Source organism: Erithacus rubecula, assembly GCF_903797595.1.
Source record: "Erithacus rubecula genome assembly, chromosome: 1".
Taxonomy (NCBI): Eukaryota; Metazoa; Chordata; class Aves; order Passeriformes; family Muscicapidae; genus Erithacus; species Erithacus rubecula.
Genome location: NC_136658.1, coordinates 18,095,951 through 18,240,129, shown reverse-complemented (window position 1 = coordinate 18,240,129; position 144,179 = coordinate 18,095,951). Strand labels below are relative to the sequence as shown.

General features: G+C 40.2%; 1 protein-coding gene across 4 annotated transcripts; it reads left to right on the top strand.

Annotated features, from left to right (window-relative positions):
- The first annotated feature begins 36,510 nt into the window (after window positions 1-36,510).
- Window positions 36,511-105,846, top strand: ZPLD1 (zona pellucida like domain containing 1). Of its 4 annotated transcripts, XM_079314336.1 has the most exons (14): window positions 49,206-49,324; window positions 75,827-75,995; window positions 76,120-76,233; window positions 83,318-83,472; window positions 85,272-85,385; window positions 90,516-90,736; window positions 93,017-93,198; window positions 93,859-93,931; window positions 96,878-96,975; window positions 97,542-97,622; window positions 98,435-98,606; window positions 99,912-100,020; window positions 102,945-102,974; window positions 104,775-105,846. In XM_079314336.1, exons 5-14 carry the CDS (start codon window positions 85,280-85,282, stop codon window positions 104,948-104,950), a joined length of 1,248 nt encoding a protein of 415 aa, XP_079170462.1. In that variant the 5' UTR covers window positions 49,206-49,324; window positions 75,827-75,995; window positions 76,120-76,233; window positions 83,318-83,472; window positions 85,272-85,279; the 3' UTR covers window positions 104,951-105,846. The 4 variants fall into 4 exon arrangements, with proteins under 4 accessions (XP_079170461.1, XP_079170462.1, XP_079170459.1 ...); XM_079314333.1 differs by lacking the exon at window positions 83,318-83,472; XM_079314334.1 differs by lacking the exons at window positions 49,206-49,324; window positions 83,318-83,472 and adding an exon at window positions 71,494-71,584.
- The last annotated feature ends 38,333 nt before the right edge of the window (window positions 105,847-144,179 follow it).

The window sequence follows — 144,179 nt, the reverse complement described above, 5'->3', positions numbered from 1 at the left end:
AGTATTTCCTTATTTTAGCATGTTTCTTCTGTGCTGTGCAATACAACCTGCTGAGGTAGGAAGGAGTAACCTGCCTTTATTATCTATCTGCATATGTGAATGAACTCTGTCCTGAAGCTGTTGAGGTGCCAGTCATTTCCCCAGGGAAATTACTCTCCTGGCTTTACTAACTGACAGCTCCATCTTCAGTGTCTGCATGTGTTTGAATTGGATCATGGTGGGAGTTAGCCTTGTGAAGGGTGGGTGGAAGGGGAGAAAAGCAAAGTTTTCACTTCAGTTCAACTGGTACATTAAAACAGAAGCACAGCCTTTATTTATAAGCACAGTCATCACCAGTTACAGCTGTTGTTAGCAGGAAAATTACATTCAGCCCCTACAGTTTGAAGTTAGAACCAGATCCATTTCTTCACCTGATTTTTGTGTGGAAATAAGGTGGAAAACCATGCATGTCTCCAAGAAGCAGCTCTTTGGGTGAGCATGGCGGAGCCATCCCACCTGGAGCACACATCAACAATTCTCAAACCATGTGGTTTTCACCTGCCAGGAAGATGTGAGAGCTGTGGGAGCTTCACTTTCAGCCACTCTAGCAGCAGTGGCAGTGTCACACCTTCCCCAGGCATGCTGCCTAGGATATTTCCCCCTGACTGAGGGAGGACTGAGCACCTGTTCAGCTCTCTGTCAGAAAAGAAAGAACTCAGGCTTCAAAGAGTGTCTGTAGAGTTATGCAGCCTGAAGAAACAAATCCTGAAAGCCTGCTGAAGTTGGATATTGCTGCTCTTCTGGAGCATGACTTTGCCTGGTGCCCTTCTAGATCCATGTGGAAGTTCTTCTGCCTGGGGTGAGCTTCTCATGTCAGCTTGCCTTCAAAAACCCCCTCACTCTTCCTGGAATTAGGAAAACATGTCCTTTCCTCCAGAGAGACTTTTTCTAAGAAATTATTCTTTTTGTTATCTCTGTCTGTTTGTCCTTTCTCATAGTTGGCTTGGCCTGTGTTCCACCATTTTCATTCAACAAAAAAATGCAGTTATCAGGTTTAAGTTGCTTTATGCCTTTACTGGAGTTTTACACTCTGATCTGGAAGTTAAATGGCAAAGCAAACATTGCAGAGGAGGTTATAACAACACTCTGGGGATTTCAGCTTGACACAGACCTATTTCTGCTGCTCATTACAAGATCATCTAATCTCCCAATGTCCACCTATAATCGCATCAAATGGATTTCTCTGTTTTGATTGCTTTTGAAACAACACAGCAGTTGTGTAACAACCTGGGTGTGTGGGAACTGACACTTCTTGAGCACTTGAAGCAGGGAGCAGAAAAAGAGAAGGCATCAGAAGCTGCATGTGGGGAACAATGAGACACATTGTGAGCGCTGGAAATCTCAGTGAAATGATGTTTGGCGAAGTATTGTCACTGTCACTTCATGACCCATCAGCTCCTGCCCTGCTGGTTCATGAGGGCATAAAAGCCAGAGGATTTGCTCCCACCTGGGATATTTTTTGGCTGCCAGTCACCCCATGTGGTGCAGGTTTGGGCCATTTGTGTGCTGCTCCAGGAGATGGGACTGCAGTGTGCTGTCCTCCCCTGTAAGCCCTGCCCAGGCTGCATTTACCCCTGTCTGTGTGCCCACTGACCTGGGGCCAGTGACCAGAGAAGGGCAAATGAGAGAGCAGCCACCCCCTGCTGCCCTCAGAGGGGCCCTCACCACTAATCTGGCAGGGCTGCTCTGGTCAGGCTGTGACCTGCTGGCTCTCAATTTTACCTAATTCCAACTCCTGTAAAATATTCAGCCTTCTTTATTTTTTCTTCCCACTAACAGGTGAAGCAAGTCCAGGAAAACAATTATAAAAAAACAAGGGTTTTCTACCTTTGTGGCAAACACAGACTGACAGTGAGTATAAAAATTATCCTTTTTTTGCTGTGGCTTCTCATCTTTTTTGGTAGAGACATTATGCAATGCACCTTTTGGACTAAAGTACTTATGGGGTGAGGTATTAATCAGCCCAGTCTGTTGTCTCTGCTATCTGACAGAATATTTTGGGTTAGAACAGACCTTAAAGATCATCTAATTCCATCTAATTCTTGCCATGGCCAGGGACACCTTCCACTTAGAGCAGGTTGCTCAAAGCCCCATCCAGCCTGGCTTTGAACTGTTCCAGGAATGGGGTATCCACAACCCCTCTGGGAAACCAGTTCTAGTGTCTCACTGCTTACACAGAAAATAATTTCTTCCTGATATCTAATCTAAATCCACCCTCTTTCAGTTTGAAGCCATACCCCCTTGTCCCACCATTACATGCCCCTGTAAAAGTCCCTTTCCATCTCTCTTCTAGGCCCCCTCAGCTACTGAAAGGCTGCATTAAGGTCACTTTGGAGTCTTCTTCAGGCTAAACAGCCCCAACTTTCTCAGACCTTCAATCCCCATTCCCAGTCTTTATGTGCCAGGTAAATGGCAATCCAGTTCAGCCAGAAAAATCTGCTTTTAACTCCAGAAATTCATCTGAAGCACGTTGGTAGCAGGGGCTTAGGAGCTGATAGATAAATCCATGGATTTATTATTGGCAGTGTGGAGGACACACACTCTGCTCTCAGCTCAGTTGTGTCTCCTGCTTGTCTATCAGCCCTGAGAGCTGGCCTGCAGCAAACGCTGCATGACATGTGCTGAGGTAAGAGAGAGGAAAAGCTTGGATCCAAGCTGTGTTTGAATGCTGTGGTAGGCTCTGACTGTATCTGGTTGTCTGACAAGTCACTTTCACACTCCTTGGGTATGCTTCAGAGGGAAAAGGAGAGCTATGCTTTGTCACAGTGTTCAGTGGTGAACCTGCCAGCAGTGTGAACGGTGCTGAGATGAGACAATGTGCTTTGTTAAGGAAAACCCACCTGGCAATGTGCCACAGACTCCTGGAGGCACTGTGCTCCCAGTTCCTGTGCCACTGGGAGGATTGGACCCAGCCCTGCCAAACCCACACGTGCCCTGTCTCCTCTGCCAGTGCTCCCACGAGCCTTGCCCTCCAAAAGTGTCACATTTGGGGCTAACAGCACCAGCACCCAGTGAGAGGGTGAACAATGGCCACGTGCTGGCAAATGGCAGCCCTGGTGCTGCTTGGAAGCCCTGGTGTCTAAGAGCCATGCACAACTCAGGCACTTCTCCCTGATCTTCCAGCTTGCAGGGTATCATTTGCTAACAGAGCAGATGTTCACTTCAACATTGGTGGTGACTGAAACCCACGATCTGAGGCTTTCACAGGGGGGCAGTGGGCATTTTGCAGATGATGGTATCATTTCTGTGGGCAGGTACTCACACGTGGCCTCAGAGATCTGAGTGGTTGCCCTGCAGGTTTTGGTGCCTCTGCAAAACTGGGTCAGCTCCCAAGTCTGTGCCTGAGCTCCACCTCTGGAAACACAAATGTGTGTTTGGATTTAGAACAGGCAACTGCCTACAGACTCCCAGTTTGGGACAGATGCTGGGGTTGCAGGGTCCAGTTCCCCTCCAGTCTCATAAATGGAACCTCCTGCTCCAATTCAGGGGTTAAGAGCATTCAGAGATGCTCTTAAAATGGACAGGATCACTCTGGCTGGTTTGTTGGTTTCTGTGATACTTCCTTTTGCAAAGCTGTAGTTTCTCCTTTGTCATGGTTCAGTAGATAGCATTTATGGTTCAACCAATAACAAAAAAATGTTATTGCACTCAGGTATAAATAACAAGAGCTGAACTAGGATATGATCAGGCCTGTGACTGAATAATGCAAGCTAGAACGTTACAGATACAGGTTAAAGTGATACACAAGGGAAACCAAAGACAACTAAAGTATCTGACAAAATAAATAAACAGAAGGTCTCAGCCAGAATCTTGATAGCATTGCTGAGTCCCAGAGTGTGCCTTTAGTTTCACATCTTTTTTTGCTTTTCTACTTTAGCTGCCAGTGTGGTATGAACTAGTTCTGGGGGCAGAGGGAAGGAAGGATGTCCTGTGCTCCCTCTCTTCACAGAGCTTAAACCAGTCTGAGCCACAGGAAGATGACTGCTTCCATCTCCCAGCACTCACAGGGAACAGTGGCAAAGGCAAGGGGGTGATTTGGGGCACGACAGGGTGAGGGAGCAGAACAGCTGCACAGCCCCATTATCTGATGTTAGGATCATCTCTTGGGGGCTGGAGGTGAGAGGGGAGCTAACACCTGCTGGGTCCCTGCTGGGTTTGTGGAGGGTGTGGGGTGGAGGCTGGGGTGCCCCTCCTCTTGCAAGCACAGCTGCCCATCTCTAGCACAGCCCTGTTTGCACCAGAATCCTACAAATCCCATCAGCCTTGGACCTGCTTGGGTGCCTGGTAGGAAAGTCACTGTGGTGTCCTCAATGGCTGCTTTTCCTCCTTAAACTCTTCTCATCTGTCCAGTGGTAGGTGCATACACATCTTGCACATCTGTTTCTCCTGGTCACTTCAGGATTTTGTGCAATTTGTCCTCTTTGCAAAAAATTTTGAATGGCTGTGGGTGTGCAAATATCTCCTTCTGTCTCTGAACTAGAGCCTCTGTGGGCAGGATTGTGTACAGTACAGCACAGCTGCAGTCTTTAAAAAATAAACTGGTTACATGCAGTTATGCTGGCACGTAGGAAACATCAGTGAGATCCTCATAAACTGCAAGATCATCTGCCCTGCCCTGTTGCAAAGATATCTCCTTGTTTGTGCATGGATGAGTGTCCTGTACCCTGGTGGTGCCTCATAGCATGTTTATGAACACCTCTCACTCACGAGAGTGGCATTCCATCAGGAAACAGGAGCAATACTGGGCAATTAAGATAATCAGGTCACAATGGGAAATGGCATGGCACCATCAAAAAATGTATAAACAGCTCACAGGCTGTAAATATTTTTCACACTAATTAATTTTGTGTTTCTGACTCATTGTGCAGTAAGTCAATAAGATCTGGATGGAAAATAGAAGAATGTGCAAAATTGTCTCATAATGCATCATAGAAACAAGTCTCAGTCTACTATGTAGTGATTAGCACTGCCACATACAATAAATATAAGAGGGTGGTCTGTGGCATGACCATGTAATTTGGCAAATCCAGGAGGATTTGAGGAGGGAGACCAGGAAACAGAAAATGGGGAATGAGGGAGCATTAAACCTTAACCCAAATGTCATTTGGCTTTGGATGGCAGTGCTGGTATCAAATGTAAAAGATTATTTACTCAGACTTTTACTTTTGCTTTCACAAAGTCTTTAATTTTGAAGGTGGAGGTAGAGTGCATAGTCAGCATACTGCTCCACCCACAGTGGAAACCACAGTTCAAATGGCTCTACCATGAAATAAACAGAGGCTCAAGACTGTCTGGATGATTGATTGACCTTTACAGAAGTGTTCCAGAACTCACTGTGATGATAATGTGATAATATTTATAAAATAACTGGTGTCGTGCTCGTCTCTGTAACTTATTAAAATAAGAAACTATTTTATATATTAAAATATGAAACTATTTACTAACTGCTGTGAATCCATACAGTCTTTGGCTTAAAATATTGTTTATTTAAATTTATCAAAACAGTGTGAAGTTATGGTCAGTACAGCAAGGATGAATGATGTTGTTAACTGTGCACCTCTCAGCCTCAATTTGTGGATTTTAATCCCTGATGTGTACAGGAAACTCTGTACCACGGAGCAACTGCAAGCAGTGTTTATTCACTACAGTGAAGGGGTGGGGGCTGGAAAATGTGACTGAGTCATAAAATCCCAAGCTTTCCCAAAATTTGGGTGTGTTCAGAACCAGAGTTTTCATCCCTGTGACTGTACATGAGACAACTAAGAGAGTCTCATTTCATTCTGGAGAGACACTTGAAAAACATCAATATTTTGAACCCAGTTTCTCACAAGAGAAGATGATAAAATCTTTTAATAAACCCTATCTTATGAGTACAGTCCCTCTCCCTGGGTATTGTGCCTTTTATTACTGAGGCCCATGAAGGCAGTAATTTCCCCACAGCTCGCTAAGACTGGGATTTGCCAGAGTGGGATCTGACAGGCTGGGTAATTTGGGCTGCTGTTCACTGCTGAAGTTGGCTTCCAGCTCATGCTGCATAAAACACAGCTGGTGCTCTTCCTGAGTGGACAAATTTTGGCTTAGCATGGTCTTGGACACCCCTGATGAGTCTAAACCCAGCTAAACCCAGCAGGCATTGCCAAGCTGTTCATCCCTGTGATGGAGAAGGCACTGGCAGCACCTGGGACAGGGCTCTGGACTGCAGGAGCTGCTGGTCCTTGGCTGCACAGAGCTGCTTCCCTGTGTCAGGACAGGGGCTGGGGCAGCTGGATCCATTGGGAGGAGATCTGGGTGCTGGATGCCACTTCCCATCTGTGCCTAGCCAAGGAGAATGCTCAGTGCTGTTGCCTCACCAAATAAGTCATTATTCCAGAGGAGACTCAGCCTGAGGCTTGGAAAACACCCTCCCATTTTGGCATGACTTGCCTCTATGCTGGGACTTCTCAGCATTATGGGGAAACCAAATGAACACAAACAACACAAACTCTGAACCTTGGACACTGCAATCCAAAACAAACAGGGCATGGGCACAGTGCATCCCACTTGGCTTCTTTCTGCATCCTCCAGCCATGGCTGGGAGGGATGAATTAACCAATTAACCCCACTCCTGCTAAGCTGCCCTGCTGACTCTTCCAGGCAGGAGATGGGGGCATTGCTGCTGGCATTGCTGGTGGTGTCCCTGGTGGCACAAGGATGGGAGGTGTCCCCAGGGTTGGGTTCTCATGCTGCCACCTCCCTGTGCCAGGTCCTGCAGGTGCTGACTGCACCCTGCAGGGCTGAGCTCTCTGTGCTGCCTCTGAAGGGTGGGGAAGCTGCACATTAAGTCCTGCTATGATCCTGACAGAGCTGTGCAGGGTTCTCTTCTCCCTCTGTTTTGGTGCTGTTGCTCCTGCATGGCCCATCTCTCCCTTCAGCCCTCCCCTGTGCCACTGGCATAGAGTTATTTTGTGATAAGGTGATGGTAACAGGGCCCAGCAATCTTTTCAGGTAGAAGTGTGTAACTCTCATGGTGTGTCTTTGCTGCAGCCACCCCAAGGAGTGATGTCTGTCTTTGCTTTGAGTGAGTTGGGTGGGTAGCAGATCCAAACTGCCACCCTAAAACACTCATCTGCAGTCTTCTGGAGCAAGAACAGGGCATAGTGCTGTTGGCTGCCCAAAATGTGCTAAGTTTGTGCATCTACTGTTGAGTTTCCTGATCATCAACAGTGCAGCAAGAGGAGGAGTTGCAGCTGTTCTGCCAGAGCCTCTGGGTGTTCCAAAATCCCAGAGGTGTGCACCCTGTCTGCTCAGAGCCCTTTGGACTGAGATATCCAGGCTGATCAGAGCTATTGCTGATGCTCTCTCACAGCTGAGATAGATCTCCCAGGCAGAAATATGACAGTTTGTGTTCTGTGTGTTCTGTATCCTTTTTTTTTTTTTTTTTTTTTTTTTTTCTGCCAAGATAGGTTACTGTTCTAAACATAATGGGTTTAGAAGCTTCATAATCTATTTTTCTAACCTGAGTTATTGTATTGTATGTTATTGTATTGTACGTTGTTTCCACAGGTCCTGATAATGAAAAGCTGCTGATGGCAACAGCTCTGTGCATTGACAAGAAAGAGAAATGTGCCTACAAGATTACAACAGCAGGGAACCCTCAATACACCAAATAACAAAGTTTTAATTTAGGGAAATCCTTACTGAAGACAGCCTGGAGGCCAAAGTTGTGGGGGAAGAGGTCCATTTTGTCAGGATTTTCACAGAAGACTGGACAAATGACTAGAGATGGTATTAAGAGTAGCAATCTGGCATTAAGTGTTGATTGATTGATTGATTCTCATTGAATCCATTTAAAGAAATTAATAAATAAATAATGTAAATAAATAACAAATACAACAGCTGTTAGATCGGCTATGCTGTCCTTCTCTAAGGTGGCTTCCAGAAGAGTGGACAAGATGATCCAGAAGGGAGTTTGTATTTCTGTGCTTTTAATGGCTGTATCAGTGTTTGAGTTGAACTGAAGAAATTCATACTGGAAAAAAAACTAGAGTCCTTGGCTTTTTTGCCAGCCACCTCTCTCTGTCTGCTTCTCTGTTCCCAGAACTTCTCTGAATATAAGGGTTTCAGGCTGTGTGAGGGGACATGTGCCAGGAGCCTGGCGGTGAGGAGCTGATGAGGGGATGGAGTCCTGTCCACCCAGCACACAGGGCATGAGAGCTTCCTGGCAGTGCCCAGGGAGCCCCTGGCTTCCCCACCACCAGTGAGTGACACTGCTGAGAGCAGAGACAGCATGGGCAGATGTCCTGCTTAGCAAACTGAGGTTTTAGAAAAGTGAATGGACTGTACATGACAAGGAGTACTGGAAAATGCTTGTGCACAAGGGCTTGTTCCAATTAATATTGTGAGCACTCTGTAGCATCAAACCTAAAATCAGAGTGGATTTAGCTGTCCTGTGTTAGGGCTTATACTTCTACGCATATACTGATTAACAGCAATTTTCATACTGACTGACTCACAGCTCCTAAGCAATCATGTTGTAAGCTTGATATTTTTTCCAGTATTTCTGTACCCATGTGTAGGATGTCCAACCAGTAGTATGAGAGCACATCTGGACTCTCAGTATGATGCTGGGGCAGTTTTCTTGCAACTGGCCAATTCTTATGGGCTAGAAAAACAAGCTCTGTAATGATTTAGACCTCAGTGTTTGGCAGGGTTTTTTCAAAATGGGGTAGGTGAGGCACTGGAACAGGTTGTCCTGAGAAGTGGTGGATTCCCCACCCCTGGAAACATTCAAGGGCTCTGAGCAACCTGCCCAGTGGATGGTATCCCTATTTATTGCAGGATGGGTTGGATGAGATAACAAGGTATCTTCCAAACCAAACTCTTCTGTGATTCTACATCCACTTTCTCATCTATGCCCATGTTTAGCTCAGAGCTTCACCAGTGGTAAGTGTGTCTCCCACAATGCTTCCATAACCAGTATTTCTAACACCAACACACACATTCACACACACAAATCAGCAGCTGAGCATCTAGAACTGATCTGAACACACATGTTTTTACAAACTCAGGTTTCTCTTGCCTTTGGTTTTGATTCTTAAAAGATACCTGCTTTGAAGCACTTCTGAGCTCTGGGAACTTAATTTTGTTTTAATGAGAGTCCAGATTGTCTTAATTGCATGATACTTGGCACTGTTAAGAAAAACAGTAACAATCATAAGACCTTTGATATTTTCCAGAGGTGTACCAGAACCTGTGGGTTATTTTTTCTGTGTCTTACTCTCCAGCCCAGTTTTCAGGTGTGGCTGACTATTTACTGCTTTCTAGTCAGTGAACATGAATGAACTTCAGTCACAAGTAGCTTTGTTTTCTACATCTGATATGACACACAGTACCTGGAAGTTCTGTTTATTTTTAAAGGATAACATGAAAAATTGCTTTGTCATAGCTGAGTGCCTCAGTATTTATCATCATGGTGCTAAGCCCCATCACTTCATTTAATGTGTGAGCACGTGTATTTGTGGGCACACGTCACTGCTAGCAGATTTCTCCTTCCCAACCCATGCTAATTACTCTGTCCATTAGTTCAAAGTCTGAGAGATGGGGAAAGGCAGAGATGATAATTAATCACGGACTGGAAAGCTTGTGCTGCTTGAATTATAATAATATGTGTCAAGAAACAGGCTGATTTTTGATCATATTCCATTGGAGCTGGATTCAGTGCCCACTGCACTTGGCTTTGTTGATTCCAGCAACTCAGGATACAGCTTTTGGAGGCTGATCCACCTCCAGCTCAGAAAAAATGGCCCCATCTTTAATGCCATGAGATTTTTCTGCAGGGCTGAGTCTTTCCAGGCTCTCTTTCCCATTGTTCTAGTGTAATTCCCCTTTGCTGGTAAGTCACCAGCACTTCTTTAAAGGAACTGGGGTGAATGATGTCAAGTGGCCCATCTGGGCTTCATTGGAGGGAAAGGCAGCAGCAGGGCTGAGGAAATTGGAAGAGACTGTGGATAGTTATAACACTGTGCTGCAGAAGGCAGAATCACCTGTGAAGAGTTAAGTGGGCTCTGAGGCCCCTACTTTGGGTTATGAAAGGCCTGGAAAAAACATTAGAATGCTTTAATTTTCTCATCTGGAGGGGTGGAGCAGAGACAGAAAGATTTGATGGGACTAGTACACCTGTGGCTGTGGCCAAGAGAGTGCTTGTGTGTTGATTCTCTTGTTGGCTAAGAGAGCTGGTAGTGACAAAAACCTAATCCAAAAGGTATGATTATTCCTCATTTCTCTATGTGTTCTCCAGGCAGTGAGTGCCTTTTCTTGTGCTGATGCTGTGCAAAATTTTAGTGAGGTGTTATTTATTTTTTCCTGATTTTTTTTTTGTGAGTTGTTTGACTCAGCTGTAGCTTCTTTAATTCCCTTCTTTTTGCTAATCCATCCATGAAGAGGTAAATAATTTCTGTCTGTGTGACTTCTAAAGGAGTATTTGTTAATTAATTGAAGCTCTATTGTTTGCCTCTACTCATTGAACTGGTAGTAGCTATAGACAGGTATAATGGCCCTCCTTGAGCAATTATGGTTTTATTTCCTTCTGACAAAAACAGCCAGTTTAATAAGTGTTTGAGCCTGGGCCTTGGTTTTGTTACAAAAGAGGGGTACTCTAAACATGCCTTAGTTAACACTTGGTGGGAGCCTAGGGAAGACAAAGCATTTTTGCAGCTGCGACTTGGGATAGTGAATTTAGCTAGTCAGACTGTTAATTATGGACAGTAGCATGAATGGCCTCAAAACCACTTTGATTTTGTAGATTTGTTAAATCCACAGGTCTGTAAATAAGTCTTTCACATCAAATGAAGGTGTGAAATAACTTTTTTTGTGCGGTGCTTGGCTGCAGTCACAAGGAAGTTCTGTCCTTCTGAGTGAGCAGAATGGAATTGGTTTGGCTTGCATTACCCCATCTCTTATCAAATGCATGTAGCCCTGGCATGCAGGACTTGCCATAAGTGGCTTAAAAGAACAAGTTTTCAGTGCTTGTTCTCCCAAAGGTGGCTATTCCTTCCCATTTTCCTCCCTTCTTCAGTGTAATCTCTCCTGCTGCTGTCTGCTTGCCTAAGGCTTTTCACCTAGGAACATGATCTCAGCCTGAAACACAAACCAAGGTGTAAACAAAGCAGCAAGTGCCAGAGCTGTTGGTTTGGGGTTGTTTTGTTTTTTCCTTAGCCTGTGTTGCTTCTGGAGAAGTCACCCTTGTGTTTAGCATGTTGTCTCCATTGCTGAGGCGTTCCCGTGCCTTTGAAGGGTTACCCTGCACTCGTTTGTGGCGTGCTGCTGCTAATCACCTCCGTTTGTTGCTGACACGTACTCGGCTGTTCAATCTGAGATCTGGAGATGGGGCAGGAGGAGGAATGCGATGCTTTCTCACCCTGCGGTGATGCGACCAGGCAGGGTGATGAGACAAGGCTGCGAGAGAGGGGCAGAGGGTGTTTAATGACTGCCCTTCTCCTGTTACAGCCCCTCCAGGGAGTGCCACGGCTGTGGGCAGCAGTCTGGGAACACTCGCGTGTCTCTGGCCGGCCGTGGGCGCGGTGTCCGGAGCCCCGGTCCCTTTTGTCCCTTTTGTTCCTGCTCTCCTCCCGAGGGAGCCCAGGCTGGCGGCGCCGCCCCGGAGCGATGCTCGGCGGCTGCGGTCGCTGAGGGGCCGCTCGGGAGCGGGGCGAGCCCCGGCAGTGGAGCGCCGCTTGCTGCGGCACCGCCCGGGCGCCGCTCCTGCGCGCCTCCCTCCCCGCTGCCAAACACCGACAAGGCTCTCTCCGAATCTTCGCTTTTAGCTCGACTTCTTTAATAAAAAGCTAGAGATGCGCCACTTTCTGGGCCTCTAAACAAGATAATGCTGTGCCGCTGGTGTACCATCAAAAATTAGCCAATGGATTTTAGGTCTTCCTATTACTCCAGTTGGAGTTCCCTTCTCAGATCAGCTACTTAGTTCCTACAACTTCTGTGTAAGATACATTAAGACGAGCAGCAAAATCATTAGCTGCTCCCAAAAATATGGGAGCAAATATGGGGTAAAAATATGCTGTCCAAGAGGATATGAAGGTTTGAAAGACAGCTATGATGTGGCTCCTAGTGTGGTCTTCTAGGCAGCACAGAAATGCAAACAGTATGTTATGGAGCTTTCTTGAAAAAGCAAGAGAAAAAGCAATTCATGCGCTGTGCTCATGTTTCTGGTGAGATCTTCCATAATTATTTCAATGTTAGCCTAATCAGTTACTAAAGTTACAGAGTGGGAACATGAAATGCTGCTGGGGATATTCTTTTTTTTTACAACTGGCTGATCAGTGATTAAAGTCAAGTGAAGGTTGGGGTTTCAAAATCTGAAGCACATTTTGCAGCTGGGAATGTTTTCATTCATTGCTTTCAACTTGCATACTTGTCTTCTATATCCTGGAATAATGTTTTCTTGCCTCAGTCAACACCATCATTGAAGTAATGATGTTAAATTAGTCATAATCCACTAACTCATAGCATGGGATGTTTTGTCAGCACAGAACATTGTATGTTTTAGATTGTAGGGTTGGAGTCCACTCACACACTTTGTTTTTAATTTTTAAAAATTAATATCACAAGGTGGGATGCTTTCTAAACTAACAAAAATAGAGAAAGCAAATATGATTATTTTCAGGGTTCAAGCTCAAGGGGCAAAGGTCAAAGACCTGCAATGGATTGAAGTTATTAATTAACAACTACTTACTGGATTTTTACTAATTTATGACTTCATGTATTATAACTCTTTCGGTAAAACATCATAAACATGCTCAGTGAGTAATCACACAGTATGAATTGACAAAAAAGCAGCTTAGAACACAGCAGCTACAAATTTACTGGAGCAGGTCAGAATTTATTCAACAAAAAACTTTGAAAGAATGACTTCTCAGCTGTTATAATAAAATAGAGGAATCCCCCTGGGAGCTGGAGAGGGGTTGGCTCTGCCAGGGTGTGCTCCCCACACCTGGAGCAGGGCATGGCTGTGCTGGGGGCTGAAGAGCAGCCCCACAACTGGGCCAGGAATCAGCTGCATCCTTATTAAGGACACTTTGTGGCTCCTTCTGTGACTGTACTCCAGGTGTGGGTGAGGGCTCTGGTGCCACTGCTATGCTGAACTGACTAGGACATACCCTGGAGGGCCAAGGAATTGCTGGGCAAGGTGGGGACCCTCATGGGAGACCCCCCCCAAGAGGCTTGTGATGATTGACATTTGTCTGTGCTTTTATTTAAACAGGGCTGTGCAATTTGAACAGAATATTAAACACAAAATGACTTGGAGAGCATCTGCTTCCTCACTAGTCTGCAGAATTTAATATTTAACCACCTTCTATAACCAGAGCATCATGAATGTTTGTATCCCTTCTAGCAGGAGGGGAAATGGAGAGGTAGAAAGGCAAGTGAGTGTGGGGTCAGGAAGGTAAAGACCAAAGAATTTGATCAGACTTTTTTTCTCCCTGGCAGCTGGAGAACGTTTTGTGTAAAAGGGAACCCCCTGTCTATATTATTCTGTTTCAGCCATATTTCAATAATAAATGCAGTTTTAGTGTGAGAAGCTGAAACATGCCTGGAAATCAGGGTTAATTAGACAGTGGCCATTTTAGTTGTGGGAGGTTTGATTTCAGACAGAGTCCCCAAGGGATCAGGATCCTGCAGGAGCTAGATCTCCATATCTGCCTGATTGCCTCTCTGCCTCCCATCATCATGGCTATTTGCAGTCACTAATAACCTCATAACTTGCCTGTAAGGCATTGTCTTTGCCTTATGGATTAGAAGCTGAAGTGCTGTACAGACAAATGACTTGCCCAAGGTGATGCAGGAAATCTCTGGGTGAGCCAAGAACTCCAGAACCAGTATTTGTGAATCATGACTTGAACAACCCTGTACCAGCTTTGGCTTGGTTAAGGCTGGCTCCCTGAGTAGAAGGAAAGAGCAGAAAAAAACCCCAAAAAAGCACAGAGCACCAAACCCCATGTTCACGTTTCTCAGGGAGAAGCAGTGCCTCTAACTCAAACTTTTCTCTTATGCTCTGACCCTCTGTATTTCCCCAGCTGTCAGTCACTCTGAAGAGCCTTTCCCAGCGTGTTTACGTGGCCAGGGAGTGAACCCTCAGGGTCACAAAGCCTTTTTGCCTGCTGCCTCTTGGATTTTTCTTGTTTTCTTTTCCTTTTGGTGGTATTGGAGGGCAGGCAAGGGAGGGACCTCAGAGGCAGGCAGCCAAGGGTGTGAGCAGTGCCAGGTTAAGTAATGGCTTTGCTGACATGGATTCTCGTAACTGCTGCCTATTCCTGCTCTTCCAGGAACAGCCCATCAGGCAGCAAGTTTTGAAAGTCTAATCAGTCCAGACCAATAATCTGTTGACCTATACAGGGCTGCAGGAGAAACCCTGTGCCTATGTGTGTGTTTTCTGAGGGAACTTATTAATTAAATGTAATAATATTTAATTATCTTGGTAATGGGTGGCTGGGAGCTACAGGAGTCAGATGAGGCACATGTGGGAGGCTGGTGTGATCACAGGAGGGAGGGCACAGACTGAGCTCGGGGGGAGGCAGGGGAGCTGCTCCCAGGGCTGCCTGACCCCAGGGACAGGATGCTGGTGATCCCTGGTAAGCAGTGCCTCACCCTGCTCACATCTGTTCAGTAAAGGGTGTGATTCCATCACTTTTTTGTCCACCTCCTTTTTTATTTATTCCAGGTCTTTTAGAGATGGCCTGCAGGGTTGTAGTTGCAGGCATTTTGAAATGTCCAAGCAAATCCTCTGTTGGTTTGAGCTTTAAAGCCATCTGAACAGGCTGGATACATCATTTTCTGATGTCCACAGGATTGAAAACTTTTCAGTAAATGCTTAAAACGGGATGCTATCCAGAATTTTCTTCATTAAGCACAGTCTAACTCTTCAACTGGCTCATTCCTTCATTTTTTCCTGCCCACTTGGAGTTCATAAATTTATCCTTTCTTCCTCCTTGTCACAATGTCAGAGAAGGAGCTAAAAGCCTAGTGCTCTGAAGGTGACTGTGCAAAAAGCCAGCTTGATGCACATACTGAAGTTTAGATATATTTTGTCATCTTCTACCAAAAAAAGACATTAGGTTTTGAATGTCAAAATGCCATTATGGAAATACTTTGCAGAAAACTAAGTTTGTTCATGGGCTTTTTTTTTTTTTTTTTAATTATCAATTTGTTGTGATTTGTAGTGGTCTATATAGGTGATAGAATTGCAAATGTTTTCCCTGATTGGGATTCATTCACGAGCTTTAGCACTGAGCATGTCTGTGCACTTTTTCGTGTTATTCCTTGGTTTTAAGAAATTTGTGCTTTCAGCATTTTGGCCATTAAACATGGTTATTTCCATCAGGTGATATGAAGAGCAGTTAGTTGTTTGTGGAGTGCTCTTGGCTCAAGTTTTGTTGGAGTGTGGGCGTTTGCACAAAATCTCAAGTGGGGCTGGAAGAAACTGGGGGGCAAAGGTGGAGGTGCTCAGTGAGACTCAGAGCCCCTTTTCTGCTGTGACACTGAGGAAGAGAAAACTTCATCTGGGCCTTTTGTGGTGACACAGAGGAGCCCTGCATTGCTCAACTGCTTTACTGGAGACAACACTTCACCTTGTGGGGAATGTCTCTGACACCACAATTTGAAACATCTGTTTTGCCTTTGAGGGCTGCATGTGTGGGGATGCTGTCCATTCCTCCTTGGTGTGAAAGGGTGTGTAGGCTTGCCAGAACCCAGCCTTCCACAGGCACCAAGCACAGTTGCTGTACAGCACTTGAGGAGACTATCACAAGTCTTAATTTTTGCAGGCTGATTTCAACCAACTCACACCCACAAAACCAGCAAGCACAGATTGCTGTTTCTTAGAATTTTTATGTAATCAATTTAAAAAAACCCTGAATATCTGCTGTAATGAAGATTTTGATATATCTCAAATAATGTGAAGGGTATATACTTGTGACAATAGGAATGAGTTATACTCTAAACACCTGAAAGATGAAATTTGCTTTCGATGTAGTTTGCAGAAGGAGCTCCACCCACTGGTGGAGCAAATTTCTAGGCTGTTATTTGTGATGACTCAGTCCTGAACTAAAAAATGTCTGTTGGAGCAACTACATCAAAAGAAAATGTGACTACCCTACTGAGAAATTTTGTATTCAGTGCAGAATAACTTGTTTCATTACGTATTAAAATCAAAAATATTTAATGTTTTACTGATCTCATGCATAGAAGATAGTGTATATATTGGTTTAGAGAAAGTGTATTTGTGGATTGAATGGAGTAGGACTAGAAGGTCTTTGAAAGATTTGCTGTTTGGCTCACTACATGTATGGCTGATGCACACAGCACACTTTGGTTTCACTATGACTTAAAAAAATTCTGTCTTTGACCAAGAAGTGGCCAACATCAGTTTTGCTGTTTTATTTTTTTTCCACCTCCTGACAAGTCAGCACTTCTGCTTCCTCCTTTGTTTTCTGCATGGAGCAAATGCTATAGAATAGTTTGGGTTGAAATGGGCCTTAAAGGTCATCTCATTCCAACCCCCTCTGCTATAGGCAGGGACCTTCCACTGGACCAGGTTGCTTAAAGCCTCATCCAGCCTAGCCCTGAACACTTCCTGGGATGCAGCATCCATAATTTCTCTGGATAACCAGTTCCAGGCATCCATTATTTCTTGGGAAAATCAGTTCTCAGCACCCTTACAGTAAATAATTTCTTTCTAATATCTAATCTGAAACTTTCATTTTTAAAGTTTTCATCTTTCAATTTTAAATTGTTACTCTCCATCCTATCACTACGCTGTCTGATAAAGAATCCTTTCCAATCTTTTCTTTAGGCCCCCTTTGGGTTCCAGAAAGTTGCTGTAATGTCTCCCTGGAACATTCTCTTCCCTGAAAGCTACATAACCCCAGCTCTCATATGGGACATGTTCCAACCCTTGCATTCTCTCTGTGACCCTCCTTTGGGCCTGTCTTGTGCTGGGGATCCCAGAGCTGGATGCAGGACTGAAGGGGGTGTCTCATGAGAGTGGAATAGAGAGGCAGAGCCACCTACTTCAACTTGTTGGCCACACTATTGATGAGACCCAGGACATGGTTGACTTTCTAGGCTGCATTGGCAGATCATGCTTGGTTTTATACCCACCTGGTGTGTGCTGGCGCTCTGGGGGGTTTACTGTTCCAACAGGCACCAATTATCTCTTAACAAAAAGTTCACCAGTGATGTTCTGAAGACACTCCAAATTAAATTTTGTGGGCTCATCCATGACCATACCCATCAGAAAGAGGTCATAGTTCATGAATTACTGTGTCATACATCTATCCAATGCAGGACAAGGCTTGCCTAGTTACAGCCACAGTGGGCTGTGAGTGCAGGGGTGCCTTGGCTGGTTTGAGTTGAGGCTGGCACTGCTGGGGGCTGGTCCAACACTCTGGATGGCCCTCAGATCCCAGCCAGGCATGGGCCATGTGGATCCCTGAGACTCCCTTGGTTCAGGGGTCTCCTTTGGCTGCTCCACACCAGGTAGAGAAAGAGCTGTTTCTAGAAACAAGAGATGCTTTGCACCCATGTGAAATGGTTACAGTGTCATCCTTCTTACATCAGCAGGACAACTCCACTGTGCTGACTGGACAAAGTCCTTCTGGCTGCCTCAGACTGGCCAGTCTGCCTGCTGCATGGCTGGTGGGTAGGAGGGAGTATGAGCAAGAGGTGTGCCTGTTATGATGCTGTGATAGTAAGGCCACAGGGTGTTCTGTTCTTTTTTCCTGTGCCAGCAACTTGGTTACATGGCCACACCAGCAAGCACAGTCACAAAAATGGTGGAGATAGAATTTGTTTCTATAATCTTTATCTGGGCTTGAAAAAACTGTGCCATGCTTCAGGGTATCCTGGTCACAACTTGAATCTGATTGGATTTACTGCCAGTCACAAGAATTGATTCTGGCAGGAATAATCAATACTGCCTCTTAATTCTCTTGAGTGGTGTCAACACACTCATGTTAAGAGACACATTCCTTCTGTTAACACATGACAATCAAAATGCTTCAGTATTAATACAATGCATCAGCTGGATGAACAAACTGAGGGACCTAAAAATACACAAATGTGTGCTTGCTCAACCATGATGAGAATAGTATCTGATTTTAGCTCTGGAATGAAAGCACACCCTGCTCAGTGGCAGATGATCTTGTCAGTCCAGGTAGCTCTAGGCAGAGCAGTACTCTGTGTGTGCTTGTTTTACCTAGCACATGGTGGGAGGAGAAACTGGTACCTTGTGGCCTGGACACTTTTGGGAGAGATGGAACCCTTTTAAACATGGAGCCTCATGCAGCTGCACTGTATGAGCCTGCCTTGTGCATGTTGGTCATAAGAGCTCACATGACTGTCAGGACTGGAGACTCTTCTGGGCAGGTATCACCTGAAGAGCTGCACCAGTTTGTCTGGACCCTGTCCTCTCTCCAGGAGTGCCATGGAAACTGGCACTGTGGTGGAAGGCAGAGCAAGGCAGGTGTGCATGTTACCCCTCCCCTTGGGAGGGAGTGTTCACAGGAACTTCCTGAAAGTCACCCAAGAACTTCTGTATGCACTTGTTCAGGGTTTTTACAATATTATGTGATCATGTGTTTCTACAATCTTCTCTGCCCTCATGGGGAACTCCCCATGAGTCAAGGTTTTAAGCAGCAAATAACCTCTATGAACAATGCAAGGTTTCCCAGTTCCCTTCTCCCTCACTGTGTGTCCCTGACCCTCAGAGCTGGACTGGCAGTGGCAGCAGCCTCAGCTCCTGGCTCTGATGCAGGCTGGCCAGGGCTGTACAGGTGGTTCAGTCAAACCCTCTTTTGCAGATGCCTTCAATTCAGCTTTGGGACAGGTAAAGAGGAAACATCTGCTCTTGGATGTTGCTGCTGCTCTGCACTATGGATCTGAGGCTTTGCTGTGCAGGTGATGTACAAGGAAATGTCCCAGCTCCTGGCACACTGTAAGCTAAAAGAATTCTGCCATGAGCTCAGGTAGGAATCCAAACAGACATGTCTACATTGTCTAGCTTTGCTAGCAAAGATTTGCCAAGTCACTTGAGGAAGTGAAGTAGTTTCCAGAGACAGTGAAAAGCTGTTTTGGCAGATATTTTATTAGGTATCTTTGCCAGGAAACTGAAGCAATGCCATGATATGGTAAGAGAGACTTTACTCTCTTCCAGTGTCAACATAGTGTGAACAAATAGCCATCTGACATAGAGCTGTATCAAAAGATACACATCAAATACAAGCTTGTGTGTAACAGGTGACAGATACTTGTCATAACCTTAAGCATATAAATATGTTGCTATCTGGACCAGAATAATTGTTAGAAAAACACTTCAACTGCATTCTGAGTATTCTTCCTTTCAGTGCTGTTGAAAGCCAGGATATGAACATTTTAAATTATTTAGCTTTATAGATAAGAAAAAGATCTCAGTTTTAAAATGAAATTCTTGTTCTTTTCCCCTGTCTCTTCTTGAAGTAAGAGTGAACCCTTTAGTACTTATCAGCATTTTGACAGCTTTTAAGTTTTATATAGCATTCAGTGAAGACTTGAAATTCTACTTTAAATTCCTTTTTTAAAGGAACAGATTGGTGAATTAAAAGAAAAACAGCTGTATCTGCTTCAACAATTGATGCTAGTGAGAACAAAAAAAATAACCTGAAATTTATTGTACTACTTAACTTGCATTTCTGGGATTTTTAGAATAACCAAATATGCATCTTGTAAGGCATAACTGAATTCAGTTCATGCAAAGAATGTCAAGTGCTAAATTTTTTTTGTTTTGTGACTTTCAAATTTGTTGCCTTTCTGACAGAAGTTTCTCACATAAAGATAGGCTTTCTTCATTGTCAGAATCAAAAGCAGAAGCTGACACTTGTATATTATGGTATTTATACACTTGTATATTATGATACTGATGCACCTTTTGATGCAAAACCATTTTCTTTCCCTGCTTAACAGGCAGCTTCCTTTATGTGGTACTGGGTGCTAGACAATAAACCTCAAGTGATTGTAATACTCTCCAGACACTTCAATTATGTCACTTTTTCAGATTTTTGATGTGGAACAGGATCATCCAGCCTGCTTGAGCAGCCATCCTCCTCCCTTTTGCAACTTTTTAAAAGTTTTCTTAAAAGGTGAAGTTGTTTCAAATGCTCTAAATGTTGAACCAAGAACGTCTGAGTAAATCAAATAGCAGAGATGCCTTATTTATCATGAAGTTGTGATGGATTCTTGTATCATGGGCAAACTGGTCATCTTCCCCTAATCCTGGAAGTGCCCTAATTTCACAGCATATACTTCTGGGGCAGAAGGCATGTGAAAGCTGAATGTGTTGGAAGTTCATTTATGTTTCTGACTTAAAAAAAAAAGCTTGTGGAAGAGCTGCTGAGTGTATTCTGATATGAAGAAATGATGAGCAGTGGCCAAGAATATGAAGGTCCTTTAGCTTTACTGCCTGGCTCTGGCATAGTTGTGTAGTGGTGCTCTCCAGGAGAGCTGGGATCTGCCTCCAGGCCAGATGCCATCCATGTGTTGGAAAATACACCTGCCTGCTGCAGAACTGTGGAAATTAGGCAAGCCAGCTTGTTTTTTTGAGAAATGGTGGGGCTGCAGGGAAACAATGAGGCTTTCCAAAACACTGTGTAAAGTTGAAATCAATGGGTAGGCAAGCACTGTGGCACTCAGTCTCCAAGGATTGTGATTCCAGTCCCAGCTGCAAGCTGACAGCTGTGGGGTGGTGAGGACATGAACATCACTCCTGCTCTCACCAGTTTGGCTGAAAGAGATAGGAGCAGCTGTGCTGTGATTCCTCACCAGCACTGGTTGGACATCTGGGGGATGGTCTTGACAAAGAGCAGTAGCCAGCCTTGGCCCTCTCCTGCCTCATGCCACTTAATCCAGCTCTTCCACCTCATCCTATGCTCAGCTCGTGGAGTAGACTGTGCACAAAGAGCTCTATCTGAATTCATATTGGTCATTTTCCAATAAGGGCTTATCCATTGTGCAGAAAGAATTGAGGCTTTTAATTGAAGAAATAGAGAATAATGGGATGGCTGCATATTCAAAGCTATAGGAAATGTAGATGACAAAGGGCGTTGCAGCTGGCAACACTAAATGAGAACCTGCTGCTTAGTGCTCTGGCTTTCCCACCAAAGCAGGTCCCTTCTGCCCTTGCATGGTGGGCTAACAGGGAGTGCTGGAGGCTGCTGTTGGCCAGCTCTCTTAGGTCCCTCCTCCTTGAAAGAACCTCTTTTGTTAAGGCACTGGGGAATATAATGAGGAAATGAAACTGGTAAATATATCTTTACTCATCCTCCTGTTGCTGTGAAGAAAATTTGAATGCACTTTTGAAATCTGCATTGATACAATTTCCCAGAGTCTGAGGTAACAGAGATCAATTTCTGTTGTGCCAGGATGTGAGGCTTGAGATCATCATGGCTATGAGCCATTGGAAATATTTTGCTTGGTATGAGGAGAGATGAATACCAGGGTTGTATGGCAGGTCTAGCTGAATAAAGACTCCAGTTAATCTCCACATTTTCAAAAGGAAGTATTTATCCTTGTGCCAAATCTCTGTACTTGATATGTCTGACCTTGGGTGTTGTGTATTTCTCCTCTAAAATGTGAGATTTGAAATGCTGCTGTTCTGATTTTGCTTTTTTTTTTTTTTTGCTTTTTTTTTCTTCCTGAGTAGAGCAGGTGTGTGTGTACTGCTCTGTTTCAGTGATCCACAGAAGTGAAGGCAGGCAAAGCAAGACCCTGTTGAGGGAGGAGAGAGGGCAGACAAGTGTGGTTCTGCCTGGAGTTCAAGTTACAGCTTCAGACCCTAGAGTGGCTTTATTTGGGTAGGTCAAGGTGTGAACTGGCCTGCCAATGAATGCTTCTCAAATACTTAAAAAATGTAAGATAGAAATCTTCCACCTAGAAGTTGTTCCTATAAAAGTGTGGACACAGACACATAGAAATACAAAGCTTTTGGGGGAAGTTTATATCTGCTGGATGTCACTGTAAAAACCAGAAATGCTTAGTCTCTTTCATTTTTATTAAAAAAAAAAAAAAGCCTCAGTTTAACAGTATAACAATGTCTTCAGAATTCTTTAGGTTATGGCCTCAGAGCAGAGGACAAATTATTGAAAAATTTAGCTTTGCTAGAAGCAAGGAGTGTGGCCCACACAGTGGGCTGCAGCAGACCTAACCTGAAAGGAGGCTGTAGAGAGGTGGAGGTTTGCTGCTTCTCCTAAGCAACAAATGATAGGATGACAGAGAATGGCCTAAATTTGCATGAGAGGATGTTTAGATTGGATATTAGGAAACATTTCTTGATGAAGAGGATTGTCAACCACTGGAACAGGCTGCCCAGGGAAGTGGTTATCATTCCTGGAGGTATTTAAAAGATGTGTAGGTGTGGCACTCAGGGATAAGGTTTAGTGGTGGACTTGGCAGGGATGGGCTAATGGTTGGACTTGATGATGTTTAAAGGTCTTTTCCAACCTAAATGTTTCTATGATTCTAATTCTGAGCTCTTTCTGGAGGTTTTCAACATTTAAGAAAAATGATGGAAGTCTGTGTACATATCAAAGCTGAAAGCAAGGTCTCAAGGAAGGGAGAAAGGACATTTAGGTATTCTTGCCACACAGTTTTGGACTGAGAAACAGTGGTGGGCAGGAGGACTCTGTTTTGGAGGAAAAACTCTATCCTTATTCTCTTTTCCTGCAATCCTGATCAAAATTTGTAATGACCTGAATGTTCAATCAGGCTTATACTAAAAGCATAACTAGTGAAGTGGCAATGCATCACTCTGTGGGGTTTCCTTGTACGTAAAAGCAGAAAGTTTGAGTGTGCAAAGGAGAAACAAGCTGTGAAGGGAATGAGAGTCATGAGATGGCCAAGCATAGGTTGGCTGAAACTGTGGTACTGGAAGAATAACAAGTGGGGGGGCTTCATGCTCTTCATGGGGTGATCCAAGCAGGCTGTAGAGTCTTGATGAAAAGGTTGCAGAAAAATGAGAAGTGAAAGGTTGGATGTGTGGACACTAAAGAAAGCTTAAAAAACATGGTTAGAATGAAAAATAAACTAATCCCCATACTTTGCTTAGGAATGGGATTTTATGCTGTTTTCCAGACAATGCTGTCATCATGTGGCCACTTTATTTAGCTTGCTTTGTACTAAAATATTTCTGAAAATTAATTTCTCAGTGACTTTCTGATTGGGATTCCTGAAAAAGAAAAAAGCTCATGAATGCACACAATTCAATTGTCATGGTGTGACTTTTGGGGATGTCTTGTGCAGAGCTAAGAGTTGGACTCAATGATCCTTCCAACTCAGAATATTCTGTGACTCTGTGACTGCTAAACTCAGCTGCTTGCTTTGCCTGGATGTCCTGTGACACTATCTCCATTTCCTAGAAGCCAAGAGGAGTTCATAAATTGGTCATTTAGGGTCTTTTACTTTCTGACCACTGATCATGTTTTTAAACTGATCTGTCAGCCTCTTTTAACTCACAGAACAGTTTTTAGCAGTGCTTTGTCTTTTTGGTCAAAATGGGAGGAAGAAATTGCCATGTGCATGGCAGGCTGTGGTGGGAGTGTTTTCCCACTGTGGGGACTTTTGTAAGGAGGGGGAGTAATGTTAGAGGACAGGAGGAGGAAAAGAAACTGAAACAGCAATTCTTCCCCAACAGGAAGAATGTGGGTGCAAAAGAAGAGGTGAAGACCATTTTTGAAAGACCAGAATAGGAGAGATGATGCAGGACACCCATACAAGAAAAAAGGAGGAAAGAGAGCTGCAGTGATGGTTTCAAAGTGTTCTCTGCAAAGGAACAACATCTTGTTTAAGGATCTTAGAGGAGTCTTCTGTGATTGCTGGGAGAGGAAAACTGCGCATGTAATTCTCAGCTGAGCTGATGAATTTGATAAATCAGGCTATTCAGGAGTATTTTTACAGCAATACTTCTGGTATTTTTGAAGAATGGAAACCTGAGTAGAACAGTATCTAATACTACTTGAAGCAGAATCCTTTTACACTGACTGTGTTCAAAGACCTTTGCAGAAGTGTTCGTGAAGCTCAAGGAAATAATGAGTTGGTTAGAGTAGCTTTAATCAATGATACTAGCAGCTTATTAACAAGCATCTCGAGTAACCTGGCAGGGACAGAATCTGCTTGGAGAAGTTCCTCTTTGGAGGTCTCTACAACCAGATAAAATGGAGAACTTGGCAAAAAACCATGAACAGTTGGAAAATTATTTCTCTCAAAAGTGTTTCAGATTGTATAAAAGGTGATGCAGCAATATTAAAATTATTATAAGACAGAGCAAATGTATAATTGCACACAAATACAAATGTACAGGTAGTGGTGCATGCTTGTATATATTTCTGTATTTGTAAACACTTGTGTGTATATATATACACAGACACATTCCTTTTTATGAATTTTTTTAAAAAAGCCTCATATCATACAGGTAAAAAAAGAAATGGAAGTATAAAATGTAAAATGAGTAATAGAGCTGTTCAACCTTGTAAAACCAAAAAAGTCTCAGTCACAAATAAGTGTCATGTGTCTGGATGCCTGATAGCAGGAAGGGGACAGTCAGTTGCTAGAAAACACATGCCTCACTCCAAAGTATGCAGTGCTTGCTCTAGAAATGCAGGCATTTGTTTAAATAAATATTGACTATAATTATGGCACTGTCTTAATGGTTTTCATGAACATTTTACTATGTGTTTAGGTGACATGAAATCTTTAATCTGACTTGATTGGGATTTAATATTTAATCTTGTTCAGATTTGTTGCTCTTAGTTAAAATATCTAGTTTGGATTCTGACAAAACTTCAGCAGGGAGTAGGATACAAAATTCCATAATAATATTACTTGGGCATCTGCCTTGCCTGGTTTAAAACAAATAGCTAAATGTTTTTGCATCTAGGTGACAATTCAGAGCGGATTGCTAAATTTCTTCACCTTTATCACTTGGAATATAAATGCAATTTCCTGGGAAAACTTTATTTGGAGTAGACCCAGGAATATCAGACTAAATGAACTTAGTACTGCAGATCCATGAATGCAGGCTCTGACTTTTTATGGTAGATACTTTTCAGCAGCTTCTGTCCAAAAGGGAAAACACTTCTATTTCTTTGGCTATACATGGTTAAATATAAAAAGTAACATGCACGTACCTGTTCTGTGTGAGGTTTGCTAGACCATTTGTTCATACAGACTGTTTCAGCTCTTCTTAGAAGTTTTGATAAAAAGACAGTAAAGGTATTGTGTGTGCTGTTCTATATGCTCTTTCAGTGCAATTTTAAACAGGAGACCATCTGCACTGTTAAAAGTTGTTGGGCTTGGACACAAATGGAACTCACCAGTATGTAAAGGTTTTGCAGTTGGATTTCCTGAGTGTTTTGAAAAGGTATAAAATGGCTGAAAAAGGAAAATTAGAAAGTGTGGCTGGGGAGAACAGGTTCTTCTGCTTAAATGTGGAGCTAGGGGAAAGGTGAGCTTTTTGGTAGAATATGCTTTCTCTAATTGTAACTCTGCCCTCTCAGTTCTCCTGGTTTGAAGAATTAGAAGCTCTTTCCTTAATGTTTTAGAGGCTTTTGCATAGCTCTATGTGTGAAATGTGGGATACGTCATTTACAATGACCTTAATTTTGGGACACAATATTCCTGATGTCTGCGCAACTTTACCAGGGCCATAGGGAGCAATTCCTGGCATGTGGAAGTGAAGTCCATCTTTACAAGGCAAACAGGCTTACACCTCTTTCTGCCACAGAATGAAACTTCCTTTGGTTGTGAAAGAAAAATAATGAGCTGATTGAGGGTTTTTCTTTCAACTGTCACTTCCCCATTTCACTCTGGTTTCTCAGTGGAGGCAGAGCAAGTAACAGTTTCAGATACCATCAAACAAGGTGTGCTTTATGTTCTCCAGAATATTGTCTGAGTATGCCTCGTAGGAAGGACTGACATATCACATGCAATGTAAAAGGATGTGCCAGAAATGAACAATAATAAAATGCTTGTTGTGGATTTCAAATCTAGATCTATTTTCAGGGAAAGAAGAAAATATATTAAATATATATATATATTTTTTTTTTTTTTCTTTTCAAGGGGAGGAAGGAGGAGACCTTCTTACCTAATTCAGATCATGGTTTCCTACCTAGTTTAAGGATTTAAAGCCTCGGGGGTGTGCCTCCAAGTATCTTTGGTGACAGAACTCGATAGGGTGGTTTCAGCCCTTATTTGTGAATGGGAAACATCACAAGAAGTAGAGTACAGACTGAGTAATCAGTTCAAATGCCCCGTGGAAAATTTGACTGAACTGGAAATGATGTCAGATTCCCCCATGAGCTAAACTATTCTTTCCTTCAACTTCTAAAGAGGTCAGCACCCTGGCAATGGTAGGAGAGTGAAGTTGCTCTTGCAAAGAAACCCAAAACAAACCAACCAAAAAAAAATCCCCAAGCCCAAGGAAATCAGGATTTGTATGACTTCATTGATGCAGGAATTGTAGGTTTCTCTTTTTGGAGAAGAGTGGATAAAGTGGTAGAAATGGCTGATGCAAAAGCTTGGAGGGCTGTGCTGTAAAATGCAAAATATGTACCAACCTGAGGGAAAGAGTGTGGGAGCTACACCTCAGTGGTGAGGCTTGAGAATAAGTGAAAACAGGTAATACCACAAAGGGTAGAAGGTATCTTATGGACCCTGGCTGTGGACTTAGTGCTGTTGGAAAGTAATTGGAGCGGGAGTTTAGGATTTAAAAAAAAACAAACCCCAGTTTTCTGGTAGAGACGGGATTTCATCTGCTTAGTGCATCTTTTCTCTTTTCCCTTCCCTAGCTGTGTTTCTATCTCATTCAAACTTTACAATATATTCAATATTTTTAAACTTTTCTTTTGTGTCCTTGCCATGGCATGTGCTCTTTTGAGCAAGTCACTGTGAGCTTTGTAGGCAGTGTTACTTGTTCCCCAAACAATTGCTCTGCTGCAGTGTGGTTTGTGAAACTGAATTTATCTGCTGCTGTTGTTCACTTTCCCCAAATATTTATCATAAGAGATAGTCATGGGATTTTTAAACTTAAGAGGTGGAGTGGATAATTGAACATGTGAGACATGGAACTCTTTTAATATCCGTGAAAGAAATCTGCATATTTTGTCTCTAACATTTTTCCTTGGTGTGCTTGAGCTGTCTGTAATTTATAATCAATTCAACCCTTCCAACATTTTTAATAGGAAAAATAGCCCTAATCAATAGCAATAGCTTCAACATAATGTATCTTACCCTGGTAATAAAAGCATTCTACAATATTTTAATCTAGTATTATGGAATACTCTTGGGTTTTTTTTAATGAACATAAAGGCTGAATGCTGGAACATGCTCCATGAAAACAAATTGTATTATTAATCAAACCAAAACGCAGAACTCTTCACATAGTGATTTTAAAATGCCCAACACAGTTTTTAATTGAAATGTTACAGAAAATAACAATGAGAAACTGTACTCGATGTTTAATTAACTTTACAATGTATGTTCAGAAGCTTGTTAGCTGATCAAAATGCAACTATAGGATGTGTTTGCAATGTAAGTCCATTTATGTGTTGCCCAATAATAAATTTCAACTAAGATTAATAAGCAACTTCTTAATTAAGCAGTCTTCCCTTTTTGCATGCTGAAATGGCTGATGCTAAGTGCCATTTCCACTCATTGTCTCCCATTGACTTCAGCACTTGCTCTTCCTTACGAGCATTCTGTCACACAAAGAAACCAGATTTTAATGATGGTGGTTCTTTCAGCACCTGTCATGTAGTTTTTTTTTCTTTTGCATTCTCTTATCAAAATCTAGGCTGTATTTTAGCCTTCTTTGTCTGTGAAAAGGGTGCAGGAGATGTAAAGAACTTCCTGGAGGTAGGCACCAGAATGACCTTGTCCACCTTGTGGTTTTGCTCAGGATCCTTTTCAAAAAAGTTAAAGGAGGATATCTAGACATTATCAAAAGGTCTACCACTTGCAGTAGTGATGGATGACTGGAGAGGAATGCAAGGACTGGCAAAACCTGTGAAGATGCATTCCTGTTATGCTCTGCCTAAATCACATTGCTGTGACTTTGTTCAAGCTGTGATCTCCACGCTGCCAAAAGCCACTTCCATAACTGGTCAGTGCTTGGGCCCTCAGGGATTTTTCACCTGTGCCCACTGTCCTCTTGGGTGAGCAGATGTGCTCTCCCCCTCTACCATCACAGCAGCTCCAACTCTGCAGAGGCCCAGCTCTGCCCTGGCATTCTGTTTTGGCTTTGTCCTCACCACTTCAGCACTGGCTGTTGAAGCCCCTGGCTATGTCTGGTGTTTAAAGGCCCTTTTCAACTCAACCAATACATGATGCCCCCCCCAAAAAAGCAAGGGAAGATGGTGAGCAATAATCTTGCTTCTATTCAAGCACCATTTGATATCTGAAGCAAATATTTAGGACCGGTTCCCTGCTGCTTTATTCTAGCAGGGCTCCTCTCTAAAAGAAAGAGTGTCTTGCCTACACTCACCTACAGAATTCAGGTCAGGGATACCCTGAATCCCTGCTATGGGCAGTGGGCTGCCTTCAGGGATGATAGGATACCTAGGGGAAGTGCCCCTGCACAGCAGGGTTCGCTGGGACCTGGGGTGGGGTGATAACAGTGAGGGCAAGCAAAGCTTTTCCTTTTGCTCAGATCTCAGCCACCTGAGCCAGGTGCATATTGCTGTTATCATGCAACATCCAGAGCTGCCTCTGCTTTGCCACTTCTACTAGTCACTAAGCACTGCTTCTAATGGGAAGGGTCCTGTCTCTGGCACAAAGGTACCAAGCGAGCTGAGTGTGGCCTCTAGTGGTCTGTTAACATCAGATACTGAGTCAGAGCTTTCTGGGCTGCTGATCTGCTGGGCCATTGGTGCTTTGTGTTAATTAGGGTCTGCAAATCTGTGTAAGAAAAGAAAATGACCACCAGAGAGCTGGGGTGAAGGCATTGCTATCAAGCACCTGCTCAGGTGAGGTCAAGCAGCACTGTGGGCATCAGTACTGCAGTAAAAGAGCTGCCACTGTGAGGCACATGCAAATTGTCTGAACTGGTGACACAACTGGGTCTCACTGTCATAGCATTGGTACTTTTATTAAATGTACAGTAGAAGCTTTCAGTAACCTAAAAACTGTAATGGACAAGAATGTTTAGACAAGGACAAAGTAAATATTAGACCACAGTAGTTGTATTTTATTAATGTTTATTTCTCTAATTTGCCAAGCTCTGGTGTAGGGTCTTTAGCCCTCTGTGTATCAGATATTTTCCTACAACTGTGCAGTAGTTTCTTGGCAGCAGACATCTGGTTTGGGTGTCTGATGATGTAGTTTCAAAATCTCCAGCCCATCTCACTTGGTCTATAGCATGTTCTACTTCCTCCACAAGAGAACTGCTGAAGCAAACCTGCTCACTCTGAGTGAATTAGAAATGAAAGCAAGCCCTAGCCCAACAGGATCCATTCCCTGAAGGACAGATTTAAATGATAAGCAATAACCATGCTATCAATCAGCTTATTTGTTTATCTGCTATCTTTCATTTTAATCCCAAGCAGCATAAGCATCTAGCAGATAAGGCAAATCAAGTGGTGTTTCTGTTTCGCTTTTAGTTTCTGGGGGGCTTTGTGCTTGGGGGATACATTTCCCATCTTTCATAGAATCCTGCAATAGATGTGCTCACAGGTGCCCACAACTTTGAGGTGTTTAGATGTTTTGACATTGAAGAAAGTTATCACTAGTGCTTGTTAAGTACAAAACATTCTTTGTAGTAAGAAACTTTCACAATTCTCTATTTCTGATCTGTGGTGCTGACTCACAAACATGAGTAGACTGAATTGTGCTGGTGAAAAGTGAGCCTTCCCTGGACATCCATCATGCCCTGACTCAGATGTTTTTTTTTCTCTGAGGTACCTGGTGCTGCTTCAGCAGTGACTCAACTGTTTGTGATGCTGAGCATCACAAATAACAGCCTGGCCTACTGAGGAAAGCTGAAACTGGCACTGATTATAAATTAATATGCTGCAGCTAGGCAGCTACTCTGTGAGAAGCTGAGTCATGCCTGCAGCTGGCCCAGAAAAGTCGGAGGTAATTGGGAATCAGGCATTCTGCAACTCACGCTCCTCCTATCTCCAACCAGAGCCCTGTGTCATTTCAGCACCTCAGCAGCTAGGGAGAGCCTTTCTCATCCTGCAAGAGAGAAAAACCTGGGAAATAAAAAAGAGCTTAATTATCCTTCTGTCTGCTGCAACTTAACCTGCTTCCAGTGGTCTCTGTCGTGTGATTTGTGTTGAACAACACATGGCTGCTAGAGCGCTGTAAACATCACGAGGGTGCATTTGAGCTTTCACAAGTGTGTAGTACACAACCCATAACAATGTTTCTAAAAACTGGCTCTTGAGTATCTATCTAGCAAGGTTTTCTAACCATGTCAGTTGACTTTTTTTCTTCTTACCAAAAAGGTTTGATTATTTTTTTTTTTAATTACTTATTTTACTTGTCTGGTAGGGACACGGATGCTCTCACTGGTAAAGTTAGTCATCCTTGGAGAAAGGTGATGTGAGGATGCCTTAAAAAACTATACCTTTTACCTTTTTTGTTTTTTCTTCCTATTTGAGGCACAGTAAAGGCTTCAACAGCTGCTTTCTCTTTAGACAGAATCTGCCTCATCTCTGCTTTTTTAAAAGCTGTGCCAAGAAAAAGAATTTTTCGGGGTATGTGTGAAAAATACAGTAAAAACCATCTTAATGTTAACATCTGCAGACTGTTATTTTTCTTTGTAATGAGACTGGGAAATGGTGATGTCTCAGATAACCCTGAAAAGATATGGCAGGCAAAAGCTGGCTTGGGGGAAATTGCTAAACTGTATTTTAGCCACAGGAATCTTCCCTAACTGATTCCTACAGAGCTTAGAAGGCTGACCATAAAGAATTGTATTTTCTTCATATGTGGGAAAAAAAGCAACATTTGGAATAAAGAAAAGTATTCAAATGGCTGACTAAAAAGTGTCAGTAACTGGCAAACTGGAAAAACTGCCTCCCTGTCTAGCCTTCCTGATGGAGCTGCTTTTCCTGGTGGATAGGCTGTGCTCTCCTCACCTTCTGTGAGCAAATGCATGCTCGGGAGAGGCAGGATGGAGTCAGATTTATCCTGTGTGTGCAGGCTGACACTGATCAGTCCTGGGAAAAGGATCTGTGCAAGGGAAAGGATAGGGAAATAGGATAAAAGACAGGAAAGCAGACCTTTGTTTGACCAGTGTTTTCTAGCCTATCTGTTCCTCACAGGCCTAAACTTGATATACAACTCATCTTTTCTAGCAAGAAGATATAGTACCCTTGAAATCCTTTAAATGAAGCAATTGTTGTTACATTTGCCTCTTCTCTGCTAGCTCAGGTCTTGTTTGTTCTCATCTGGTATTCTAATTTCTATATGAGTGGATGCTTCAGGGAAAGGCAAAGAAATAAAATGAACACCTTAAAATGTAGTACAAGTGTATAAAGTGGGGAGAGCTATGTGTGAGAAATGCTTCCTTGTCTGCAAGGGTGATCTGCCCGTGCAGTGAAGCTTGAAATTTGGTTATCATCTTATTCCAAACTCTATTGTAGGTTGTGGAGCTGAAATCATTATTAATGTAAATAAAATGATTCAGCCTTTCCTAGGCAACACAGTAGTCTTTTTAATTTTCAGAGGTAGAGAGTCCTGCAGATTGGTTCTGTGCATCCAAGCTGGCAATTATTTTTGCCCCACAATTTGCTTTCACAGTAGCTGTGGGATAAGGCACCCACAGAAGGTCTTGGTGTTCTGACCCAGAACATATAAAACTGAATGTTTTCAAGTACAGTTTTTTTGTTGTGTGCTGGTCTCTTTAAAAACAAAATCCCTTGCTTGTCTGGTCTGAAGCATCCCTTTTATTGTGGCAGATGAGAAACACATGGTGTGACTGTCAGAGTATTTGGCAGATGCCTCAAGTCCAGGCTAGTCTGTACCCTGGGCTGGCTCTGCTGTGTGCTGGGGGAATAATGAGCGAGATCAGAGCTGCAGCCGAGCCAAGCCCTGCAGATGGCAGCAGAAGAGCACTGAAGGCAGAGCTCTGGCTGCTCAGCACAGCAGCATCCCCAGCCCTGCCTCAGATGGAAAACTTGAGGCATTCTCCACTGAATCCTTCTGCGAGGCTGAAGAGTGAGGGCAGAGAATTCAGATATTCAAACTGTGTGTGAAGGTGCTGGAGTTCAATGCTTTGCTGACAAAAAATAACACTTTGGAAGAAAGTGAGCTGTAAAGAGACAAAAATCCTTAAACATAAAGTGCATGCTAATAATGTATTATAAGGTGTTGTCCTCTGTGTGTCCTGTTATTGTCCTGAGTAAATACTGACAAAGGAACTCAAACCAAGATGTTGTTTTCCATCATGGGGTTCTTAACTGTGATTATGATGAATGTTCTTGTTCCCAGACTGAGCTCAGGGATGCCTTTGGCCAAGAGAAACCAATACAGACTGGGAGAGACTGACTTCCAGAATAGCTCTGACTTCATATTTAAAAATTTCTCCCTTGATACACAAGGTCAGAAGCCCTCAGACAGAAAAAGAGGTGAAATAACATCATGAATGGTTCTATGACTGTTGAGTAGCAGGGGCTGTTGCTACTGCAGCTAAGAGGTGAATTGCAAAAGCTGCAGGACTCTCAATATACCTTGCCCTCAACACTGCTCTCCTGTATGTGTTACAAGGTGGGAGGTAGGCTTCAGCTCTGAATTTCCATCACTTCCAGGGTGAAGCTTATTCTGGGAAAATCTTCAGCCAGCTGTTGAAGCTAGTTATGAGCCTGTTTTGCATGGTTAGCTTTTGTGCCAGGATCTAGCTGTTGGGTGTCTATTATGATTATTTATTATTGTGGGTGAACGTAATCATTGTAGCAGGCAGAAGAGGCCATTTACTGTATATAATAATAGCTGATTTTATTTGTTGGTATGTTTTACTGTTATTAAAAGCCCTCCCAGCAATGGATCTGGTGTTCTGATATCAATCAAAATAAGACTGCTATGAGAAAAGGCTATTGCCCATGTAACACAGCTCTTCTTCAGCAGCATTTTTATTATGCATTTTTATACACATGCAGGTGGTAGTACATAACCTCTGGAAAATGTGCAAATAAATGGTGTACTTGCACTTTTTGCAGAAAATATGCCAATATACCTATTTTGTCTGCAGTCATGCTTCTGGTAGTGGTTTTTCACAATCACCATAATTGAAAAAAAGGGTGGTGTTCTATATAATGGGGTTTATTAGGCATATTGAGCAGTAATACACAGCTCAGTGAACCTGTGTGTAGCCAAATAACTCCAAGTTGTGGATGTAGTGCTTGCTGGGTTGAAAATGAGCTCAAAATGGAGTTTGCTTTTAGCATAAGGGTCAGAAGGATGGGTGCTATTTTTGTGTTTACCTCCTGCCCTGTTGACCTCTAGAGCACCAGCTAGGCAGCTTGGGGAGGATATTTCCCTTCACATATTTATTTTAAATTTAAAAAAGCTTCGTCTGTCTCCTGATATTTTGCAGCACTGTCAAGTCAGAATAGTCAAGTGCTTCTAGCCAAATGAAATATGTTGAGTCTCAGTAGTGTCATTGTGAATGATTTCCTGATCTAAATTGGTTTGATACTTAAGGCTGTCAGTACCAAACAGGTCCTGTCAGAAGCAAACAAAGTGGATCCCAATACAGAAATTCACCTGTGGTATGAGAAATGTAGAGTTTAAACTTGCAGGTTTGGCTTGGATAGAGAGTGGTAAAAAGAACTCTCTCACAATAGTACCTGCTGCTTAAAGGATGTCACCAGATGTCACATGCAGGCTTTTATGGTTGACCTTGATCTGTTTTGTTTAAAATTCTTATGATTTTCGGAGAATGACATCTGCAGTGGTGATAGCACTTCTTGGTGCAAGAAATATCTGGGTTCTGATAAATGATTCTAAAATTTTGCGCTTAGGGTAGCAGATCAGCAAAAAGGACAGAAGGCAGGTCCTGCTGTACCTAAGCTGGCAGTTAGGCACTTCTCTTGAAAGTTGATCTAGTTGCAAGGATCCATGCATCCAGAGATGCTTGGCTGTGTTTTGCATTCAGTAACTGTTCCAGGCACTGGACCACCCTAGGCTATGCAAGTGAAATCACAGTGGCACCATTGCTTTGGCACAAAAATTTGAAGATTTTAATTCTTTGAGCTCAGCTTTTTGCCTCTGTTAAAAGTGGCCATCAGCTGGGGAGGAGGGGGGAGTGGCTGCCTTTCTGTGGATTGGATGGAGCAATCTTTGTAAGATTGCTTTGGAAATATTTCTGAAGTAATATTCCTGTCTTTGTTCCCCTCACTTTAGATCCTGGCCTTGAAATATGTTCCTTGAATGCTCTCAGAAATTTAGCTAATTTTCATGCTGAAGCTCATGGAAACTGGGCTCTGCCCATGCGGTCTGTTAAGATTATTCATTATCGTGAGTGAATGTAATCATTGTTGCAGAGAGAGCTGTGTGCCTGTGTTGCTCACATGCTGCAGAACTTCAATTTGAGGTATTTCTCATCCAATATCCATTTTCCATATTAGCTTGGCTTGAGACAATATGCTGATATGGCACCTCGCAGTGATATCAATGTGCCACATCTGACACTAATGATCATACCTGTCCCTGTAGCCTGGCATACAATGTAAGAACTCTGTCTTAGGTGGGATTTTGTTTGTGAGGATTGCCTGTAAATTCAGACACTGTTGACTGGAAAAAACAATACTGGCAATTTCTAGCAAAGTACAGGTCGCTAGCAGAAGTTGGTACTGAGGCAAGTAGCATTGGAAGTACTGTCTATAAAGTTTTTACATCAATGGGACTTCCCTGAGTATTCACTGTTTCCAGAAGACCTCAGGGTGTCTCCTTTGTTCTATCTCTCCCTGCACAACATCCTTGCTCCATTATAGGAGTGGAGGTTACAAAATGTAGAGAAGGACCTTGAGATCATGTGTGCCATGTTGTGAAGACAGAATGAACTCTGAGACAGGGAAGTGTGTTTTAGATGAAGACAGCAATACAACAGACACAGAGATGAATGGAAATGGAATTTGGAAATGGTATTTTGGAAATGAAATTCGATGGTTTGCCACCAAAATGGGAGCACTAACCAAACCTGGAAGCTGTGTTCTGGAGCTGAGAGATTTCAGGAGATGGTCACTGAGTGTCTTGGGGCTGAATATTAAATTTCCTGGGCACAAAAGAACTGCAGGTAGCTTGGAAATTACAAATAGCTTGAGAAACCTTGAAAATCATGCATAATAGAGAGAAATAGCATAGAATAGAAGGAAAGAAGAAAAATATAACTCAGCAGAAGAGATACTTCGCTTAAGCAGGAACAATGAATTGCACAGAAGCAGGATGGGGGAGTAATTCAGTGGGTATAACTCAGGGAGGGGAGGAAATCTGCTCTCTCCTACAATAGAAGAGGTAGGGAATAGTAATTTATCACAAGTAGCATATGCATCAGCAGTCTCATGACACTAAGAAAAGAGGCAAATGTGTTACTAAAGTGTATAGTAGACAGGATTGCAGTCAATCAGATGTGCTGAGCAGACATCCTGCTTCACACTGCTGTCCTGGCACTGCTGGAGCTCTGTGAGCTGTTCTCTATGGAGTGTTCAGGAAAGATGTGATCTCCTGGGGAGGCCCAGCAGACAGACCATCAGAGGGCTCAGCCATCTGGCAAACACAGCCTGGGACAGCTTGGAGCAAACTGGCGGTGTCTGGCTCAGAAAATGGTACTCCTCTGTGGAGTGGGGCAGAGGAGGGCAATGATCTGTTCCCTGTCCCTGTGGGGGGTACAATGAGATCTGATGGACCTGAATTGCTGCTTTTTGGTTTAGGAAAGTGTTCGGGGAAATCTGTGGTGATTAGGATGGAAAGGATGGGAAGAGGGACTCGGAGAGCACGCTCGGCAACTGGAGGTGTTCGAGTGACACCAGAAATCCACAATCCCCCTGTTATTTGGGCTGCCCCTATAATTTTTGAGTGCTGTCTCCATCTTTCATAACTTTTAAAACCTGTTGGATTCCCCCTTCCCTTTCCCAATTTGGAAATACACCTCCACACAGTGCAATCCATCCCTTTCCCACACAATTGTTTCTGCTGCTCGCTGCCCTTCTCAGCTTGCCGCTGTTGGGGTCTCCTTGCTCGGTTGGGTTTCCTGCCCCTGTCCCCGCTCCCCGAGCCGCTGCCGGGAGCGTGCCGGGCGCCAGGGGCCGCTGCTGGAGCGGGAACTCGGGCCGGGAATGCGGCGGGGCCGGAGCGGGAATGCGGGCCGGGAGCCCCGCGGCGGCGGCGGGGGCTGCTCTGAGGGCCCCGGGTAGGAACCCGTGCTGCTACCGCTGGAAGAGGTTTCCCGAGGCAGGGGTGTGTTGGGCTCTGTGTTGACAGGTGCATTCAAACTTGTTGCTTTCCAAGCCTCGGAAAGCAGGAGCGTGATCTCCGGGGAGTCTTTCCTAGCCCTGCTATTCTTTTCCTTCCTCTTGAAGATCCAAAGTTCACTATGAATGCTAGTCCCGTTTTTCCAGTTAGCTGTTCAGGCCTCTGAGCATCACACTGCTGTCACTTTAGGTGCTTGGGCACCTTTTCACACCTTTATGCTTTGGGCTTTTTCTGTCCTCTTTAGAACGAAATTTGAAGCATCCCTCAGGTGAATTTGAGACCTTAGTCATGGACAAAGCAAACCTGCCCTGTTTACTGGACACCTCTGATCTGAATTCTTAATACTGAGCACTTGAGCAGCTTAGCATGTGGCAGTCTCAATGCAGTGTGACACGTTTAACTCATTGCTCAATATTATGAGAAGATGCCATTCTGTATGAGCCCCTTCAAGCCCTGTCACCTTCTCAGGAGCTGGGTCCAAATCCCCAAGATCTCTTTTTTGGGGGGGTTTGTTTTTCTTTTTTATTTTCTTTTTTTTCTTTTTTTTTTTTTTTTTTTTTTTTTGTTAGGTGATTTTGTGTAAGGAAGAACATTGAAAGACCTTTTGGTTTGATTTCAAGCTGGTCCCACATTGCAAAGCGATCTGCAAACTGTGTCATCCCTCTTGTTCCCTGCAAATGAAAGGAAGCATTTTGCTATTAATTCACTTTCAACTATACTTAATATGAATAATAACGATCTCATTAAGGGCTGACAAACCTGTCTATTTTAGAAACTTTATTTTAACATGGGATGATTTGAATTTCCATAGATAAATTAGGTGCTAGCCTTGAGTAAGTACAAATTTGAAGATAATTAAAATCAGGATTAGTGAGAGAAGAGGTGAAAAATGGGGGTCAGATGCAAAACATCATGGGTCAGGCACTGTCAGTTTTGCTCTTGCATTTTTGTGCTCTTCAAAAAAAGTTTTTGATTCTGCTGGTTAGAACAGGTTTCTAATAGTTTGGTGCACTGAGCTACTCATTTCTAAGCAGGGCCTTATCTCAGCGACAATGATAAATTCTCTCACTTAACTAAGAGTTGCAGACTAAAAGCTTTAAATATATACTGAGTGTCCTTGCAGCTTTATAGAAATGCTCCAAAGACACCTAAAAGAGGTATAAGAAGTTCAATTTAGTTTATTAAATAAAAATTTTTTTTTAAAAGAGGGGGATACATTCTTTGAAATTAATTTGGGATTTCCTTATGGACAGTGCTTTAAATATTGTCTGTTTCTTGTGCTCAATGTGTATCTTATCTTTTGGCAGCCATTTTGTATGGGTGATAAAATGGGATTCAGTTTAACATGCTTTGAAATGGAACTGTTATTCTTGGGATAAAGTAAAGAGCTTGAGGTAACATGCAAAATTCATGCAGCTTCATTGTTCAAGGAATGAGATAATCATTTGTAAGAAGTGCAGGATTTAGAAGTTGTTTCAACCTCTGGCAGATTGCAGTGGTCTCCAGCTTAAAATATTTTTGTGATTAAATGCTGGAAAATGTAAGTTTGCACACTTCTGAGTTGAACAATAAAGAGCTTTACTTCTCACTGCTGGTGGAGCACCATTCATATAAGTCTATCCCTTTTTAATGCACCATTAGAATGCTACTGCCAACATATAGGTTTCAAACTTTTTAACAGACTTAATCGTTCTTATGGACTTTCTTTTTGTTACATCAAAAGCTGTTCAGGTTGTGTTTCAATGGGAGTTACTCAGTACCATGCAAAGGGCAGGTCTGGTGTAGGAGACTCTCCTGTAATTTTATCCAAGGGGTGTGGAGGTGACATCAGAGCCTAGAAAATCCATCTTGTGTTTTGAGTAATACAACTGAACATTGCTGAAATTGAGTCTAATGTATCACTATCTACTGGAGCAACAATAACATAACCTGGAAGTAGCCTTTTAACAGAGCAATGGTAAAAGTAAATCCAGGTTCCAAAATTTCCCAGGTGCTAAAATACAGGGAAGGATTGTTTTTTCTGGGTAGAAGTGAGGAATGCCTTAATTCCTCTGGCAGTCCTATGGACTATGAACAGGCTTCAGCTTTCAGGGTTGGCTTAGGTACATGGCTTTGGGACTTTAGACCAACTTGATATTCTTTGAATACTCTGAAATTACAACATCCACACACCACCAGTGACTCTTCTGGTAACAAGAGATCAGTGAATTGAAGAGCCATCTTCAGTTTTAATTTTTACTGTTTCACTTTGTGTTAGGTATCCCAGAAGTGCAGAAAGGGGTTTGTTGTAAAAGCATGTCTTGTTCCTCTGAAGACCTCAGGCATACAGCTGCAACTTGTCTGGGTGCTGAGGTTTCTCTGGTTATTTTTAGAAATCTTCTGAGATACTGAGGCTTCATCCTGTAAATTGCAGGGAGTAGCAGGCAGATAAGGCTCCAACAGAGCCCCTACAGGAGTTAAAAATGTAACTGCTCTTTTTGTTTGTTTCTGATACCCAAAATTTTTATGGTAAAAAGCTTATTTCTGTTCTGTTTGAAGAGCCGAATCTTTGCTTTAGTTGCCATTTAAAAAAACCCAACCAAACTGCTGCATCCCCCTTACTACCCCCAGTTTCCCCAATAACCAAATCTCTGAAAACAGAAATGCATTTTGCTACTGTGGTAACTTGCATGTTGAAGATCATTGGAGTAGAGAGGCAGGGGGAAATCTGTCACTCACAGAGCTTCTAGGTACTTGCAATCTATTCATTTTCTTGTAGGAGAAAGTGAAATGTTTTCTACAAGGTATAGGAGTGATAAGGAAAAATCAGTGCTCCACTGTGTGTTTTCTAGATGTATCAGTGGCCTGGTTCCCACTTACTGCAGTACTTCAAGATTTTAGGTAGGAATCTTCTCCTCCTGTCCATCAGCTCCCAGCCCATCAGTGTAATGTCTACTGTAGCTGTCAATTTCTGCCCCTCATCATCACTTGGCTGTTCCTAAAGGAGGGAGCTGTGGAGTGTTACTGGATGGAAGTTGTGTGGATGTGAGCTGAATTTCACTCCTACCAAAATCAGGAGCAGAAGCTGGTGAGTAGTAGGTAGCATGTGCTGAGGGAGCTAAAGCTTGTAAGAGGCCCTTGAGAGGGGCACCTGGTCAGGGTAGAGCAGGACAAGCAGTTGAAAGTGGGCAGTTGCTATTATCATAGTGTTTGAGGGTAGCTTGTCCATGTCATGCCCCCCTGAGGATGAGAAACGGCAGGGATGGCAGAAAATAGTAGAAGAACTGCTCTAATGGAAATGGTGATTCAAAGAGGGCAGGCTTTTTAGAATATGCACCAATTCCCTCCTTTTCCCACTGATGCTTGGTAGAGGTATTCTGCAGAAGCTGGATTACTTCTGAATCAGCTGGGATTTATGCTCTTGGAGTGACTTCCATATTTACAGCTTTGGTGAAAAATAGCTAATTGTGAATAGCTATTTTATGTCATTAGAGTTACTGGAATCATATGTGGATATTGACCTTTTAAGATGTCGCCAAAATGAAGCCAGGGTACAAATCCAGTAAATTAGGACACTTACTTTTCATCACTGGAGTTTCCATGTATTGTGCTATTTATGGCAGTGTGAGAAAATGAGAGTTGGAAATGAAATGTATTTATCTGTGGTGGTACAGTTTACAATAATTTCAGCACAGCCAAAGTTTCCTGCAAATAAAGAAGAGGTTGAGTCTTATGAATTTACTTCTTTTATTTTAAAATTGCTCCTGAGGTTGTTGTAAGTGCTTGGAAAGATTAGAACATTTTTAGAAACGTTTCCCTTGGGGCACATCTTTTATAGTATTACCACTGGGAAAGAGGTGGTTGGAAGGAAAGCATTTGTACTGAAACAGCAAGGTCAAGAAATATTTTTCTAAGCAATACACTACTGAATGTAAAACCTGGTGCCCCTTCACTGTCACAAAGAAATCCTTTGCTAGGTTGAGTGCCATTCATTTCCTAAGTCCCCTCTCACCTCCCTTACTTGTGCACTGGCAGTATTTTTTTCCCTCTAATTTTTCTTAAGGCATTAGAATCTCCAGCTAAACCTATTCAAACGTGGGTGTTCTGGTGAACTGGGATGTACTTTTTGGCTTTTCAGCATTCTCTCCCCAGCCCTGTATTGTCACATGGCACCTATGGTGAACTTTCTTCATCTCACTGACAGTCCATCCAAAACAGATTTTCTGTTTTCAGCAGCACTCCAGATGTGAAAGTTTTTAATAGGCTGCAGGATTGAAGGGGAAAGCAGGAAAAGTGTAGGCTGTGGGGAGGAAAGGAGGTGGCAAGACCTGTCCTTTGGTTTGATTCTTTCTTACCTGGGTTTGGTCTTGTAACTTTTTTTTGCTGTTGTTAAATCTGCAGAAAAGGTGATTGGGGTCCCACAGAGCTACTGCCATTTCCTACTCATAGATATAAGGATTGGGATCTGTCTTCTCACCCCAAGTGATTTTTGTTCTGCATTCAAGGAAAATCTTCTGTGGGATATGTGCTGGCTTGCAATGGATAACTCATTCTTTGTGATCCTCATTCTTTGTTTTCCAGTAAAGCAGCGCTTCCTGAGATGAAAATATTTCCTGCCAACCTATTTTGGTTTAAATATGTTTCTACTTATTATCCTGTTTTCTTTCATGAGGGTTGAAAAATCTTTTTGAAGGAATTTATGATTACTTTGCTCATTTAGTTTATTGAACCTCTGGCCCCAGTATAGGTGTAGTGCAGAAAGAGGTTTCCTCTCATCAGGTTCTTTCAGGTCTTCTGTCTGTGAGGGAATGTTTTTGCAGGCCCTTTCCCTTGAAACTTCCTAATACTGTGGTAGTAGAATAGATTCCCCAGAAATCTCAAAATAGATGTAGAGTAGCTAGGATAGCTCTGGGTTTTTTCCTTCCTCTCCTCAGTGAAAATTTTACCAGTTTTAATTATGAGCCCTGGATGTGCATCTTGAGACTTGTAGCATCTGGAGCATGGTGCAATGATTTCTGCTCTGTGAGAGGCATGTAAATAAGCAGCAGCTTAAACCTGCTCCCTATTCCTTCTGGTGTCTGTGTCACTTCTGCATGCAGGCTGCCTTGTCAGCCCATACAAATATCTGCCTCCTTGTGTCTGTGTGAGACACATTTTTTGACTCCCTTAGCTTTCAAGGCAGAGGGATGGATTCTCTTAGGGGAAAACCTTACATGGCTTCAGTGGCTGACTTCAGGAATTAAATGAGTGTTTCCTAATTGGATAAACTCAAGTGAGTCACACAGCTACATATGATAGGGGAGGGAAGATTGGCACTGAAATGGTTTGTTTATTGCTAAAACCCATGGATAATATTCTTCATAATACCAAGTTTTCACTCCCACTTCCCTGTCCTGTCCATCACTTCATATATTGCCGAGGATAGCTCTGAATGAAACAGCTGTGCCATCTGCCTCCAATATCATTTCAGTTCTCACTGTTTTGGGATAAATTTCATAAAGTGTATTGCACATGCAAACATTTAATTGAACAAATGGGAAGCCTCTCCAGTTAAGAAAGCTTTGCAAATGACAAGTAGTGTCCCATTTCCATTCTAATGGTTACTCTGGGCTTTAAAATGTGTGTGAATTCATCTAGCAGGGGCTGATGGTGTATTGGAGGCAGATGGCTTGGTTCTGCAAAGAAGAAATGTAAGTGGCTTTTTCTATAAATATTTTTTTTTTTGGCAGAGTGTTGACACAATAAAGATGTGACTGTTACTGAGAGTGCTCTTTAATAATCATACTACCTTATGTTTTCCCTCAAGAATATGGTTAACTGACTAGAAAAATCTATTCAGAATTTTTATGTTTAACAAACAGTTTAGGAGCACCCTTTTCTTCCTCTAGGAAAAAGACTGAAGAGTGGGCAGGTGATTTAACAAAAGGCAAGAAACACTGCAACCTCTGGAAAGGTCTTGGACCTTGTGAGAAGTGCAGCCCAACCACACTCAATGTCCTTGCCTATCTGAGAACCTTAAGACTAAGCACAGACCTCACCTTCCCTGTAGATTCTTAGATTTTTTTAAGGCAGTTAGGAAATGGGCAATCAGAAAAGATTTGAAATGTTCCTCTTAAGGCTGTGCTGGTGACCTTTGCTTTAAGCTTTCATGTCCTTTACATCTTAATGCTCACAAAAGCTCAGCTGTGAAGCTCAGGATTTCTCAGTTCTTTGGCTGAGTGGACAGAGACGAGTTGCTGAATGCAATGGAGATGAACATGCCTATGGGCTGAGTAAAGGGGGAAGGTCTTCAGAATTTTGATAGTGCTTGTCTGAATTTGCATTCAATGAATGCATGGAAGTCTAATGCAGCTGTTGTCTATGGCTTTGAGACACTTATGATACCTTAATGGAATAAAACATGAACTAGTATAAGTTTGCCAGTAAATTTAACTGCACAATAAGGACAGATCTTGCTAGCAGAAGCAGGAAGAGTTGGCACCCCAGGTTTGCATAACTGAGGATGTCTGCATGGTTGCCACAAATTTGATCAAAACTGCACCATCATCACACTTTTCTTCTTGAGGTTTACTGGGCTACACTTCTTCCCTGATATTTTCCCTCCAAAATAAACTCTTATTTTGTTTCCTCCTCCATCAGGATTTGTATGTATGTATAGATTTTTTTGGATCCTGGAGATAGGATTGTAAAGATGCTACTTGGATAGTTTTCTGAGCTCTCTATTTGGAAAGTTGTGAACAAGAACTGAGCTCTGAAGTTCATTTTAGATCTATCATAAAAATAAAATTAATTGGGAAGAGAGAACTAAATGTGCTACCTACTCTGGGGACCAGCACTTGACATTAAATACAAAGAAGACAAATCCTAAAAGTTGCAGTAACTTTTGAAAAACCCACAACTACACAAAACCTCCAAATAATAATTATCTGGTGTAAGGTCTGGGCTTATGTGCTTAAATTTGTATACTAAGGAATACTTGTCTATGTTTTTAGTATTAAGATGTGCTTATCTGGATTCCTTTTGTAAGAATAGACTAGTGTATTGAGTCTTCAAGTGGCATTTTTTCTTTGTTATTTGAGACAAGTTTTACTAGAAAAGAAGACAGACACAATGAAACCTTGACAGACTCCTTAACTAGGCTACTTTTGGCAGACACTAAACTAGTGTTTGTAAGCCTTCTCAGTGATTCTTATTCTAACTGTAATAAGCAGGTATTGACTTTGTTGTAATCAGCATCAAGATTCATTGACCAGAGAGGTAAATAGTGGTGAGAGTAAAGCCAGGGTCAATACAATCCTCAAGGGACTGTTAATCTCTGTAGACTGAAGTCAGTATTGGTGGTATTACCTAATTCTAGTGTAAACATTGCTTTTATATGCCTGCACAGAAGAAAAGAAGGATAATCCAAAAATGTAATGTAGCTATTTCAATGGACCCCATGTGTGGCATTCAGATCATAAAAGTTTATTATTTTACTAATAAGATTCTACACGTAATTTTTTCTTGTGGTACAGTCTGAATTTGGATCAAAAGCGAAGGAAAGCTCTGAGACAAGGTGACAAGTAGATGACACTGCCCGAGTGTTTTTTCTACCTGGTGGGGATAACCCTGAAAAGTGCTAAATATTGTCCTCTTAATGCAGCAGACTGTTGGAGTTGCTCACTGCAGAATAACTAAATGCTTGCTGCTTCTCAGGCTTGAGAGCCACAGTTTTTACAGCAAGGCAGGATCTCCCTTAAATCTGGCTGATAAACTGGTCTGTGCAGACCAGGTCTTCTGGTCAGTCCTCCTAAGCAATTATCTGACTTTTAACTGAGCCATGGTTTTGAACAATGCATGGTTTTTTTGTGACATCTTGCTTCCTGCTTGTCCTTCTATGGCCTCTGTTCAGTTCTTCTCTGATCCATCTCTATCTCAGCTTGGGTAGGAATCTTGGAAACTAGCTGACTTGATGACTATTCCAGAATTTTGAATGCCATGCCACTTGAATTCAGTGGTGAGCTTTTGGAGAACTTACTTTGGAAGGACTCTTCAATTCATGATTTGTACAGTACAGCAGTAATATTGCACAGGGATGCTCAAGAGCTGCTTATGAATTTCTGCAAAATGTGAAGTCTAGCCATTGTCCCTAGGAGGTCAGTGATCTGAAGGGTGCTTCTGGGCTTCAGAAACAAAAGCAAAGCCATTTTGAGAGCCTCCTGTAGCATTTCCTCTGCTGTCTGTGTCTGAAATGGGATTTGTCTTCTGATGAAGCACCCTGCCAGCCTTGTGGTTCATGAGTCACACTTCTTGCTGTGCTTTCTCAGGGAATATTGTAGCTCCTACACAGCTAGGCAAAGATGACTTTTCACTCGAAAACAAAATTGGCTGTTCCTCATTCCTGATTTGTTATTCCTCTTGTTTGGATATAGCAGCTTAAGGTTTTACTCATTCATTTGGGGAATATAAATAAAATTGTGTGACTTGGGAACCTGCTCAAACACATTGGATAGTAAAAGCAAACAAGCTTGCAGCAAAACCTTAGTGTGAATTTCCTTCATATAAATTATTGAGTAATTTGCAAACAGCAAAGATATTTGTAGAGAATGGGATTGGTTTGCGAATGACTCAACAAAGTAAAAATAGATTTGGAAACACTGGACCATTCACTCACAAAAAGTAACTGGGCTGACTCTTTTCTCTCTTAGGATAGTCTGCAAGTTTCAAAGTTCACATGTTTTTAGAAATACATGAAACTTCTCTTTTGGCACTTAGTAACATCTACTTATCTACCCATCAGTCTACAAACACATGCTCTTTTTGCATAAGAAGTTTTTTTTGACTTCTTAAATAGGAATATAACTTACGTGATGTAGATATAAATGCTTTACATGTGCTGTATTCAGATATATGTACATGTACAACAAAAAATATTGATGTAGTTCTTTAAAATACATTGTAAAACGTTTTTGTCAATAATAAGAAAGGAAGTACTATCTTTTCCCCTGTTAATCATCCTGGCAGTTCATCTTCAAATAGACTTTCTATAGATATAACATCCTAGAAGGGCATGTTTTGAAAAGTGAAATTACCTTTAAGTGTGGCTCATATTTGGTGTTATTTCAGATTTATCATAATACAGGATGGAATTAGATCAATAAAAATAGTTTAATATGGTGGTTTGGTGGTTCTAGTTATTGTAAGCTTTGTCAGCTCCTGCTGTCCTTGCCATCCCATCCCATCATGTTTCCAGCTGCCTATTTTTCTCTTTGAGAGAACTTCTATTGAGAAAAAAAAAATGTTTTGTTTGCTCTTTAAATGTTAAAGAATTATTTTTGTGCAATACCTTGCAAATTCCACAAAATGTGAGCCAGGCTACTGAGAGGTAGTTCTCCTTGTCTGTCTACAAGTTGATTTCCTTCTCTGAATGTTCATCTCTGGACTTCAAGGTAGTTTTACTGCATGGATGATTATTTTCAATCCAGCCTTCTTATAGGAAGTTGGCTACACTCAGATAGTTAGACTGTTTTGTCTCTTCAGTGCTGTCTCAACTCAGACATTTTCCTAAAGTGAAATGTTGCATCCAATATTGAGCAGTGCAAAGAGAGTGCTGCTTTTCATCTAGATGCATGTTAGAAACAACTGTAGCTAGATAAAAACCATGAAATAATTGAACATTGTCTGTCCAGAATTAGAGCTGATAAATAGGAGCTGCATAATTGTGACTAACTTTAGTAAACCTTGGGTTTCAAACAATTTTATTGAAAAGAGGAAGAGAAGGAATGATTCTTCTACAAAATATTGAGGGTTTTAGTGTTCTAGAGTTTTTTTGTTTGTTTGTTTTAAAGAGGGGATATTGCTTGTTTTCATGTAGCTCTCTGTAGTAGTTTCCTGACACTCCATAGTCATGGGATGAAGAACGAAGAAATGAAGAAAAAAACTCCTGGCACATGGTGTCTATTATTATGTTAGGGTTTCTATTGTCTGATGTCTCTATTTAATAGTAATAATGATAGTTTCTTTTATAATTTCTACAGGTATTGGGCAATTCCTCTTTCCTGAGATAGAATTAATTGTATTTTAGGTAAGGAAAACTCCAGCAGAATAGTGATCTGCTGACACACCAACTTTTAGAGAATTTCAACATTAGAGGGTGGATATATTACTGACAAGAATGTATTTAAATAGAAAATATTTAAAAGAATTTGATAGGAAATACTTTAAAAGCCTTAGGCAAAAACTTCTTAGGCAGAAAACTGTACCCCAAGTGCTCATTGCTATACATAGATGTTGTGTGTGCTATAATTTGTGGAATGTATGCCCTCTTGATTTGTCAAAAATTGATCCGCAGCCCATTACAGATTCATGCAGCTACTTTTTGCTGTGGAATGGTAACACGGTTTTGTTTGAAAGATGCACAATCAAAGTTTTTTCTTTTTTTTTTTTTTTTTTTTTTTTTTTTTGAATACAAATGAGACTGAGATATGTATAACCTGGTTAAAAGGAATAAATGCTTTTTCTAAAATCCCAGTACTTCAGTTCAAAGTGTTCATTTGTCCCAGGTGCTTCTTGCTGGGGATGTTGTTGCTGTTAGTTCTCAATGGATGTGCAAGTTTCAGGCTCACAGTGATGGAGCTAAAGAATGCTCTACTGGTATGACTGTGAGTTTGACATGTGGCACTGGACTAACAAATTCATGTGCTGAGCTCAATGTTAATCAGCTTGTACCCTGTGGATTCCTCACATTTGCTTTTAAAGTATGTGCTATCCATTTTATGTAAAGGGCAGATGTGCACTTGCAACATATGGTACAATAAGAAAAGTCCAGAGGACAGTAGAGTACATGTTGCCCATATTTTATTAGGGTTGCAGCATACTGATAGCACATAGAGCAACTCTCAACTTTTCTGTCTGTTGCTTTGGAATGCCCCATCTCTTTTTTTTGCAAATTTCATTAGAAGTTGGTAATAGTTTCCCATTATTTTCATTTGTCTGAAACTCTGTTCTTTAGTTTTCACCTACTTGTGTTCTTTGTGACACAAATTCAGTAGCTATAAATATCTCCTTGGCTGTCTCTGGTCTCGTTTTAAGTTAGAAACAATGTAAGATATTTTTGTTTTCCTGTGTCAAAGCCTGGAATAGTTTTATTCTGTTAAGGTCTCTTGGAAGGATGGACTTTCCTCACTTCTGAGTTTCCTTAAGGGACAGTCTAAGGAGGGCAGTCTAAGGATATTGTAAGTCTTGTAAGAGCCCTGTTGTCTGAATTGAGCTTTGTGATGTTTTGGTGGCAGCACTCAGTACCAAAGTGGGTAAGATGTGTTGGCCACATCTGTGTTTATAGTGTGCTAAATCTGATTCTGCATCCTTCAGCCATATAAACCTCCTGTTCTGCCTGCAGGCTAAAAATATTCTCCAAGTCTTTATTTTTTCTTTTTAGGTTATCCATATCAGAAGCTGATCAGACTTTTGCCCCTGTAAGCTTGTCTTTGTGATTTCATCCTGTGCTCTTCACAGTGAGGAGTGTAAATTTGTGCTCATCCTGAGGCAACATTCACCTGGGTATGGCTCTTTTCTCCTGATCCAAGATCTTGGAATAAGAAGTCTTCATTAGGACTTGAAGGTTGGAAAAGGTTTTCTCTGCAGAACTCTCTCATTGTTCAATCACACAAAGTGGCCAGAAGTAAAAAAAAAAAAAAGCTTAGTTAAGGTTGAAAAATAATCCTTGTTTCTATGGAGTTTTGATTATACCTCATATCTGTTCTTCACAGATACTGAGCCCTCCAAACACTGTTGGCAAATGATGTAACTTCCAATGCTGTCTGATCAGAAAACTTCTGAGTAATGACCCTTTAAAGACATGGAAAGTCAGTGAAAAGATTGTTTGCACATTTTCATGTGTGGGCATTGCCAAATGAGAGGGCTAAATGAAAATAACTGGCAGCTGCATTCAGAGCTGTTTTCTTGTCATAAACACATGGACAGAGCTCCCAGAGGAGAGTAGAATAGTTTGTCAGGGTTTGAGACAACCTTGCTGGTTTCTACTTGGGAAAATGGATCTGGTTGGATTTCTCTGCCCCTCTTCTAGTTTGTTCCCAGCTGCCTTAGAGAGTTAAGCTGAGGGGACCAGAGAATCAGTGTCCATGACTTCTTGTTCTCTTGGTGTGACTGTGGGAGATAAAGGAAATAAGATCCCCTGCAAAGCTCCTTCTGCAATGCCTGTGCACTGCTGTCCATTCTCTGTGTGCCTCTGCACTTGGCTCTTGCAAGCACTAAATAGTTGTGACAGACTGATGAACAACCAGAAGAGTAACCTGTGGGCAAAAGCTGGTAACTAAACTCCTGTCCTGGCTCTTCTGCTCATACAAGATTGGAACTGGAGCAATAATAGCAGAGACTCCAGGCTCTTGTGTGTCCCCCATCCCCCAGCTTATGCATTGTTACTGAAACACTGAAAAGGGATTTCTGGGGCCTTGTCTGAAACATGATTTCCCTCCTGTCCATTACAGAGGTACTGCTATTATATGTGTATCAATTTTCATCTTTCTTTCTTTTTTATAAAAACCCCCTTTTATCATTGGGCATTTCTGCCTGTCTCATCTTATAGGTGTGTGGTGGGAACCAACTAGCCTTTTGTTTTCTGCAGATGGAAGGAATATGACACCAATGTACTTTTCTGATATGTTACGAAAAATTAACATATTTCCTTCTCTGCCTCTTCAGCAGGGTTAGAAGAGTGATGGGAGTGATTTGCCTTGGTTCTTTAAATCTCTGGCAGGAGGCATCAGGGAGAAGTATATAACTGCATGTTCTGCAATGACACAAAGCTGAGAGAAAAGCTGCAAGGGTAATGTTCTGTCCTTAATCTAATAATGTTCCTTGTTCAGTATTAGTAGAAAATTACTCTTTCTGCATTCCTTCATATTGCTCTGTAATAAACAACAGCATAATGCTGAAAATATGAAGTAATTTAGTAAGTTCAGGTTTTGTTGCAGATAATGAATAACTGTGCACAGGAGTACAGTAAGTCTTGAATGACAGGTTTATTTGATTACCAAGCCTGAGTGCAATATGCCACAGCACTGCTTTACTGTAAGGCTGTGCTGTGCTGTAGGAACTCTCTGCCTTCACATCTGGTCGAGCAGTTCTCATTCTGTGGCCTCCTGTCTCATCAAATCTGAGAGACTATGCCCCAGCAGAGCTTGGGTGGAACCTCTGGAGAAGATTTATGTATGACAGGGAGAAGTCCTGGTGACTCAAACCCATCATCCCCTCCTAGTCCAAACTGACATAGTCTCTCAGATAATGCTAAGGAAGTAAAGGTTTGGTGCAGTTTCCATTCTCAGATGTGATGCACTGCTCAGACTCGTCCCAAATATTGAGCCTTTAAAATAGGTTCTGTGGTTTCAGTTCTTTCTTTTAATTATTTTTTATTTTTAAAAATTAAATTAAGGGTTTTTTTTCAGGTATCCTTGCATTGTCCCTTGGCTTCATTTAATGATCAGTGAAATGGTTTCTAATGCAGTAGAAAGAGGACAAAGTACTTTGGTGTATTAAATCTATCTTTCTGATAGAAAGTTACAATTATTAAATAATTATTTCTCAGACATTGGTAGGCAGATGGAATATGTTCCTTTCTCTTGTGACCATTTTTTCCATTCAGCCTTTTACCACCATGCTACTTTGGCAGGGTGACTTTGAGCAAAACAAGAAGACATTTGCCAGCTTTCAAACGAAGCACTGACACTGTCCTTTAATCCTGCCCTTAGAGAAGTCATGGTATTTTGCTTTTCCTTGACAGGAGGCAGCCAAATGTTGTGACATTTTGTGATGTGTGAGAGCTGGGAATGAGATTTTGTCCTTAGGCACTGAATTAGTTAACTGTTACATTTGTTTTGCAGTCAATAGTTCAGTCTGGGTTTACTGAACACCCTATGGGTGTGGAAGGGGTTGCACTTCAGGTAGTCATGCCATTTTCTGTGTGGAGATTGGCAATTTTAACAAAGATTGTGTTGCACATGGTGACTTTCTTGGGTTTGTTCATAATTTTCTGGTCTCACTTTTTAGGTTTTTTGGTATGTGTGTGGGTTTTTTTTAATTATTCCTAAATTTACACATATTTTAAGGAGGTATAATGTTAAATGGGTTTCCAGTTATGTGGGTTTTTTTTTTTTCCCTTGTTGTATCTCTTTGACAGAGATCCCGGTACAGGATCTCAATTAAAAGATAAATTGCTGGAATGCTCTGTGCTAAAGATTGAAGCCATATAATGATACTTTGAAACACCACAAGGATAAAGAACTTGCTCTTTCCTAGAGGGAAAGATTTGAGGCTGAAGAGGTCATTTGGATATGCTCCTAACACCACTCTCAAGTAATAAGATTGCAGTAAAAACAGCATTGCATCAGGATCACGTTTTTCAAAGTGTGCTGTAAATGGTCAAAATAGGGGCTTCTCTGTATCCCAGCCAGTGGATATAATTTATTTTGACTTTCAAAAGGCTTTTGTTATACACGTTCATAGAAGATGGCTGAGAATTCTTGGGTAAAGTGTGAGAGGAGGGGGCCCTTTGAGAGAAGGAACAAAGGCTGAGAATAAATAGCTAATTCTCAGTGTGGATAAAGGTTAATAGTGGGGCAGACCAGCTAAGATCTTGAAAGGGGTACTGGGAGATGAGAGAAGCTGTTTTATAGAGTCCATCACCTACTCTTTAACATCTTATTCACCACTGAAGCTAACTTGCACATCTAAGGAAACTTCTTTGGTCTCCCTAATTAGACTGAATGTTAAAAAGCAGCTGGAACTTCTGAAGCTAAACTGAGGCCAAACAGATGAATATTGGGGTTTCAGGGTCCTATGGAGGCAGTATAAATACAGTGTGATGAGGGCACTTGTAGGCAGAGCTCCTGCCTTCTCTCAACAATTGTGAAGAGAGTGCAAGTTTGCAGGGTTTGATTCATGTTATATAATTTTAGACAAGGCACTTAATAGGGCAAACCAACTAACCTTTTTATTTCTTTTAAGAAGGTGTTTTTAGTGTTAGGTCCAATAACATCTCTTGACAGACACCAGCTGTTATATTGTGTGTTTTACTAGTTGATTTATTTAGATCACATCAGTGCATTGAGCAGCCAGTGAGGAGACCAGTAACATGCAGACTGTAGATACAGAACTCAGATGAGAATTTTGCACTAAGGACCTGTAAGTCACCATTGAAAAAGGATGCGCATCATCTTTTTTTATCCACTTCTGTGGATTTCTCTAATGTGGCTCTTTATACATAATGAGGCTTATTTTTGCAGAATGCTGTGTTTGGATTATGCACATCGTGTGTTTGGGGAGGGGAGATAAGGACTGGAATGAAGTAAGGAATAGAACCTGATTTACTGAATCTAGATCTGAATTTAGATCTGAATAATAGTTATTAAGTCAAGTATTTGGCCCCAATTACTTGGCAGAATGAGCTCTCTATACTGAAGGTCTGTGCTATATATACCTCAATGTACTTATTTGCAACCAGCTATTAATATACTACAGTTGAGTAAATAATACACAATCAGTGATTTATCCTGCAAATAGAAGCTTGTTTGTCTCCTTTGGAAAATCCATGAGCAGTACAGTCATCTTGGCACCAAGATCTGTTTAAGTGTAGCACTTGCTTTTTGCAAATAAGCACCTTAAATTTTTTTTTTCATCTGTATCTGCTAATATGTGGCATAAACATATTGAAAAGTGAATGCAGAAGAGGTCCATGTGGTCAAAGGAAGTCTTCTGTGTATTTTGAGACTTAAATATATATATATGTATCAAAATATATATAACATGTGTATATATATATATATACACATGTATTATTTGTATGTAGTATTAACTCAGATCTGAACTCATTGTTCTTTTACTCAGGGGAGTTGCTGAAGTTGTTTTGTCTGTGAGGTGTTTGGTAATATGCTGTCTAAATTAAAACATACTTTGGAAATGGCCTATTTTTTTATCTAGCCTGTGTACTTTTCCTCAGAAACTGTATCCAGAGATTGTCCTGATGATGTAATGACCATTGGTTACCTGGGGAGGTGAGTGGAGGTGACAGAGCACTGCAGGTACTCCACTCTATTGCTTGCATTTCATCAGGGGTTTTAATCAGCTCTCACTTCCCCACTTTTCTTTCAGAACATCAAACTGATTTTAGAAAAAAAGGTGTTAAGCCAGGAAGAGAAATCCAGTTTTTGTTCTTGAAAAGGTGACAGTGAGTATAGACATGATCCCCTGTGCAAGTGCAGGTAGAATTCCTCTACCACGGCCAGATTTGTCTATAGTTCATAATATGATGAGGGTAGGCCATGGATAAATTGTGTCCATGTCACTTCAAGAGACTAAATTGTGCCCCCTGAAGCCAAGTGCACAGCCTGCAATGAGGAGGCAGGAAATGGCCCTCAGTGATGGAGGAGCTGGTATTACATGTGAGAATGTCAGGCAGAAAGCCACTGGAGCTTTAAGTGTTATTTTTTGGTGTTTTTTTTTTTTTTTCTCCCAGCTGGATTTAGTGAGTTAAGTCCTGTGTTTAGGAGCTGTGTAATGGACTCCTTTTCCTCTTTTGGGTGTTGGGTGTATAAGGTGGATGTGTAATGGGTACAAACAGCACTTGCACAGAGGTAAAGACAGCAGGCTTTTATTTATTTAGGTTCATCCTTAAGCAGTGGATGAAAGCATCCATAAGCATGCAAAATTAGGATATTCAACAAATGGTGTCTTTGCAATTAAGCAACAGGCTGAGTTTTAGCTTAATTGTTAAATTTCCTTATGACTGTGGCTTCAAGTCAACTTCTGTTACTTTCCCTTGGTTCTGTTGCATATTGATACAGTCTCTTATGCTAGATGGCTGGGAGGAGTCTTCTAAGACCATCTGATCAGTGTTATAGAGGGCTGACACACATCACAATATTAAGTTGTGTCTTTGGTGCCAGTAATCTACACTACCCAACAGGCTGTGACTGCATTAAATTGCTATGATTTTTGACAGAAGAGACCTTGTTTGCATAAATCCCTTGAATACCGATGGGAGTGTGATTACAGCTTTAACAAAGGGACAGGTTGAATACAAATTTGGGAGGGCCAGAAAGTGTTTAGTATCTCTTATTGTTTTCATCAGAATTCTAAATCTTATTCATGCTGGTGACTCTGATCTTTATATCAATGCACAAAAAGAGAAGAACAGAGGAGCAGAAAGACTTTTCTCTTTTGACTGAAACACTGATTTTGTTATCGTGTTACCAATGAGGGTCCATTTGGGATATTATTCAAGCACAGAGATCAGTGCTGGCCTTTTGTAAGAGCCCTTAAATGTCTGGAATATGTTTGCCCTTGAGGGAGATAACCTACTGCAAAAATTTTAGATTCAAAAGAGGAGATAGAGAAAGTGGGATTTTGCTTTGCACGTTGATGCTTGCTGGCAGAGCAGTTCTGCCTTAAGCTTAAAGCTACTGTGTTCTTTTGTAGCCCTCTATACTTACTAGCTGGGTTCTGTTTTCTATGTCAGGTTTTGTTCATGAAACAAATTGGCAATTAGCCACTGGCTGAGGCAACAAAGCCTATTTGTTTGGGATAAATGTGGTGATCAGGATGTGTCTTGCTGTTTGGTTTCTTTTGAGATCAAAAATACCAAGCATGTGGGTTTTTCAACCAAACAAATTAAACAGACTGCTTATTATACTTAGAATGCCCATTCAGTTTTATTTTCTATGCCCCTTACTGCCTCTTGTTGCTTCAGGGGTGGTAGGGATGCCTTCCTCAGAAGTGGGGCCACAAGAGCATCATGAGATCCAAGACCAAGAGCCAGATGCTGGATCTGGGTGGGGCAATCTCAGACATGAGCACAGACTGGTAGGGAAATTGAGAGCAGCCCTGTGGAGAAGGACTAGGGTGTCTTCATGGATAAAATGCTGGGCACGAGCCAGCAGTGTGTGCTCACAGCCTAGAAAGTGAACCAAATCCTGAGCAGCATCAAAGGCAGCGTGGCCAGCAGGTGTAGGAAGGTGATGCTCCCCTCTACTCTGTCATTGTGAGAACCTCACCTGAAGGACTGCATCCAGTTTTGAGATCCTGAGCACAAGGAAGATTGGAGTGAGTCTAGAGGAGGGCTGGATGATCATAGGGGTGGAGCACCTCCCCTGTGAAGAAAGACAGAGTAGGGATTGCTCAATCTGGAGAAGAGGTGGCTTCAAGGAGATATCATTGTGGCCTTCCAGTACCTAGAGGGGGCTTTATAGAAAAAAGAGGGAACAACATTTTACATGTACATATAGTGAGAGGACAAGAGGAAATGGTTTTAAACTAAAAGAGGAGAAATTTAAACTTGGTGTTAGACAGAGGTTCTTTAATCTGATGGTCATGAGACACTGGCACAAATTTCCCAAAGAACTTTTCCATATACCATATAGGTACAGGATTCCGATGCCTTTTTCTAGTTCTGATCATTGTTTGCTTAAAATTGTTTAAGAACTGTCCAGACTGCCTGGAATGTTCTGTATGCAAGATTACTCTCCATAGAGGCAGTGTAATGGTATACTTTATCATAAGTGCATAAACCTTCTGGCACAGGTTTTTCCCATGGATTTCCACAAATGGAATGGGTCTATTTCTGTCTTTTTTCCCTGCTTATCTTCCTTCTTCACCTTTCCAAGCTAGAAAAGCTGCCACCAAAGGACATTTCTTCTTAAAAGAATAAGATCTAAGTAATTAAAATAACCTCTTTAAGGATTACCATGGCTCATTAAATAGGACTGTAGAGAAAACAGAAGTATAAATAGCATTATTGGTTTATGCTTTTGTCAATGCATACTGCCTCAGAAATGAGCACTTCACTTTGGGTCATCAGTTTTGACAATCCCAAAGAAACAGTTGTTAAGTGAGTGCTCCTAATCAATAATGCAGAGTTACTAGGTATACTTATTTGTCTTAGTTTTTTTTTTTTTTTTTTTTTTTTTTTGTGCCATGTGTATGGACTGCCATAGGTAGCAGCTCATGTACTGCAAAGGAGATAAAAATGTTATTGATCTTAGCCAGTTCTTCCAGTGAATGTGCTAGTCTGTACCTTCATATTTTCTCCAGCACTGTCAGTCCCATAAATGTTACCAGAGAATCATAAGCACAGGAGCAAAAATTCTTGCAGCACCAATTGTCAGTCTAACTGCAGGGTGCAGTTGTGTTATTTTTGTTATTTTTGTCATAACACTGACAAAGGTGGATACTTCAGCAGTGCTCTCCTGGGTTCCAGCTGATGCAGAGGTGCCTAAATGAGTATGGGCAGTGTAAAGGACTGGAGTGTGGGTGTGTGTGATGCCTGTGTGTAGTAGTGACAGAAGGTCATAGGAGTGGGGGGAGCTGAGGAGAAAAGCCCTGCATTCCCTGTCTTGCCAGTTCCTTAGGACCAGCATCCTGTTGTCATTAGGTGCCCTTGCAGCAGTGGAAGAAGCTGGACTGCCATGCTGTGCTGTGACCACTCTTTGTGGTTGCACAGGTTATGTGACAGCAGTTTGACACAACAGCAGTTGCCCTCACTGGTCACAGGAAAATGACAGATTGCTGTCCAAATATTTCACTGTATTAGTCCAAGACTACTGTAAGGGTTGTTCTGTGTGATAATTCAAATCAGAATGATCTTTAAAACTATTCTTATTCTTCTTTTTTGCTTTCCAAATAAAATTATATTTGTAACTAAGGAAGTATTGGTGTCCTCTGTTATATTTAAAAAAGGAAGTTAAAAATTTTAGAAATATTGAAGCAACTCAATGTCTTGCTGCTTAGTTAGTGCTGTCCTCTGATTACTTCAGAAATAAGGTGATGCTGTTTCTATATTACTTTCAACTTTACTGGAGTTACTAAAACTGGAATTTTAGAGACATTTAAGTTGAATATCAGCTATTTGCAAGTTCCTAATTTTGACTTTCTTGCTATAAAGTGACATGACTAAAATGGAAATATCTGGGTTCATTCTGATTCCCAGTAGACCACTTATGTCCTAACATGCTGTCACCTATTTCATATATTGGCTCTTATCTAGGGCTCTCTAAGAAATTAATCAGGAACCACTTAAAAGAAATCAGTGGAAACTTGCCACACTCCTTTAGCATCATGCTAAAGGCTTGAGTAGGATTCATTTGTGAAGGGAATTCTCCTCTTCACATTTCATTTGCTTTCATAGGAATTAGAACCATGCATAGCATGTGAAGCCTAGATCCTAACACTAAGAAAGAAATGAAGGTCCCATGGCCAGCATTCTTTCCTCTCTCATTTCCATCTTCACAGTTTACAGCATAACATCTTCCACACACCTGATTAATAATCAGATTTTGAAAGTTGAATCTTGTAGGTTTTCAGCTCTTTACTCAACCAAAAGAAGACAAACTATCAAACCAAATGAAGCATCTTAAAATTCTAAAACACTGCTTTCAATAGCCAAAAAATGATGGGCATCAATATTTAGCTTGCTAGGGGAGACTAGTGTTGTCTGTAGGCAGAATGTAATCAGTGATTAATGAATTTTTCTTGTGTGCAGAGATTGGACTCCTGAACATATGGAGGTTAATCATGGGAGATGTTGAAATAAAAAAATAGCATACAATCATCACCACTGCTTCAGGGAACAAATGGGACAAATGTGCTGGATTTTTTCAAATTTTAAGTGGTTGATTATTACATTTAGTGGCATACTTGTTTCACCTTGTTACTAGGTTTTAGGGAGGAATTCTTCTAATAGGGAATAAATATATAGCAAACATTCTGTAACTTGAATTTGCCTAGTTTTGATTTGAAATGTTGCTTGTGTAAGCCCCTGTTGATAGGCATGAAAGCAGATATTTATTTTCCAAATGTTTGATGAAATCAATGGACTGGAGGAATGTGCTTCAGGCCAAAACTTGACCATCATGTCCTAGCCAAGTTTGAAGCATGAATATAGCTTGAAAATCAATAGTGGAGAGAAAACATGATTTGGGGTTTGCTTTGCAGGGTCCCTGCTGCATTTCTCACTAATTTGTTTTTTGTTTTTCGTGTGAGAGCTTGCAAAGGGGCCCATCTTGCCAACTTCTTGACAGGGCTCTTTTGGCTGATCCCTCTGTGGATTAAAGATATGCATCTGGCTCAGTTCCCTTTAGCTAATGGGAAAAAAGACATGCTGTCTGTGGGTCTGTCCTGATAATTCAGGTTCTGCCTGTCTGAACTCAGTAGTTACCTTCCCAGTTCTGCATCTCTGGGGCAAGGATCTGCCCACAGAAGCAATCATCTGCTTTGACTTGCACTGAATTGCATGAGACCAGCAGGGAGAGTGGGAGAGCTGTGAAAACCTACTTGCAGAGGAGGTAGTATTTCCTTCCTCCTTTCCTTGTGGAAGGAAACATTGTCCTCTCTTTGCAAGGATGTTGAAAAGCCTTGGGAAAGACCTTGCAAACTTTGTCTTTTGTGTTTAGGAGCAGGAAAAAGGAGAAGGAAGATGTCCTTTGCTTTGACTGTTGGAAGGGAAACACAGTTTATAAATAATGAAACACTGGGCATTTGAGGTGTGACACAAAAACCTTTCTCTGCTTGTCTTGCAGGCAAACAGCATTGTGGATTTTTATTTTACTCCTAAGGAAAAAACAGGGGGGAAAGACCTGCCAATACTATAGTACAGTCTTCACACCTGGCAGCAAATAGTTATGGCTATGGACACTTCAGGTTACAAAAAGGATGTGTCATTTTTCTGGCATGTGGCACAGCTAGCCTTTCTCTGCTTGGGCAGGGCTCGCTCATCATTCAGTGCTTGTGCTGCTTGTCCAGGCTGGGAAAAACATATTGTAATAATGACAATAATAATAGCAATCAAAATAAAAGGGCTGCTAGAAGAGCATGATGGGCCCTCCTGTTGAGAATGCATTGTAAACACATTGACAAATGGAAATGTACTTCAGTTCATTTAGTGCTCTGTTTCCTTGAATACATTTTGATGATATAGGATTGCTGTGTCTTGTGTGGGGTGGAGAGTTGCTTCATGTTTTGTTCTGTTTATGTGTGCTGTAATTATGAAGTGGGAATGGAATTTCAAGTTGTCTCTCACCTGGAATATGAATCTTCTGCTCAGTGTGGCTGAATGCACACATGCTTATTTTCACAGCACCAACAAACAACTGCATTAAAAGAGTGTTAAGGCTGTGAAATAAGTGTGGAGAGTAAGAGATGAGGAGGGAATCTCCAGCCCAGTGATGTGGGGTTTAAAGGAATATCAGGCTACTGAACCACACTCATCTGTCAATCAGTTTAATACTTGGGGATATTTTTGTGTGCTTATTTCATTACTTAAATGGATTTTCCCTGGTATTTAAAGTCCTATGTCAGCTGATACTGGTGGGCTGGTGCTTCTCTGGATATTGTATGCTTTCTTATTCTATGAAATAACAGAAAGCAAATACCCTTGTGAAATGACAGGGGTGTGTGAGCAGTGCCTGCTATGCATAAGAAACAAGTATAAATTTATCCACATGAGCTTGTACTTGATATGTATTTACATTGTATAGTTATATACAGCTGATCAATTTGTGTAATTAGTTATTTTCAACCATATATTTGTATGTAAAGAAATACATGTTCTTTACTGACCAGTTTGTTTTTTCCAATAAATTATGTTGTTGTGAAAGGAACCCGAATATGAAGAACTTGGCCTTCAAAATAGCTGCTTGAAAATGTGGTGATTTTTATCCAAGACATTTAAATTTAAAGTAACCTTTATATTATACCTTTCTAGTTAATGCAGCTGTCAGAATTCTATCTGGAGCTGTTGCTGTTTATTGCACACATGATATTGTGGGTACAACTCCAGTGATGTTTGGATTTTAAGAAAATTGAATTAAGTGTCTGCTTTCTCTTGTGAAGCTACTAGTGCAAATTGTTGTATTTCTATCACATGGAAGTTTTTAAAGTAGTTTTACAAATGGAAAAAAAAGTATGGCATTATAAATTAAGCATGTTTTGACAACTGCTTTTGGGTTTACAGAATTAATTTTGAGGCTTGGCAGGGCTTTTCTTTCCATTTTGAATGCTTATTCTTTTCATGTATTCTGCCTGCTTGAGAGCATAGTTGTTCCTAGAAGTTAATGGAATTTAAACAAGAATAATTGAAGTAAGATTTTTCATTTGTTAATCTTCCCAATTCTACTTCTAGATAAAGTGTATCAAAATTCAGGATATTTGCTCACAATATATTTAAGTTATCCAAGCCTCAAATATCTTGCTATTTCATAATGAAGCGCAATCTTTTTTAATCAGTTTTTTTTAATCTTGTCTATTTCATCTCTAAGAACATAAATTTTGCTTTCCTTTAGCAATTATTTCCTTTTTTTGTGTGTGTGTCTGAACTTTAATCTCTTCCATAGAGCTGAAGCACTTAGTAGCTGGCGCCTGAAAAAGATTTGGAATAAGTGAGGGCTGCTATATCCAGCAGACAATGTTCTATTGCTGCAGAGACCAATCAGTTTTATCATCACTTTGTCAGATGTTGAAAATGTGGTGCTGTGTTTTGCAGAGTAAATTTAAGTAAGGCTATTCATCACATTCTCCTATAATGCTACTGAATTAGGCAGAGTTCTCAGATTCTGGGGCAGAAGCAAAAACTGTAGGGAGACAGTCCTGCTTAAACCTCTCCCTTTCACAAAGGAAAGCTGTTCCATACAGAAACCATACTTATTACTGAAGTCTGAGCTTTGTTAGACTAACTTTTGCCTGAAATAAAAAAAAAAAAAATATCTCTACTTAGCATAGCTTCTGTCTCCATCTTAATTAATGCCAACTTATTTATTTTGGTTTTTTTGGGATGCCAGTGTCATGTTCAATCCCTTCAGAATAGAGAGATTTCCTCTTATCAGATATGCTGCATCCTACCATTTGTATCTTTGGCCACACTCAGCTTCTCTGCTGATTTGGAACTTAAACCAGAGACATAATTAACCACTCATGAGGTATGACTAAGCATTGCATGCCTTATCCCACTAACACTGTATGACTAAGCATTGCATGTGTGCTAGTGTTCATCTAATTACAAGTTTGATATTGTTCACTGGAGTATTTGATGAATATTGTACTGTTTGGAATAGCAATTTTAGGAGACTGTTGTTCTCAAAGCTGATTGTGAAAGATTGTATGAAAGTAAGGACACTTGTTTCTGTACTTGTGCCATTTATATAAGAAATGCTAAAGGGAATGCATAGGTCAAACCCACTTCTGGCCATTGATCCAAATTAATTTTTTTCTGCCAGCACTAAGATAACAAAATAAACCAAACAACTGTTCAAGCAGGAGTTATAACCTGAAATAGAAAGAGCTGTGGAGGTGTTCTGTTGTGTGAAAGCTCAGACTAGAAAATTACTGGGGTTCTTCTGGTCTTTAATACAGATATGAAGCTAGAAGTCAGATTTATGCTGTTCTGAGATGAATTGCAGCCTAGTGAGGAAACATACAAACGTTTCTGGTTGTGGTGGAGACACCAGTAACTGAATTCATGCTAGGGAACATTGTACAGAGAACTCAGAAGTTTGGATTTGGCATTTATAAAATATGATGCTAGTCATTTTCTGCCTGCCACTGCCTCAACAATTCTACACGTACTTTGCAGGGTTTGGAACAATACCAGTCTTCATATGAGATATTTTTCCTGGTGATGTTTTCCCTGTGCTGTGTCTTTGCTTCATTGGTGTTTGTTTTTCCTGGAGGTGTTTAGTGACAACTCCAGCAAAGAGATTTTCAGCAAGAAAACTGACATAGACATGGTACAGTGTCCCTGTTTAACTGGTTCCTGTGAGTGCATTTCCAGGTCCCTGGCATAGGTACTTTGCAGCTGAAAATAAATGGATGATGGAGTAGAATGTTCATCTGGAGGCTGGTAACTTGGGTGATTAGTCAGCATAACAAGGAGTCCATGACATTGATGTGTATATAATTAAAGTAAGAATATTTCTGATCATTCAATAATCTGTCTTAAGAAATCAAAATAAATTCAGAGTAGCTAATTCTTAAAATGGACTTTTGGATGATTGATAAAACCAGACATTATTCACAGTCTCAGAGGTGCATCCTTATGTATTTGCTTGATGAGAGAAATAAGCACCTTAAATTTGGGAGCAGGCCAGCAGGTGTGCTATGCTCAGTCCATGATGGGCTCCTGCCTCTCCCATGCAGCCAGCCTTGCATCATGGCCATGTGAGACCTGCTGCCTTCCAGGGAGGCTGGGTAGCAGCTGCATAGAAAGGCAGCAGGAAGCCAGGCTCTTTTCCCTGGATCTTACTGCGGAGGAAGATCCAGACCTGTGGTTGATGAATGGAAAATTCCCCTGTCCCACCTGTGACAGCCCTACCTGTGTTTGGCTGGGTGGGCAGAGTGCCATCACTGCCTGGCTCATACCAGAATCTGGGAGGGAGCTCTGTGTGGTCTTGCTGTGGCTCCCAGAGGATCTGGTTCCTTTTCTGTTTTGCCCAGGGCCACTGATGAATCCCACGACCCAGGTGTGCCTCTTGTGCCCAGACCCTGGGGTCTGGTGCTGAGGACCACCAGGGCTGCTGCCTTGCCTTGCCCTTTGCTGCTGCCTGACACTGGGAGACTCGGGACCCAAAGATACCCTGTGCCTTTGTCAGTGCTTTCTTGGGGAAACAAGTGTTTGATTTGCCTGTTTGTTTATCTAAGGGGTTAGATCTACACTGGAAATAATGTCAGTGTTTGTGACAGAAAATATCTCTTTGGTTTCTTGCTTGCAGAGCATTATGAAACAATGCCATGATGGCCCAAGACTTTTAGTGGTATAATAACTGTGGTTTTCTGCACAGTGGGGTCTAAACATGGTACATATGCCATTTCTTTTGACAGGCATGCAGCACTTGAAAAAACTAGGTTTTCAACTGCTGAATGCTTCTTTACAAACCTGAAATGTGCTGGTGTAATGAAATTTTTAGCAAGAGGTCAATGAAATAGAGTGAATGTGCATACCAGCCAGGCCAGCCAGAAAGGTATTTGCAACAGTTCTACTTGTGAAAAAACCATGAAGCATATGAAATACTTTTCTTTGTGACAAGAGGGAAGAAGGTGACAGTCACCAAGCAAAAGCTTATCTGTAGAGGCAGTGGAAACAGTGCTTTATCTTGGAGTCATGATGCTGCAGGACTGTTGCAGAGGTGCTGGAACAAGGCTGGGAATGGTTTGGAGTTGTTCAGCCATATGAAGATGTGGAGAAATGATGATCTTGAGAAATGTTTCAGCTGGTGGAAACTTCTTTTTATTTTTCATTTTTCTATGATAATTTTAAATTAGGGAGGAATTGTACAAATTTTATTCATGCTACTCATATTAACACAACATTTCACCCTTCAGTGAAGTTTCCTCTATGCATCTCCTGAGTGGAGAAGGGAAGAATTGACTACATTAATGTGCTGCAGTAAAATGGAACTGATGGAAGTCAGTGGTACAAGCTTTTTGTGTTAGGGAAGAATATGAACCATACAAGTTCTGAAAACAACTCAGCCTGATTCCCTTTGGGGTGTTCTTTAGAGTTTGTGGATTCCTTTGGTTTTTGTTCCTGTGTGGAAGAAGGGAGATGCTTGTGGCAGTGACCAAAGCAAATGTGCTAGATATAGAACATTTTGGCAAAGGTGAATTTTGAGGAAAGTAGTCACAATCTTGTTTAACTGCCTGTACCACATTACCTTCCTGCTTCCCCCTTTTGAGAGTACTGGATTGTGTTGCTAGCATCTCTGCACCAGTGCTGCTTGTAAATTATGTACTTTTTTTGGCCTCCATGCTTGCTTCCAAATACTTACCCTCCTATCCTGATCTACAGAAGACATATAGCCACTTCCAGCTTACTGTGTTCCTGCTTAGTGTTTAAAAGGCCTTAGGCTGGATCTAAGCTGACATAATTTTTCTCCCAGATAAATAACTTAAAAGTGCAGGTAATGAAATAATCATGTAAATATAAGACACCCTAATTTACTAGAGCTGCTAAATCTACTTCATAAACTATTTACTAGGATATTATGAATACACGTGCATAAAAATAGTCTGAAGTCTCAGCTAAGTCTCTGCCCATATTTTTCCTAATATAAATATTTAGATAGAAAACTTAAGTGGCCTGGAGTGTTTTGTTGGCGGATAACTTTTTCTTAAGGACTTGGGAAAATTGTATGACCTAATTGTTACACCTCTAGGTGTATTTTAGCTTCCATACTTTTTCATAAATTTACCGTGCTAACTGAAATCAATAAATGAACTCAGATGAAAGTTATTAAAATCTAATTCTGTCCATATCAATTGCATGATGTTTTATATCCCTAGATCAAGCATCTCTACTGTAAAAGAACCTGTCTGCAAGGTCATCTGTCTTTGCAAAATTATGGATTATTTATCCATATTATATGTATCAAGTATTTATGCTTATATATATATATAATATTTATATCAAGTATTTATGCTGATGGTAATTTTTGTTCTTCTCTTGCTTTGCAGTTCATAGTATTTTTAAAATAATGTCATTATGGTACTTATTTTAGCCTGATATGAGCATTTGAGTTATTTACAAGCTGAGAGCCCTTGTCTGGTACTATTAATGTAGATTTTTGAAATAAAGTACTGAAATGCTGCAGTTTACTGCATAGAAACAATGTGAGTATAAGTAGAAGGAAGTGAATTCTGGAAGTAATTACTTTCAAACATTGATATGCACCCCCAGTGTATTGATCTATCTTAATGTGATTATCTCTAGGCAGTGTCTAAGTAGTGCAGCTTCCTTCCATGAGATCTCTAAGTTTTTCCTCATTGTGCAAGCAGATGAGGCTGCTCTTGTCATTACACTGTCTTGTTCCAGAGATGGGGCTCTGCCTATTGTCTGTTGGCTTGCTGAGTGTATTCATGCTCTGCTTCTACTCCTCTAGGGTGTGAAAGGACAGTTTTAGCTGTGTCAGTGCTGCCTGTTTCTTTGTTCACTCGTTGTTGCCTTCTTCACTGACTTCTGTCAGTGCTGTTTGCAAGGTCGCTTGTGGCTTTAGATGTTACAGCTCCTTCCTCATTCAGTACTGAGAATCTTGTCTTCTCCCTGTAATCAGTGATGTGGCCTGCTCAAAATTTAAAATATGATCTTAATTATTTTGCTTTCTTTTATGCATATAAGAAATCCTAACAAATATCTCTAAATATACCTGTTGCCCTCCCTGTTAAGATTGTTAACACCTGAGCACACATTGCCTGAACTGGTCTAAATAATTTTTCTTCCATTCTCAGAAAAGTGTCAGGAAAAAGCATGGGAATGCTGGGAGCAAGGGCTGGGTTTATGGCTGGGGATGGGATTTGTGTGGCTTGTTTTCCCTGCTGCTCCAAGAGAAGAGCCCAAGGACCACAGCTCCTCATGCTGCTCCATGGGGTCTCATGGCTTTTCTGGCTGTCTTGTCTGTAAGCCACATGTTCTCGTGTACTGCAAATATAATTATTAGGCTTTTGAGACAGATGCTGTAGTCTTGGTGCTTATGCAGTCTCTGGGACAAATGTAGGATTATTACAATAGAAACAGTATATAATAATCAATGGATTTTATAAAAGTTCTTTAACCAGAGCTTTAACTGAAGGAAAATAGAAATATAAAGCTGAAAGAGAATTGAAAATGTTATTTATTTAAGAAAAATGAATTTAAGTATGGGCTTTTTTAACTAGTGTATTATGTTGTATGTTCTTTCCATATATTATTTTTATTCCCACTTATAGTGTTTGGCATTAAACTAGACAGTAAACTCTCCAAGGCACAATTGTTTTCCCAAATGTATTTGTCTTGCAAGTAGAATGCTTTCATCTTAAGAGAGCAGTTTCTTGCATAGAATAATAAAAAGCAATAGTAGTTACTTTTGTTTGGAAGTAAAGCTGAAAATGATGTGGACTGTATAGAAAAGGTGCAAAAACAGTAGGCTTTGTTTATGATCTCCCTTCCCATTTGCTAGCTTAAGCTATAAGCTACAAGTATAGTTGTGGTCTGTGGATATACTGCTTTAAAACATAAAAGATCACATCCTGATGCCACTGTTCAAAGATTGTTATAATCACCACTGGTTACAGTTGTATATAATTTTAGTAAGAGTTTTCATCTGCTTTACTCAGATTCCATTTTTTATTATTGGTAATGTTGCCACGAGCTTACATCTATTTTGACATCAAAACAGTGACTATCTGTCCCTTATGTGATTGTCTCTGAGGTTGTACATCGGTCCTGTTGAGGAAATTATATATTTTTTTTTTAATTTATAAAAAGATTTATTGCATAAGCAGAGTTTGTGTGCATGTGTTGGGCAGATTTTTATAATGTTATCTTCATTTTCTGCAGCTCTGCAACCTGATATGAGCTTTCTAGTTTTCTCCAGCATTTCTTTTAAGTTAATCATAGATCTGCAGATCTTCATTGCTACAAGGATTCTCTTGAAGCCGTGATTTGTATTTTCTTCAGGAATAGTATTGCTAAGGTTCTTGCTTTTTCTCTGTTTTGTGACCCATTGTTGTTCATATGTTCTTTTCTCTGTTCTAATTTTAAAGCCGTCTGTCTTCCAATTTAGCTGAAGTGTTCAATGTATTCCTTTTTATGTTACTTAAAAGTTTTTGTATCTCTTAGTGGCTTGATTTCAGAAAGAGATCTGATGGAGCCAGCTGGCTGAGAAATGGATTTCTCCATTTCACAGAACTTCCCAACACTTATTTTAGAAAAACGATCTCTTTATTTCTCCAGCACCCCGATTTGAAATGGAAATGAAGTTCCAAATGTTCTGTGGAATTTAGTTTCTGAAAAAAATCTTTCAGATGTATCAAGCTAAAAAAAAAAAAAAACCCAAACCCAAACTCTGATGCTGTTTTAATGATTTATTTAACATTTACTTGAGATATTTTCAATGACCGACATGCTAGTGTTTTGTTCCCTTTAATCTGATTTTGTTTTCACTGCTTACAAAAGTGTAGAGAAAAGAATAAATATCTTTACAAACAATAACATACAGGAGACTCTTCAGTGTGAGAATGCATAGAAAAAGAAATTTACCTAAAAAGCCGTGTTTTGGTAAGAACTGTTGTCCTTGTGTAGCTGGTAACAAATATGAGAGTCTGTGGTTATCCCTGCATCGTTTCAGCCACTGCTGCTCGGCAATCAAAAGCCCAACCACACTTGTGCAAGTTGTGTAGGCACAATAGAGCATGTTTTATCCATGTAAATGTGCTGGGTATTTACCTGGTCTCTGGGTAGATTTTAAAAATGATGCTTGGGGTCCCCTGCTGCTGCAGCCTGGCTCCCATGGGTAGAGCTCTATGCTTGAAACGTGCTGAAGTTAAGCACTGTCTCATCTTGCAGAATAAACTTTCAAAACTTATTTGGTGTGGTTTGTATGGGTCCTGGTGCTGTGCAAAAGGGGAAGGGCTGTCTCTCACAACAGTATTTATTTACAAAGAAGGATAAAAATCTCCTTTGACACCCCCAGATGTCTTTGTTGGCTGTAGCCATGCAGTGTGTTCTCAGTACAGCAAGCTTTTTATGCTGCCACACATAACCATGGGCTGCAAACTGTTGTGATCTGTTGCTGCTGTGTTTAGCAGTAACAAAACTTTTAAATCAAACGACTTCTGAGTGGTTATCTTGATTAAAGCACTTGAATGAATAAATAATGCAGTGGACTTAATAGTAAGGAAAGAAATAGATCAAGTGGATCTGTAGTTCTTGAGAGGATATATTTTCCTCACTTTTTGATTTTATGGATTATTTTAACGTATATTTAATGACAAGTTATTTTTTTTTTTTTTAGATTTTTTTTTTGCCATGCTTTAGTTTAGTATGCTAACACATACTTTGATCTGTTGCTATGGTATTTAATAGGTAATTCTGATGTTTAGCCTACAGTATCTTTCCATAATGTAAAGACTAATGAAGATTTGCAAGCATTCATTTCTTCTATGTTTTCTCTAGGAAATGAGTACGAAATTTAGAACTTAAGCTTGTAACTTTTTACGCTTGTTTTGCATAGAGGGAGATGAAAATTAAGATGTGTAATGCTGAATCACCGGTAAGTTTTAATTTTCAGTCCTGAGAAGTTGCCTTGCAGACTTTTGTAATGCAACAGCAAAGAAGGGACAAAATCACAGACTGGATAGGTTGGAAAGGGCCACAATGGATTATCTGGTCTAACCTCTGGAATCAAGCAGGGTTGTCCCAGGGCACAGGATTTTGTCCAGATGGGACTGGAATATCTCCAGTGAGGGAGACTCCACAGCCTCTCTGGGCAACCTGTTCCAGTGCTTAGTCAGAGAAAAGAAGTTCAGAGTATTTCAGATAAAGGCAGTTTAAGTAGGGAATATTTTTAACAATTCAGATGGATTGCTAAGGTCTGGTGATGGGCATGTTCAGCTAGTGAACAAAGGAGGGAAGCGTCAGCTCTGAGTTCTCTCAATGAAGAATGTGGGGTACGTTGTTTCTTGCCTGGGGAGGTAAACTGTGCTATTAAAAATGCACATTCAAGCAATCAGACAGAGTTAACAGGTTCCTTCCCTCCCACTCCCCCACAGAAATATCCAGTCTTTTTTGACTGATTACTTCGGTAAGGGACATAATCCTCATTCTCCACTGAAATGAACAACTTGGGGAATATCTGACTTGTTCAGAGATTTGACAGAATAGAAAAAAGAAAGGATATGTCCAAAGATTTGAACACTGCCCCTCTTAAAATTCTGTGCCTTTTGCTAAAGCAAAAGTGATTTTGAAGTACTAGTGAACTTTGGAGTACAACACCAAATTTAAACAGAAAAAATCAACTCAGCAACCTATTCACTTTCCCCAAGCTATACCATTTTTTAATTACTCTGCTCTCTAGCAGAAGATAAATAGCTCCTGAAGATAAACAACATATTTTTATTGAATTTTGCCCTGACAAACAAATAGCTCCCTTGGAATCTAACCAGGTCCTGAGATAAAGAAAAGTCTTTACAAGAGAAAATTGTGCCTGCTACAAAGCAAAGAGGTGATGTAATAGACAATTAATACCCAGTCATTCTAAATTGCTGAAAAGACTGGGGTGCAATCAAATAAAATGAGAGCACTGGAGGGTGAAGTGAGAGGAGTTAACATTGAATTTTGTACACATAAGTCTTAACTCTAAATACGAATTATAGAGGAATTAAAATGACATAATGTGTAGAGGATTCAGATGACAAGACTGCTGTCTCTGATTCCAACCTTTCTCCTGAAAAAAATCCAGTGAGACCTTTTAGCATAGGGCATTTGTGGATTGGTGATGTATGGGTGGGAGAGGAAAACAAGCCTGACTCATGGTAGCAAGAGCATAGATATGTATAAGAATTTTGTGTGTTACCTTAGAAGAAATCAAATGTCAACTTGAATGAAAAGACTGACTGTGTTTTTGTAAAAAAGTTTGGTGGCCATGATAGAAAGCTGCCTCTGCAGTAGCTCCTCTCTGTTAATTGAGGGGTCTGGCTGCTTGACTGAGATGTAGAAGACCTAGGTTTAATGCTTCTGTAGTCTGAGAGCTTTATTTTGACTTGGTTTTTCAGGACAGTGCTTTAGGCACTGATCTAGAACATATGCCAAGCTGGATTATTCTTTCATTTGCTGTAATTGGCATTAGAGACTTTGTATAGCCAGTTTAGTGTGAGCTGGTGGGGACAAAACCTGTTGTCACTAACCCAGGGATTCCATCCTTTGACCTAATGGAGTGGTCCCCAAGGTGGAGCTGGAGGAGGGACATTCAGTCTGCTCTCCTGTGTCCTGGGTAAATGCTGTAATAGTTCTGAAATGGAGTGGGATGAGAACACAGTCTTGGTAAAACCACAGCATCACTGATTTTATCCTCAACTTATTATGATTAGCTCTTTGCCATATCTGTGAAGATCCTTAAGAGGGAAAGCTAATATTTTTTCAACAGGGCATGAAAATGTTTTCATTGTCAGCTTTGATAATGACCATGAAATGTCCATCTTGAGTGGATCCAAAGTCATGTCCTTTTTAGCTGATGCAGCCACTAAGCTGGTTCTCCTCCTTGCACAGGGAGAGCTGCTCTGGCACACACCCCTGCTTGGTGAGACCTTGGGGCAGAAAGGTGTTCTTGTGCTGGGGGCTCGTAAATGATCTCAAGAAGAGTGAAAATCGATGCACCCTTGGCAAATTATGATTTGGGAGCTCATTATCTCTTTGTGAAACTCATTTTCCAGCCTACTGATTAGGCTTATAAAAGCACAGTTTTAATATGCCTCCTGCCCTGTTTTTAATTCCCTAGCTGACAGTAAAGAAAATTCTGACCAACTCTTAGGACAATTTATACTCTTCTTTTATCTTGATGGCATATTGATCCTGCTGAACATTCCTTCTGCAAAATAATGAACATGCATCTTAAATGCAGTTCATAGGGGTTGTGTAGGAAACTTTTTTTCTTTCTAGGGGCAGTTTGCTGCTTTTGTATTTTGAGAGCGGGTGGAACCTAGGAGGAATGGGTCAAGGCTCTTCTGTGGAAGAATCTTTCTGATCTCTGTCATCCTTTTTTTATTCCTTTATTAGAGTTTCTTGACATTTAATGGTTTTATTATTTTGAAGCTTTAACTTTGCATTAAATTATAGAAAATTGTCCTAGCAACTACAGCAGTGACTGCATTTGGCTGGGAAAAATCTTATCAAAAATGGTCTTAGAAATCTGTCCATGAATTGACTGACTAAACATGGCAAAATCTGCATTATTCCCCCTAATGCAGCAGTTGCTTTTTTTTTCATTTTGAAAATAAGTAGCCTAAATCCCCCCTTCCTCCAAAAATAAGAGACTCCCAAAAGAAGCTTCTAAAGCTGAAAAAAAAAAACACTTATGCCAAAGGATGTGGGGGGAACCATTTGGCCTGGGGAGCTTCACTGGTGTATTAAAGTACATCAAACTCTCGTCCTACCTTACTTGGTGATTACTTCCCATCTTGGAGAAGCCCCAGGCTGTGGGTGCAGACATGGTCTGCAGCAGTGCTTGTCAGGCAGCCCCTTTGCCCCAGTTCGCTTTGGGCTCTCACTGAGCAGGAGCAGAAGCTGGGACTATCTGCATGTAATTTTTCACCATTGTGAGCAGGGCTTGACTCTTTGAAAAGGAAATAAAGGTCTCAGGATTTGTCCCTGGAATAATGACAACTTCAGGCATATTTCTTTGCAATGCAAGCTAAACTACCTGTATTTTTCCAACAAATAATTATTGCCTCATTGGCCTTACACTCTGGAGGCGAACAGGCTTGCAATCATATGAATGAGGTAATCTTTCAGCAACTTAACACTAAACTTGAGAACAGATGAAATAAGGAAACCACTTAGAGGAAAATGACCTCTCTGTGATAGCCCTTTCTCAGAAATAGAAGATTTGCTGTTCAGCACCAGCAAGTGTGTAGGGAACCAGCTGAATGGGAGAATCTGTCCGCTCCTCTAAGCACTTAATGGGACACTTATTTCCCTTTTCTAAAGAAAGGCTGGTGACATCTGTATTTAGTTGAAGAAGCTAATGGCAGAGGGAGACAAGGAAAAAGGCTATGCTGTAAAGCAAGAGGACCAGGTGAATGTTCCTTTCAGGTCAAAGACACCTTTCTTTCTCATCTGAGGGACGAGGGGGCCTCTGAAGAAGAAAAAATTGCTTTAACTACTGAAAAATTAAATATAATCTATGATAGGAACAAAGAATGTAGGTTTGGCTGGGATGTGGAAATGTGTTCATAAAGGAGAGTGCCTCAGTTGTTACATACAAATGTGTAGTGTTTAAGGTTCATCTAATGCTACCAAAAAGAGTATGCATATTTAGGAATCATAGACTTAAAAACAAACTAGTGTCTAATGTGAAAGTGTAAATTTCTATGACTGGAGATAAGATGGCAAATGGAAACATGGTGATTTGTTTTTTGGGTTATTTTTGGTTTTTTTTGGGTTTTTTTTTTTTTTTTTAGATTTAGGACAAAAAAATTTTACATGTAATCCAGGGGAAAGCTGAATTCCAGATTTATTTTCACACTCAGCTGTCAAGTCAGTAATTGTCAACATGAAAACTTATAACCAAAACAACCACAGGTGAGCTAAGGTCATCTGCAGTGTAGATGTAGGTCAGATGTAGATTCTGCCAGTAGGAGCTTAAAAATCTAAAACTAAAAAGCAGGGTTGTGAAATAAAAAGGAATTTTCAATCAGTAAACGAGCTGGTTTTAATGCTGCTCTAAAGTATGGGGAGTATGTATTTGTTACTACTGAGCAGGCAAGTTTGCATAAATCCAGAGAAGTTGAAGAATTCTTGTATGTATTTTTTATTCCAATTCCCAGTTTGTAACCTCAGCCATTTCTAATTCACATTCACCTCTGCTAATACTGAAACATGTTGGTCTTTTGATGTATGATGTTATATGCTAGTAAAACTTACAGGGATTTTTTTTCTATCCCAGTTCTATGGTCTGTACCCAAATAAAACTGATACCAGGGTTGTTTACAATCTGTTCAGGTCATGTTTTTGCCTTTGGTAAAACTTGGCCTAACTGGATTTAGTTTCTGTGATGTTTCAGTGCAAGTATAATTTCATTATTATTTTTCTCACTTGTGCTCTCTATTCTGCTAACTGCTTGCATTAGAGAGATTTAAATTACAGTTGCTTTGGCAAAATAGAAAGTGAACTGGATAGTTTTGAGGTTGAATAGTATTCAGTTAAAACTGGTGTGCACTTTCTCTAGATGCCGATAATATAAACAGCCATGACAATTTTTAAGCCATATGTTTGTGTGAGTATATTTGATTACAACTAGGGAGGAATCTCTCATGCAGTATTGATTTTTTTTTTCCTTGTGACTACAGCACACATTGATTAGGTGTAGTAAGAATTATATAAGTTGTTGATCCAGTTTATCTGGGATTCAAATTAAATCTGATCTTTTAGAAAAGAAACCTGGGTAGTAATGTGAATTGCTTATATCAAGAGGCTTAATGTGGACTTAATACTGAAAAATGCCTAGAAAAGCAAGTGTGTGGGGAGTTTAAATGCAGATGAATACAGCTATGAGAAACACAAAACAAGTGGAGAAGCAATGTGGGGCTGTTTGGAGGCTTCCAAAATTTTGCTGTCAGAAGAACTGAGTAGGGATGATGATGTCTAGAGAGGGAATCTGTGAGAATACTCTCAAATACAAGTCTATTTACACAGACATTTGTTCCAAAAATATGCTAAACTTTGACAGGTTATTCTGTCAGAAAGATTTGCTTGTTTGTGTTTGACAGCTGAGGTTGTTCTTTTAACAATCATAATTTTTTTCAGACATATTTTAAACATTTGATGTTGACATATATTCTACAAAAAGCATATGAATAGAAACATTACTTATCTAATTGTGTATAACACTTCCTCTGTTCCTAGACAATGGAGATGTGCTTTGGCTGAATTGTTCCATTAGGAGGTGATTTAGGCTGCAGAACTCATTTCATGGACGCTTCAGGAATCACTGTGCACCTTCAGAGCCCATTTCCAAAAAAAAAAAAAAAAAACCCAAAAACAAAAACCCAGAATCCCTCTTCACAGAGCAAAGCATTTCACTTTTAAACTGAGAATGGCAATTTCATATGGCTTATGACAGTGAAGAATATTTTGTTTTGAAATAGCCCCTGTGCTTCAAGCTAGCAATCTGGCTAAGGCTTGTAGAATTTCACATTAGCAGTGTAGTTCTGATGTGGTCTGTGTTTAGTTGAAGCAAGTTGAAGCTGATTCCAGAGCTGTCTATAACAGGATAACAGTGATAAAACACAGGCTTTCCCCCCCCGGTTAATAATAAAGGATTATATTATCTAACTTTTATTAAGATAATTGCAAATCTGACAAAATATGTAATTACATTGTGGGCAAAGCAGCAATAGAATTTGGCTTGCATGTGGACTAGTGAAAAATCTTTGGGCATTACATTTTATTTGAAATTTGTTCTTCTTTGTTGAATTTTTCTATTATCTTGCAGTTTCTCTGTCTCCTCACAGGTATTTACATATGGGTGGCAAGGTGTGGAGGCTTTCTAAGTCCTGGAGAAGAGGGAAAAATAATTTGCTTATGTGTTATATCTTTCTATATGAAAAGAGAAAGTTCCTTAGAAGCTAATTGATAAAATTAGTAATCAAACCGTGTCCAAATATCCTCAAAAATTATGGTTTAGAATTGTTTAATTTCAAATAATACATGAAATATGAGTGAGACAGGCAGAGGGATTTGTGGAACAAAGACAGATTTTTAATTTGGAAATGAGCAAGATGTCTCTTACTCATAATGAGTTACATTTGGAAAGCTTGTTATGATCTATTCATAGAACTGTGTCTTATATTTGTTCTGGACAGAGTAACTGTTTGAAATCACACTGGAAACTTTCAAAATCATTTAATATTATAGAATGAAAATAGTTTCCCTTATGAATGCACTCTTAGATTAGAGAAACAAATATTTAGGGGCACACTCTCTCAATGCGTAATGATGAAATAGTATTTTTTTTCCTGTCAGAGAACTCAGGGATTTAATTTTATTTTAAATGTAAATAATAGGGAAATAACATATTATATAACAGGGGAATTACTGAATTCTCTATAGGGTACTTGAAAAGGAAAATTGGATTTTTGAGGGTGTGTGGTATTTCTTTCAAGTCACTTATAGGTGCAGTGTTGTAGCAGTGAAGGGCTTGTTTTCACAAAGAGTAGGGATTGTTGATTGATATCTTCCTATAAATAAGAGCAGTCATTTAATGGTGAAACATGTTGGGCTGTTTTTCACCCTGCCTATGGGGTTTTGATAAGCTGAGGGGAAAACTGATGCCCTTCCAGGTGGCAAAAGCTGCTAGGGGCTGGGAACATGTAGCTAATCCCTGTTTCCCTGAGAGGGATAAGGTGAGAGGTGCTTGTCAGCCATGACTTTCACAGGGGTGCTGTACCTGCTGGGATTAAGGTGATGCAGACACTGGGGCTGTGCTGCCCAGCCAGATTTTAACCCACTTCTGCTCACACATGTGGGCAGGGAGAAGTGTGCTCACCTCAGCCAAGCTGCTCCTACAGCTTTTGGGGAGAGCTGTGTCTCTCAGGAGAGCACAGCCACAGCTCCTCCATGGGCAGCTGCTGGTGACTAGCTCCTCGAGTAAATCTCACATAATATGGACCTGTCCCACAGTCTTGTGCTTTATCTGCTTTATTTGATAGAAAAACAGTCTGCAGCAAGGAAAAGGTGGGATGACACCTGTCAGGATTTCATTGTGTACATACTCCTGCAGAGGGAGGAAAACCAGGTGTTGCAGAAGCTGCGATTGCTATCTGTGGAAACAGAAATTGCACAGTGATTTATGATGATGTTTTCCATAATCTCATCTGAAGACCAAAAGGCAAGGGATGGCTTTTGGTATTGGACATGTCTTAAATAATAAAACAACTTAAATAGAGATTCCCATTTTGGAAACCAACTCAAGGTTAAACTGTTCTTTAAATGCACTTATTTGTGAAAATGATATTATATAGAGAAATTTTAGTTTGGATTTGTGGGACACTTCAGTGTTAGGAGGAAAATCTGCTTTCCTCTGTCACTGCCCTGACCCTGCAGGATGATGAGGAGGAGATGAGTCAGTGCATCATGTCAGTGCTGGTTCTGCCATGTCTGCTCTGTGGGATCTGCCCGGGTTGCCACCAATGTATGCAGAGTACTCTGCAGCACTTTGATGTTAAAGAGGAGCTGGCCAAAATGAGGGCATGGTAGAGGCAGGGCTTTTCTCTTCTAAAAACTGCCCCACATTCCAACAAATCCAGGCACCTCAAAGCTGTCTCTATGATGCAAAAGCCTACAAACTACTGTTTTTCCCTGGCAAAGGTGTAATAAAAGATACCAGGCATGGATGGTTACAATATAAACTGAAGGGAGTGGGCAGAAGGAGGAAAAAAGTCTAATGCCAGAAATGGGAGTTTAACTACCCCCTCCAAATGCCAGAAAAAGAGGAGTAGATATTATGAAGCAGGCTTAGTTTCTAGCAGCTTGATCTTTGCCTTTGTGTGCACTTGGCTTTGTGTGCATTGATGTCCTGTTGGTAATTATCATTCTGTTGACACCTGTATTCATGATGACACCCCTATATCACATTTTCATCACAGCGTGAAATGTTGCTCTTTTTGCTTTTGTTTTGTTTAGTACTATGAGTTTAGCCCAGAGCTGAAAAAAAAAAAAAAAAAGAGACACTTCTCACAACACACAACGGTACATTGATAGCCTTGCAGTTTAGTTACTGATCCTATCTCAATGCTTCCATCTCTCTCCTTCCTCCCACCCCAGACAAGGTTTTCCCTCAACAAGCTGATGACAGAATAATTTCTCCAGGTTGATTGTTTGCCTCACATGGTCCTCTGGATTTCTTCATACAAGTGGAGAGAAGCAGATCAAAAGCCTGCAAGAAAAAAACAGGCAGAGGATTGAAAAAAGCCACCATAAAGAACCTACTCAGGTTTCATTCTGATGATGAACAGGCTTGTAAAGTATTCTGAGACCTGTCAAATTTTCCCATCTGAAATCCAGACCTATTTTAAAAAGAATTTTCATAATGAGTGTCTCTTTTTCTCCATCCACAGGCTCAGAGTATTTTCTGAAAAAGTTCTGCAGGGCAGAGGAGTTGTACAGTTGATCACATGCAGGAGCACGGGATAGATGGAGTACAGCTGACTCAACAACTACAGGGGATTTGGGTAAGTGCCCACCATGTCAGCCAACTAGAACTTACTCAAATATTGGTTAATATCACAGTATTCATTACTTTTAAAAGAAAATTCTTACTTTGTCACCTGTCTGACAAATTTAACTCCACTAGGAAATCTCAGCAGTAGTTTGTTGGGAGAGAATTGTGCAGGGAATGGCTGATGCAAACATGAAGGCGTTGGCATCCAGCTGTGATTGACTTTTGCAATTTAGATTTTACCCAGGGGTACCCAGGCCAGACTTGTGCTGTTAATGCTAGGGGAGGAAGGTTATAAGCCCTGTGCAATGTGGAGGCTATCTGTGTGTGTCAAACCCACTCGTGTTGCTTTCAGGAGGGAGACAATCAATTGCTTGAAGGAGACAATGTTATCCAACATGTGGTGTCAGTCAGCCTGTTCCCACAATCATTGCATTGATGGAGGAAAATTTTGATAAGCAGAACTTCTTATCTGGCTCCATAGCAATTGAATAACAGGAGTTTGTTGATTGGAAATTGCATTGTTTCTGGTCACAAAGCTGGCTGGACATGGTAATTGCACCACTTTTGTTTATTTTAAAAGTAATAATAACAGTGATATATTCTTCAGTGAAGATCCCAGGGATTTGAAATCTAGTCTTTGGTTAAGCTGATGAACTGATACTTCCAAATTGACATAGTTACTATAATTACCTCATGTACTGTGGGGGAAAACCTTAGGAGCTGCAGAAGATAGGAATGCTGGCCCTGCTTGCATATTCTTGATCAAAGAATGGTTTTACCAGTGCACAATGGTTTGTTTTCTTCCAGCTAGCTCTTAAGCAATGTGCCTCAGGCTTGTTTTACAGGTTGGCTCAAAAATTGCTTCAAATCTTGTTTTAAGTCTCAAATGGCTACAACATGGACTTGAAACATGATGAAAGAAATAGCCATAAGTGAATCTCTTCTATTCCACAATAAAAATAATTTTTCTTTTTAAATATAAATCTTGGAATTTAATTTCACAGTTTATGAAATCTGTGGTAATACATGCTTTCTTTGACCAAGATATTAGCAGCATTATTTACTACAAATTTGTTTAACTTACAAGGATTAGATAGAGTTGCACTCTACAGCAGTGTTATTCTACATCCTTACTGCTTAATTGTTGTTTCTAAAAGTGAGGAAATTGAAGTAATCATGATGGCATAAACTCTTGGTACTTTTTGTCAGGGAAGTCTTATTTTCCTGGTAACTTTTCAAGCTGCAAACAGATGGCTGCAGTATAATCTACTTACTAGTAGCATCAGACATTATTTTACTGAAGATTTATATTTATATTGCTCTCTTCAAAAAGCATAAAAAGAGTAATTAAGTAGAATGATACTCATTTAGATCTTTATCTGCCCATGTGCCCAGGGCTCTGGGGTCAGGCTATAGGATTAAGAGCATCTCATTGCTAGATCAGTGTGTGAATCCAGACCGTGGTTAGAGGTGACTGAAGGCCAGTAGAATGTGCTGACACTTCAGGGGCCTGTATCAGATGATTTGACAGTCTCTGTAAATTTGCTAGCTGATGGAACCCCCATAATGATCAGTGGTCTGAGAAGGAAAGCTGTGGACTGAATGTGCAAGAATGGAGAAGGTATTTAAGCTTAGGAACAGTCTCTTAGTTCCAGTTTTTAGGGACAGTCTTTATACACTACCTTTGCAGGGGATGTGACACAACTTTTACTTTTGTGCTTCAGTCCAAGATGATCCTGGACTTGCTTTAGGCTCAGTGAATGACAAATTGCAGTGTCTCCACTGAAAGTGGGAGAGAAACACGATGTGGACCAGCTGCAATAGAGCTAAATCATCCCACTTTTTTTCTCACTATTGGATTAACTAGACAGTATCTTAAACACTGTAGTTGTGTTCATTACAGAGACTTCTATATGTGCTTGCCAGTCTGTAAGTGAATGTGGCACAGCTGGTGTTTATCTGATGGCTCTTGTTTTGTAATCAGCTTGTTTATATTATTTTGTAGCTGAAGTAAGATAAAGAAAATCTGGCATGATTTTTATTTTAGGTTTATGATGTGAGTCAGAAATGCAGTGACCTCAGTAGGGAATCTATCAATGTTTTCAGCTGGTTTATGCTCTTGGGGTTTCAGTTGAATCTACTGAAGTTGCACTAACGAGTTTAGCTATAAACCACAATATTAAAGAAAAGCAGAGCACAACAAGCCAAGTTATGTAGATTTTAATGCTTAAAAGGAGGTCTGGATTTGTCAAGAGCATCCAAATTTGAGCTAAAATGATCTTTTCAGAATACTCACTGTAATAGTCTCCAAATCTTATACTGAATTTCCGTTTTTTTTTCTTCAGGTATCTTGCTGATATCAAAGTTTTTCTAATGCAGTAGACAATATGAAGAGTGCAAAAGTGAGAGGATAATCTGTTCAAAATTGTTTAATTCATGTCCAAGGCCTTGACCATAAATTGCTTCCTTAAGCCCAGTTTTCACTGCAAATCTGCTTTTTCTGGCATCATTCTGTGCTTTGTATCTGCACAAATATCCTGTGGGAAACCCTGGTTAGTTCACACCGGTTGAAAGAATAGAATAGAAATGAATCTTTTCTGTGAGGCTCAGGAGATGTTATTTTGTGCATTTCTGTATGTGGAACTTAAAGCAGATTTGTGTTTTCACACTTTATTGAGGTATCTGTGAATCATGGATTTGAAAACATGATTTCAAACAAATCTCAAGTCAAAAGACTTAGATTTTTTTAACTTATCTCTCAGATACATAATTATGTACTTTTATTGTATGATGTGATTAGCATTATTTGAAAAATGCTAGTATTTTCCGAGGTTGTTAAAATAAATGTCTCAAAGACAGTTATAAATATATAATTGAGGCTGCTTTAGTGGGACAGCAAAGCAAGTATTGTGGCAATATTTAGACTAAAATTCATCTGTTCCATCACTAAGCAGAGCTATGGTGAAAATAATATGGAACAGCATAGGGGGAAAATGTCATGTTTGAAGAATATTATTGCACTAGTGGATGTAAGAAACACTAGAACAAATCTGTTATTTAGCACAGAATATCAGGTAAACAGTCTACTCCTTGACCTCAACACTTGCAAGTGAATAAATTTAAATAGATGTATTAAGTCAAGATCTCTGACTTGTTCAACAAAGAACAGTTTGTTTAGATTTATTTATACTTTTCTAATTGTATTTTCCCAGTAGTCTGTCTCCTTGGAAGAAGGTATTATGTGTTTGTATAAATCTTCTGGAAATATTTCATAAAGGCATAGTACTCACTTGATCACTCTTTCTCCTCTTACACTGTAAATATACACGTAACAGTTTCTCTTCAGACTAGATTAAAAAAGAATGTCAGTGCATCCAAGGAGTGGTTGTGAAAATAAAGACATGCTAAGGTACAATGTTTAAAAGTTTATTAGGAATGTTTTTAAGTGTTTAAAGCTAGGTGTTTTGGTTTTTTTTTTTTTAAACAGCTTTTTGGCAGTATGGTACTCCAATTAAATTTCCCTAGTTTTGAGGCAGGCAGAAAAAGCATCTCAGCTGGATTTTTGCCTATCTGAGGCTCTGAGATGAAGCTCCAGATGGACCTGTGCTAGTGTCTCTCTAAACACACCTGGTTTTATAGATTCAAGAGCTCTGCATGGCTGTAAGGCTTCTGTTATTTACCCAACATACACATTTATTTCTCACTACAGTAATAAGATTCACAAAAATACTGAGCTGTGTATTCTGGAAGCAGATGTAGATTTTCATTCTTTTGGTGTTCAGCAGGGTTTAGAATTATTATTTCATTTCAGTTCATAAGAACACTATGTATTGCTTCCATATAAATATTTTATGATCTTGAATATGAGTTGCCCATTGTGGTGTGCTGGTGAAAATTTTAGGTCTTTCAGATTAAAGTCTAATGATTTTGATGTGGCTTCCTTTTGTGGAAACTTAAAATTTCTCAGATCCTTGGGCTTTTTTGCTCTGTGAAAGAGATTGTTGTAAAAAGACTTGAAAATAACTCAAAATTCTTCTAGCTTACACTAGAATTTAAGCGTTTAAACCAAAGCAAAAGCTTTGATTTTTGGAAACTGAAAAAATTTCTTCTCCAGTCTCATTTTCTTTGGACAGTATGGGAACTTACTTGAGTCACAAAACATCTTAGCATTTGAGACTTTAGTTATGATTTAGAATTTGTCAGGGAAAGTTCCTGTTTGGGTTTGGTAGAATTTTGATTAAGCTTTGACCCAATATTTAATTGCAAATCTAATATATTATGGAGCTAGTTCAGGATTCTTGTTTATAAATCTCAAGAATTGAGGGGAAAAATATGTCTAGGAAATACATACAGGTCATTCTGGGGCCACATAATTGATGCTGAAGGCCAGTCTCTGCCCAACTAATGTGTGTTTTTTAAATCACAGTCTTTCTCATTCAGTTCACAACTGATGTGTTCTGAATAGCTATGAAGAGACTAGTTTACTTATTTGAAACAAAAATATTTTCACATTTTCCATGTATGAAAAATCAGCCAATTTTGTACATTCTGAGATGCATTGATTTCTGACTTTCTTAGTTTTATTATTTCCTCATACATGTCAAATTAATTTTGCAAATACGGTAATTTTGGGAACATACAGGCTGTTCATAGGTTTAGTAGGAAACTATTGAACTTCAAGGCACATGTGTGTGCCTCTGTGTTTGCATTTATCATGTGTATATATGTGTGTGCACGTCTATATATTTATTTTTCACATTTTGCAGGTTTTGCTAGGGTCAGAAATGTGATATCACACTCCAAAAAAAGCTATATGTGCTTCAGAGTCTCAGAACCAAAGATTATCCACAAACAGAAATTTTGTAGTTGAAATGTCTTGAAGTTCTTTGCACCTCAGTTGTCCTTTTCTCTATTAAAAAAAAGAAACTAGAAAAAAAAAAAGTAATTATCACCTTTTGATGGGCTTATCTTTAAAACAGTTACTGTAAAGATCCAAGTCCTGTTTCATCTGATTCATAAGACCCAAGGATATAAAGTGGAAGGTGATAGTGAAAACGGTCTGGGTAATTTATTTCAATAGGATGTACAAGTTAAAAGAGAAAGTTCCACTGAAGAACTTGAGGTAGAGAGATATTCTTCTGTTTTTGTTCACTGGGTCACTTTTAAGTGATGGCAAAGGATCTTGTGTATGCTTAGAAGCAAAGTGGTTCTGACAGTGGCACAGTAAATGCACTCCACAATTATTCACATCTTGGATGCATGTGCAGAAGCAAGTGTGGCCCAAAGATGAATGCAGGCCAGAAGGACAAGGAACTATTTTGTCATGAGGTGACTGAGATGGACTATATAGTGATAATTTGAAAATATTTTTATGAACAGAAGTAATGTTCCTATTCCTTTACTTATAAATATCTAATGTACATTGCTAGACAACATTTAGGCAGTTACTAGGTATATATGAAAACATTTATAAATGTGGCACCAGCTTATTATGTGCTCATCATGTCTATAATTTTCTTTTGGAAATTTTTATTACTATTAACTGTTCTTTTTGAAAGATATATGCAGAAGGCATAAAGATCACCATATTTTTCTGCTGAACTACCACACGCTGTGAATTAAAAACTGAGAATAAGCAGTGGATTATAGGAAGTTCTTATAAAATACAGGAAGAATATTTGAAATAATAGTGCACTCAGAAGTTGCAACTGGCTCACAGATGCATTTCAATAAAAAATGTAGGGCTGAATCAGTGAATGCTGTTGACAATGGAAAATTTTTGAAGATCTTTCTAGAGAGGATGGGAAAGAGGAGAAATGAATATTAGGTCATGACAGAGGAAAGAAGTGGGAGTTTATACCAAACTACAGCTTCTCAGTGGAATTAAATTCCTAGTTTGACTGCAAAAGCTTGTCATGATTAAATCATAAACATCTCTACTTGGGAATTCTCTGCAGGTTTTCTGACATGGTGAAGTTTATCAAAGCAGGGACAAGGGCTTTGTAAAGTGACAGCAATGAGGAGTGCATGTTGTAGCTCTTCAGTGAGGGCAGCACGGAAGAGCAGGGCCTGAGTCTTGGTGCATCAGTGAAACTTGGTACAGGCTTGTTGTTTAAAAGTTTAGTGAACAGAAAGGGTCAGACTTCCCTTGCAGTATGTGTTGGCATCTTTTTAATCCTGGAAGTCTTCTTAACAGCCAAATATCTTTTAGATCAAAAAAACCCTTTTTTGTTGAATCCACCAAGGTGTGCCTTCCTCAAAAAAAGGCATACTAAGAATTGTATACTAAATAAAGGAAAAAAAAAAGGGAGATATCTTCCTTGTGAATTTCACTTCTGGATTATAAATCATCCCATTCCTGACACTTGCATGGTATTTTATGGTTTTGTACATGGATTTTTAGTTTAATACTCATATGCCAGCAATAATGCCATGCTCCTGTTACTATTTTGATTAAACTTTTATGTTTCTCTAATTGTATAAAATGTTCAGTTGTATCAGTATGGTACAAACCTTTTGGTTAGATTGCCTTATGCATTTGGGGGGCTGAAATTTAGAAATTTCTGTTGAGAAATAGCTTCGTAGAGGCCTTTAAGACCAGGCTAGAAAAGCAGGAATGACTGCCTTAATTATGTCTAGGGTGGGCAGATGAGTGATTTTGGCCTCTCTGGGTGCTTTCTAGCCCTGCAGTTTTCTTGAGAAATGAAAAATAATTCAGTATCCCAGCTTATTTAACCAAAAGCAGCAGGATTCAGCTCAATTGGTGATGTGGATCTGCATGTTGATCCATATGCAAATGAGTCAATAGCCAAAAAGCAAGTAGAGCATTATTGGTTGTGTTAAAATCTGAATTGTTCTGGATGTAGCTAGAGAAATAACACTATAAATACTTAATGTCTTAATTCAGATTTGTTCCTTAGCAGTCATCTATCCTTCCTCCAAAATGCAGCAGTATAAGTTATGTTTAATAATTAAAATTTTAGGATTTATTGTGAAGTTCTGCTTTTCATCTAAAATAATAGTTACAGCCTTATCAGTGGCATCTTTCATTAAGCTCTTTCCAAGCAGGTTTTTTTTTTTTTTTTTTTTGCTAGCAGAAAACCACTGTGGCTGTTAGAAAATTAAACTCAGATTTAAATCTTGGTAAATTGCCCTTGATATGTCCTATTGTAATGGACATCAGAAACCAGCCCATATACAACAGAGCAGTAATACCCAGTTTATTGATATAACTGCTGTACAAGTAGAGGTAAGGCTCCAGGACACTGGAGAAATGCCAATTTTCTGAAGGAAAATATATTTCTTTCAAAATAATGTATGAATTTTCATAGTAAACAAGCAAAGCACTGCTGTGCTTCTCCATCTGAAAGTGATGGACAGGGTGAAGAGATCATGAAAATACAGAGGTTTCATTGCAACCCAGTTGGAAATTTTTTTCTTTCTTATGTTTTCCCAATTCTTCATCAACATTAGCTGCAAGTGCTGTCAACCTCCACAGGAATCTAATGGAAAAAGCGTTAAGGGTCAAAGAGTGCTTCTGTTCAGAATTTATTATCCATCTGAAAAAAAAAGGAGGTTGCATTGTTGCTGTAACTTGCACATCGAGAAAGTTGTGAGGAACTAGGTGGTAGAGCTGCTTTTGGATGTGGTAATAGCAAAAGTTACACCAAATGTACATCTTAGCTGGAGGCTGGTGTTTCCAATTCTGTGTTTTATTCCATGCAATTCCAAGCAGAATTACACAGGAATCATCAGCTGTACACTTGGTCATACCTTTGACTTTTTAGAAGAATTTGGGTCAGTGTTTAGTTGGAGTTGATTTGTTCCTTGACAAGGCATGTGGGAGTGTCCTCTAAGGGTCTTTGTTTCAACACAGAGCATTAAATGAGCGTGGTTTGCAAGTGAGTGAAAGCCTTTACATTATTGAGGAGAAGCAGCTCAGAGTGCTGTGTAGCCTTGAAAGATCCAGTAAAGAGTGAGGGCTTGTCTCAGACATTCTCTCCATGTGCTGTACCCAGCTCCTCTCAGCAATGCAGGACAGTCCCTTGCCAGGCTGCATGGCTGCATTTAGGTGTGCTAATCTCTGGAGTTTGCACATGTTCCTTATCCACTTGGAGAGAGATCATCTGTAGTCTTAGAGGAGGCAATTTCCTACATCTTACAATTGCTGAGTTCCTGTCTAAGTAAAGGGGCAGCATTGCCACATTTGAGGTCTACATCAGCAGCTATATTCTCTTGAATGACAAAATTTCACATACATAAAAACCCAAACAAACAAAATAAATCAAACAAATTGTTTGTGCTCTTGGATCCACTGACAAAAATCTCAATATTTTGGGGTGTTTTTAGCAGACATGTATAAGAAATTTGGGTTATTTTTGGTTGTGGTAAATACCAGAGGTATTACATCTTAGAGCTTTCCTTGCAAAAGGAATTATTACTGAGAACACTAGAAATTTATTTGTTCTGATTGCCAGATACAATTCAAATAGATGCAAGTGTCTGTACCATCTCTTTGTGTGAGCTCAATTTAATTGCATTTGTGCTGCGAAGAACAAATGTTTGGCAAATAGATATGAACTGATTTTTATTCTAAGATCTTGAGCCTGAGATTGCTGTGCTAACAATTTATCTCTGGTTTTCCAAGACTTGGAACAAATGTTATTTTAGCCAAGATGTCTTTCTCAAGGAAGTTTTACACTGAAATATCATAAAACAGTTGGAATTTAAATATTCAAGCAATTCTAATAGATCAATATACTTTAGTTTTTTAGTTAGTTTTTTTTTAAAATCTTTTCTATTATCCTTGAGTACCTTTTATTTTGCCACAAGTTATGATTAAAAGTGGTAGAAGTTAATAGAAGTTAGACATTACTCAGGAGCAGAGAAATGGGCCCTGCTGTCTGTGACCTCTTTCCCACAAGCTTGTGAGCTTTATCCCCAGCTCCTTTGCTGGAGACCATCACCTCCTGAGCAATAGAATGTTTGCAGTAAGAATCTTTAACGCAGTGAACAGATGTGTGTAATAACCACTTAATGTTTTGCTAGGTTTTGCAATGGAACAGGTATGGTTGCTGCTCCTGCTGACGATTAAAGTGCTTCCAGTGACTCCTCAGTTCAATGGATACAACTGTGATGCTAACCTCCACAGCAGGTTTCCTGGTAAGTGCTTAATAGACTTTTTTTCTAAAGGCTTCTTTATTGTCTTGGTTCAAAGCAGTGCTTATTTTTAAATACAGAACTTTAAATCTGTCTAAAGCCTGGGGATAGGAGTCCACATTAAGTGAGTGTTAACTGTTTTTGTGACAATGAACTTGCCTAATGCTGCACTTTACTTTCTTCTTAATTGCACAATAGGTCAAATTCATCCTGGTAGCAAGGGAAACAATTCCCCACTCACCAGTGGGGCTTGACCTGCTTTTGCCAGAGCTCTAAACTGTCCATAACATTCACCAGAGCTCATATTGCTGTAAATGTTCCCTATAGATTTAACACTCTTGTGCTTCTAACTGGGTATTCTTTCATGTTTGGGTTTTATAGTTTTCTTTTCCTGGGCAAGAGAATATAATTATATTATTTTAGTAAAATAAATAAATTTGTATCTATTTTAAGGAAAATTAAATTCATGGCAAAATTTTAGTGCCTCACTTCAACATTAAGTCCTTGATTAGGGACAGGTGAAGCAATGGGATATTTCTATGGATGTTGTATTTTCCTTCCCCTAAGAAAATGGGAATTAAGTCATTTTGGGGACATTGGATGTTCAGAGCTGTTAGTACAATGACAAATAGAGATAAAATGTCAGTCTTAGTGGCATGGTGTCAGGGTTTACTCAGGCAAAGGATCCTTTTAGCTTCATTGCTTATACTTCCTACTTCAGTTGTATCTTGGGCAGAATAATAATAATAAAAAGAAGGCTGTGAATGCTGTCTCACATCTTGTTTTTCTGAGGTAGTGATTGAATTGAATAGTTCAGTAATGAGCACTCAGTGTAATATTACACTGTAATACCTTTCCTGTTGTTGCTTTCTGAATAATAAAAGTTTTGGGTTTTTTTTCTGTCAAGATGGGTCAGCTCTTTTATTAAATTTAAGTCAGCAGGAGGCAGCAAATCTGTTTATTGATTCCTGTGTTACTATCACACTGCTGGGTGCTTCGTTGACCTAAGGACCAACAGTGGGTTTAATTCTTTGCCACTTAATCAATATGAGCATGAAGAACAGAGAAATAAGACATGCAAAGAAGGTCAAATATATTGTGTTCATTCCTGAGAAAATCACAGTTTAGCTGAGTATTTCACAAGCTATTTACATTGATATGATATATGCTATTTTCCCCTTCTCAGCATGAAATTTTACAGGCTTGCCTCTGAAGTGTGAATGAATTTTGTCCACCTGCTTCAGAGCTACCTTTTGAGTTTCTTATGTTACTGTGGCTTTTTTGGTCCCTGTTTCAGGCCTCTTGAGAGGTTTGCAACAGATAGAGGGAGGTTAATGTTCCTCTTTGTGTTTTAAATTTTTTCTCTGGTCATTTTTTGCACCTGCTCTGTGCCAATGTTTATTTGCAATATGATACCTGCAAATTGAATTCATCTCTTACTGAGGGTATTAAGGGGCCTCTTGCAGTTCTGCCTCATAAAAATGAGTCATATCAGATTCCATGTCTGCCAAATCTCATTGACTTGGGAGAAAAACTGTTTAGGTTACAATCAAACAGATTTTTAAAAGGTAAATTCTAATCACCCCTCACTGACCATAGAAGCTGAAAGCAGAATGCTGCTTTTTCTTGTTTGTCATCTAAAGCAGCAAAGATTCAAAGGCCGGGATTTAATCAACAGTCTTACTGCTGATTTTGAGAGCTAGGAAAGAAAACATAATTCTGTTGGTTAGTTGTGCATCTGAGATGGAGGTAAGAGGCAGGAACTCTTTTTGCCCCAAAGTTGACAGGTGTTATTTTCAATATGCAGAATGGGCTTGGCTAGTGGAGCTGAGAGGCTGCTGAAGATGGGTGAGAGCCTTTGCAGGGAGAAGAGGATCACTCTACTTGTGCTGCCTTTCCCAGCACTTGGCTCAGGCTGTGGTTGTGGGGATGCTGCTTCAGGCCTCTTGGGGTTCAAATGTAAGGGGAGAGGTGAGATAGAGGTCAAAAAGGACAACTGAGATATTACCCACAGGACCTGGTTACAAATAGATTTTCTTCCTGTTCTTTATTTGTTCCACACAAGTAGTCTTTATTGCTGTCAGCTGGAATCCCAAGCATGGTGTGCAGACACCAGAGAAGCCATTGGGTGTTGAAGTTGTCGCCTCTTTTTCTTTAAATGTTGATAAGAAACAGAAGTTGTCTTCAACAAAGAGTTTGTCCTCTTTGAAGCCTTCCTAGAGGAACCATGGAGCTCATCCATTTTTCATTTGTTTGTGCTTTTATCATTCATCGCTTAGCTGATTCCTTGCATAGGAATGGTGCTGCATAAATAGGATGACAATCAGACAGAACTTTTGTTTCTGCAGTTTGCAGGTTTATTTTAGAGTGTAGGTATGCAGTAGTCATCAGGAATGAAGGAAAAATAGCCCCATTTTTGGTAGACTGAAAATGCAGTCATTATTTTGTGCCTAAGCTGGATGTGTTCTAGAGAATATATAATTAGGTTAGACCTTGCCATCATTCAGAGAGCTTACATAGGGAAAAAAAATTCTGCATTGCAGTAAAGCAGCTTTTAGAGGGCTTCTGGGGCATAGAGCCATAGCAGTCTGTCTACAGTTGGGACATGCAGTTTTGATTCAGGGGGCTCTTGGCTTAAGTGCATGTTGAGAACTTAGGGACTAAGGAGATGCTGCAGCTTTTTCACAAACACTATGCATTTTAATTCAATATCACAGCAGTGCTTTGATCAAAGAGGAGGTTCATGAGGAGAAACTGATTGTGAACCACTCAGGTCTTTTCATTCTTTTCTGATGGAATGACTTATCAATGGTGTTTTGTGGAAAACTCTCATCCTCTGAGGGTTTTTTTTTTTGCCTGCCCTGGGGTGAGTTGTCAATGTGTGGAGGGGTAACAGAGCAGAAGTGGGCAGCTCCCAGTGGTTGCCCCCATAATTCAAGATAGTCTCTGTTACTGTAGGATCTGTGTAGAGCTTTGCACTCTTGCTTTAAAGACATCCATGAGCACTGCTGGCTATAGAGAGCTTGTGTGATTTGAGTGAGAAAGAAACCAAGTGGTTTGCCTGTATGGAAACTTGAGGCCTTTATAGTTAAGGCTTCATCATTTGGGTGCCCTAACCTTCAAACTATTTCTCCTCTGACTCAAAATCAGAAGCTTTTAATGCAGAAATGCAAATACCTTTTCCTCTTTGTTTGTTTTTCTCATAGAGGAATAGTGTTTACCTTCCCAAATTGTCAAGAAATGAGCTAGATATTTAACATCTAAGAGGGAATTAAATCTGTTTGGGACTGGCTTCAGATAAACTTCTGAACAAAAAATGTTGTATTTCCAGAATGGACTAATTTGGCAGCAATACTTCCTCATGAAGTAGTGGGCAGAAAAAGCGAAGTCTGGGAAGGTTGTTTATCCTTCTGTATCATGCAAAAGTTGGTTTTCTATGGTATGGTCTCATTTCCCATAGTGTCAAATGATAATTTTGCTAGTAGTCATGGTAAATTAATTGGTAAAAGTTATTATTCTGCCTTTTGAAAAGGCTTGGAGTTATGAAATTAACTGAGCTACTTTGTTGTATCCTGCAAATTACATTCAGGCTGTGCTTCAGTCCAAGAAACACAAATGCACACTTTGCCATTCCCCCGTTTGTACTGGTTCCTCTACCTTTGTACACTCATTAAATGGATTGTAATAGTCCTCCTGCAGTGAAAACCAAGGCATGCTGCTTCCTGATCTTTGTGCATTACATTAGTTGGATTATGACTGTGTACAAACCAGGAGAATTTCATGCCAATTCACTTCAACTCCTGTCTTGCCTCCAGTACCTTTCTGCCCAAATTTACACCCAGTGAGTAACATTTATCATGGCATTGGCTCAGGACTGAGTTTGGCCTGTTATTTGCTGCACTTGATGGTTTTAGCTTGAAAGCCACCATTAAACCTGTCTAAATTAAACTGCTTGTGCTCCTGTACCATGGGGGAAGAACTAGTTCATTGTAATGGAAATTTCATTTCCTCTCTGCTGTGACTATGCAGTGAAACAATTCACTTTAGCAGGCTTAATGGTACAGTATTGACTGAAGTTGTTCTACAATTTTTAATAGCCCTTAATCTTTAAGCAGATGTAATAAATTAGTTCTATAAAGGAGTAATGTCTCTGTTTAACACAATGCAGTATGTATTTTTGTAAAGCACTGGGGGAAACACCAGAACAGCCCCCCCAGTCATCTGTGGGCAGAGAAGACCTTAAAGAAGAAGAGCAATGGTAGAGCTTTAAAGCAAAACAATCTGTTGCTTGTGCCTGTATCTGAACCTGATGCTTTTCCATTCAGCACATAAAAATCTTCAGAACTTCTATTCAAAAGGTCAAATTGTCAGAAGATGGTTTTTTGCTGTTCAAAAATTGATCAGTTTTAACATCTGCTTCTTTCTAGGTCTTTTGTGTTGTCATAATGCACAGAATGAAAGATTGCAAGATGCTTTGTGGTATTGATCATAGTCTCTCAAGAGCCAACTGATTTTTCATTAAAGCTCAAGTTGATGGTTCTTAAAAAAAACAATCCCCAAACCCAAAACAGAGGAAAAACCAACTTTAGAGAGATCATAATAAATTACTCTGATAAGCTGTTGATTGTACTTCAAAGTCTGCACAGCCCGAGACTGTGACCTCATACAAAGTGGACTCCAGACAACTCAGAAAAATGTAGCCAGTTTCCATGCCAGAGTGGGCTGGGAGACAGAGCTTGGCCTTCTCAATTCCTCAAAATTGCTGGAAATTTCTGTTTCAGAGGGGGCTGCTTAATCAGACTCCAAATATTTAACCACTTGCTGTTTTCTACTCTGTTGCAGTGTTTCATTTTATGAAAGTACTACTAAAAGATTTGCTGTGGGATTAATGTATTTCTTTCCTGGTTACACTATGTTATTATACTAATTCTTGGCTTTTTCTTTAGTGAAATTATAGTCAAATCTGTTCTTCAGAATAATGCAATTCCTACCTTTATATTCTAATATTTTGCTGCAACTGAAATCTAAAAATTTATTTGATTGGAAGTCACAATGCTAGACAAACTGCTACAATAGTTGTCTAATGATCACTTCAAATTTTTTACAATGTCTTTCCCTGTGTTTTTCTTGCAGCTGAGCGAGATATCAATGTTTTCTGTGGAGTACAGACAATTACTATGAAGATAAATTTTTGCACAGTTCTTTTTTCTGGTTATTCTGAGACAGATCTGGCACTGAATGGGAAACATGGGGATGCCCACTGCAGGGGCTTCATCAATAACAACACCTTTCCAGCAGTGGTCATTTTCATCATCAATCTGAGTACTTTGGAATCTTGTGGAAACACTTTAGTGGTAAGACCAAGTCATAGAAAAATTATAGCTTGGCTATGTAAACATAGGATCAAGTGAATGCTCTTGACAGTGTTGTATCTTTCATAGAAAATATTTGTCTTATCCAGTTAGAAACATTTTGCATCCATCAAAGAAAACCAGAGAAAGTTGGTAACTTATTACCTTGATTACTATTGAGAAAACATGGTGGGACACATTTTTCTTCTGATTAGAAAGTATAATTTTAAGTATTTTTTCAGTGGAAGAATGAGATTTTTCCAAGGTGTTGATAAAATTCTTGCTGACCATGCCTTAGATTTTGTAGAAGTGGAGAGTTTCACAGTTTGTGTGTATCATGTTGTGTGATATTAAAGTGCCTATGAATAACTTAAAAAAACAAGTTTAAAAATTTATTACTTTCAAGCCTTTTATTCTCTCCAGAATTCTTATTTGTACTTGATCCCTGTCAGCTTTTATAACAAACCTCCTGTTTTTGTTGCTGATAATTTTGCTGAAATGTTTGATATGCTCTGTGACCTCTTTGCCTTAGGCTGAGTTTTCTTTTAAAATTTCAATAGAAAAAAAAAAAAACAACTCAGCCAATTCAATACTCTCTTTTTCAACCATAGCATCTCCATAACTTGCAGTAGAAGAATTTTCCAGGAAGCAACTTCTTCCTGTTCCTGGTTAGCTGTTCACCTTGTAAACTCCCTGAACTGGCTATTTGATCATGATCATAAGAGCTTGATGTTTAAACAAAAAGACCCTCCAGTTTGATAAATCCAAATAATTTGAGCTCTCCATGAAGTCTCCCACCAGGCTGCACTGAATGCAAAGTATCAGCTGCTAAAAATATATTCAAAAAATATTTATATATAACCAAAAATATTCCCCCCATCCTCTCTGTTTATTCATGCTGTGCCCTAAATGAAGACAAGAAAGAAACAGGGAGCATTTCTTATCATGTTCCCCACACGGGAGTTTTACAATCTCCTGCACTTCTTGGCAGTGTTTCACAGCAAAGACCTTCAAGCTAATTTTCAGTAAAAGCAAAGGAAAGATGATAGTTCAGGCAGAACTTGTGTGAAACCCAGGTCTCTCTGTAATACAGCAGAACCAACTTTTTACTTTTTGGGGGTAGAGTGGTAATACTTTAGCCTATGCTGTTTAGGCAAAACTCAGATCCTGGAAAATTCTATTTTCAACATTTTTGTGCCATTCAGAAAATTACTAAGTACCTTCTGGGCAAAATGCATGCCTGCTTCTGTCTTTTAGGTGTGTTTTTGGTGGACAAAGAAATCAAAATTCCTGCTGTGTGTCCTGTGCTACTTACTGCAAAATATTATAACTCATGTGGGCCACAGGATGATTCTTCCATAATGAAATGCATTTTTAAGAAACCTTGTGTTTTAAAGCTGCTGAGACCATCTGTTTTGCAAATACAGTTATACAGAAGTCCAGTGCCATGTGCATTTGCCCTGTGGTGTATGTGCCTACTGAGAAAGGAATTTATGCTTCTTCTCAGTTGTTTTCAAGCCACCCTCTTATTCAGATCAGTAGCTACAGATGGAGAGGGCCTGGGCTGATACCAGGAGGGAAGTGTCCCTCAGTTTTCCTGAGGGCTGCCTGTTCCTACAGGCTCTGCACACTCTGTGAGCTGAGTAATACAGAATATAATGTGCCCATGGATGTAATTTAGGTTGCATTGGCATTAAGTTTGTACCACTCTTCAGCTCTGTAATTCCTGACAGCTTATAGTTTATAATTAAGATTTAAAAATATATAATATAAACAAAACCACACGAAGTTCAACTATTTTGCTTGTGTCTGCTTATAAAGTACCTTATTTTTGATGTGTCCAAACCAAAGCTCAGCAGTGAGAGAATATTGTTTCTGTGAACAAAGTTGCTTCTGTATTGGTCTTTTTATTGGATATTGAAGCTCATTGTAAGGTAATATTTTTGTAACTGTAATGGAAAAGTTGCTTTAGTTTTTCCCAATAAGTCATGAATATCATTGAGTATGTAGAGAACAATGTACTTACCCAAAAATATGCTTCCAAGATTCATAATTCTTTTCAAATGTTGCTCAAATCTAAAAGCTAAGAACAGCTTGTGAATTTTTTATGCAAGATTCCAGGGAGATGAAAAACAGGACACACAGAAGATGTTATTAAACTAATTTTTGAAGGTTTTAGTGAAGAAATTTCAGCCTAAATTATGGGCTAAACCATCAGTGTCATATAGATTTTTGTTCCACAGTTAACTTCAGCTGATAATAATGTTCTCTCTTCCTCAATAGGTATCCTCAGCTCGAGGTATCAATGCTTATGGAAATACCTCAGTGGTACAGATAGGTAATGTTTCAGGCTACATTGATACACCAGACCCACCAACAATTATCAGCTATTTGCCTGGGCTCCTGTACAAGTTTAGCTGTAGCTATCCACTGGAGTACTTGGTTAACAATACCCAGCTCGCTTCGTAAGTGTGCTTCTGCATTTTTGTGTTTCAGCCCCATGTTTGTGTAAGCTTGTATATGTGCATGCCATAACAGCATTGTCCATATAGCAATTTTTAAGAGTCATTTTTAACAGTAAAATTACTGTGTAAGAGTATAGGGAAAGGAAAGAGCACCAAAAGTGCTGCAAGGAAAAAAGGAAATTCTGTAGCATCATTAAATGAGATACTATAGTTTATGAAGACCTGCTGTTATGAAGGGACCCTTAGATAATGTAAAACTTCCCTTAAAATTCAGATGTTCTGAAAAATTATAGCAGAAAAAAGGAGAAATTCTTAATGAAATAGTTTGTAAGCTTGTAAATATAGAATGCAAGAGAAAATATTTCCATGAGTAAACCTTGTACATCATGTAAAGCGAGTTCCTTTTTGTCACTTTGCCTTTCTGCTAATTATTTTTCTGATTCATGTTACAAGTAGCATCCATTATTTTCTGCATAGTTAAGACTGTCAGTATTTCCACTATAAATTTCTGTTTCTGAAGTTTATAACCCAAATGCATAAATTAACTCCTTGTGATATGACTCATTGAGTTTTTTAATGATAAAGCCCACTGAAGTATGCAAAAACAAAAAATAAGGTATCTTTCTTCATGATGGTTTTTGGTTTCTGGTTCTGTTGTAGGTCATCAGCTGCTATTTCTGTAAGGGAGAACAATGGTACATTTATCAGCACTTTGAATTTGTTGCTTTACAATGTGAGTATAAAACACAGCATGACCTGTACTAAATGAATCTCTGTGCTATGTGGATACAAACTGTTGTAGCAGAGCAAAGACCTCTTCATAATTTGCTGTTTCCATTCTACTCCTCCCATGAGCCAAGCCTTTCTTCCAGGCATCTTTCATCTCTGAATTCCTATTTCCTTTTTGCTTGCATGTACCTGTTGTCTTGTATTTATATGGCTGGTCTTTGAGGACAGACAGTTTTTTTGTCCTGTATTTATACAGTTCCTCAATTTACAGCTTTGGCTTTCAGTTGGTAGTGCCACGTGACTAATCACCTGTAGCCATAACAATCTCACTCCAGAGTGCACATTTTGTTTGCATTTATTATGTTTCTGTGTGTGTATAGGTGCTTTGTGCTTTAACAGAGAGTACTCTGTAGTATTCTGTAAAATTATTCCAGACCTATTCCCTTAGCAATGAACTGTAGCACTTTGGCTGGGGTATTTTTATGTTCAAGCTTCATCAGAGTGTTTTGATCATCTGTGATTGTTGTGAAGGATGTATTAGTTCCAAATCTATAGCCTGATGCAGATGTTGCCTTGTGGTGTGGACTTTAAAGATTTTAAAGGTTAATAATTGTAACAGTTTTCATCTAATGCTTCTTCCTTATGTTTTAGATAATTTGAATATGCATTATTGTAAAAGCTTTTACCATGTAAAATGGGTTGGTGACACTAAAACATGAAAAATGCAAGGGCCTCTACTTAATATTAATCCCTGAAATTATATTTTTGTGTTGATTAAAATTTTTAGTCATACATTTTAAATACCTGATTTAAATATCAATTTTTCAATCTATCAAGCATCATTTTTTGTAAATTATGAATCTTATTTTTTTTCCATTATTATTCATGCCATCGTGTTGCTGTGCTATAATTCATGCAGCTGATTTAAAAGTCAATGCTTTATGCTTTGAACATAATGAGCTATAAATATTGCAACAGGACATTTTTCAATGGCATGCTCTAAAAAATCATGTTTGTTTGAAAGAGCAGAGCTCCAAATAACAACCTATAATCTGTTAAAATGCTGATTATAGTTCTCTCATTTTTAAATAAACCTGTGATTAAAAAAGATGGGGCAGAATGAGGGTAGGCAAATTTCTCAGTCAAGCAAAGCACTGACCACTGTATGCTGACTGCCTTTCAGGGCCCAGCTCGGCATGGATGCTCATATTGAGCAATTTTTTTCCTGAGATGTCCCATGCCAAAATGTGCTTTCATCCTCCCACCCATGTAAGCTTGCAAGTTGACCATTACCAAAATGTGCTTTTCATCCTGACAGCAGTCACATTACTGGCCCTAGTGAGCAGCATTGGTATGAATAACACTGCTAAGGCTGGCAGAATCCAGTGGTGGATATCCCCTTCTGCTTCACTTCCCAGGATAAATACATGGACAGCTCAGGCACTGCCTGCATCTTTCCCTGTTGGGAGTGCCCTCTGGGCTCACTTGATCCCTGTTAGTCCTGGTTTTGGGAGGGGCCTCAAGGCTTGTGTACACCCTTGCTATTAGTGAGTGGATGTGTACAGATGTGTTTCATGACTGCAAGCATCTGCCTTCTCCAAATCTAGCTGTAGTGATATTTCTTAACATTGACTCTTCATCTTCTTACCTCTATCTTCTGTCACAAAGTGTTGTTTAGATTTGCTTTGTGATGCTAGCACATGTCATTGTTAGAAAAGGTAAAAGCTGTTATGATAGACTCAGAGTTTAATAGCAAAATGTTTAATGGGCTTTATCCCTTTTTGCAAACGTCTGTCTAAATGAATAAAAACTACTCTCAAAGAATAAAAAAACAACTGTGGAGTGTAATAGTGAGGTTCTTGCACTTTTTAATTAGTAGCAAAACGTGGCAGAGCTAAGTGTTATAGAAATGTATAATTAATTTGAAAGAAGACAAACCTACCTGAAGGCCTCTGATACTGCATAGATTAGATATTGAGCATGCTGATAATTTTGGCATTTTTTGAAAAAAATCACTTGATCTCTGGTATAAACCTTGTTGCTGTCAGCTGCTGCTTGCTGTGGCCTCACTTGCCACAATGAACCTGGTTGAAATCCTATTTACCAAGTTTTTTCATATGTATTGAGTGTTTTGACCTTTCACAAGAGGTCTCAACAATGCTGAGTCACTGTGCTCTCTGCATTAGCAATGTGTTTGATATAGGTGACTTTACCAGATAGTGCATTTTCATATTCTCTACTAGTATCTGTCACACAGACCTATTTCAAGGCTTTGTTGCTAAAGTTATGTTAATGGTTTAGATTTTGAACAAAAAGCTCTGATAAAACAGCTACATTTAAGTAGCAGTATATGGGGAATTACCAACTTTTATGTTGAATACAGCTTTCATGGAACAGCTCTTTCAAAATACTAAAATTTAAATGGAAATGTTTGTTATTTGTAGTTTTCAACAAGCCAGCTTTCCTAGAAACTACATGTTGCATAACAGAATGTCTTTGTTCTCCCAGGCTATAGCTAAAAATATATAACATCTCATGACATTGCTATCTCCATTAATTCAAATAGCCTTAGCAACATTTCCTGGGAAAGGGTGCAGTGTGACAACCCAGTAAAGCTCTTCCATTAGAAAACTAGAGTAGCTCCTATGTTTGTAAGCTCTGGAAGACTTTCTGAAGTGTCAATGAAGGATATATTTTCTTTAATCACTGCTCCAACCACCTTATTAAATCACATATTCTCCCAAATTGTTGCATGGGGCAAAGCCAGTCTTTACGGACAAACTTGTGGCAATATCTCTGGCACTGCTTTTTGCTTCTTCCCTTACAGAGGACAAAGTAAAAAATCATTCTACACAGAAGGGTCTGAAAAATTGCTGAGAGCTCAGTCTGCATGCAGATGGGTTGTTAGAGTTGAATTTCTGTTTCAACTGAGGCAATGTTTGTTTTACAGGATTCAACCTACAGCCAGCAACTCCTTATTCCAAGTACAGGTTTACCTTTGAAAACCAAAATATATGCAGCTGTGAGAGCAACCAACCTTGATGGCAGGTACCATAAAGGGTGTTATTTCTTGTCTTGCTTTCCTTTCAGCTCTTGTTCCTTATCTGATTTAGAAGCATCTGTCTTTCCTCTTAGCTTTTTGTATTTCCAAAGAATGGTTGGTGTTCAATAAAATGCATATTTTGCTGTAGTTCTTGTTGTGAAAGTTTTCCTTAACTGTACTTCAAATCCTATATTACTTTTGTTTAAGAAAATCCCCTCTTGGACCTAGTGAGAAAACCCAGAGCTTTTAAAAGTGGGCTGGTTTTGATTTCTACTCCCATGTGGCCATGATTTCTGAGAGGAGGTGTGCAATTGTGTGTGGCTGACTTACATGAAACCAAATGGTTTGATTTATTGAATTCTGCTGCTATGTTGTGCTGTTAATCTTCCAAGTATTTGAAGAAATGGGATGACTTACATGTGACCTGTTCAATACAGTAACTCAGTCTTACTGTAACAGCCTGCATTACCTGTTTGTGTGCTTTTTTTGTACTGTCCTTTCATCTCACCTCACTCACACCCCCATGCTTGCATTACCATTCCCCTCATCTATCCCTTTACTCCCTGTGCAGGTGGAATGTTTTGATGGACTACTGTTACACCACACCATCTGGCAATCCTAGTGATGATCTTCGATATGATCTCTTTTTCAGGTGGGTCCTGTGCAAACCCAATATTTTGTTGGTCCTCCTTTAAAAAAATAATTATAAATCTCTTCAACAGTGGTGTCTTAAACTGCCTGGAAAGTTTAAGCATAATTAGTAGGCAGAACCAAGGGCTATGACATGTCAGAATTTCTTTGTGTGTGAACATAAACATAGAAGTAGGTGCCAAGTCATAAGAATTATGAAGGTAGAAAAGCATATAGCCAAAGTAGTTCTACTAGAGATATTATAAATGCTTAAAGTGGGTGGCTAAACTGGCATTTATTTTACCAAGGGTGAATGTGGGGAATGACAGTGATGTAAAATATCAGAGACTTCAGTTCAGGAAAGTAGTTAAGCAAATGATTAAATATAAATAGATGCTTCTACTTCTACTCCCAGTAATGAAATTTATTTGAATTGGAACTTTGAAAAACATCTTGGGAAGTATCTCAGATTAAATATTGTCCATGACACCTATTGGAGATGTACTGTCTTCATTTGGAGTTACCTGTCTATACTGGTTAGCATACCTGATTGCTTTTTCCTTCATGTCTCGTTTCTTTGAGCTTTGGAATTAAATAGTAGCTTGGCTAGAGCTGTGGTGCTGCAAAACAAAACAGTGTTTTTGTAGGAATGTGTTTCAGCACAGGAAGCTGCAGCCTAACAGGCAGATTGTGCCTGCAGATATTTGCCCTGTGTGCTTTTCCAAGGAACTAAAGTATTGAACTTGCTGCTTAAGCTATCTCCTTCTCATCTAAGAGCTTTAAAATGCTAACAGAGCTGCTCATCCCAGTTTCACTCTTGTCTACAAAAACTAGCTGTGACAAGGATCCGCAGACGACCATCATTGAAAACGGCAAGAGTCAAATGGGCCGCTTTTCCTTTGAGGTGTTTCGCTTTGTGAAGCACAAGAACCAGAAGATGTCCACGGTCTTCCTTCACTGTGTGACAAAGCTGTGCAGAGCAGATGACTGCCCCTTCCTCGTGCCAGTAAGTTGTAATTATCTGGATATAAACCAGGCACACTGGAGTTCTGCATGCAAGTGTTATGGAAGTGAAAGTGACTTGTAGGGACTGAAGTAAGAATGTCTTTTGTGTCTGAAGGAATGTGAAACAGCTAATGAAGAATATGGAAATGAATGCTGTCCTCTGGAGATAAAATAATACTAGACCTGCAAAACACAGGTTATTGAATATGTGAGAAATGATCTCTTTGCCTTGTGGCCCTTAATTTTTAAAAGTAACAGCTCTGAGATGGCTCTTGGGTTGATATTCTTAGTATAGTAGTAAGATATCCATCATCACAGTGAAGAGGAATATCTTAAGAGTATAATTTATGGAAAAGTTAAAGCTATAGGAAGTGCTGTTATACTAACAAGGAAAATTTGTGAAAGTTTCCTCATAGTGAAAAAAATACCATGCCTTTTAGAGTTTATCATCTTCCTTATAATCTGAAAACTACTGTTTGGTTGACATTCATGAGATTATGTCTATTTAAAATTGCTAATTTTAGGAGTATCAGGCACAACAAATATATTTTGGAAATGGAAACATTTAGATAAATATATAAACACAAACCTGTGTGATGTCTTCAGAACAGAGCAGTGTTTCCTACTGAATGACTTCCCCTTTAGAATTTTAAAGTGCAGTCAGTTCAATATGCTCCTGAAATATTGTATGTTATTTTATATTTTTGTTACACATTTACATAATTAGCATTGCATTCAATTTATGTTCTGAAGCTTTTGAAGTTCTTTCACAAGAAGCTGAAACTAAGGAAATGCTTGTGTTTGAAGCATGCTTGAGTACCCTAGACTAAGATAGATGATAGGTTACAAATGTTAGAGGTGAATTCCAGATGAGAGTGCTGGGGATTGTTTTAGTGTGTCATTGCTATTTAGAACTTCATGCAAGATGTGCAAACTCTCACTCAAGAAGCATGCTAGAGTAGGGATTGTCAGGCAAAACAGATTTGTTGGGGAAAACTGTCTGTGAACATAGCTTTAGGAAATTAATTACTGAAAATTTAATATACTATAAGATGGATCTTGTACACAACAGCAATGTAGTTTTGTAAACAAAGTGAGGAAAAATAAAATGGCAAGCCAGGAATTTATAAGATGCTCTTCTAGGCAATATTACAGATGTTTTTATTGCAAAGTAGTTTAATGCATGCTAAGAAATAAAATCAAACTTGTAGTATTGCTTACCAAAGAGTTCATATTACATGAGGAAGCACAAAAAGGCCCCAGTTCTGTTGCACTCAGTCTGTGATTGTTTTGATTGACCACTCAGATCTGCAGTAACAGAGAAAGAAGAGACACTGGTGGAAGGACAACTTGGCGCCCTCAGAGCACATCTGGCAATGCTGTAATCTCTGCTGGCCCCATCATTACCAGGAGTGGTAGGGATAAACAATCTTTCTCTATGGACTGCAGGGATTTCAGGAACCTGGGGAAATGTTTTACAGTTTAATGTAAATTTGTAGACTTAAAGGGTGAATTCTCTGTGAGTTTGCCGAGTATTTTTTTACTACTGCTGAGTATTTTTTAATACATTTTTTTACAACTTTGGTAGAAATTTTGAGCTAGTATTTTTGTTTGGCTCTCACATGCTTCCTCCTCCAATAAAATTACTCTGGGATACTGTTATACATATAAGGCCATGATACAAGTCCACACTCAGTGGGTTGACTTCTTTCTTTTGTCAGATTTAACTGGAGATAATAGAATTTAACGTACTGTGTTCACTGTTTCAATTTAATTTGGATGGATAATTAATATTCACTGTCACTTTCTTTTCACCATTTCTTCCAGCTCCCTCTGGGTTTCTATCTACATGTTGCTTTAAAATTAATGCACAGTATTCTTAGATTCAGCTATAAGAAAGAAATGGGACAAAACCACTGTAAATTTTAAACAGTGGGCCAAAATCCACTGCTTTAAATTGAAGGTGAAATCCCCTGATTTTCATTTTATTGCCAATTGTTTCAGGAAAAGAAAAAAAGCAAAAGGCAGCTCTAAATGTAACCGGCAGTCTCTGAAAAAAATAAAAAAAATTCACGTGACTACTGTTTAAGTTTTACAAATTCCAGATATTTATGAGTAGTTGCAGTTTAGCAACTAATTTCAGCAGTCTTAGTTTTAAGATGCTGAGAGTAGGACTGAACCTGGTCTAGAAAAACTAATTTAAAACTTGAGAATAAAATCCTTCTTTAAATGCCAAGTAGCTGTGACTGTATACAAAGAGAGCAACTGACCCTCCAGAATGGGGAACCACCTAACAAGAGACCATTTCTAGAACAAATGGGCTCTATTGTAAGCAACATTTCTGCATTGAAAATGAGTGATGTTTTTTGCCTTATGTATGGTCCCATTTGAGTTTCTCCCATCTGATAAGCCAAGAGAAAGTGAGCACAACTCACTTCAAAGTTGCATACATGAGTACATATGGGAAATGAATGACAGATTTGTTCAGCCAAACAAGAGTGCTGGAGTAATACTGCCTTAGGCAAGGAATGGAAACTAGATACAGCTTTTTATATGAGCAGCCCCTGATAGGTAATATAGCTCATGATTAAAATGCTGTGAATGCAATAAAAAAAAGAGGATACTTATCAATTACCTTTAAATACTGCATAGTGTCAAACGAAGATCTAATGGATGTTTAATGGTCCCAAAGAAAGGATAAACAATTTTATAATTTCATGACAACTGTTGAGGCTGTTTAAATAAAATCATTAATAAGGCTGAAAGAAGGACAATAATTTTTAGGTGTATTCTAAAAGTGGGTGAGAAAAGATTTTTTTGATTTCTCCATCTTCATAATGCTTTTGGAGTATTGCACTCAGGCTGACAGAAGGATGGTTTAATGGGAAGTACTCGAAAAAATATGGGATTCAGTTCTAAATTCTGCCACAGATTTCATGAGTGGCATTGGGCAAGCCCCTCAATCTCACTTGCATTTCCATTTTTCTTCTGGATCAGAAAGAGGGAATTAGTCCTGCTGTCAATTCCCATTATGAAAATAAACTCATAAGAATCAGGAGGTTAATAAAAACTATAGTTAACAAACTATAAAGGGGAAGATAATCCAAGAACTTGACCAAAACTGTATGGATGGTTTGGGATAAATTTGGATAATTTTGGATAATTTTTTTTAAAATTACCTAAATTTGGATGAGGTAACATATAGTAAATATAATGACACATTTGCCCAGAGCCCATCAAACCTGCTGCACCTGGCTCACCATGCTAGCAGTAGGACAGCACAGATGTGCAGCCCCTCACTCCCCTCATTTAGGGGGGAGCTGCAGCTGTCCCAGGGTGGGCTCTGCACACCTGCAGAGGCTCCCCAAGGTACCCAGGTCTCCCCAAGACCTGGCCCCAGCTGTTCTGGCAGTGGAGCTGCTGATGCAGCTGCCCTGGTAGGAACTGAATGGTGCTGCTGCAAAAGTGACAGTCCTTCTCCTGTGTGCTTCTGAACTCATATTTCTAACATCTGGCTCTTTTCAGAAAATTGTTATTCTTCTTTGTTAATCTAAAATAAGTCATTGCAGGAGACATTCACAGAAGAAAATGTTTTAGTCTCTGTAGGGAAACAAAGCAGGCACCTACTTGTGAAGTTAAAATTATGTAGCTTTTGATGGATGTCTCACTTAAGCTGGGGAGACAGCTGCTCAAAACAAATATATACATCAGCTGTGCTTACAGATTGCACAAAAAACCCACAAAACAGTGTCAAGAAATGTAATTCTGGAATGGACATTGGTAAGCAAGTGAAAACTGAAGACAAAATACAAATGTTAAAACCACAAGGTAACTGCCAAGAGGAAAATGAGCATGGTAAAAAGAGCTTTCTTAGTAATAATTTATGGTCACTGACTATATTTTTTCTTGTAAAACTCAAGTTTTTTCCTATAGAGCTATTTTATAACATGATTAGTTGAAGGGGCCTATGTATAACATTGTGCTTATGCTTGTGTTGTTACTGAGGGAGACAACAGAACTTGCCACCTTTTCAATTAAAATATTCTTGATTTAACGTGGTATTGGGGTTTTTTCCACAAGACATTAAAAATATTAATTAATATTTTAATGTCTCCCAACATTAAACATGAAGGAATGGCATCCAATTAATATTATTTGTCCATTTTTTATTATGTCCATATTTTAACAGAGATGCTGAAAGCTGCTAGTCAATGTGGCAAGTAGAGCTGATTTTTTTAAAAAATAAAGTTACAACTATTGGCTTTTCTATTGCAAGAGGGGAGGAGGTAAGCAGAGGTATCTAAAAAGTATAATATGTGCCTTTTGTTTTTATATGTAGATGAGACACCAACCAACAATTCAGAGCTTGGTAAGTTAATCAGAATTCCAAGAAACATTAGAGAGGGTTTGTGAGGGAAGCAGAACTGAGGATGAGCCATTTTGATTAATATCTATGCAATGGGAATTATTTTTTTTTTTTTTTTTTCTGCTGAAATGAGTCACTACCAACATGCACTGAAAAAAAAAAAAAGAAATTGTATGGAATTCTCAGTTTAATTTGTGGACCCAGCACCAGCTACATTCAAACTTTAAATTCCTGTGATGAAGTAGAAAAGAAAATCTGATGCTACAGCATGTGAGGGGGAAGGGTACATTATAGCCACTGGATGCAAAGCCAGACTTAAGCAGGAAAATTTGCCCATGCCACACGGGAATAGAGCAGGAAATTTATTTTTATGGTGCAGTCTAGCTTGGTTCACCTTTGAAAGCCAGCAGGTCAGAGCTTCAGCTCCTGTTCTCCTAGAATTTAACCCCACAAGAGCTTGTAGAGAAACTGGATAGAACTTGTGCCCTGCTAGGGCAGTGAAGGAAATAGGCTGCAGGGGAGATCAACTCTTTAAGTTTCAGGGTTCTTTTTTTTTTTTTTTTTTTGGGCACTTGGAACTCTTGTTTCAGCCTGTTACTGTTCTCTACTGTTAACAAGCAGTGGCTGATGGCTGAGAAAGGATGTTCACTGGGCCATTCCACTTTGTATTTCTTCATAACAGGACTGAGTGGAATGAGGAATCCATCCTGTCCTCTGAACTCCAACACTGTTCCTTTCTTTACTCAAGAACATATAAAAGCAGCTAAAGTTCTTGTCTGTCATGGAGAGTTCTCCATGTAATTAATTGCTCCCTGGTGTGCTTCTACCCATGGATATAATTAAAATAATAAAAAGAAAATTCTTTATTTGCTGCACACAGTTTGCTGTGTTAATGGCTGCTACCTTTCCTTCCCATCCAACAAATGCAGCAGCCTCTGCATCCCAGAGCAAAGGCCTTTCCTTTGCCTATTGCTGTCCCCATGGAGAGCACAGAGGTAGAGAGAGGTGAGATTACTGCTGTAGCAGTCAGAAAACAACAGTGCTGGGAAGGGAGGGTAACCAGACCAACAGTGCTGATTCCTTTCAGCTGGGGTGAGGAGGGTGGGATTCATGGTGTTGAGGGCAGGTGGCTGCTCCTGGGAGGAGCACTCTGGTTTCTCACATAGAGGTTGTGTTGTCATTTCACCTCACTCTCCACCACTGATAATGGCAACTCTCATTGGTACTCAAATGCTGGTTTTCCCCTCCTGCTGGAAACAACAGTGCCAGCTGTGGCTGTGTGTGGCCTGTTATCTCAGAACTGGTCCATGAACAGCTTGCTGAACTGCAAGAAGTATTAAATATGTCACCTTTTCTATCTGAGAATTGATAAACATATTAAGAAGTCCTTTCTGAAGATGTACAAGTTCCAGAATGTCCAATATCTGGTGCCATGTGATAGTGGGGAAGAAATCCTTTCATTAATTTGATTAGGCCACAAATCCTTGTACATATACCTTGGATAGTCTTGCCTTGAGTGGCACAGGTCAAGGTTGGTCTCTAGCAGATTAGGGATAATGCCTTAGAAGGCACATGTCTTTATCCCCCAGCACCATTGGTACTGAAAGAATTAATAATTGTTTTCAAAATATACTTAGATAAGCTTTATCCAAGTAGACAGGTGCTCATTCTGAGGTACAGTTAGTTTTAGTTCCCTCATTGCAATTATACAATATATTGGGTGTTGGAAGAGGAAGGCAGAAGTGTTTGGCACTCTTGAGAGATAAAACCACATCTTACCTGGGAATTTTTCTCCTCTTGCAGCTCACCCAAACGGACCTCCTTTCCAGATGAACACAGTCACCAGTGCGCTGATTTCAGGCATTGTTGTCCTGGGAATTTCCAGCATTTTCTTTTTTGTGTGTTCTCTAACCCTTCTGCACAGAAACTGGCCCAACACTTCAGTCCTGAGCGGTATCCGGAACCCAGTTTTCAACTGAAAGTGATGATTTGTTTGCACTTTTTGTTCGGGGTTGCCTTTCTCATCTGTGAAATATGATTCCATTAAAAAGTAATATTAAGGCAACACTCCAGTGATATCCAGCTTCTGTTCCAGCTATTCTATATTTGTAGATTTGCTAGATGATGTTGTGTAGGTAAGCAGCAGTGATGTTGGTAAGAAGCCTAGAAAATGTTGAGAATCTCAATTGTGTTTGCGATCAGACTGCATGACATTTGCCCATGAATGTGCTGACAATAGAGCTCCTGTCTCCATCTGCTCAGTAAGGTCTGAAAGCTGAAGAGGCTGCAGATGAGAACCTTTCCAAATATACCACTTTAATACAAAGGCTGACATATTCAGAACAATCCATAAGTTCATAAACACCTAGTAAAATAAGGCTAACTTCTCTTTTGTCATTACATTTTTCACAAAAACAAGTGTGTCTCAGGAGGAATTTGTTTTCAGCTGTCTTGGCTAAAAATAATCTAAGAGAGGCTTGGAACAAGTGACTTTTACTTATTTGTAATTTGGAAGTATTTTCTTTAATATAGCTTCCATTGGCTTGTGGAGATACCATGTATGAAGTATTGCCCAAACTTTCCTCACAGAAAATTATTTTTTGAGCATAATTTGGCAACAGAGTAAAAATCTAACTAATATACTAATTGCTAAGGACAAGTTTTGTCTGTGAGTTTTTCAGTTCTCAGATAAAGCTTTCATTTCCACACGAGGAGTCATCAATCAGTGCTTATTTCTTTAGCAGATTTTCTGTGTGAGTTAGACTTGTTCACTGCATGGATGAGAGGAAGAAGGCAGCTAGAAGGATAGCAGGCTGCAAGCAGTACTGTTGCCTCTTGTTAATCTGGTGAACATCAGATTTACCTGATGTGAGTGTGAGTGCCCTCAAACAGGGGGCATCAAACCTCACACAAGGCAGTGGCTTGGCTGTGTAGACAAAAATGCTGGTACTAGAAAGGCCACCATAGACACAACATATTAAGCTGGACTGGATAGACAGTTGGGATTTTGGTCACACATACAGCAGTTAAATTTTGTTTTTCATGTACTGTACATATTGGCCTAGAAACACCTCATTGATATTTATCATCATCCTGTGTTAACTGTGTCTGTGTCTTCACTGGTGTGACAGAACTGGCTAATGATCAGGGCTTTTTGGCTCTCAAGGCTAAAGACAAATACAGTCTTGTTCTCAGTTTTCTCTGATCCTGCAAATGCTGTATAAAGGCCTGTTGTTTGCAAATTCCACTGTGCTGTAGGGCAGTATCCCTAACAACCAATACTGTACCTGTTTTCCTCCAGTCTTAATACCTCAGAAACATTTTTGCACTTCAGGGGTTAGGTCTGATGACATGTAAAACACGATTGTTTAATAAAATTATTTTAAACGTTTCAGAGTGGATGCTTTGTCTGAACTGTTTTCCTCCCCCTGTCCAATTGTTAGTTTTGTACATGCTTTCAGGGACCTCATTCTACAAAGAGGAAATGAGATCTGCTTTTTTTAGGTTGGTTTGGTACAAGCTTTCAATATACAGGATAAATTACATAATTATAGATTTACTGACCTTTAAAGGAGTGCGGTAAGCTCTGGATATTTATATTCCAGCCTAGGGATAAATAAATTCAAATAATCTATTTTAATTTACTAATAAAGAGAACCACAAAAATCCCATTAATGTAATTTCTACTTAGTAAGGAGCAGCTTTAGCTGAAAGTTTCCAGTGATAGCCATTGCCATCCTTAGTTGTTTCAGCAGTTAATTGCTATCTTCAGTACTTTTTAAAATACTTGCTAATGTGAATAACCCCATTTTAACTTACCAGCCATTAAAAAAAGTCAGGCTTATGTCTGCTAGAGAGAGAGAGACCTTTTTTCTAACACAAATCCTGTACAGTTTGGCTAAGACAAAAAGAAGTGAATAGTGTTAGTGTTATAAAAAATTGCTGATATACTGTCATATTTGTCCTGTTTGATTTCTCTGTGTTTCTGAAAGACAGTTTGTTGTTTTTCTATAAGGAAATGTATTTCATAGTAATGAACAAAGATTTGATGACCACATTTTTGAAACTTGGGTAACCTGTTACAAAAATGGAGTTGCTACTCAATACAGTAATATGCAGAATGTTATTCTTCTATTTGTTAAAATTTCTGGAGTGGTTTGTTTTTGTGAAGAACAGGTAAGGTATTTGGGTAACTTTTCCTCGTGTGGAAATTGCTGGTACCAAAGGGTGATCTCCTTCTAGATAAATTAATGACAGAGTTCTAACAGCCAACAGTAGGAGTCATTACTGAGCTTGCTATGGGTTTGAATAGGTTTGTCTCCATTGTTCATTAAAGAGATAAATATGTGTTCCTCCTTGGTAAAGAAACCTGGAGATCTACAGGTGAAAAATGGTGCCTAAATCAAGGCTTATCCATTTATAGATCTGACATGGGGATGATTTATGAATTGTAGAGGAGCTGAGAACTTGAGCCAGGCTGGCAAAATATTTATAGGAAGGTGAAGACTAACTGAATTTATAAAAAAATCTCCACCATGGTTTGCTTTAAAGAAATTTAAAGGAGCATGTGGAATCTATAATTTGTGATCTCACAAGTTTCAAGTAACAGGTTAGGCAGAAGTGGATGTGCATGAAGGTTTCACCCTACTTGTTGAAGGGCAGGATGTCAGGTGAGAGAGAATGGGGAATAGGCATTTGAAAGTTCAAGTTTTAAACAAAGCACTGAAACTAAAAAGACACTTTGCCTTCAGACTGTGTATGAAGGAGCTCTGGCCAGATACAAAATGAGGGTCTTGCAGGTGTTAAGTGAAACAATTGCTAAAAGAATAGTGGCTCTGATAATGCAAGCACTTCTTTAGGGGTGCCTGTTTTGTATGTTTTAATGCCTTTTTTGCACAGAGGTCAGGTTTCTGCAGGTAAGAACAATGTCCAGATTGTGGAGCAGACAGAAAAGAAACTGAAATTTTAAGCTCAGTTCTAAATCCAGTAGAATTTAATAAGCCTATAAAAATGTGAAAACACTTACAGGCTTCCCCCTTGATAGACATAATTGGCATATCAAACTGGAGTTGTGCATACCAGTGTTTGAGATAAATTCAGCTGATATTTGAGAAACAGGCCTTGGCTGAGGAACGTGGAACCAAATTAAGTTTCCTGCTTTATTCAGCAGACAGTATTTCTTACTCTCCATATCTCTTAGACTCTACACATGTCCCAGAAGAAGCAGGCTTGCCCTGATTAAACTTCTCATCTCTTCATCTGGAGGAAACATAGGTAGGAGTATTGTGGTAAACTAGGCAATGTTCCAAGTTGCAAATTGGTCTTTCCTCAGGTTACTCCCAGGTTTTATTTCAATGCCACTTGGACCTTCCACCATGCCTTTCAGGAAGAAAGAGCTAGGGTGGATGTGGAACAGACATCAGAGAATAGCTCTGCACAGACTGCACCCATGGTTTCGGTACTGTCATGGCTCTTGGCCATAATATCTCTTCTGAAATGTTTTATTAATTTTTCTGTTATTAGTTAGTTAACTCTCCCCTGATCTTTAAAAGAGTATGTTTGTACAATTTGGAAGCATGCCCTTGAGATTAGAGAAATAGAAAATATACAGTGGAAAAGTTGTTCAAGTGACTTATTTTGTGAAGAAGGTAAACCAGTCACTTTTAGTAAACCAAGGAATGTGCTGGCCGGCCAGATTTCAAATGCTGCTATTGCATTTGTAACCTCTGCTTTTGGACTTCAGGGTGTAGTGTGTAAAGTACTTTGTGCTAAGGCAGGATCCCCTCCTGCCTTTGTAGCCAAAAACCACCATTTAGCCATAGCTGAAATATTTGCTGCAATCTCCTGCTAAAAGGGGAAATCTTCACTCTTTTGAACTCATAAGATGGTGAGGGTTATAGGCATTCACTATCCTCACCTGAATAGTCATCAAATGCTCTGTTTGCATCCTAAAACTGCCTGTCTATAGACTCTAGGTCTCTGAAGTTTGCTTGTTTTACATAAATAAAACAAAAAATAAAAATAGCTTTGTTTCAGCATGTTTTCAACCCATTTTTCTGGACTGAAAATTGAATCAGGAGAGGCCTGGTGTTCCTGCCAGCAGTTTGCTATCTTTCTCATCAAGACAAGGAGGTTGGATTGTATCCATTACTGACACTCTTCAGAGTAGGTAAAGAAGAATCTGCTCTTGCCACTGTTTTCTCCTCAGTGCTGTAATCCCTTGTCTCTTGATTCAAGGTGGGCTTCAAGCAATTTTATTACTTTTCTCAGGTAGTAATATCTCTCTGCTCAGAACCTGTTTTGATAAACAAGCCTCAGTGTGGTTTTTAAACGGATTTTTAAAATTTTTATTTTATTTAATTTTTTTTTTTACTTTATGAAGAGCAATTAGTGGACTGGACCAATCAGTACAATCACAAGCTACCTAATACAGCAGATATTCCTGGTCTGTTTTCCCCTCTCCAGATTCTAATAGATAAAAATAATGATCCTGTTAATTCAAATGCTAATTGCTGTTAGGGCAAAAACTCAGTGTAGGACCTGTCTGGTTAAATCAGAGGATCATGCACACACAGCAGGTGTGTATTCAGCACAGGCTTGCATCCATTCTGGAGCCAGTGACAAGTCAGGAGACTGAGTGCTATCTCCCTTCAGAGTCACACCCCTTCTGGATGTCAGGGGCTGCCAGCTGGGTCAATGCCATGTGATGGAGTGATGCCTTGGGGCTTCCCTCCCTCACCCCAAAACACTGAGCACTGGGTTGCATGTTTTCCCCACAGCACAGTGATTGGTAAGGCCAGAACCATGAGTGCTCCCAGCACTCTCCTGCTGCTTCCCAAACTGCAGGTCTGACTCTGGAAGAGCTCTGCACATGTGCTGTAACTTGGAAAAGTGGGAGCACAGCCGTGGCAGTGCTTGTGCTGCTTGTTTGTACTGCTGCTCCTGGAGACTGCTGAGCAGCTTGTTCTGCTACCATGAACTCCACACAGGCTTGCTCTGCTGGGAGCACTGATAAAACACAGAAACAGGAGTGTGTGAGTTAGTGGGAAATCTCTGAGTAATTCCCTTTCTGGGTAATTGTGTTTGTTTCCACAAATGAAGGCAGGCAGGGAGATGGGGAGGTGTCAGGACAGTGACCTCAGGAGCAGGGCAACAGCCCCTGCAGAAGGGGCTGTCAAGATGTCAGGCTGTAAGGAAGAGAAGCAGCTTTTCTTCCATGGGCTATGTGGCAGGAATTTTTAATGTTTATGGTGTCTATGGGGCAATCAAACATCTGTGGTTGGACTGGTACACTCCAGGGCAGTGAGTACATAATGCAGGCTCTGTGGTATAAGTTAGGAAAGACTGTCGTCCTGGGGAAATCTGCTTTGATAGCAAGCTTACATCAAGACCATAGGTATTCAGATTGAAAACTTAAGCACTCACCTGCTTTTTCTTGTACAGGTCACTTCCACAGCAGCAATATGTGTTTTGCTTCAGTGGCACTTGGGTACTCTCAATTCTGTCAGCTTTTTTATCAGTGCTTGCAGAACACTGCACAGGTACAGTGCTCAGATAGGAGCCTCTTCCTGGGAGATGCTATTAAATTAATTTCACTTAATAAAAGTGTTTCTGGTCTGTCAGGCCCAAACTGTGAGAGTGACTTGTGCCTTGACTCCTGATGTGAAACTTAGACATGCTTTGAGTACAGTCCTATTTCAGTTGCTAGCCTAACTTTAATCCTTAGAGTGGAAATTGCCAATGATGGTGCTTTATCTTTCCTCACGTTTTTCAAATCTTCAAATTCTTTAAGCCTGTTAGGTTCTTCATTCCCTCAGCATATGTTCTAGATACTATCTTGTTAGCCCTCCACCAGACTTCTTCCAGTTTATTGATGTTCTTCAAATTTGGGGACCAGGAAGTGACATAGGATATCTACTTTGTGCAAAAAGTGGTGAGTAGTGGGGGGCAATGACTTCCCTCAATCTCCTGGCCATGCTCCTGTTCATACAGCCCAGGACACTGCTGACCTGCCTTGCTGCCCACTGCTGGCTCCTGTCCACCAAGATCCTCCAATGCTTTTCACCAGAGCTGCTCCCAGTCAGTCCCCAGCCTGTATCAGATACAGGATTTTGCAGTTGTACTTGTTAAATTTCATTATATCCCTGTCAGCCCATTCCTCCAGTCTGATGAGGTCCCTCTAAATGGCAGCCTTGCTCTCAAGAGCATTGGGTGGGGATCCCAGTTTGTGGCATCTGAAAATTTGACTACAATCAGCTCTGCCCCCTTCTCCAGATCATTGATAAAAGTATTAAATCTCAAGTAGACTTCCACAGTACTCCACTTGTTGCTGGTATCCAGGTAGACAGTGATTACTACCCACTGGACTAAATCATTCCTTCATTTTTCCAGCTGAAAGAGATTGTTGCTGTCAGTTCAAGGCTCATGTTCTTCTAATCTTTTATGATAGGAACAATGATGATGCTACACAGCAAAGGTTATTGTACTGTTTATTTTTAGTCAGGAAATAGTATCAGAAATCCAATCCTGACAGAAGGCTGATGTTATGAAGTAAAGCACTGAGGAGCTGTGCTTGGGATGGTGTGTTTTCTTGGAAAGACACTTATTTTTCTTGGAACCTTGCCTTGCCTGCTAGGTACAGGGTGAACAGTGAACCTGGATAGTTTCAAGCAACGTTTGCAAAGGAGGTTGCTGCCTTCTTTAAGTGGAGCCTTATCTCCTTTACTAAAGAAGGTAACTTTCCAGTGAATAAGGCAGGGAAATGGTTCAAAAGGCAATGGCTGTATGGTGGAACTGGTTGGTTCTGGTTTGCCCAGTTGGAGAATGTTTCTGGGTCAGTCTCTTGGCTGGAATGACAGTTTAAATTGAAGTCATTCTCTGTACCTTAATTCTTAACCTTCTCCTCACATTCAGTCCATCAAGCCAAAGCCTTTAATACTTGGCATCATTCCTGGTGCAGTTTTCCACCACTGTGTGTATTCTGACCCTGCCTGCTGCTTTAGGGCTTCTTGGTGCTGTAACCCCTGAGCTCTCCCAAAGCCACAGTTCCTGCTGCTCCTGACTGGGTGGGTGCCTGCCTTCTCTCATTGCCCCAGCCTGCCTTGACTGCAATTCTGCTTCTGTCACCCAGCCCAGCTTAGCCCTAAGCTGTGACCATGTGGGAGCCATGTAAGCACTACCCTCATTGTGTTTCTGGTTCTGAGTGTTACTTTCCCTCCTCCAGGGGTTAAGCCAAACCCTTCTTGGGTGGTTGTTGTCTTTTCAATTTCCATTTCCTTGGGATAGGGCATAGGAGACTTCTGGTCACAGTAATGAACGCATACAGAGGCTAACAGTCTAGAAAATGAGTTCTTGTTTTGGTAAATACCAAACTTACTGTTCCTCTGGGTAAGTCTTAGGAAAATAAACTTTGATGCTCAATATATTGAGCATGGTCTGCTGCTGTTGCTATACTGGAAAGAAGATCTAATAGTATTAAAAGGAAGGAAAATGTGTTAAACAACAGCAGCACATTTTACTGATGTTTTTTCCCTTGCCTCATAGCTAAAAAATAAATTGAAATCTATGTCCTTCAGTAGCATTTTTGATCTATTCCATTTTGGAATGCCACTGGTACATTCTGATTTACAAAGATTTGCATACAGCATGAGGACCTTCTAGAGTTAATAAAATAAAGCAGCAAGACATTTGTGTTCTCAGAGGGCATCCCTCTTAAGTTCTTCCTCAGCTCTTTGTCCTTACAGCTCATATGGGTTTGCTCTGATGATACAGAGCCTATTTGCCATTCTCATATTTTTACATGTTTTCCCATGCAAAAAAAAAAGCTGGAGAGAAACCTATATCCTACTTTTTGTTTCTGTTTCTATGAGTGACTGTGTTAATTCTGCTTCCAGGTGTGTTGGAACCACCAATAATCCGTTTTAAGGTAGGTATGGAGATCACTTGTTGGCTGCCTGCAGGTAGAGAAACTGAATTTTGCTGCTGTTTTGCTGTCTGGAAACAGCTTCCCCCTGTGAGGAATACCTCTGTAATGATTACCAGGCTGTGAATATACAATAGAATAGCTAATGGTATCTGTACCTGATTCAATCTGGTAAAAACAGTCTGGCCTCTCACAGAGTTGCCTCACAAACAGTTCCCATTTGAATTGCTGAAACACTGAAATGCACACACTAGGAAGAGCATTGCCAGCAGGTCGAGGGAGGTGATCTTGCCCCTCTACTCAGCCCTAGTGAGGCAAATCTGGAGTGCTGTGTCCAGTTCTGGCCTCCTCAGGACAAGGGAGACATGGAGCTCCTGGAGAGGGTCTGTGGAGGGCAAGGAAAATGAATAATGGGCTGGAGCATCTCTCTTATCAGGAAAATCTGAGGCAGCTGGACCTGTCCAGCCTTGAGAAGAGATTGCTGAGAGGGGATCTCACCAGTACCTACAAGAAAGGGTGTCAGGAGGATGGATCCAGGCTCTTTTCAGTGGTGGCAAGCAATGGGACCAGAGGCAATTGGCAGAAACTGATGCACAAGAGTTCCACCTGAACATGAGGAGGAAGTTCTATACTGTGCAGTGACTGAGCATTGGAATAGACTGGCCAGAGAGGTAGTGCAGTCTTCCTCACTGGGAGTGTTCCAGAGCCATGTGGACATAGTCCTGTGCCATGTGTTCTGGGATGACTCTGCTTGAACAGGGAGGTTGGACCAGATTTGGCACTGTGGTCTCTTTCAGCCTACCCAGCCTGTGATTCTGTAACATGTATGTATTTTATGAAGAAATGTAAATTATGTGGTGTAAGCTGCACGCTTCATTTTCCGAAATTATTTTCCTTCTGTACATGGTTTTATCTCCTTTGAAATTTTGGTTTTCTATCTCTGAAGTTCTCTGAAAACTTTCCTTCCCTAATAGTAATCTTTCAATATCTTCCTCAGCATTGTTACAATGGTCCTTCTGCCTCTGACTTCTGCGGTGACACACTGATGTCTTTTATAGTTACAGTGCTTCTGTTTCTCTGTTCTTTTGAAAGCTGCTAGGGACAGTAGAAAAGATATATAAAGAGGAAAATAATAAACATGATCAATTTTTTTCTCAGTTGATTTTTGCAAGATACCCTAGATGAAGAATTTGGTGAGGTGTAGCAATGAAAGTCAGGATTAGCAAATTAGCCTTTGGGTAGTCTTTTATTTGAAAAAAATTAAAAATCTGTGTATCCTTCTATCTTGGATGAGATATCTCCTGTCTTCCTAGGCTATAGAGAATGCTTTACCTGATTTTAATTGCAACTGGGTGATTGGCTGATTGGGGTTTCTTCCAATGAAATAGAAATGTGGGATAGTAACTTACAAAGAACACATGAACTGTGAAGGTTGTGAGGAGAGCTTATAAAACTAGTTATTTGTTACCATTTTATTCATTCAGTCATCTGAAGAGTTATGCCACTATAAAATTGAGGAAATGGATAGATATTCCTGTGAGATTCCACAGATCTCTTGACATCATGTGTCCAGTTTGGCCAACCTGATCTCCTTCTATGATAAAATGACCTGCTGATGAGGGAAAGCTGTGGGTGCTGTCTGTCTAGGCTTCAGAGAGGCATTTTTGACCTGTCTCCCACAGAGCCCTCCTGGAGGAACTGGCTGTTCATGGCTTGGATGGGAATGCTCTTTATGGGGGAAAAGTCTGGCTGGATGTCCAGGCCCAGAGAGTGGTGGTAAATAAACTAAATCCAGTTGGCAGCTGTGATTTTGGGGTGCCAAGAAAAACTGTTTAGACATGGTGGTATTGTCCAGATCCCAAACAAGAAGAATGGGATCATGAGTTAGCTGGGGCTTGTTCATTTCCTTGACAATGGGATCTGGCATCTGGTAGTGTTCTGGGTCCCATTCTGTAGAGACAAGCCTGCACAGTCCCCAGTTGAAGGATTATTCATTGATAGTAATATCTGTCTTGAGCAAGTGACTGGGAGGAAAGTTGAGGTGCAAAGCTGTGGTTTGTGAGCTGTGTTATGGTACTTGGGCAACCTTCATCTGCTCTTGGGGCTGGGTAAGGCAGCTGATATGGGGCAGCTGCTAGAAGATAATTACCAAGATAAGTAAAAACACAAATCCATGCCAGCTTAGGGAGTAATTCCTCCTGGAGCACTGGGAGGACAACATTGGCTTTTTGGAGTGCAGAGTGCCCATCTCCTGCTATGCTGGAACAGTACCTATGCATGTTGTACAGCATCTGTGTCACAGCACATCCTGAAGTTTAACACTGTGGGTTGGATGATGATGGAAATGGGGGAAGGAAGCAGAATTAAGATGAAGAAGCAAGAATGAAAAGAAGTTTGGAAGTGAAAACTGTAAAAGGGTCAAGCCTGAATTACTTCTTTGAATCCAGACTGGAGTTTTAGGGATGTATTGCAGCACCTTCCCTGTATGGACTCACCAGCTAGATGGAGTATAGCTCTGATGGCAGTGCTTTGGAGGTTATTTCACTGACCAGGGACTGAGGAGCCACACTGGTAATTAGAAAATAGTGTGATAGATGCAGAGATATGATCAGGTTTTGTTTCTGAACTACACATTTCCAAGGGAGTCAAGGCAGCATGAGGGACTGGTGGCCAGCTCTGTCAGTTTATGGTAAGGTTAGTAAGTTTACTGAGAAGTCAATTGGAATCATTCAGGTTAGTACACTTAGTGCTGTGGTGTCTGTGATGTTCATGTAAGATCAGAAAGTGCCCAGAGAAGCACTGATAGCATCAACTATATCAGAGGGTTTCTTAGAGTAGAGTTGGGAAAAATACTTTTTTTTTGCAGTTGTCACACTTTATATTTACCAGTAGAGAGAAGGCATATAGTGATTACAAAGATCAACATTTGCAAATACAAATGTATGCTATTGACTGGGAATTTATATATCTGTATATAATGAACTAAAATTCTTGACCTTATCTCTTGCCCTCTTTTGAAAGATAGGAAGCTTCTGTCCTGTGGCTTCTGATGACAGCTCAATATCTCTTTCGTATTGCTACTGGTTCCTCCCATGAATGGTGGCAGAAACCAGAGCCCTGCAGCTCATATTATCTATCTTGGTATTTTATATCAGGTCTGTCAATCATTACAGTACTGTACAGGGCTATTTCACATCACCCAGATGAGTTCTGAGAAAATTACTTTGTGCTGAGGAGTAATATCGTGTTTTGCTTTTATAATGCTCTGTGTTGTAGTGGAATATGAGGAGATTGTTTTTTCTTATTATCTGATGCCATTATTTGTTTTTTCCATGGATGAAGGCCATACAGATGCCCTTTGCATGTGCAATAAGCTTCTTGGCAGCTAGAAGGAATGAGTTGGGTTTTTCAGGATTATTGACTGAACAATTAAAAAGCCAGCTAAAAATGCAAATGGATGATTGTTCTCTTATATTAAAAATTTTTATTCTCTGCAGAAATGTGTGCTGTTTTTGCACAAAAGGAGAAGAACTTAAGAAGCAGTTTGTAGTTTTGAAGAGTACAGCACTGCTTTGACTAAAAATCCTTATGTGTCTGTAGCAAGATAGTCTTCATGCCTGTCCTTCCAAAATTAGCCCTGGAGTAAGCTGCTTTCAAGATGGGGATCCCCTGGCTCTGGGGAAAGGTGCAGAAGTCCCTGCTGGAGCTGGAGTTGTTGAGAATAATTGTCAAATACCAGTAAGTGAAAAGAAAAGAAAAGAAAAGAAAAGAAAAGAAAAGAAAAGAAAAGAAAAGAAAAGAAAAGAAAAGAAAAGAAAAGAAAAGAAAGAAAGAAAGAAAGAAAGAAAGAAAGAAAGAAAGAAAGAAAGAAAGAAAGAAAGAAAGAAAGAGAAAGAAAGAAAGAAAGAAACACCACAGAGAAAGTTTGTGTGATACTGAGGATGTTCCAGGGCAGTGAGGAGGCCCAAGCAGTGCTCTCATGGATGGGTTCTAAGGCATAATATCTGTACTGGCCAAGGCAAAGTCCTGTGTTTGTTTCACAGTGAAGCAGGTGGATCTTCCTGGCATCCCTCTTCATGGAACTGAGGCTTGGCCATGGATTTTCAGGTAAGACATCCTACCTGAGCATAAGTGGGATGCACCAGCACCATTAGCTTGTGTTGTTTTGAGGTGGCTGCTGTGCTGTAGGTTAAAACCAAAGCTGCTGGAAGCCTAGTAGATAAGGAGCTTTTTGACCATTCTGTTTCAGATTTAATTGCTGCAAATACCTTTTGCCTCTGCTTTTCTCTGATTTATTTTCTTGGAGTTCAGGGTGTGTGAAGGTATCAAGAGTTAAAGGTCTTACACTTTAAAAAGACAGCACTTTTTAAAATCCATTTAAAAATTCAGTTAACTGTTTATAGGTCAGATATAAGCAGTCTTGCTTGCCACTGGCCTGATTTCTCAAATTATTTACTTAGGGGAAACAGGGGAGATAGTTCATTGCCAAGCAATGATAACAAGAAAAGGAAAACAGAGCCTTGTTATCCCCTCTCATCTTTATTGATTTCAGGGCCAACTAGGTTGTCTTTGGTCTCTTCAGCCTGCAAGTCTGCAGTGTGTTGTAGAGCACCTCCAGAGCAAACAGAAACTTAAAGCAGAACAGTGATGGAGTTTCAGCTGCTAAAGAAAAGTATTACTGCCCTGACACAGAGCATCAGCTCCCAGAAAGTTGAGTACCCTGTATCAGTTATTGTTGTAACAAATAAAATCTCAGGACTCATCTCTGCTCTGCACAGAGTAAGTAACTGCTGGACCCTGAGCTCCTAAGAACACAGGCAGAGAGACTCAGGGACTTTGGACAACATTCTCTGGTTTGGTTTGGTTTCTGATGTTAGTCTGACTTAGCAGTGGATGACACACACATATAATCCTATTGCATTTCACATTTTTTTTCATATTCTTGTGACCTGTATGAGAATAACAGGAGGGAAACACTGTGCAGAGACCTGTTAATGCCATCAGATGCTCTTCACAAAGCAGGGAGCAACCTCCCTCTCCACACTAGAGAAGACAGGAGTAATTTTTATTTGTGAGATAGTGGGGGTGAAGGAGAACAAAAGCCTCAGCATGATGGCAATCTATGCCTAGGAATAAACACAGAGGGTATTGTACAATGAAAAGAGAAAAAACATCTTAGGGATAGGTTACTCAAGCCAACAAAACTTCCTCAAATTAAATGATGTATGAGAGACTCAGAAGTGTAATTTGAAGACAGATGTCTTGCCAGTTACACTCCTTCGACTTCCTACAACAATTTCTGTCAGCAGATACTGCAAGCTCAGTGTCATTTCATGAGTTGCCATTGCTGCTGTAGGAAATTACTTCTCCCAGTTGTTTGCCTTTTTTCCTTTGCTTTGCCTTTCATTAGCCAAGATCTAGCAGTGACTGATTCTTGGAAGGAAAGAGTGACATTTGAGTAGCTGAGGCTGCAGTGACCTACTTCATGTAACAGTTTGATAAGAAGCTCCACAATGGGTCGTGCTTCTGAACAGCTGTATCTTGCAAAAACATTTGCTTCTAGGGAATTTTAATCTCATCTCTGCCCATTTGTATCTAACTAAACATGTGAAAATATAAAGTTTTTCCAATGAGTGACTTTGCAAAACTGAGTTTGTAATGAGTTAAGTGGTGCAGAAAGTGAGCCCTGACTGATATTTCAAAATGTGAGAACTGCTGTGAAGTCACAGCAAGTTAACTCCTCCCTGGAACAGGTGTAGGGGTGGTGGCAGTGTGTGTGTCTGTGGCTTGGCATGCTGGTTTTGCTCACACTGCTTCCTTACCTCCATCTTCTGCCTCTGATTTGGAAAAGCTCCTTAGCTGCTTGCATTGCTCTCTGCATTCCTCCCCAGTCTCACACCATTCTCCCCACTCCCTAATTTTCTTCCTTTTTTTTCTCTGGTAATCATTATGCTTTCCCTGCTTCTTCAAACCCAGGGTAAAGATGAATCCATAAACCTCTACTGATAGTTTCAAATCAGTTTCTTGGTTTTTATATAAAAACTGGGTTCTAGCACTTGCTCCTCTTAAACATGACAAAGCAGAGCAATAATGTATTAAATAGTTTATGGAGAAATTAAAAAAGGAAGAGATAAGTATATAATATCTTGACTCTCCCAACTTAATTATTTTCTTTTTTCATCAAATAATGCTTAATAGATCTTCCTAGAGTTAACTTTTTGGTTGGTTAATATTGAGGCTGTTTACATCAATAAATTACTGCTATGTAAAGTAACAAATTTGCAGAAAGTTCAGGACAATGATCTTCTGGCTGTTTTTCAAATCAATAAGAATAAATGAGGCATTTCCATTGAAATTACATTTCGCTCAGGAATAATTTTGTGGAAATAGGCTGCTACAATTAGAAGTAACTTAGATTAGTGATGATCCATTCCAAAAAATCTTTCCCCAAAAAAGAACGGACAAAAGTGTCTCCCCAGTAAAAATACAACCTCAAAAAAGATCTTTCTGTTTGTGCTTGTTCATTTGAATAGAGAAAAAAAAATCAATTTGATGTTAAAGCTTTTCTATTTACAAAAAAATGTCCCCCTTCAACACAATCAAGTTAACTAATGGCAAAGCTATTTTTCTGCCAAGAGGCTGCATCATTAAACTGGGAATTAGACAAATGAGATCCTAATGCGTTTTAATAAAAACAATATATTTCTCCCTTCAATCTAAATCCCTGTAGCCTTGCATATTTTTTGTACTTATGCCACTGGCTATGTGGAGTTCAGTTATAATTGCTCACCTTATAACTCCTTCTGACACTTATACCTAGAGCAGATTGCATTACAAGGATGTAGATGTATTCTGATTGCATGGAATATTTTTTTACTTATTCTAGAAATGTTTTCAGAAGAAATTAAGGTAGTTTTAAGTGACTTTCAACCACTGAAAATGTGACTATGTTATGCATTTTATGCATATGATGCATATCTTGCTATTCAGCATTGTTCCATTAAAAATGTGCATTTTGGAAAGAAATGGCAATATGTAGGAGCAGCATTTATCTATGCAGCAATTCTGTTCCTTGGGCATACTGAGACATATCCTTTTGTGAGTAAATCTAAATGTTGTGACTGTTAAATCTTTTACTTGCAGCTAATGTTCCAGAAAGCTCCCCCATGAACGTGGAGCCAGATCCTTGTCTCATCCCTGCACTGCTGGTTTAAGCAATTTCACAGAATTCAGTTTTCAGGTTCCTTCCTGACAATGATGCTTTCTGGCCTTTGGGTCCTGAGCTGGCTTTGATGCCTAGCAGTGGGAAGCTGTGAAAGACAGGGAAACTGGTGAAAGTGGAGCTCTCTCATCCTGCAAATCATGTTTAATTCATGAGTCGTGTTTAGATGTGAACGCCTTGTACATAAATCTTATAATTTTTTTTAGTTTTCCCATCTGCATGAGAGGTGCTAAGCCATGCTTCCTAACTCTGTGAAGCATGCTCACCATCTCTTTCACCTGTTTGAAATTTTCTCCCATTTGTCTTCTGCTGCTTAAGCAAATCAGTTGTTTGATATCCCTGCTGGATTTTTGGCTTCCCTGTTTCATGTGGTTTGTTTTTTTTATTTTTCCCCTAATATGCACAGCTCCTGTAAATTCCTTGGGATTGGTTTCCTTCTGTAACTTTACCAGTATTTCACACAGGAAAGCAGAAAGTTTCAGGCAGCAAACAAGTTCACATGTTGGCAGAGTAAGGCTGGAAGAGACCTTCATGATCACCTAGTCTAATATGGGTCTTAAACCATCTTTGAGAAATGCTAGAGACTTCTTTTAATTCCTCTGGAGTTCTTTCTTCAGTGGGAGAAAGGATTAAAAAAGCTGTTTCTGAGTGTGAAGTGAGCAAACATTCTGCAGGGGAACCTTTGGCATTGCTCTTTCCCATTTCTAGTTCATGGTTTCCCCCTTCAAAGTGCTTTAAACACAATAGATCAAGCACACTGCAGTTCCTTGTCCTGTACCTTTCCTTCTGTGCCCACTGTAGGCATCCTCCAGTGGAATCCATCAGCTCCTGGCTGTCAGGACATTTCTCCAGGCTATGATGAGGTGTGTAGGTGTGGCCTGGTGTTCCTCTCCTCTGCAGCCTTGCTACTTTCTGGTGGCTGCCCTGAGGGAAAACACTGAGATGGTGCCTTCTAAAAATGCTGCTCCTCTCCAGCCAGGAGCACTCAGCTGAAGAAGCCTTGGCTGTGTGTGGAGGATGGTGCTCCTGATTACAAGTGTGGCCAGAGTTGGGGCCATAAAGGGTAAGCAAAGTGTGCCAGTGGAGAGCATGCTGAGTGCATGGATGGGTCCTGGTGTCTGACTTGGTCATGAAGAGAGAAGGATAATGAGAGTGGTTCTTCTTGTCTGAGCTTCCCGTTTTTAAATCTTTTATTTTACTCTCTATGGTGAGAAGAGCAGGCTGAGCAGAACTGGAAGGAAAAACAAAAATCCAGCACTGTTCTTGTGGTCCTTCTGGTGGTGCTCATAGATTTGAGCTCATCTAGATTACTGCTGGAAGGGAGTGTATGGACTTCAGCAAAGAGAAGTATTTTCCTTTATGCATTCAAAGGCAAACCCCAAGGATCAAATGTGTGCTCAAATCACTGCCTGTGAGTGTGATGAAGACTGAGCAGAGCCAGCAGTGTCCAGGCATCCTGCACATCTGCAGCAAAAAGCAAATGCTAACTTTAAACCTTTCCCCTGACTTTACCCCACTCATAGGGGTGGTGACATTCAAAACCAACCTCAGACTTCAGGTGATGCTGCCAGAGAGCTGCTCACTCTCTTCTTGCTCATCCAGATAACAAATGCTGCAGAATTGATTGCATCACTGCTAAAAAATAGGTGAGGCTTTGTGTGTACTGATGTTCTACTAGATGTCATTGGGCAGGCAGACTTACTCTTCTGCTGTGCTTTGTAGTTTCTTTGTAGTTGTGATTTTTTAGAATCTTTGTTACCTTACTCTCCAAAGCTGCTGAGTTGTATAAAATATAAAAACATACTCTTACACAGTGAATTTTAAAATTTCCTTTCCTCTTACACGGAGTCAGAGGTGAAGCTCATCACTTGCTTTGTCTGTCATGCTTCATCTGTCACAATAGGAAGAAAAAAATGTTTCATGGTCTTGATTAAAACCCAAAATAAGCATGGAAATTGCCCACTAATTACCATCAATGTCAAGTGATTTTCTTCTACCCAGTAGTTATATTTGTTTATTATGTGTGTTTATTGCAGTCTTCTGGCCAGTGCTTATGATCAATACCCATTAAGGAAGAGGATGTAGAAAATTCAGGGTCAGACCTGCAAAGCCCAGTCAGAAGTACCACAGTTAAGTTCAGACTGAGAAATATAAAGTGGTAGTACTGTGGGTTTTGTCATCCTGTCCTAGGTTCTCAGATACAAAACTCTCTTAGTGTCTGAAGGCCTTTTATTTAGTGAAATAGTGGAGGTCTATAAAATAAGCATAGTTCTTTGGATAGTGTTGGAATTCGTATTTCACTTGCTGTCCTCTGCTGCAGCTCTGAACATGACTCTCACTATTCATTCCTAGTCATTACCTGTGGACAGTCTTGCCAGCTCTGTGTTGCTGTATGTCCATTGATTCTTTTTTCTGTGAAAAAAGTTTCTTTTTTTGGAGTTGCATGGTTAGGTGAGATTCTCAGGCTTCATTTAGAAAGTTCCTGATCTCTTTCAGAGGTGGAGAGGATTTTGAAAATGTGATCTCTAAGGACTCAGAGGCTAAAAGAATGAATGTCAGAGGTATTACTTTTAAATTTTATGCCTTTTGATATCTGATGTAGCTTTTCATGGCTTGAAGAAGGCATTACAACCTTAAAGCACCTGACAGATCCCTTCTAATGAAAAGGCAATAACTGTGCTGCTTTAGCAAAAAAGCTTGGCACTTAGGCACCTGAATCTGCATTTTTGGTGTCAAATGGGTGTGTGTGGAACCAAAGAAGCCTGTGCCAGTGTGAAAGGGCTTTCCTCTGCATTCTGCTGGTTGCTTTGCACTAGCTGCACTGGCTCTGGGAAATGGTGCCTTCACAAAGGGGAACCCTAGGACTGAGAGAAGGAGTGTTCTGTTCTACTTAAGACCTCATGCTGTAATAACTGTGGTGAGGTATATTCATTTAATTGTTAGTTTGGTGAATTTTGATTGTATTTTTCTCATTTCAGTAACCCATCAATTCCCCTCCCTGTTGTCTCCCAGGGAGACTGTCCAGGAAAATGTTCCAGAACAGATGAAATTCTGACCTTCAGTCATCAAGCTGATGAGCAGCCTTTGTGGCATCTGACTGGTGTGAGCAGAAGCGATTCTGGGTCCCACGTGAGTCTTTGGGAGAAGGCTTGATTTGGGAAGAGGTCTTTGTGGGCTTTTTCTGTTTAGTCACGTGTGTAATGGGGTCAACAGTAGTTCCCAGTAGTTTGACGTGTTTCAAACCCTCTGCCATGAGATGGATCTTCTGGGACCAGAGTCCAGCTTCTTTAAGAAGATTTTATGTTCCAAGTTGTTCACTGGCTGATTTGCCTTAACTATGATGGTCAGAAAAGTTTTCTGGCATACCCTCAGACTTAAGATTCTGAGCCCTTACTGAAAGTAAATTCCTGCTTAAGCTGTTGAGAGCTGGCTGGAATTGCCCCTCAATGTGGTGCAAATGGGGATTATCCAGAAGCCATTTTGGCAGAGGGGTGTAGCAAATAAGTTCTGTATAAGGACTTCTCACTGGGACACAATTGCACAACAAAGCATCTAAATAGTTTCCAGAGCACAATGCTATACTACAGCCTTGGAGCCCAGGCAAAGCCCTCCCGGGCACTGTGCAGCACCTGCAGTAGGTGTGCACTCCAGTTCCTTTGAAATTCTGGTTTTCATCTCTATAAATCCCTTGGCAATAGTTGTAACAAAATGCCTGTGTCAAAGCAATTTATTACTCCTACTGACGTGATAATACAAGACATTGCTTAGAAATTTGAATTTCTGTTATAAAAATGCCTCCATCAGGGCTGTGCATTACCCTGTACCTGCATTTTCTCATTTAAAGTGGGATGCCATCTTCAGCCCTACTGAGGCTTTCAGCTCTTTCCACTCCCCCTCCCCCCCCCCGTTAATAATTGGCAAATGATGGGATGTGATTACATGGCCATTTACAGTACTTATTAGCATTTCATTTATAACATTATCATATAAAACTGACTTAATTGCCCTCTGGGTGTAAACATTTAAATTTTGTACATGGCAGCTCCATTCACTTCTCTGCCACTGAGGAATACTGTATATTACTTCTCAGAAAAGAAAACACAAATTTGTCACGGATGGCTACATCCACTGTATGTGAAGAAGAAAGGGCTTAAAAGATGCTATGGCTCCTTGGGAGTATACACAAGGATAACAACGTAATTTGCATTCAGGCATTTGCATATATGGTACAGTAATTTGGCATGGCTCCTTTGGTTTTCATCTCAGAGGAGAGAAGGATTGTCATTTTTCCAGCTAGTATCCTAAAAATCACATAGCCTAACGCTGAAAAAAGCCTCTGCAAAAGCATCCATAGCTTTGTCACTGTAGAATTGTTCTCAATAGAGTATTTATTGGTGCTTTGTCAAATCTGCATTTAAATATACCAATTGATAGCTTGTCATTATTTTCTATTGAAGGGTATTCCAGAAGCTAAGCAGAGGTCTGTCTGGGGACTTTTTCCTTGGTGCTTGGTCTAAAATTTCATTGCATTTCTCCTTTTGTTCTTACCTGGTCTATATCCTGTGTGCTTGTTCAGCCAAGCTGGGCATATTTTTAGCCATGCATCTCCTTGCAAGGGATTTCTGAATCACTTCAGGGAGCTGTTGCTTTCCGCCTCATAGTGCTTTTTAAATGTCCATTGCCAATCTCTTCCATAACACTCTGCCCTTGCCTCCAAATATTATTGGCCATTTTCTTCTGAACTCTCTTTGGATAACAGCTCACTCAAACCAGCCATCAATGTGCCAGATGCTGCTGTGCTGGGCTGTCAGCCTGATCCAGAAAGCACTGAAGCCAGAGGAAAGCCTCAGTTGATTTTGGATCAGTACCATCATGAGGAACCAGGGAATAAGATAATGGCCCATAACTTAAAACACTGCAATGTGAGCCTGCATCACAATGCAAAGATTGAGTAGTTGAAGGGTAAAGGTTTTCCACAGCCATAACCAGGAGGCAACAACAATTACCTAATGAACCTAAAAATAAAATAAAAATAAATGGCCAGAGTAATGTTTGTGGCTGAAGGTGTTTTGGCAGGCTGGGCAGAGCTCAGCTTGGCAGTGGTGGGCTAGCAGTGCATCTGGCAGTGCACCCTCTGGGTCTGGGGTGAGAGGAGAGCTGTGAGGGCTGTGGGGCAAGATGGGGGCCATGGGGCTCCCTGAGGACTGGGATGGTTTGGTCATGGACTGACACATGTGATAACAGATTGCTTTTGTTGGAGTTTAGTAGCAAAGGGAAAGGAGGTCTGCAGTGCTGGTGAGATGTCAGCAGCTTTGGGAGGATTGTGGCTGTGATGAGGGGACTGTCTCTGCTCCTGAAGCCAGCCAGTCTCCACTCCTGCCCTGAACATGGGGAGGAAACAGCTGTCTCTGGAAAAGCAGGTGATGGAGCTGGGCCAGTGGTGGGAGCATTCCTGAAAAACAAGGTGTTTTGCCTCTGGTGTTGGAGCAAGAATCACTCCTGTGAATCTCTCTCTCTCTCAGCAAAAGGCTGTGGAGATGCGAGATGTATCCTGGTTTGAAGGACAGGTGTCTGCTAATAAAGGCAGAAGCTTCCCTTTGAAATGGAGAATGCAAATCCCCTCCCTCCAAATTATTATAATTTTGAAATTAAGGGGCTCTCAGGCAAAGATATGGGAATTAGGAGTAACACTTCTTTACTAGGAAAATTAAAACAGAAGTACAGTATTACAAAGTACAATCCCAAACACTGACAGTCAGAATACAGCCTGACACCCTGTCAGTCAAGGTGTTGGTAACAGTGCCATTAAATGGTGGCTGCATCCTCCTGCAGTGGCAGATGTGGTTCAGATGGAGCAGTGCTCTTGTAGAAGGTGCAGTTTTCCTCTGAAGGTCCAGGGATGATGTGGAAAGTTCTGGGTTTCCTCTGTAATCCAGTGGAAAGAAGGTATCTTGTTGTCCAAAATCTCAGTTTTTATCTAGTTGGGAAAGGCTTGGCTCCTCTCCCTGGCTGGAGCATCTCCCAGTGGGATGATGTAATTTTATCTGTCATACAGTGGGACTGAATGGCCCATTAGCAGATGATATCCTCCTGGAGGATGGGTTGTGGAAAAGATAAAGATGATTGCCCCAGCTGGTTTAAAGATGGCCCATTAGCAGATGGTATGTGCCATGGAGATCAGGGTCACTATCCCACCCAGCTTCAACAGATGGTGGCAGAATACACATTTCTGGCCACATCAACCCAACACAGAGATGGAAGAGACTGCCTGCAGCACAGCAGTCATGAGTGTCCTGCCTCCTTCCTCCCCACTGTGCTGCTATTCAGGCAGTGCTAACTTGCTGCCCATGGGTTTGGCATTCAGAGGAGAGGGACTGGCACATTTCCCAGAACTTTCTGGTCTCACCTCTCCGCTGGACATGCCTCTGATCTTGCCATGTATTTGTATGCCTTCTCTTGTTTGTGCCTCACTTGCTTCTAGCATCTTCCTGTTTGGGCAAGATCCTACTGGCTTCCTCCATTTCCAGAAACCACCCTTGTGCTGTCCTGTCCCAAAACTGCTGCCCCACATCTCTTTGCTCTTATCTCTCAAGTGGCCAGCCCAGCACTGGAGCAGTTGCTTCACACACTAAAGCCAAGCTGGGGAAAATGAAGAGCAAGGTGATTTAAACCTGAATAAGGAGCTCATTGGAACTCACTGCAGTCATGTAATTTGGGGGCTGTGTCTGAAGCTGCTCAGTGCCAGCTGGGCTGGGCTGAGGGCAGCAGGATTGCCCTGCTCTGCAGCCCTGTCCATACAGTGCCTTTCAGGTGACAGTCTGACAAGCTCTTCCTCGTCCCTCCACCCAGAACAGGGGCCTGGGAACAGAGCGTGTAGGGCATGGGAATGCTCTCTGATTCAGGAGATGCTGCTGGGATGTCCCACTGCTCTCCCGAAGATGTTGTTTGCTATTATCTGGAACACAGGGGGTCTTTCTGCCTGAGGTGAGACAGCACATAATGACATCAATATTGTTTTTCTCCTCCTCTGCAGTGTTTTCAGTCTCATCTAGGCTTCCTGAAGAAACCAGAATTTTTTCTCTTTTATCAAAGAGCAGCAATGGATATTTCGACGGTAGACTGAGCTAGCTGGCTGACATCCTTTGCATCAGCAAGATTGTATTTCAGATTTTCTTCTTCCACCTCTTTCCCAAAACAGCTTCATTCATTTCAGTGTCTTAGTGACCTTGCAGGTTAACATTTTTGAATATCCATCAGAGTAGAGGACCTTTAGGAATAAACCAAAAATGTCATCATACCTGCACACACACACAGAGGATGTGAAACACATTGTATTAAATCATGCAGGAATGGGGAGAACAATTATTCGAGATAAGGAAGGAAAATAAATATGAAGAGGAAGAAATGTGAAATGAAAGAGGAAGGAGAAAAGATAAAGAGACCACCTCCCCATTAAAAAAAAAAAAAGATAAATGACAATTGCAGTAGCCATGTTTCCACGGCTAATTCCTAAGGATGCACTGCCACCTGCCAGCCTTTGAGCAAAACACATGGAAAGAAAAAATGGATTTCATTCCTAATTACACTGTTCTTTGACTGCCCAAATTGCTATGTGGGCAATACATCCATTTTAAAAAGGAAACTGCAATCAAGGGTTTACACATGGATTCACACCCTTGCACTACACCTTATGCAAAGGAGCAGAATACATTTGCAAGGTGAAGCACCCTGAGCCCAGCAAGGCTGGCTGTGGTTGTGAATCAGGGCTGAGGGGCAGGAAGCCAAGGCCTTGCCCTTGCCCTATCCTCAGCTGAAGGTGTGAAACATTGTGAGGGGAGGGCACAAGTCACAGAGGTGCTGAGGAGTTGATTTATGCTCCTATAAGAGATTAAATCTGCTGCATACTACAGAATTGTTAAATGGGAGCCAAAGGGGTGCCTTGCTGAAGTTTCAAGGTGACAAATAAAGGGAGGAAAAGAAATATTGATTTAGGGTGGATGCCCAGGAGTAATGGGATGAAATTTCAAAGGGAAGCATGAGTGTTGTATGTTAGGAAATGCTTCCACATACTGAGATCTATCAAGCTGTGAATATCTCAGGGGAAGCTGCTTCACCCCAGGCACTTTAAACTAGAATAGAATAAATGGTATGAAATTATTATAGAGTGAATTCTTATAGCGGTAAGGGGATGAAATAGACAGTCTAATAGGTTTTTATTTCCTCTCTGAGCTGACTCTCCATTGTCTTTCATTATGCAGCACAAGCTGTTCAAGCAGAACTACCACTGCCATGCACACAGCTGTGTGTCGTACAACACCTGGTAAAGGATGCATGGAGCACAGCTCTGCCTTGAACCTGCTGCAAGGCAATGGAAATTGCATTTCTGATCTCTCAGCCTCTTAGTCCTGGCTCAGATTTAGCTTTTCTTCAGCACTGTGGAGGGCCTATTACTGGGAAGAACCTCATGCATGTTTTGTTCAGTATATTTCTTAGATAAAAATACTTATGTAATTTGAAGCAGTACATTGCCCTAAGACCTGATTGAGTCAAGTCCAATTTAGTAAGGACAATCCAGTTACCTCTTCCAAAAGTGACCTTGTTTTTCTTGGTGGGGTTGTGTTGGCTGTAAAGATTCACGAATGCCTCCAGAAATTAAGCAAACCTTCCATCTCCCTTTTAAACTTTGAATATTCTTTGAGTTGGGATTTAGCTAAAAGTCTTGTGTTTATGACTGAATGAACAATCTTAAGGGACACCTTCTAAGAAATGGCAAACAAAGAAATAGTTGCTTGTGAGAAATTGTCTTTTTGCATACAAAAGTGAAAATTATTGAAAATTATGGAAAAACACATTCGAAAAAACATGTTCAGATCAGAATCAAACTGTGATTTTTATCACCTGGTGAAGTGAATTGAGTCCAAAAATCTTGGCTACCATGTCTTTTTTTTTTCCTTGTGTCTATTTATTCTGAAATACAGTTTTACAAGAACCTCTCTAACTTTTTTGATAAAGGCACCTCACCAGTTAACTGTGGCCTTACAAGCCCCATGCATTAGCTGCTATCCCAGCACTGTGAGTTTAAATTTCCTTTTCCCTTGTGAAAATGACTGCATTTTTTTCCCTTTTCCTTTGCTCTGGAAATCATTTTAAAACAAGTTCCGCTCACTAAGAGAAGTCTTGGTTTAAGAACACAATTATCATATGGTTTAAACTAGGCATATACTGAGCCCTATTTGCCTTAAATGAATTTTGAGAACATGTGCTTGTTTCTAAAAAGCAGTGCTTGTCTGTCACTGAGCTTTGGGAACTGAGTTATAGATTTATTCTTGGGAAATGTGAGGTTTAATCTGGGCTGAATGTAAGAAGAAAAATGTTTGCTATTACCTACAGAGTGATGGCCAAAGCCACCTCTCTCTGAAGAGCAAAGTTGGCTGACTGCACCTGAGCTGCTGCTTTATCTCTGGTGAGGGCAGCAAAATATTTAGAGCCTCAGCTCCTGGTCCTCTGGCTGAACCAGAACTTTTCATGTGATGGTGTTTTCCACCAGATGATCTCTCTAGTCTGAGTTTTCTCAAACACAGCTTGGAGATCTCATGTGAGTTGTGGAGTCCCAGGTACAGATGGATTAAAAACCAGCTGTGAAAGTCAGAAGAGCACCAGTCCCCAGAGTTCAGTGTGTGGAAGCTCACACTTCTCTTTGCAGTTCAGACACGATCAGAAATCAAAGCAGAGGACAGTTTCAGAGTACTACAATGCAAGTACATTCCTCTGAACCACTGGATCAACAAGCAGAGTGTCATGGCAAAACCCATAAGAATTTAAGCTGGGCCTGAGCAGTAATTCCTTGTTTTAGAAGCTGGTTTTACATTGGGACAGCTGGGAATTAGGTGGTCCTTGCTGCAAAACCAGTTTCTATCAGCCTTTTTTCAGGACAGGGAAATGGACTGCTGTGGCAGGGAAAGGTGAAGTTAGTGCCTTGTGGACAAGGGACAAAAGTGCTGGGAAGTGTGTGGGAAGGAGGACTTGGGTGAAAAACAAAGCAGCTGCAGGAGTTGGATGGCATACTAGCAGAAAGAACAAATTGTATGGAATGTGTTATGTTCATTGTTTTACCTTCTGGATGGAGTACGTTGTGAGTGGGGACACTGGGATAATTGAATACTTGATTATAGAGTATTTATTAGTGTTTCTGACTTGGTTATACCAGTGATAACTTATGCAGGAGGTTGTTTGATTTGCATTCTCTGCAGGAGAGGAATAAAATGAATACCCACCTCATTAATCCCTTTTAAAATTGTGTGTGGATGGGCTAAACAAACTTCTGTGGTTCTAATTCCTAATAAACAAGGAAATAATTTCAAAAAGTTTATCAGCTTTACTTTGGTTAATCACCTCCATTGTTTCACTTCTATTGTGTAGTCTGCAAGAATAAATTAAACTAAATGAGCCTTTATGAAAGTCCTTTTTAACAACATTTTTGTTTGGAGTTTGCCTACCAGCTCTGTAAAACTCTTTACATTTCCAGGTTTCCAGATGGATCTTCCAACATCTCTTGTGCTTGCTTAAATGTACAGTAAAAAGGAAACCCTAGTTCTCTTAGATCTACCCTCTGGGACTAATTATACTCATTTGACTAGAGCAGCAGTTAGATCTGAATTATAGTCATGAATAAGTTAGATCTTAATTAAAGTCATGTTTGGGTGCAAAAGGCAATGTCATACATGCAAAGAAGCTGCTTTGTAATATGCAGAAATTAGTGTTAATAATAATTTGTGTATGAGATTTGGATTCCAATTTATTCTTCATATTTCTATCCCTGGCACTTTACCCATTTAATAGTGCATCCTGCTCCTGTTTCCATGTTTGATTACTCTCAATGTAATCGAAAGTAAAATATTGTTAAGCCAAAAATAAAATGACCCACTCAATTCACATCAATATTTAAGGAGCTTTGTAATTGTCAATGCCTTATCAGGTGTTTGACAATGTCCCACTTCTATCTGGAATATGCTGAAAAATTAACGATATTTTGGTGGATTGTAACATCTTTCTTCTGAAGACTTTGAGCTCCCCAGGAGGACAGCTTAATCTCATTTGTTTTCCTTCTCTGATCTGTTCTCATCTCTCCCATAAAATTGCCAATAACACATAAATTAAATTGTAGGAGGGTAGGTTTATATTAGATATCAGAAAAAATGTTCTTACTGCAAGTTTGGTGAGGCACTGAAAGAGCTTGCACAGAGCAGTGGTGGATGCCCCATCCCTGGAAGTGTTCCTGGCCAGGCTGGATGGAGCATGGAAGGGCAGGGGGTTGGAAGAGGTCTCTTGTGACACAGACTGTTCTATAGTATGTACATATATAAATAATAATACAGACACTTCAAAACTCTGCTGCATTTGGGCAGCCATCAGCCCTTGCTTTGTTTGGATGATGGTTAAAGCTCCCGAGGGGAATATCTCCTCCACATGGGAGATAAAGACAACTCAAAAGCATGAAGAACTTGCCTAAGGCCAGTTACCTGCACTGGGCTCAAAGACCATCATGGGAATCCCACCTAGTCCAAGGGATGCCTGCATGGACAACCAAAACATTCCAGTAAAACAGAGGATGTGGCTGGTGAGTGACTGTGTCTTTGTGATGTGTTCCTCTTGCTGAGTGGTGATCTAGGTCTTGTAAAGAGAATCGTTACCTGCTTGGTGTGAGCAGGGAGCCTGAGCCACGGTGTGGGAGCTTGACAGACTTCTTTCCTATGATGTTTTCTGCCTAATACTGCATCTGAATATGTTAGGTGACAAAGGATCTTCTGCATTTTTGTGACCATACTGTCATATGTTTTTACTCCTGAAGAAAACTTTGAGACAATCCAAGTACTTTCTTCTGATATTCTCTAAAGAACATGTTGTTTCTTGAAAGAGGATGCTATCTTTTTCATCCTGAGCAACTTATTTTTTGACACTTTGATATATTTATTTAAAAAAATAAGGAGCAGTTGAATAGATAGAAAATTTAAAATAGAATAAGCCTTTTTGATGTCATCCTGAAAGAATTATTTTTGCCTTGTGATAATTTTTCCCCATTAGATACGCTATATTTATATAATACATATATATCTGTATATCTATATATATCTGTATATGTGTATTTATATATGATGAGAACAATTTAGGCAAGCATGACAATCTTGTATTTGTCTCTCATTTTTCTTTCTTGTTACCTCTTTTTTAACTTCTGAAGCTCATTCTTTTGGACATTCTTACCAAGGTTTTGAATTTGACTGCAGAGTTGTCACTGTAGTGAATATCTAGAGTTGCAATAGCTGGGATGAAGTAAAATATCAAAGATTTGAACCCTTCTGCTTCAAGACATTAATCAGTCTTAAGCACCTTGGTTTTGGAAGAAATATCCTCTATGGAAGCAATACTGCATGACTGTCTATGAGGATTTGAAGCACCTGCTGTTGGTACCTGTCAGAGACAAGACAGGAGCATAACAGACTTATTGTGTGATTCAGCCCAGCAATTAATTTCCTTTGTAGGAATCCAGTAAAGCACAGAGCAGAGCAAAGCCCTACCACTTCTCCTTTGTCTTAGTCACTGTTTCTTTTCTTCTAGGAGAAAAGTAATTATTGCAACTGGAGAATGTGAATTATAAATACAGGTAACATTCTGCCAAGTGAATCTGAGAACAATTCAAATATATAAAACCCTCCATAATTTAGAAGTTAATTACAGGGTATGGGTGCTCTAAGATGCAAAAGAAGTCCTGAGTGGTTTCTGTGGATGCATTCTGCCATGAGGGAAGTGCAGTTGACCCTCTTCCTTGGCCTTGTATGTGATGATGTTTACATGTATTACTCAAATTTGTTTAAAATTCTCTTTTCCACATTTATTTGTGGATTACTAACAGTCAGCATCAGTAATATATTTATTTTTATTTAACTAGATATATCCATGCCTGTTTCAAGGTGCTTGATTCCTATTGGCAAAGGCAGAATCACTGTAACTCCTATTCATGTGAATAAACCCAAAACAAAACTCAGGGGCTGATATAATTAGAACACATTTATGCTTGTTTTCCAGCCTTGGTCTGCTGAACAGAAATTACTTTGAAAGATAGTTCCTGTGCCTTTTTAAAATTTCTTTTTCTTCTCCAGTATTCCTTTTATTCAGCCATAGGCTTGCAGTGGAAAGACAGATGAAGTGGAGAGGTATAATTTTTGCATATTTCTCAGTGCAATGAAAAATAATACAGTGTACCATGTACAATAATCTGCAAGTACACAAAGAGTAAGGGCCTTACTAACGGATGGAAAATGAAAGAAGACTAGAAATAATGGGCATTTATTTCCCCAAGGGGATTTGAGATTGGATGTTAGATAACCTCATATGCAGTACAAACTAATGCTTCTTTAAGAAGGCATTTTATCAATGACAGTCTTTAAAACAGGCTAGATGTACTGCTTGGGAAATGCCTAGGGTACTTCACCCTGCTCTGTGCAGAGCAATGGACAAGGTTGCCTCTCCATGCCTCCTTCACTCTTCATAGTGGATGTGCACCTTTGTTGTGTTGTGTTTTGGCCATATAGGCACAACACTCTTCAAAATGTAATTATACATCAACAGCAGTGATGGCAGCAGTGTGAGTATGTGCCACCAAGATACAGTTGCTCCTGTGGAAATGCCAGTCCCCACCAAGCATTTTCAAACACCAGAAGGGATGGTTCTTAACTAATTACAGCAGCAGTGGCAGGAGAGCTCACACACAAACGGGTCTACCATGTGCCATGTGCTCCACTGATGGAGGTGTAAATGCTTTGCACTGGGACAGAGCTTTCCATTTGAGCATCTCAAAGTATCTCCAAGTGGAAATACAAAGTGACATTATCTTATCTATGTCTGTACCACTATCAGTGTCTTTGAACTGGTGTGTTTGCATTGGAGCAGGTTAGTTTGTGCCCTTGAGAAGGAGTTTAACACAGAGACAACAGTACCTGGAGATACTTGGGCATCAGGGAACAGCCCTATGTAAAGCACCACCATTACTGGAACTAGTGCATTTTCTCTCCCTTGGGACAGAAGCAAAAGACTGATGGTGTGGGAATGGAGAGACAGGAGACACTCTCCTTTCCAGCATGCTTTCTACAAATACAGGCATAGTGTGCATGTTAAGAGGCATATGTGCACCTCCTCCCTGCTGCAAATATTCATGTAAGTAATTTCCTAGCCTTTTTGCTGTACATTTAGGATCCTAATCAGGAGAAAAGTTACCATTTTACCTGGTAGTGAGTAAACACGTAACAGAGATGTCATGACAGAATGTGTCAGTGGTGAAACTTGTATCTGCTCCAGCTCCTTTTCAATATCTCTCTAAGCCAAAGTATATGAAAGATATCAGAGTACAGCATGGAGGTTACATAAATCTGGTTTTGGACCCTAATAATGCCCTCCAAAACTTCCTTTCACCAATTTCTTTTCCTGCTCTCATTTTATAAATCCACTCTGTAGATGAGATAAGAGGATACTTTTTGCCCTTAAATTATGGCAGTACTTGCTGTCTCTGTACATATGGGGCTTTTTGTGATTCTTTTGTCTTTATTTATTTTTTTTTTTTTCCCAAGGAAAACAACTATTTCATGCTCATGGAAAAAAACCCAGAGATTAGCTGCACCAGAACACAAAATATGAGTTAACCTGAGGCAAAGCACAGCTGAACAACAGCAATACAAACGTCCCCTCAGCTCTGGTGCCAAATGTCTCCAGTGATAAACCTTTGCAGGCCATTAACTGGAAATGAAGTGTTCTTTATCAAGTTTCCTTTTTTATTAAAATCAGTAAATATAACTGAACTTTTGATAGTAAATAATTTCCTTCTATCCATCTGCAGATAAAGGAAGGATCTCAGGGGCAGCAGATACTTGCTCTCAAAAGAAACAATTCTGAGATGGTTTAAAGCAGCAGCTGCACTTGTGATCAGACAGGTCAGTGGCATTAATATGGTTTCAATGCATATTTAAAGACTGTCTGACCTATATACAAGTTTCGAGGACATGCACATTTTTACTCTAGCTGGCATCATTTATGTGACTTGAGTGGCCCACACTTGTGCAAAGGTGTTACCTCCCCTGATTCTTGACTATGGAGAGGATTTGGAAGCTGCTTGGATGAGTTATTTTTGGTGGATTATAACTGGAAAACACCAGTTATTTTTTGGTGGATTTTAACTAGGAAACACCAATTGTGTAGAATCTAGGCAAAAAACTTAAGCTATATTAATCAATTACAAGAATCTTTATATTAAAAGAGAATGTTTAAAGAGAGAGATGCCATTCAGAGAAGGGCAATAATAGTGTGCTCTTCTTTCACCAGTGTAGGCATAGACAACTGGGGACACAAGAGAGAGGTGGAATAACATTTGCCTGGTTTAGAATAGAGGCTACAGGGCAGTCTGGAAGAAACAGCCCTGTTGCAGCTGTGCTGCTTTGTATGGATGCCAGAGAAATATGAGCAGTAATTAGGTTCTTCACCAGGACAACTTTGTCAGAGCCTTGCCTTAAACAGAGAGAAGCTGCTGAGACATCTTCAGCCAGTGCCACTTGCTAAGGTATGTAGGCAGGGCCATAGAGCTGTTTTCTCAGGTGATCTGGGCCACAAACCTTTGTCTTATTAAACAGACAGGAAAAGTTGTGATTTGTTAAAAATTTGGAAAGGGGAGAAGTTTTTAAGCCCAGGAGGCTTATTTTCCTTCCTCAGGAGAATGGTATTTAGACTGTGGTGAGAGAATTTGGGTTTGTCTTCAGCTTGTAGGATGTTGGGGAGGATAAAAGAGTTTGTCAGCCTCTGAGACTAATCAGCAGAGACCACTCTTCTCCAGATGTTTGGGGAGGGATGTGTTTCATTTGAAATGGGAACTTTCCAAAGTGTCTCTGAATTATGTCATTGTCCATGTTTTCCAGGGTCACTGTCCCTTGCTGGAGCAGGGACAGTGTGGCTCTGCTAGGGGAGTGCTAGAGATTTCAGATTTAACCAAGGTCTTTTGAAGCTGGCACATTGTCCCAAAAGGCATCTGCAAGTTGAGAATAAATCTGAGAAAAAGCAGCATAGACATTTTGTCACCCTTTCAGGACTTGCAGGTAGGGGGATTTTTGGTGTGGTCTGGCAGTTGTCTTGCTATTAATGAAAAGAAGAGGTGGCCAAGTGTAAGGAAATGTAGAAGGGTTGACCTCTGCTTTGTGATAGAGCTAAGAGGGAGAACAGCTGGCCACAGACTCATTTCTTCAGAAGAAAACTGGAGACAAATACGTGATGGGAGAAAATGAAAAATAATAAAGGGAAGATGAGAGACGTCTTCAAGAGTATGCAGAAAAAAATAAGGAAGACAAGCAATGTCTTACTTTCTGTTGTTTGACTCCAGGGGGAGTATTACTTATTGTTTATTTATAGGGCTGTTGATAGAGACATGGCTGAAAATGACAAGACACTTGTTTCATCCCCTAGAAGGAAGGATTAAATTCAGTCATTCACATTTCAAGTGAGCAAAAGAGAAATTATTCTTCTGATGCCCACTCAAGGGAAGCTGGCAGTCAGAAGGACAGGGGATTGTGTTCCCCTGTTACTCTGAAACGTGTAATGAGATTGCACTGCAAAATAGCCATGGAAATGTTAATTCTAAAGTATGTGGTGCACTGTGGAAAGAGCAAGTGGGAAATGATAAATGAGCAACATCGATCAAACATCAGCATATGCTGTAATTGCCAAGGGCTCAGGCAGATCTCTTTACTCCTTAGGGAAGTCCTTCTCCCTAAGAATCACATGAGAGACTTCTGTTAGGCAAAATTAATGCTGCAGAAATTTGTGAAGTGCCCATTAAGTGCAGTAAGGGCAGGAACTTTGTAAGTGACTGAGTGTCACTTTGATGGATAGACTACAGTATGTTATACTCAATAAATCCTCACCATCTCTGTGTGCATTGTCATTCAAAAGGGATTATTATTCCTAACTAAATAGCCACTGAAAGTCTAAAAGGTCTTCATGTCATGCACTGTCATGTCCTGAGTTACTGGGCTGTGTAACACAAGTCAGTGTGAAGATAAGAGAATTAGGACCCTCTTGGACCCTCACAGGGATGGGTCAGAGGGAAGCACCCTCCCTGTATGTGGAGTCCAGAGACAGCTGGGTGACTGTGAGTCATATCTTACCTCTAGGGATTAAGATCTAGACACTTTCTTCTAGACCAAAGTACAATCCTTTCAGTATGTGTAAAGGGAAGAGGGGAAAAAATAGAGAGAAATTACTTTTTTTTGGTAAAAGTGGATTGAAAATGCTATGGGATTAAAGCAGAGCCCAGTTCAAATTTGTAAAATTCCCTTGACTTTCACCATATTAAAACCTGGCCACAATTTCAAGACTTTGAAGAGCTGCTGGGGAGTTCTTTAGCAGGTGAGAATGGGTAGGAGGGTAGCAAGGCAAACATGTAAGTGGAACTGATCTTCTTTAAATGGGTAATATCTGAGAACAAATCTAACTTTATTCAGCTTTTGACCAAGTTCTTGAGAGTCATATAGGATCTCATTTAAACTTCCTCATTAGATTCCATACCTCATCTGTGCCCACAGACATGACTAGGATAGAAATAGACTTGCTCATTTTCTAATTGCACTCATTGGACCATGGGTGGAAAGCAAGCATGATGGATGTGGGTGCAGTATTCCAGGGCCAGAACGGGGCATTTGTTGATCATGTCATTGTGGAATGTCACATCACATAAAAGCATGCAGTATTGAAAAATATAGCTGCATAATTTCCTGGAATCAGTACTAATTAAAAAGCAAATTGGAGTGGGAAGCAGCTGAAGAATATCCAACTATTTCTATTATCATATTTTTTTGCAGTAAAGGACAGATGAGTAAATGCTGTGTTTGAATTGGAGAACACTAATAGTACAGCTTCAAGGCTAATGAGAAAATGAAATTTGCCTTTTTCTTTTCTAAACAAAGATGTGTTTGTTCACCTTCCTGTTATTTAGTACACAACAGCCTTAATAAATACAATACAACAATAGGGCTGCTGGATCAGGTCCAAATAAACCCTAAAATGACCAGGTGCAATAATGAGAATATCAGTTGACGTTTTAGTTCACTGAATTGTTTTCCTTGCTCCTTTTCCCAACATCTACAGGCAGTGCACCTGAAAAATGCCCACATTTGGAATATCAGCACAAGGAGAACTCTTGGCTGGGTTCCTGCCTCCAGTGTGGTACAAGAGGTTTGTGGAGGGGTGCAGTTAAAGCCCTGGGTTACAGGCAATGTGCAGACACTGTGGAATGTGCCTACTCTAAAATAAGTGCTTTTCTGACATCACCCCCTGCTTCAGTTGATGCTGAAAGTGTGTGGAAAAGTATTATCTACCTCTTATTATTTTCTACCCTTGCTGAGATGAGCAGTGATGGAGAATATGCACCACAAGGCTGTTTAACCTGGATCTTTGTCTGTGGCTCTGCAGAACCAGATATGTCGTCTTCCTTAATCTACTTCACTTTATTTTTAGGTTTTGACTGTGAAAAAGCTAGCAGTTTGCTGGAGTCAATTTTCACAAAAAGCCAGTGACAGAGTAAGAATTTCTGCCAATCTTTTTAACTTGCACTGAAAGCCTACAGTTTCTCAAGCTGCAAGAGCACAACACTGAGAGAAAAAAAAAAAAGGCAGCCATCAAAGCATGCCCAGGATAGAAATATTTTGCTAGCTTTTGTGACTCTTTGTTTCACATAGAAATACCCAGATTTAGAAGGCATGACTTGGGCATAGTCCTATACTTTCTCAATCTAACCCACTCCTTTTCTCCTCAGTCTCTTGTTCCAGTCACTGACTTGGTGAAAAGTGTTTTTCATTTGGTGGGTCTCTTGGCATGGCTCTTCCCCTGGCAGTGCTGCTTGTTGCTCCTTATTCCTGAAGAGGTATAGAACTGACTGATCTTCACAGATGGGCTTCATGAAGAAGGTCCTTCCTTCTAGATTTAAAGATTTAACCTGCGGATGTAAGATATTGGAAGAGGAAAGTGGCCCTGCACTTTTGGTAGCTTTATCCTAAAAGAGAGTGAGGAAAGATCTAGATTTCTTTACTGAAAATGTCTTTTCTTCATTGCCTTCTTCTTGCCCCCATGACCATGAAAAATTTATTCCAGGAAAGCAAGTTTCTCAAAAGAGAAAGGAGGAAGAGTATTTTCTTGCCTTACTAGGAGTTTGTGTAAGATGTGAACTATAAGAAAAGGATGGTGCTGTTCCCTGTGTTTAGGTACTTGTTACAGGATTGGCATGGATTACATGGATAACAAATCATGTTTGAGAAGCCACAGCTCTTCAGCAGGGTGTGACAGAGGGGTCAAGTTTTGCCTTCTCTTGCAGTATCATTACTGAATTTTGTGTGGGTCAACAAGCATTGCTGGTGTTGGGAATTGTCCTTGGCTAGCAATGAGGCTGGAATGACTCCAGTGCCACAGGGATTCAGACCTCAAATAGCAGCACATGGCCCAGGGCTCTGTTCTGTGAATTCTCCTGCATGGTGGGCTTGGAAAAGCTCACTTGGTAACTCAGGACTTGCTTCCCAAGTTGCTATGGCCTCTGCAAGAATCTGCTTGCAGTGTGCACAGGCTTCATGCTCAAAATATAAAAAAATGGCTGTCATTTTACTTGATTCCAATTGCTTTTGGTGCTGTGGAAATAAGATGCTTAGAAATAAATAAACTGGCCATGAATAGTGTTTTTTATTTGGCTTTAATGGCTTGTACTAATTAACTGGGTCCTGTCTAGTTTCACTTGAGTGGGAGTGACACAAGCACAAAGATTACAGGTTGGCATTTACATTAGTCTGTTTCATTAAACAGGAGAAGATTCCGTTTAGCAAGAGACACCTCCAAGGAAAACAATGCCAGAGGGAACAAAACTATTTCTGTGCTTGAAGAGAACAGGGCTTCAATAGAGTAGTCTAATTAAGATGGTTATCTGCTGTAAACAAACACAGCTGAATCCTGTATAGTGGATGGGGGAATTTAAAGAGAAAAATTATCGATTGAGTCTGGAAAAAGAGTTAGAACTCAACAATGCACTGGATAAATACATATACTTTCTGTCTCATTCTTTTACATTGAACAGATCTGATGGTATTGGGGAAGCTTTTTTTTCCTAATTTGCGGTTTTCTTTTTTTCCCCCCATCAAACTTTTCTGTGCAAGATTTTGCAGGGATGGATTGGCAACATGGGTCAACAAATTCAGCTCCTGTTTAATTCTTTATTCTCAGATTCTGTCTGCTCTGAAAACACACTGTTAGTGACACTTTGGTTGAAATTCCTCTGTAAATCCCTGCTGTATGAGTTAAGGCTTGTGCAGATGGTGGCAATGCTGATGAGAATGACACTAAAGAGTTGTTTTCTCTTTTCTAAAGCCAAGCAAGAGCATTTTAAACAAGAAATGGGCAGCTATTATGATTTTGGTGGCTTTTATCCCTGCTCTGTAGAAAGGTATAAAAGCCCTTTGGCTGTCTCTTCCACTTTTCTAATTAGAAAAAATAAGAAATAAAATGTCCCCAGAAACCAATGGTATATCAGTTGCTTCTCCTCAAAATCTTTTAGAAATCATAGGTTTATGAAGGGACAGATGCTTTATTTTTGGTGTGAATTTGTCCCAGAGGCACTCAGGAGTGTGAGGACTGGGAGGCTCCACTGAGAGCTGCTGAGTCAGAAGGAGCAGGGGCTGGGCAGCCCAGAAGATGGGCTGGACAAGGATGTTCCAGGGCTCCTGCTGGAACCAGCGTGATGCTGTGCACTGGGAAACTGTCCCTGGTGGCTTTTTTCATTTTGGTAAGTTCATTGCCTGCTCTGTTGTAGATGAATGGAACACTGCTGCTCTCTTTTTCTCATTTTTGGAATAAACTGAAGATATATCTGCATCATTCATGTAGAGGAATCCAAGCTACATCCAAACAAGGTGAAGTACAGAGAAAGAGAGCAGTAAGATAAAAAGCAACAAACCTTTGTTTAGTCCTCCATGTATTATTTTGTTATTGATTCATAAATTATGGACTAAATCATCTGGGAAGCTGTGGGAAATACCTCTGGCCTGTGAACACTGGTAAGGCAGGGAACTGGGTTAGGCTCTAGTCACAAACTGGGTAACAGAAACCTCCCTCTCTTTCTACCACTCTGTTTTCTGTAAGTGTCTCCTCATGATAACCCAGACCTGAAGCTTATTCAATGAGAAGTGTCAGATAAAGCTGAATGGAATTTCTCAGAAAGTCCCAGGGTTGGCACAAACATCCAGCCAAGGCATGGGAATGCCATGTTGTTGAATTGATGACTCACAGCCATAAATAATAGTTAGTCAAAGAGCTAGAAGAAGTGACTAGCTCATAGACAGAATCCATATGTCGAAATATGCTTGCATTAATTTTTTGCTGAAGGGCCTTGAATAATGAGGAGATTAGTAAAAATCAAAGTTCTTTGTGGGTAATTTATGAACAGGAACAGAACAAGGCAAGTTATGAACTGCAAAGGGTTCTCCTAGTTGTAGTCATTGGCTTGTGGAATTCAATCAATGCATAATAATTTAGATATTTAAAAAAAAATTAAATGAATACTATTAGTCTGGCAGAGTGGACTAGTTCAAAGAGACCAGATGGTTAAAGAAATGCTTTGAAATAGCTGGACAAAGGGATCTAGTTGGTGTGTGAATAGTGCACTTTGATTGTGTCTTTTTGTGTATCTGGTATCTCTTTTCTGCAGAGGCTTTTGGACAATATCCAGTGAGCATAAAGGATTGCCATGAGGACAAGGGCTGTCCATAATTTTGACTAGACTGGCAGATCAGACTATGAGCAAGAGATACAGACAGAAACTTCATCACATCTCACTGAGAAGCCTGAAGTGTCAAAAGTTTAAAAACAGCTGTTTAAAAACCTGTCTGAGAATTGGCAGTGGGGAGGGAATAGAGAGCTGCCAGCTAAAAAGGGCTTAAAAGATGTGATTTTGAGCACACTTGTTAAATGTGTTTTTCCCCTAAGCAGCCATCCTGGTGAATTGGAGAAAGGCAGCTTACAAAACTGTGTCCCTTGGTACAAGAAGGGAGGAATAACTGTTCTGATTTTCTTCCAGAGCCTTCTCTAGCAGCTTTTCTCCTTCCCTGCTGCTTCAGCTCAGGCATCACATGTCTCTGGTGCATTTGCCAAGCAATCTGCCAGCCTCACATTGGCTCTCTCCACTTGTCACGAGCACTGACCTCCAGCACTTGCATTAACAAAACTTTTCCTGCAGCTAAGATCATTAGATCACTTTAAGCATGGAGTGGCTCAAAAACATTGCAGAGCACAGGATGATTGCTACAGAAGCAGAGAAAATCCACTTTGAGTTCCTAAGGGCCAGAGTTTTCCAAGGGCTTACAAACCTGCTCTTGATAAGGATTCTTTCAGCAGAGATGAAGTAATTTCTAAAGTACTGCAATCTGCTACATGAAGGCAATGAGTGATTTCCTAATGTTACTTGAAAATCTTGTGTGAATCTCTTTCTTTACCTTCTAGGCTTTGCCATACAGAAAATTTGTTGAAGTTTCTTTTCTCTTCATATCATGGCTCTCCAGTCTGTCTTCTCCTTCCCAAATCAAGATACACAAAACCTGCTGTGGAATATGCTATGATTGGCACAGATTTCAGGTAGAAAATACATGCCTTTATACAGATGATACAACACTGCTTTCAAATCAAGTATGAAGGATTTCTTGCAAACCATATCTTTATTTTAGTGTTTTGGTACATTATAACAATTTTAAATTGACCTGAATATATCCTAGATCTTTTCCCATAAAATGGCAAATATTCAGTGCTGGAACCTCCTGCTTTGAAGTGTGGAAGGGGCTGAAAAGCCCATTTTTCTTTAGCTCCAGGTGTGCAATCCCTGCCTGTCAGTCCATCTCCTGAGCAGAGCTGCACCACGAATTTGCTCTCCCTAGCAGCACGTGGGTGAAGCACAGCAACCTGATGGCAGTGGGAGAGAGCACAGATAGTTTAATGTGGTTGCCTGGCGTTAACAGGAGGTCAGATCTGCGTGTTGGTTGGTCACAGCTTGGTAATACCATCCCATTAGAGAAGGAATAGAATAAAAAGACTGCCTCTGAAAACATAATCAGAAGTCTCTTCAACCTTGCTTTAAGCAGTAACATGCAACTCCATTATTCCTAAGCCTTTTTGGAAATGCTGAGAAAAGACATTTTTGGAGTGAGAAAACACTTTTGTGCTTGCAAAAAACATATTGTAAACACTGTTTCTCTTTTTGTTCTCTTGGAACTTCCCCTTTTATCCATTGCCAGTTGAGCTTCCCACTCTAACCTTTTATTGATAGCAGTGCCACCACACTATTCTGATTTGTCTTATCCCTCATGGCAGTGGCTAACAGCTCAGGTAATGTGCTGTGGCATGGTGACCTTTGGTGGTCACAGTTCTGCTCTAAAGCAAACCCCAGGGGATTGATGCACTCAGTGCTTTCTGCTCCTGGAGGGCAGCTCTGTCCACAAGGGTCACAAATTCCCTGTAATGTTTTGCAGACTGTGTATGTGTCTCTTTGGGAAAATAATTGTTCTTCCTCAAGTTTCCAGGAATCACACATACATAAAAGGAAGAGAGAATACTAGGCACACACAGGTTCTCCTTTTAATATCTCACTAAGCATGTTGTGCACTTTCATGTCTGCCGTGCTCCAGGCTGCATTGCTCTGGCACGGTGATGAAAAGCAGTTTCTTTGATTCATCCTCAGCTTTCTTCTCAATAATACCTGAGTAACACTAATTTGTGGTGGAACAAATCAGAATGAATCCTGGAGCAAGTCCTTCTAAATGGCTTCAGCATCTGCTTTCTTCAGAGAAGCTTAAGGAAAATATAAGCATCCAACTTGCCCCTTAATTCTGTGCTGGTTACTCTGACAGAGTTCAGCTGCTTTGGGGGCTGGCACTGTGAGTCTGAAAGCTGTTGAGATACACTGGCCTCCTTCACTGATCTCCTACTAACTGCTCACACCAGCAGCAGGCTTGCA

Bases quoted from the DNA above. Each gene is read 5' to 3' on its own strand.
- ZPLD1 (XM_079314335.1), top strand. From the start codon at position 85,280: ATGGAACAGGTATGGTTGCTGCTCCTGCTGACGATTAAAGTGCTTCCA. The intron at 93,199-93,858 runs GTAAGTGTGCTT...GTTCTGTTGTAG, and splicing joins AACAATACCCAGCTCGCTTC to GTCATCAGCTGCTATTTCTG. The intron at 102,975-104,774 runs GTAAGTTAATCA...CTCCTCTTGCAG, and splicing joins AACCAACAATTCAGAGCTTG to CTCACCCAAACGGACCTCCT.